Here is a 114572-nt window from a genome sequence, read left to right on the forward strand (position 1 = left end):
GGGCTGGATAATAGTCCATTGTATAAATAGACCACATTTTGTTTATCCCAGTGGTCATCCATAGATGGACACTTGGATTGCTTCCATATTTTGGTTCTTGTGAATAAATCTGCCACAAACCCAGGAACATGAGTTTTCAGCTGTTGACTAAAAAGATGCACAATGTGAGAGCTGAGAGATCAGTTTTATTTGGGGCAAAATGAGGACTGCAGCCCAGGAGACCACACCTCAGGTAGCCCTGAGAGACTGCTCCAAAAAGGTAGTGGGGGAAGGTAAATAAATAAGATTTTGGTGAAGAGGGAATTTAGTGCAATCAGTGCTTACTTTACAAAAGGTTTTCTGCTAGTCACAAGGGGTAGATGTCACCATGAAGGGGTTTAGTGCTCTTTTTAGATATGAAGAGATGCAAAGATTGATCATAAAATCAGTTCCTGAAAATACCTAACCATCTAAAGACCTTTCCACCAGATTCCCTGGAGCATAGAGTGCCCCACTCTCCACCCTGAACTGTCTTCAGGGTGTGTCAAAGGTCAGCAGCTGCAGTAACACAGGGTTCAATCTCTGCAGAGGCAGATGGTAAGCACCAATTTGTAGTTGACACAAGCATCACTTCCAGGCTCCCAATCACTCTTGGTCTTTTTAAAAAGTATTTGTTTATTTATTTATTTGGCTTCTCAATTAAAAGACATCCTTGTAAGAAAAGCTATGACAAACCCAGACAGTGTGTTAAAAAGCAGAGACATTACTTTGCCAACAAAGGTCCATATGGTCAAATGGTTTTTCTAGTAGTCATGTATGGATGTTAGAGTTGGACCATAAAGAAAGCTGAGCGCTGAAGAATTGATGTTTTCCAACTGTGGTGTTGAAGAAGACTCTTGAGAGTCCCTTGGACTGCAAGAAAATCAAACCAGTCTATCCTAAAGGAAATCAACCCTGAATATTCATTGGAAGGACTGATGCCAGAGCTGAAGCTTCAATCCTTTGGCCACCTGATGTGAAGAGTCAACTCACTGGAAAAGACCCTGATGCTGGGAAAGATTGAAGGCAGGAGGAGAAGGGGACAACAGAGGACGAGATGGTTGGATGGCATCACCAACTCAATGGACGTGAGTTTGAGCAAGCTCTGGGGGTTGGTAATAGAAGAGAAGCCTGGGGTGCTGCAGTCAATGGAGTCGCAAAGAGTTGGACATGACTGAGTGATTGAACAACAATTTATTTGGCTGCACTGAGCTGCAGTGACCTGCACGCAGGATCTTCAGTTGTGGCATTCGATCTTCAGTTGTTTGCACCTTTACTGCACATGGTGGGGACTTTGTGCTGTCCTGGGCCAGGCGGGCCCCTCCCCAGGGCAGGACGGTGACTCAGTCCTTGTGCAGCACTGCTCACACTGAGCCTCGGGCGGCCACACATCTGTGCTTAGGAGACACTTTTAGATGGACTGGTTCACCAACCATAACCCCCCCTTTCCGCTCAGTTTTCTGTTTGCTGTAAAGCTGTATCCTATGTAGAAAACTTGCTTGCTGTTTGTTTATCAGAAGCTCTACACTTTGCCCAGATTAACTTCTGTAACATCTAAAATGTCCTTCTATCTATTAATAGATATGACCTCCTTAAAGTGGTTAAGAATCCATCTTGCAATACAGAGGATGCAGGTTCAGTCCCACCCCCTAGTCGGCGAACTCAGATCCCACGTGTAACCAGTCAGCTAAGCCCAGGTACCACAACTACTGAGCCCCCAGCCCACAACTACAGAGTCTGTGTGCTGTGATGAAAGGTCCCACATGACAGCACGAAGATCCCACGTGCCACAACTGAGACCCGTCACCGGCAAATAAGCAAATAAAAATTATATAAAAAAACAAAAACAGTGCAGACACTGTGGTTATCACCATGAAATTCCCTGGTGGGTCTCTGGTCACCTTGGACATCAGCCAACTTCACACAGGAATCTGTGACCAGAGACTGGAGGTGACCCCCCTGTCCCCTCTCCACTCCCCAGCCAGTTGTAACTGTGAAACATAAAGTATTTCCTTCTGACAGGTCAGAGGGAAGAGCTCTTCTGATCTAGCCGTGCTCTGTTCAGAGTGCACACAAGGGGGCAGTACTAGCGCAGCACCTTGTATGCAGTAGATGCTCAATAAATACTTTTAAAAAAAAGCTTTTGTTTATTTATTTGGCTGCACCAGGTCTTAGTTGTGTGTGGCATGCCAGATCTTAGTTTCCTGACCAGGACTTGAACCCATGACCTCTGCATTGGGAGCATGGAATATTAACCACTGAACCACTAGGGAAGTCCCTATTGTACTTTTTATGAAAAATACTTTTAAACTCTTCTGGTAAGAGCCAAGTTTCTCACCCTTTGATGATTGAGATTCCCTCTTTGGTCCTAATGAAGTTTAAAAAAACTGTCTTCCTAAAGGTGCTTTTCCTATATTTACATGGGTTTTTATATCAAAGATCCCCATGGTCTTCTGGTCATTACACACAGAGCTTAATCTGCATCATGGCACGTCGTAGTACAGAGTGGAAACAGGCTTGGAAGGTCAGTGTCATATGTCCCCCCTCCTGTGCCCTGCCCTGCCCTGTACAAGCTGTCACCACCTGGACAGTGCATCTCTAACCATTTGCCCTTTCCAGTCTCCCTTGACCACTTTCCAAATGCACAGCTAGGGGCACCTTTACAGGTATATAATCAGGTCCCCCTGGGCCTCTCCAGCTGGCCTCTCCCCTCTCCCTGGACTCCCAGGCCCAGGTTGGGGGCTTCCTGAAGGCGTACCAAGAGCTCTACAGACACTTTCTCAGGAACCTTCAAGTTTGGTGACATTCTCAGGAGGAGCCTGGGCTGTGCTGACTTTTTTAAATGTTAAATATTTATTTATTTGGCAGCTCTGTGTCTTAGTTGTGGCATGTGGCATCTTAGAGCTTTGTGTGGCATTCAGGGTCTTTAGTTGTGGCATGAGGACTCTTCACTGCAGCATGTGGGATCTTAGTTCCCTGACCAAGCCCCCCTGCATTGGGAGCATGGAATCTTAGCTGCTGGACCACCAGGGAAGTCCTGGGGCCGTGCTGACTTTCAACAAGAATATTAAGTTATGGGCAGTGCAGTGGGCATGTCATTTTCAAAGTGGAACTCACATTGCCAATGCCAGAATCAGTTTCAAAGTTGTTTGTTTTGAATAATCATTAGCCTTGTATGTATTTTAGGTACCCTGCTGTACGTGTCTCTTTAGGGTTATGTGAATATACCCCATTGCCTGAAGTGCCATAAACAGTGTTTTAGCTTTGAAGCATGTAACAGGACAGTTACTTCCAAGTTCCTGGGATCGAGTGAATTTCACATGTCCTTGAAGAAAGCATGTGCTTAGTCTTTCAGTTGTGTCCCACTCTTTGCGACCGCATGGACTGTAGACTGCCAGGCTCCTCTATCCATGGGCTTTTCCAGGCAAGAATACTGGAGTGGATTGTCATTCCCTTCTCCAGTGGATCTTCCCAACCCAGGGATCAAATCTGGGTCTCCTGCATTGAAGATGGATTCTTTATTGTCTGAGTCAATGAAACATAGCAGCTGCTGAGTGGAGCTGAGAGCCTAAATTCCTGGAGAATTCCTGCCTGGGGCCGTTTCTGGGGCTGGTTGGGCTTCCCTGGTGGCTCAGGTGATAAAGAATCCACCTGCAATGCAGGAGACCTGGGTTCAATCCCTGGGTCGGGACGATCCCTGGAGAAGGGAATAGCTACCCACTCCAGTATTCTTGCCTGGGAAATCCATTACCAGAGGAGCCTGGTGGGCTACAGTCCATGGGGTTGCAAAGAGTTGGACACGGACGAGTGACTTTCACTTTTTCACCTGAAGAAAGTGGCTGGCGAGGGAGACCAAGTGATCCCGGGAGAGGGACATGTCCAATAGAGGTGGCGGGGCCTCCCTGGTGCACCAACCCTGGAGGCTGTGGCCTTTCCATGTCCCCATATCCCCAGCTAGAGGAGGAATGTTGTGGCCCTGGCTGGGATCTAGGTTTTTGCCCTAACTCTGTTTAAACACACTCTGTCCAGGGAAAGAGGCTCCTGCAATCACCTGTAAGAGAAGCTCCCAGGGCCCTTCCAGTGACTGCAGCTGCACAACCGTCCTGGTGGAGCTGGTCAGCCGTGGACCCGCGGCAGGAAGCAGTCAAAGTCTCTGCGGTTAAGACAGAAGCACCGTGAAGCACCACGCAGCTCGAACCTGGGGCCCCACCTGAGACGTGAAGGCCCATCCCCAGGTACCCGGTGCTGAGAGGGATGGGACCTTAGGTGGCATTATCATTTGGAGACTGAGTGGGTTTGGTTACCAGGGTGATGGGATTGCTTACGGCAGAACGACAGAGCCAGGAGACAGAGCCTGGGGTTGCTGCTATGTCTGGAGCCTGTGCCTGGTGAGCGAGGGACACCCTTCTGCAGGGGTCCTGGGAAGAACACAGGGCAGGACTTAGACCATGTAAACTGGGCAGAAGCCCCGGCTCTGAGCGGCTCCTCTTCTTGAGGCAAGCAGAGCAAAGGCCAGTTCAGCATCTGAGACAATGTACTCTGTGTCTGGAGCAGTCTGAAGTTCCCGAGGGCCTTGGGGGCAATTGTAGCAGTATTTATTTATTTTAAACTCTATATTGAATTTGTTATGATATTGCTTCTGTTTTACATTTTGGTTTTTTTTTTGGCCACAAGACATGTGAGATCTTAACTCCTGGAGCAGGGATGGAACCCGCATCCCCTGTATTGGAAGGCGAAATCTTAACCATTGGACCACCAGGGAAGTCCCTGTAGCATTATCTAAAAGCCAAACAACTTTACTGAAGAATCAGTGAGTTTGCGCTTAATATATTATGCAGTACTATTCCTATGAAGTGTTCAAGTACCATTCTCCAAGAATACTGAAGTCGGTTGCCATTCCCTTCTCCAGGGAATCTTCCCAACCCAGGGATCAAACCCAAATCTCCTCTACTGGCAGGCAGGTTCTTTACCACTAACACCACCTGGGAAGCACACGTACCATACTGACATTAATGAATCATTTTTAAATTCTTGCCTGAAGATAGCCTTTCTCTTTGGGTGTCTGTGGGAAAAGGAGCTGATGCTATTCCTCCCAAGGGGCCGTGGTCTGCGCTCTCTTGGCAGCTGCTGGGTGGGGAGGCAGTGGGGAGGTTGTCCCTAGAGCACAGTGCCTTGCAAGGTGGCAGATCTGCTCTGAACTCAGGCTCTCTTTCTAAAATTACATGCCAGCCTATTGGAGATGTTTTTGTATATTTGCAAATAATTGTTGTGTATTGCTTGTAACTCCACTTGTGAAAAGAGTTTTTAAACCAAGATACTAAAATCGCCTTGTTCTGAACACGTGAGCACTACCGTGTTCATCCTTCCAAGTGGGTGTTTCAAGACCCTGTCGCGATGTCTGTAGCAGCCTCTTTCTAATTAAGTCCTTGTTCCCATCTTGTCCTGAGGTGTTGGCGTCTGTGATGCGGATTCCTGTCACCGCGATGGGGTGGGGCCACTTCGCTGTAACAGGGAGGGTGACAGTTCTGGAGGAGTGGGGGATGCCAAAAGCCCCGCCCATGGAGGCGAGGCCAGGAAGGTGGGCGGGGCTCCATCTCACCTTGTTCTGAGAGGTGTGTGGAGGAGGGCACGCCAAGAGCCCCGCCCAGGACGGCGGGGTGAGGGCGGGGCCGGGTGGTGGGCGGGGCTCCGCCTCAATTTGTTCTGCTTGGTTTCAGCCACTTGTCTAGAAAGCCCCGAGCCTGTCTCAAGGTTGAACCGGTTTTGAGAGCGCTCCTTTTGCCGTGACAAGACCCCAGTCCCTCATTCACAGGTCTGACATCCAGGAACCTGGGACCTGAGGGACAGAATGAAGCCCCGTGTCCTGGAGACTGAGGCTGGCTGACTGGATGAGCTCCTGAGTTTTGCAGAGAAACGTGAACCTCAACGCGAGACAGCGGGAGGGCTGTCTACACTGACCCCGGGGAGACCTTCCTAAGAGGGACTCTGGACCCTGCTCCCAGGAGGCCTAAGGTGTCCGGGCCGCAGCCAGTCCCGTGAGCTGAGCCAGCAGCACTGGGAAAGAACCCGGTATTAGCCCTCAGGTCATCCTTGGACTCAAGTCCCTGCATATCCCCACGGAGCACTCAACTCTGAGGTGCAGGGGAGGAGGGCTCGTGAGTGTGTCACACACTGAAAACAGGACAAACTCTGATGGGGAGCCCGCAGAGTGCTTTGAGTCACTTGTGCTCTTGTCTTTGAATCCGATTCAGTCATAAGCGTCAGTCATTGGAAACCGGGCTTTATTATGTAACAAAACCCAAAAAATCCCACCAAAACACAGCTAAAAAAACACATTTTCTGAAGATTACATTCCCAAGAGAGGGTAATAATATGGTCAGAATAGATCCATCAATACTGCTGGAGGAAGCATTGCCTTACATTGCCGACAGGAGTGGTGTGTTTTTTTGTTTTTTTTTAACCTTAAAGTGCTTTAGCCAATAAAACAGAAGCCAAGTGTTTGTGTCTGCAAGGCTGGCATGTCCTAAGGGACAGTGAGACCATGTCCCCAGCCCCTGCATGTCCCCGGACAAAAGCCACTGAAGGTGCCACCTAGACCTGGGTGGGTGACCACCCCCCAGCAGCCAGGAAGGGCTGGTGGAGACTGAGCAGCTGTGCCTGGCCAGCATCCAAGGCTTCCTGCCCTCCTCTTCCCGGCTGGGAAACCTCACAGCTCACAGGTTTGTCTTCTCTTGATTTTTAAGGGCCTATAAAGGCCATTGCTCCTGTGTGTGTCCCTGTGACCATGACGGAATCCCCACTGAATCTGTTCTCAAGGTTGCTCCTCCATCAGTGCCAGAAACAAAGGTCCAGGACCACTGGAGCTCACCACCTGGGGCGTGGGAGCAGGGAGCCTGCGGTTGGCCCTCCGCAGGAATGTGCCTCCTCTACCTCCATATTGGGGGTCTGCCTGCCCTCTGCCTGCATGTTGCAGCCTCCCAGCTTCAGGAGCACCTGAGGGCCTCCCCACCGGCCAATGGAATGAGACTGAGGGACAGCCACAGGAGCCCCAGGAGCTCAGCTCCTTCTCAGCTGGCTTCATGGACCCCCAGGAGCTGGGGGAAAGGCCTGTGGCTCCTGAGGGGCCACAACTGGGGGGCCCAGTGTGTGCGCTGGAGCACGTGCCCTACCCCACAGCAGCCGACTGTGACCCTGGGCTCAGACCCAAGGTCTGTGGCTCAGTCCCCTCATCTGAACCGCATGAACAGTGTACTTACCCAGGCCCTGTGAGGGTGAGAAGGGAAACCAATGCCCACACCCCTCCCCCCACCCCCACCAGCCCAGCAACCCTGATCCCATGGCCGCTGTGATGATGCCGCCAGGGTGTGTGCTCCAGGGGGGCTGCAGGCCCCCAGGTGCCGAGCTGGCTTCTGTCCCCAGGCTCTCAGGCCTGGCTGTGCGTGGGGCCTCCAGGTGCTAATGACGCCCCCTCCCACCTCAAGGAGCTTCACAGGGAGCTTATGGTGTGGGGGGAGGGGGTGTTACCCTAGACTCTGGCACCTGCATTCACGCAATGCTTTTTAAATAAGTAGAACCAGGCAGTGTGCATACTCCACGTCCAGGATAAAGCCCTGGTCTGGAGGGCCACTGCTGGCCAGTCAGGGGTGGAGCTGGCTCTGGGGCTCCATTCCTGACTGGGCTCCAAGCCACTGAGGACAGCAGACACCCCACCCCTCCCACCCCCCCTCCTGGTGCCCCCTACCCCCACCCAGTGCCCTCCTCTGAAGAGCCTGGGAACTGAACACAGGAAATGGCACTTGAACCCCTAGGACTGAGATCCTGGCTTTAGAGTGGACCTGAGTGGTCACAGTCTGCTGCTTCCTAACTTCCCAGGGCTGGGGGCGGGGTGGGGATTATGGCAAGGGAAAGAACCCAAAGAGCGGTTAGGGCTCTGTCCGCATCAGCCCCTGGTCTGGGAGCCTTGCACTTCCCCATGACTTAGAGACAGGAGGGCTCAGATGATGACAGACTAACCCCAGGGAACCATGCAGAGTGAGGGACAGACAGGTGTCAGGCAAGTAAGTACCAGGTGATATCTCAGCTTACACAGGAGTCAGGCTTCCCTGCATCCCTGCTGCCTCATCCCCTTGCCCACGACTCCTGTGGTCCTGCTTCTGGCTCAGAAGTCTCCCTGACGACAGGACTGGCCAACCGGCCCCACTGCCCTGGGGGGTGCAGACACTGTCTCTCCCAGCCCGCTGACTCCTTGAGCTGCCCATAGAGGCCAGGACCCCCTCCACCGGCCTCAGCACTGTGAGGACAGGAGGGCCCCTCCCACACAGAACATGGCCTCCCAGGGAGCAGGGTGGGGCCGCGGCTGCAGCTAGCTGTTTACCCATCCCTGCATGGGGGAGCAAGTCACCCACCCCTGCCTGCTGTGGATCCTACCCGGCTGGCCCCTTTCTTAGCCCATCTTGTTTACACAGACGTTCAGAACGAAAGTTTAAAAAAAGAAAAGGCTCACCCACATGTAGAAAAAGGGCATCATTTTATCAAATATTGACAATTCCCAGTAGTCTGAGGAAACTGTGTCCGTGTCTATGCTCAGGGAGCCACTGGAGGAAGGGCACTGTGGCCAGAGGTGTTGGCATGAGGCTGGCTGCAGGCCATCCACCCGAAGTTTCCTTGCCTCCCGGGAGGGACCAGTCTTCCCAATTCCAGTGAAACTTGCGATTTTGTTTGGGGCAGGAAATGGGAGGTGGCTGCAGTGGGCTTTACACCAGTGGTCAAGGGTGCAAGGGGCAGACCGACCCTCAAGACCAGCAGAGGGAAAAGTCTCGGGCGGAGATGTAGTCTGGAGACTGGACTGGAGAACAGACGTGTTAGGGACAAGCACCGAGCCCCCCATCCCTACCCAGAGCCAGAGACATCAAAAAATACTTTTTGGCAGTTGTCAGCAGAGCCCCCAGGAAGGAGAGGCAGGGAAGGTGAGCCCTCCAGAGGACGGACCCTGGATGCGCATCCTCAGCACAACTCCGGGCGGCCTCCCCACTTCACCGGCGCAGCCCAGGGGTCCTGCCTCCCAGGCCAGTTGGTTACTGGGAGGCAGCAGCCATCCAGCGAGGCTTCCGGCCGCCAGGCTGGAGACTCCGCCCTCTCCGCTCTCCGCGTCGGTAGCACCGGGGCAGGGGGTCCGGCCTTGTCCTCCCCGCTCAGTTGGCCTCGCTCTCCGTGAACTCCTCTTTGATGGACTGTTTGCGGGACTTGCAGTCCGGGAGGTCGAAGCCGAAGTCGGCCCACTCGTCGGGCCCCGCGCCCCCGGCCGGGCCCCCGCGGTTGGGGATGGTGATGGTGTGGCGTACGCGGAAGTGAACGGCCTCCATGACCCGCTGGCGCTGCAGCTCCCCCGAGCCCCCGATGGCGATCGTGGCTGCGTTGCTGCTGGAGCGAATCAGCTGCTGGGTGCTGTAGTCGTGGCTTTGCTTCAGGTCCTGGAGCCCCCTCCAGATGGTCATGCGGTACTGGTCGGGGATCTTCAGGGCCCCCAGGTCCTGCAGGAGCAGCCGTCAGGCTCTGCCCTCCCCCCACCAGGGACATCACCTGCCCTGCACAGCCAATGGGGGACCAGGAGGGGGGACGAGCCCCCACTGAGGGGGAAGGGGCGGGGGCACAGAAGTAGACAGTGCCGGATAGCCCTGTGCCTGGTGGTCTGGCCACACCCAATTCTGCCCTGGACAGTACAGGAGAGACGAGAAATGACATGAGGTGGGAGTGGGGCACTGAGGTCATGTGGGCCCCATAGGGCCTGGGGCCCTGACCACAGTCAGAGTAACAGATGGAGCCACCCCCCCCCCCCACACCGGGTGCTGGAGGACCCCTGCCTCCCAGCCTCAGGGCTGGTTCCCCCACTTCAGGACAAAACAGAGCCTCAGGTTCCTGTCACCCCACCTCCACCCCGCCAAGCAATGCATCAACTGATGAGGAAGGGTTGGGCCCTGAGCTATTCCAGTGAGGCCACCAGGGGCAGGTCAGAGAGGGCAGTGGACAGAGGACAAGGCTGCCCTCTGAGCCACTGGCCCCGCTCCCTCTGGCAAACCCACATCCCTTGGCCAGGGAGGAGGCCTCTGTCCCAGGGTTGACTGTGGAGCAGGTCCAACAGAGGCTCCAGGCCACTGAGTTGGAGTCCTGGGATCCGGCCCGCTGACACCTGTGTCTCTCGGCCTCCAGCTAACAGTCATTACACTCAAGACAACTCCAGGCTCTACACTGTGCTAAATGGCTTCAGTTGTTTCTGACTCTTTGCGACCCCGTGGACCATAGCCCTCCAGGCTCCTCTGTCCATGGGATTCTCCAGGCAAGAATACTGGAATGGGTTGCCATTCCCTCCTCCAGGGGATCTTCCTGACCCAGAGACTGAACCCGTGTCTCTTACATCTCCTGCATTGGCAGATGGATTCTTTACCACTAGAGTCACCTGGGAAGCCCTATGAGTGCTCGTTGCTGGGACTCTGGTTTAACCCAAAGACCAGCCCGAGCTGTGGGTCAGGGGTCAGGATGCCAAGGGTGGGGCACTTCTAGCCCTGCACACCCTAGACCGGACATTCAGTTGCTGTGGGTGCACGGCAAGTGGTTTGGGCCTCAGTCCCGCCCCCCACCCCCGCCCTGCCCTGTGTAAATGGTGCTGAGCTAAAGCAGCACCCGGTCCCTTCTGGACTTCCCCTTCTGGAATTCATCATGGCTTGGAGACAGCCCACCCTCAGATGAAAAGCCACAGGACAGAGACTCAAGTCCAGATGAGGGACTTGGGGCAAGTCCTGTCTAGCCACGTGATGCTGGGTGTAAGCAAGTAGACTTGGCTACTTGCAGGAAGAAGGGTTTTCCAAACTCCCCAGCCCCCCTCACACGGGAAGACGGGAAATGGAGGGACTGCACCGCAAGAGGAGAAAGTTCCCTGGCCTGCAGACAGGGCCCACTCTGGTCTGGGGGTGGGTTCCCCATGCCTGCCCCACTGGGCAGTTACCTCTATCGTCAGGTTCTGCAGATGGTAAATGTTCTGTAAGCCCTGGGAGGTGAAATACTCGATGCAATTTGGACACCCCAATCCTGTTAGAAAACTGCAGAGAATTGGGGAAACAGAGCAGCATTAACTTGTAAAAACCTGGCTGTATGGCCCATCTGAGCAGCAACCAGCCACCCCCAGGTCTCCCCCGCCGGCCCAATGTGGCCACAGCTTCCAGCCCACGCTCACCTGGGCGCAGCCTCCAGGGAGTCCCTGGCTTTCTGTGCCCGCCTCCTGAACACCTGCTGGAGGCTCACTCCCCCACTCCCTCTATCTGCTCTCCAGACAGCGGAGCAGGGACAGCACCAGCTGCAAGGGACAGCAGGCAGAGACCCCCACCTCGGGCTTGGGGCGAGGCAGCCAGGAGCTACCAGGGCTGAGGTTACTGGGTTCGTGGCAGCACCCAGCAGCGGCCCACGTACCTGACCAGGCTGGGGTCAGCATGGTAGGGGGGTGGCGGGGTACAGTGGGACCCCGAGACCATGGACTGGGGGCTGGGGCCACCATTCATCTCCCCGTTGGCCGGCAGGGTGTGGCCGTGGTTGTTGAGTATCCCGGGGCCTGGGCAGAAAGCAGGTGGGACAGTCAGAGGGGGGCGGGCCAGGCCAGGTGTTCCAGGCTGCGTGGGAGAGGCTCGTAAGGCTTGGCCCTCCCCAAGACCTGGAGTGGATAGAGGGGACTGTGCCTTACGCTCTTGGGCCAGAATTGCAGGAGGGCCCGACCATCAAGAGCCCCGAGCGGTCCTGAGCTGGGCAGGAGGGTCTGGAGCCAGGCTCCCTCACCGCCCCCCGCCCCAGCCACCCTGCCCAAGCCACTCACCCATGGGTCCCAGGTTGGGCCCAGCCACTGAGCTGTGTGGGGGAGGCTGGCCCACCAGCTGGTTGACTGAGGGCAGCTTGTTGACGGCCCCATGCGCTTTGTTCATGGGCGAGAGGATAGGCCCGTAGGATGGAGGCTGAAGGTGGCTCCTGCTCAGAAGGGACAGCAACTCCAAGTGAAGCCCCCTGCTGCAGGGGCCTGGAGACCCCACCCACACGGGGGTCAGAGCGCCTGCCTCCAGCCCAGCCTCCCTGCCTGACAGCGGCCACACTCGCCACAGGCCTGCTCAAAGGCAGGTCCTGGGCAATGGGTAGGAGCCAGAGGGAGGCCATTCTTGACCCTGGAACCAGACCTATTCTTGGTGGGTCAGTGTCACCCCGACCACCCCTTCCTGGCCCCCACTCAGCAGACTTCTAGACTGAGATGCTGCAGTTCAGGGAGGCTTCCTGGAGGAGGGGTACTGCCTGGTGCTGCTGTGTTTTCCCTGCTGGGTCATCCAGCCCCATCTTTCCCCACATCAGACAGGTGGGTAAGACCAGGAAGACTGGGGTTGGGGGCAGGGGTGGAGGGGCTGCACTCACGGCCTCTGCAGGAGCTGCTGCTGCTGCTGCCGGTAGGAGTCCACCAGCTGCTGGGGCACCAGCTCCATCAGCTCCAGGCTCTCCTTGACCTTCATCAGGATCTCAAAGTTCTCCCGGCCCCGCACCTGAGCACAGATAAGCGGACCCTCTGCCTGCCCAGGACATGTAGACAACGCCTGGCCCCAGACCCCTCCCCCCACCTCCTGGCGCAGGGGAGTGCCTCTCCTTTCTCAGGGCTCTCCAGCCCCTACAGCCAGGGGGGGTCCCCTGGTCCTGCTCTCCTCTCCAGAAGTAGGTCTGAGCGAAGCTGGTGGGCTGGCTCCTGTCCATGCAAACCACACCCACTCCTTACTACCTCTGCGTCTTTGCCACACAGTCTCCTCCCTCTTTTCAGAGCTCAGCAGACCTGAGGTACTGGGGTGGGGGGGCCCTGGACAAACATGGGGCTTCTAGAACAAGGAACTCATTCTTGAAGGACTCAAGACAAGTCCTTGAAGGACAAAAAACAAGCTCACATCATGGAGACCAATCCTAGAAAAGCAGGTGGGGGTTAATCTGTGCTGGGGTGGCCGCATCCCAGCTCGGTGATGTGCTGGGGCCCAGCAGGCTGTGGGATTCCTCCTACCTGCTCCCTTGGGTGGGGGACTGCATCACCCTGCACACTATATCACTGTATCCATAACACGCCCTCCTGCTCTGGGAGCTCCATCAGTGGACCTGCTCCCCTTGTGGCTAGTCCAGCTCTCTGGGCCCTCGTTCTCCTTTCTGGGATCCACAGAGCTTGGGGGTCTCAGCTGTCAGGGCATGCTGGATGGCACCTTCCACCCCCAGGGCCCTGGGTCTCCCCCTAGCACCGCCATGCCCTGGCCTGAGCTCCGCAGCCGCGGGACTCACATGCATGTAGTACACATCATCGTCACCATGCCGCCTCTTCTTCACGTTGGTGCCCAGGGCAGGAACGGTAGGGGGGCTCTGCTTGAAGGCTAGCAGGGGTCAGGGGCTTTGTGAGCAGGCAGGGAGGAGGCGGGGCACATGCAGGTGAGCCAAGCCAACCCCCTCACCCCGCCCCGCCACCCGGCCTGAGCCGACCTCCCTGAGGTGTCCCTCGTGGACAGGCCTGGAGCCCAGTCACCCACTTGGATGAGCAAACTCGAGCAGCCACCCAGACTGGACAGAGTGGACTGGGGGGCAGCCACATGGCCGGGGCTCACTCTGTCCCCTGGACACAGGCTTGCATGTTTCCCGAAAGTCTCCAGACTGGTCCAGCTCGTCCCGAGGGTGGCCCGGCTCTGACAGTCCGGAGTTGCCCTCCGCCCTTGCCCCTGCCCCGAGCCCCGCTCACCGCGCTTGCTGGCGGCCCCGCTCTTGGCAGCACTCTCATTGAGGGCCTGCTGCTCGCGGTAGTGGTCTTCATCTGCTTTGCGGTCTCGGCCAGGACAGGCACAGATGCGGCCCTCAAAGGACCGGCGGCCCAGCACCTGTCCACTGTCCAGGGCACAGCCAGAACCGTGAGCTCTAGGGGCCCACCTTCCCCACCCGCCTTGAACCCCACGGGACTGGCCTTGATGGGCTCAGGGCTGAGAGCACAGCTGCTCCAGGACAGCAGGTCTCCTGCCTCGCTCCCAGGGTGGTGCCTGCCCCTGCAGCCCCTGCAGCCCCTCCCAGCACACGGCCTGCAGGGCCCCTCCCCAAACTTGCCTCTAAGGCCAGCACCCCTCCTTGGTCATGGCTGTCTCCCCAGCAAGATCCCCAGAAGCACTGGCCCAAATCCCTGCGCACCCACCCCCCCACCTCCCACCTCCAGCAGACTCACTCCCGTGTCTCCAGGGTGATGATGATGAGGATGGGCCGCCGGTTCATGCCCCCAACACAGCTGCTGTTGCACATGAAGTTGTATAGGATGGTGGTGAACTCTGTCCCCACCTGCACACAGGGAGGCAGGGAGGCTGTGGTGTCAGCAGGTGGCCTCAACCCACAGGCGTGGGGCTCATGGGCTTCCAAGCACCCATCCCTCACATCTCCAGTGCGCAAGAGGCTGCTGGGCCCTCTGGTCCTCTGCCATCTATCTACCCATTCACCATGCATCTACCTCCATCCACCCATCCTCCCATCCATCATTCATCATCCATCCATTTATCTATTCACCATCTGTCTGTCATCCATGCAAGTATCCATCCACATATCTCCCTATCCATCTCTCAGCCCCCATCCATCTCTCAGCCCCCATCCATCCACCATCCATCCATCTATCCATCTACCTTCATCCACCCATCCTTCCATCCATCCACCAACCATCCATTTATCCACCCTCCATCTGTCCATCATCCATGCCCCCAGGCATGTTTCCACCTCACATCCATCCATCCCCCATGCCCCATCCACGCACGCATCCACTTGTCTGTCTACAACCTATCCATTCACGCACTACACTGACTGCCATGTGCTGTGCTGGCTGTGGGAACCAAGAGAGCCATGGTGGTTGCCCCCACCACCTCCTCACCCCGACACAGGCTGGAGGTCGCCCCAGCAGCTGGGTATGAGCGCAGGCCCCTGTGGGCACAGGTGTGTGTTTTGCAGTGTGGGCTCTTCTGGGCACTGCTCTGGCAGAGGGAGGGGCCAGAGCTGTCCAAGTGGGGTCCACATACACTGGTTCCTGGGAGTTTATGGACCCAGGACTCGTGACACCAGGGCATCCTAGGACCACAAAATGGGCAGGTGTCGAGGTCTCCCCGGGTCTGGAGGATGGCTTAGGAAACCTGGCCTTTCACAGAACTCCTAGCACGTGGCCGCCACCAGGGGGCAGGAGAGCCCTGCTTTCCTGGCCAGTCCTAGAGGCTATAGAGGGGCTGGAGGCTGAGGGCTGGGGGAGGGAAGCCAGGGTGGAAACCCCTCCCAGGGCCCTGGTCCCACTGACATAAGGGCTGTTCCTTAGGGAAGCACGGGGGCCTCTGGGGAACCAGGTACAGGAGTGAGGCCTGGAACGGGAATCCCTAGAGGACTGGCTACAGCACTGGGGGAGGGGTCTCCGATCTAGGGTGGGGGTGAAGTAGTGCTATGCCCCCGACTGCAGGTCTGTCCTCTTCTCCTCGGGGGCCCCCCCCACAACCCATTCCACCTGGCTGACTCCCCCTGGCCTGAGTCTCTCCCTCCCCAGCGCCCAGAACCAGGAACGGGAACAAAGGGCTGGGTTGAGGCTCAGGGGTCACCAGGCCCACCCCATGTGGTAGGGCTGGGGGTGCAAATGGCCAGAGAAGGCTGGAGGGGCTGCCCCCAAGCTGGGGGTCAGGCTGGGAGGGACTGATGGACCGACGGACGTGAAGACGAGGGAGGAGCCCCACAGCTGGACTTAACTCTGGACACCACGGAAATGACTTGCGGGGCCTCTGCCCCGCCCCCGCCCGGCTCCCTACCTGCGGGGGCTCGTAGGGCACCATGACGCTCTGCCTGCCCGTGACCGGGTCGTCCACGTACTGCGAGAGGTTGTTGCCCTCCACGCGGATCAGGTGGCTGGCGGGAGCGGACTGTCCTGCCGAGAGGAGGAGGCTGCTTCAGAGAGGTGTCAGCCAGGGGCTGCACCCCTGTGCTGGGCACATCACAGCTGCCTCGGGGCCTCACGCCCCGGGCATCTGACCCAGCAGCCCTATCCCGCCCTCGCCACCCTCCCCCGCCCCCCGCCACCCTCCCCCCGCCACCGCCGCCTGACACCCAAGGCCCTGGGGCAGAGCTGGCAGGACACAGGACTGGTGAGGTGGATGCTGAGCCCACTTGTCAGTGCCCTCCCGTTGGACCTGCTGCCTCCAGGAAGGAGGCCGGGCCAGCCCTCTCCTTCCCTCCAGGGTGCTGAGGGGCAGAGGAGGGGGCAGGGACACTCACCTTCATTGAAGTCCCGCCCGAGCTCGTGGTTGGGGCAGCGCTTCACGACCTCAGTCACATGCTCCGCCTTCTTATAGACGGGCATGGCACGGATGGCGGTGCCTGGGGGCGGCGGGGTGGACACCTTGATCTGGATGGGGCACGTCTTGGCGATTTGGCAGTAAAGCTTCTTCAGCAGCGGGGAGTACTGTAGGGTTGGGGGCTGGGGTGAGGCTGGTCAGCCCAGCGCCACACCCCCGCCACACGCTGTGCCCCGCCAGGAGCCCCTGCCCCAAGCCCTGGGATGACAGCCCTTGCTGGACACCTCTGGGCATCCTTCCCTCCAAGCTTCTCCCTAGCCCCACTCAGCAGGTGCCCTGAGTGCCCTGTGTGGCCGGGAGGATGCGCTTTCTGTCTGGATCTCACTGGTTGGAAAAGGAGGTGCCATTAGGTCTATTTTATGGATGAGAATTGGACCATAAAGAAGACTGAGTGCTGAAGAATTGATGCTTTCAAATTGTGGTGCTGGAAAAGACTCTTGAGAGTCCCTTGGACTGCAGGATCAAACCAGTCAATCCTAAAGGAAATCAACTCAGAATGTTCACTGGAAGGACTGAGGCTGAAGCAGAAGGTCCAATAATTTGGCCACCTGATGTGAAGAGATGACTCACTGGAAAAGACCCTGATGCTGGGAAAGACTGAAGGCAAAAGGAGGAAGTGGCAGAGGATGAGAAGGTTAGATAGCATCACCGACTCAATGGACGTGAGTTTGAACAAACTGGGAGATAGTGAAAGACAGGAAAGGTTGGCGTGCTGCAGTCCATGGGGTCTCAAAGAGCTGGACATGACTGAGCGACAAACAACAACAATAACAATGGATGAGGACAGGAAAGTGAGAAGGAGCTGCTGGAGAGCAGGGCTGGGAGCCAGGTCTGGCGCCTCAAGCCTGTGGACCTGGAGCCTCCAGACCGTAGTGGTTTGAGGGGTGAGGTGCAGCATCCCGCGTCGGGTTTAAAAGCCTGGAGTCAGGTCTTCCGGCATTCATGCAGAGGAGACAGGCCCAGGGACTCCCCGGACCATCCTCGGAGGGGCCAGCCCTGCGGTTGGGTTCTGGCCACTGCAAGTGGGGGGCTTTGACCACAGAGCCCCAGGACCCCTAACAGAAGCCCCTGACCCGGGGAGGATGGGATGATGCTCACGCCACCTGCAGGGACCTCCAGGGCCAGTGCCCAGGGGCCCAGGTGGCCCACCTGAAGACCCAGGCTGGCTCTCACGAGTCCAAAGTGACCTTGATGGAAGGGCCCCTTGGAAACAGGGGTGTCCACCCCTTTCTAAGCTGGCTGTCCTCCTGTGACTGGCTCCTGGGGGCCCGTCGGGGGCTCCTCACGGCCCCGTCTGTTCCCAGGGACAGTGGGGAACGTCGAGCTCTAAGAGTCACAGGATGCTTCCTGTTCCCATGCCACACCCCTGGGTCCCCCCACAAGCCAGGGGGACTTGGGAGTTGCCCCAGCCACAAGGCTCTGGGAAGCCCCCAGCATACCCCACCATGGTGTGTGGGGTCAGGCTGGAGACAGGGCTGCTGCAGTCCAGAGGATGAGCAGGTCTGAGCTCACCTTTGCCAAGGAAGCTGGCGCCTGACACCCTGACCCATAGATGAAGGCCACTCTGGCTACTTGTGCTGCCTCTCTGGCCACCAAGGGACACAATGGACCCTCAGGGCCTCCTAACCTCAGCCACTCCAAGTCCAGGAAGAGCAAGGGAGATGGAGCTCACCCTGAGCCCAGCCCTTGGCCCTGAGCAACACAGCTGTCCTTCCTCCGATGAACTGAAACCCAGCCAGAAACGCTGCCCTGTCCCTGCGGTGGGTCTGGGGGGCTCGGGGAACAAGAGGGAGGGTCTCCCTAGTGGCATCCTGGGGGATGGGGTCCCTGCCCAACTCCCTTGGCACTGGCTGCAGGACGAGCGCCCTTGTACCCCTGTCATGGAAGGGATCGGATGCCCACGGGGCTTGTCCCCTCCCAGGTGCCCTGTCCACATGTGCCTGCAACCCCGCTGCTGCAGGCAGGCACACCCCCTGGCCCTCAGCTGCCAGACAGCAGGCTCAGAGGCAACACAGGGCAGGGGGCAGCTTGCATCCCAGGGAGGTGACCGCTGACCTCCTGTGCCATCAGGATAAATGCTGCCCCTTTACCAGTTTGGGAGATCAGCTGAGTGCCCTGTCTCGAGACCTGTGCCCAGGCAGTGGTAGCCCAGCCCAAAGCAAACTCCAGGTGCCAGCAGAGGGCCCAGCTCTCTTGTCCACCCACCTACAAGGCTTCAGGACCCATCCCTGACGTGAGACAAGTGTGCATTTAGTCTGAGGATGAAACTGCCTGGTCATCGTCATGGAGGAGCCCAGGGGGCTACCCAGGGGGTCTTCCTGGTGAAGGAGGGCCCCACAGGGAATGGCAGGCCTCAGTTGGGCTGCAGGGACCTGAACACAAGCAGTGATGGAGGAAGAAGCTGGGATGCTGGGAGCCATCCACTCGGCGGGCCTTTGTTGAATGCCTAGTGTTTGCCCGGCTCTTGGCTCATTAAGGAAACGAGCCGAGAGCCCCTCCACCCCCAGAAAAATCTACTTAGCCGAGGCTCACCGCTCATGCCCAAAGGCCACGCAGCCTCATGGCCTCCTGCTGCGGCTGTTGGATCCCAGAGGAGGCTTCCTCCCCTGCAGGCGACCCATCTGCCTTCGGAGGGCCCAGGGAATGAGGTGACCCACGACTGGGAGGGGCATGCGGAGGACTGCAGAGAGCTGGCCTGGACTACTGGGGGGTGGTCTGCAAGGGGAGACAGCCTGAGGTCTGGCCACAGTGTCCCAGTTTCAGCACTGGGCTGGACAGCTGGGACGCCTTAACCACTGGACAGACCTTTCTGTGGCGTGACGGTCGGCTATGCAGGTCCCCCTCTGGGAGTCCCATTCGCCCTCTGACTTGTGCTCCCGCCCAAGCCCTGAGATGGGTCTTCAGGTCCACCAAGACCAGGCGTTCCTGGCAGCCCCACTGAGGAGGGAATGGAGCCAATAGGGCGGAGCCAGGCTCCAGGCGCAGCCTCGGGAGGTGCAAAGTTGCTGCCCCCCACCCTATCCCCCCAAGCTCCCTGATCACCCCCTGGCTTCAGAACCTCCGCCCCACCCACGCAGCCTTTCCCCCTGGGCTGCCTGCCGTAGCCCCACCAACCACCTCCGCCGGAGTTGCGGACGCCCCACCCACTGGGAGGAGCTGCTGGGAGCTGTCCCTGGTACCGCCGGGCAGCGGCAGCCCGACCGCCCAGGTGAAAGCCAAAAGCCGGCTCGGCTGGGAGCACACCGCCGCCTGGGGCGCCTCACCAGGCCAGCGGTGAGGGTGGAGAGGACACTCCTCCCTCTGTGGTCCTAGCAAGGTCAGTCACTGGCTCTCCACCGCTCCCCATAGGGGTGCTCCCCACTCAGTGCTGCCCTCCCTACCGGCGGCTCTTGTGGCCTTCGGGCACACACACAGGTCAGCCCCGACTCCAGCAGGGGGTGGATCCACAGATGCCCAGCCTGGCCGGAGTCCGGTAGCATCAGGGAGCGAGACCTGAGGTCTCCGCAGCCTGGTGGCATCAGTGGTGACACCTGTGGTCGCTGGTCTGCAGGGCAGGAGGGAAGCCTGGGATGGGAGGGGGCAGGCCGGAGGGGCGGGGGGCAAACCAGTGCAGGGTGGTGCAGGGTGGGACTTGGAGGGAATGAAGGAGCCCCCCACCCCTTCTCCAGCTCCTCCCCTTCCTCCCAGAGCTCCGGGGCCTCAGGCCATCCTGGGCACGGGGCAGGGAGAAGGAGGACTCCTGGGTCCTCCTCGGTTCTGTAGAAAAGATCATGTGGAGACAGTTCCTCTTTCCCTCCCGCCTGCCTCTCCTTCCCTAGGACCGCTAGATGGATGTGTTTCAACAGATTCCGAGCTGATAAAATCTTATTTATCTTCGGCTGTTGACACGGAGCCGTCAGGACTTGCCTGTTCGGGGATGCGTGTGTTCCTTCGTGTTTGCAGGAAATGGTTCGCCCAAACACTGGTGTGTGCCCATCCTGCCCCCACCAGCTCCTCTCCTCAGACCCACGCCTCCCCGTCCCCCGCCCAGCTCATGATGGGGCCGGCCTGGCTGGAAGCCGCGGGCCTGGCAGGGCTGGTGCGGGGGTGATGGGGGAGAGGGCGGCGGGTGGCAGGCGCGGCGTGGTGGCTGTTAATTTCCTCGCGCCTGCTCCCCGGCAGCTGGGTGCCCGGCATGGGCAGGTTTGGGCAGGAGCAGAGTGGAGAGGTGATAATAACTTGTCTGTCATTTTCCAGGGACGTGTAGCGTCTTGCAAACCGCAAATACCGTTAACCAGCTTGGGTGAATCTGTTACAACAGATTCTGGGAGACGGGGCCCGCAGTGGGGGCTTTATTTTTTTAATGATTTTTTTATAGACCACTTTTTATCTGCTTTCTGTGTGTGTGTGCATTGATGCGCTGGTGCTCACACCCACGTTTCTCTCCGCTCTTGGGTTACAGACCCTTTGAGGACCTCCTCAAGACTGCAGACCCTCACACCCTAGAAAAGCTCCTGAGTAGATCAGCAGAGCACTTGGCAAGAAGCTTCATGGGGTTCCAGGCTGCCACCAAAGCTCATAGGAACCCCTGGTTCAGCCTCCTTTCTCCCCCGAGGGGAGGAGGCCTCCCAGGGTGACAAACCACAAGGACACTGCCCCCTACTCCTGGCCACCCCCCACCCTCACTGGCACAGATCCACTCCCACACTCCTGTCTTCACTCAGCCGAGACGGACTGAGGACACGGGGGGCTCTGATAGACGTCAGCGAGGTGACCAGCCTGAGGGCTGCGGGGGTACCTATGACCATCACCCCAGCCTGCTTCAGGGCACCCAAGCTCAGAAGGCAGCGAAGGTCCATGCACAAGGAAGCCCCTGGCCAACACCCCACCTTGGATGTGGGCCTGGTGGCTGGAGGGTCCAGGGAACCTGGGATGCCCAGGGCGGGAGCTGGTGCCTGGCCGGCAGAGAAGGAAGGCTGCTGTGATTCCTCAACAGCTCACAGCTTGGGATGGGGTGGTGTGGGAGATGCTTCTGCTGACACCCCCATGAAGCTGGATGGCCGGGGCTCCCCTTGCCGGGAACCCAGCGGACCTGGAGGTAGAAACAGGCTATGCTGGTGCTGAGAAACCCTGACTACTGTCTGGGGGAGGCCCTGGAGGCTGTGGACTAGAAGCTGTCCCCAGGAGAGAGACAGGGGCCTGGGGCTTGCAGGGACACCCTCAGTGAGTGCGCCCCCTTCAGCTGCATCCCCAGACCAGCCCACTCTTCATCCCACTCAAGGCTGTGGACTGGCAGGGGAAGTGGCTTCTGTCCTGGGCTAAGATCAGGGGCGAAGTGGATGTGCTAGCTGACCCAGGAGAGAGGCTCCAGCAGGCACTGGGCCTGCTGTGCGGGGTGGCCAGCGGGGCAGGAGCTGAAGGCCCACCCAAAGCCTGGCCAGACGGGGGGACAGACCAGGCGGGTCTGGGGAGGCCACGTCTGCTGGTGTCGAGGCTGGGAAGCCTGCGAGTGTGCAGTCACCATGCACTCTCAACAGGGCTCCCGAGACCAGCTGCATGGCCACTGTTTACCAACACCTTCGCTGTGCTGGGTCCACTTGCACACAACCTCCCCCTCGAGGTCACCCTCTCACCCTGTTTTAGCAACGCAGAGCTCTGCTTCCAAAAGCTGGGGTGGCGCAGCCCTGGGCCCCTAAGCTCCATCTCCAGACCCCTTGTCACCACTGGGCTTGACTTGGGGCCGTGAAGAGCACGTAGCTCAAAGAGGCAGGTGGACAAGGACACGGGGCCAGCTGTGATGCCCTTCATCCCAGCTGGGCTGAGCTCCAGCCTCTCGGGACAAGGGGACAAACAGGTGGGAGCCTGACCTGCCCCTTCTGGCTGCAGGGAGGGGGGTTTCTCCCTCAACCGCAGAAGGAGCATAAGACAGTCTCCTGGTGCAGTGAGGGGTGTCCAGGTGGGGATTGTTGGGGGGCAGCTAGCTGGGTGGGGGGAGGCAGCTGGCCTGGATGCTGCAGCCCCCACTTTTCTGTTGAGATGCTGTGTGGTGAGTCTCAGTTCCGACCCTGAAGGGCCCTGTCGAGTCACTGGCTCCCCTGTGAACAGTGCTTGGGGGGTCCTGGCACACAGGGGTCCTACCGTCACCTCTCTCACTCTGGTCCCTCCAAGAGGAGGGAGCTGCCCAGAGGCCGGCCATGCCCTTGGCCCCATTGACACCCTCAGGCGCAGGTGGGGACCCTGGGCTCCATCTGGTCCTTGTTCAGTGACCCAGACACAACATGTGGCCAGCCCGGACCCCGAGGAGGGGGTGAGCAGGACGTGCCCCCACCCCTTACTCCCAGGGCACAAGCAGCATTGCCATCCAAAACACCAAACTTTGGTTCCGCCGGGTCCAAACTCGGTTCCTCTGCCCACAAACTTTGCCCTGACTTTGCCAGCCTGCCTGTGCTGGTCTCCTTTGAAGTCCAGTGTCCCTGCCTGCAGTGGGCATCCCCCCCCCAGCTGGCCTCATGCAGAGAGCGCTCTGGCCAGAGCCCAGCTAGCAGGGCCGTGGCCAGGCCTCGGAACTGCCCGACATGAGGCAGCGTGAGGAGGCTGCCTACCAGCCCAGCTCTGATCCAGTGCTGGGAGGGCCCCTGGGATGGCCGGGGGAGGAGGCCCCCACTATGCTCACCCTAGCCCCCTTGTGCCTTTTTGAGTTGTTGTGGCCTTGTCGGCATGGTGAAGGCAAGAGTCAGCGGCCAGCTTCCACTCACACGACAGTCCCAGAGCCTCCGCCTGTGGGCACGCCATTCTGGACACTGGGCTGTTCAGTGTGGGCAGTCCTTTCCCCAGCTTCCTGCAGCTTCCGGATGGCCTGGGGACATCGGGGCCAGAGCTGAACCAGCTGCAGGAGGCTAAGGGGACGCAGGGAGGGGAGGTGGCCACAGCAGTGGCAGACACTCAAGGTGGCGTCCTGGAGGGCTGTCACGCTGGTCCCAGCAGGAGCCCCAGGGAAGCACCCTCCTGCCTCTGACCTTCCTGCCATTGCTGCCACAGGTAAGCCCCCTGTTGGGCACCACAGTTAAAGCCACACCCTCCAGCCAGGAAGCAGTGAGAGTGTTTCTTCACTAAATAAACCCCGCTCCCGGCCAGCAGGAGAGAAGCCCCGGGACCTGCACGCCTTGGACCTGGGGGGCTGGCCATTTCTCAGCTTTTAGTACAGATGGCTGCAATCGAAGTTTTCACTGGAACTTGTAACTACCCAGTGAAGGGTCCAAAGCAGGGAATACTGACTTCTGAACATCCGATCCCATGCAGCACAGCATGAGGCCGCTCCCATTACATCAGCACCACCTGGGCTCATCCTCCCTGGGTACTAGAGGCACTGGCTGCTCCCCTCCCCAACACCAAGACGCCACGAGGAAGGGGGTCTCGCCAGGGTATGTCTGCGATCCTGAGGACTCTGCCTCCAGGCCACTGAGTGGTTTTCCCAACAGCCTCTGATCATCTAATTCACCCAACCCTGTGTACCTTTCACGGGGGCTTTCCTGCCCTAGAAATTCTGAGGGATCCATGAACTCGAGCTTGGCTTCTAAGTTTGGGATCTGAGAAAACCCCAAAGCAGATTTCCCTGACGACCAGCCACAGGGACCCACTTGCCTCACTGCTCAGCTGTGACCTTCATCCCGAGTTCCGAATGGCCAAGGTCCAGGGCACTCAGCCCCCTGCCGCTGCAGCAGTGGTTCTAGGAGAAACCGAGGTGGGGTCTCCCCTTCCATCCTCACTTTCCCACCCAGCAAGGGGGCTAAGGGAACCTAAGGGTGAGCTGAGGATGGCGGGCCTGGCTGAGGTGTGGCAAAAGAGCAAGAGAGGAAGAGGGGCAGGTCCCATGCCCAGCTCCCCTGACCCCCAGGCTCTCCTGGCCTGTGGCTACTTTTACTTTTGAGCCTGGTCAGACCTGATTGTTCTAATTATAAAATGCTCTTGAGGAGTTTTCATTGGTCAGTAAGAAGCAGGCAGAGAAGGTGGCCAGGCAGACTCCACCCGCCCAAGGGCAGTTGTCACTCACTCACTTGCTGACAAACAGTGATCATAGGCTTGCTGGGTGCTCCCTGCCATAGCCATCGGCAGGCCCTGGACCTGTGAGGGGTCGGTCCCCTTACCACTGGACCCCTGGGTCCTGGGGGTGTCTACAGACCCAGCCCTCGGAGCTGGGAGAAGGCTACTCCTTAGATGTGCCCCACAGAGGTGCACAGGCTGTGCCTAGGAGCTGAGTAGTGAAAGCCAGGGGTCAGGCTGCTGGGTACCAACCCTCCTCTCCCTTTGCTGACAGGTGACCTTGAGCAGGGACCTGCCCACTCGAGCCTTATCAGTAAAGTGGGGAGGCCCTGAAAGCCTACAGCATGTACCGGGGTGCTCCTGGTGGGGCCCGCCCACAGGGGAACCCTGCAGGGGCACTGTTGATCCACAAACCAGTCACCCCAAAATCCACAGAGCTGTGTCCAACTCAGAAAAAAGTCCCAGGAGGTGAGAAATGACATGGATCACATAGTGCTTCATCCACAGCCCCACACTTCCAGGATGGACCCCCAAACCCGGGGGCTCCTCTACAAGAACCTTGGGGTGGGAAGTGGCAGCTGCCCTGGGAGCACCACCTCAGCAGCAGGGACTCAAGGCTCCTCTCAGGGCCCCCAAGCTGAGCTCTCTGACCTCCAGGCGCAGGGCTGCCTGGCTGCTTGAGGGGATGGAAGGAGAAGAGGTGACCCTACATCAGGCCGCGAGCCAGGCACTGATGACCCAAGTCCAGCCACAGGAAGCCCTGCCCCCGAGCTTGACGCAGGGTTTGCTGGTTTGCTGCAGACCCTCCCTGAGTGTGGTGCACCCGATTCCCCTAAATAACCCGCATTTCATCTCCACAATCTACATTGTTAGGACTCTTCCTTCAGTTTCAAATACGTATAATTGCTTCTGGTGCCAGTAAAAGGTATTAATTCCACTTATGCATTCCATAAACTTTTAGGATAACGCAATTGATACCGCGATCATGTTGGGACACCTCCACTATTATTTTCCTGCTTGCAAACCTCCAAGGGGCTGGAAAGTTTTCTCCCAAATCCATTAGTGTTGACTCAGCCCTGTTCTACCCAGGAATCCCATGAAGGGCCTTTGTGTTTCCTGGCCCCCCACCATGTGCTTCTAGGGGGTGGGACAGGAGGGGCATCACTTGACCCTCGTGGGCCAGCTAGCTCCCAAGACAGACCGATGGACACACTCCCCACTGAATCTGAGGGCAGCTGGAGGTCACTGAGGGGCTCTGTCCAGGCAGGCAGGCTGTCCAGAGGTCCCCCAGGGGCTGGCTGTGCCCTCACACTCCCGCATACCTGCACTGTCTCCCCTCATGGCAGCCTGGCCTATGGGCCATCGGCAGTGCCACCCAGTCTGCCCAAGGTGACCACAGACACCCAGCCAGGCCAGAGTTCTGGCCACAGCAAGTCACCCTTCTGCCCTCGGAACCCCCTCCCCAAACCTCCAGAACACCGAGGATAGCCCTCCCCTGGCTCCCAGGTTCAGCCTGGGAGCAGGGGGAGGCCAGGCTGGGCTGGACAGCATCCAGACACTCTCACAGGGGCTGCTGCTGCTCTCTGCTTCCTGGGACTCTTGTCACCAACTGTCCCCACACTGACAATGCAGGGCGGGGGGTCCCCAGAGTGGGAGTGGCCATCTGGTGGTCAACAGAGGGCGACCCGCCGTGTCCTGGGGAGGGTGTGGAACAGGGACCTGGGAACTTGGCACCTCCATCCCCAGCCTGGCTCCACCCACCCACCAGCCCAAAGAACATTAGTATGCCCAAGGACGTCAACCTCACTCACACCTGTGAGCTCTCATGGTGCCTGTCTCTCTCCAAAGTGCAGAAGGGCCCCAAAATGGACAAGCCACAGCCAGGACGCTCACTGGCAGGGGGTTACAGAACCTCCTGTGATAGTGCCCTGACTGGCCACATGCCCACCTGGCCTTGGCCCTGCCCCTTGTTCACAGTCTCAGGAAGAGCCCAGGCCCCTCCTCTGGCTGCTTAGTTACCTGCCACCCACCTGCTCCTGGTTCCTGTAGGAGGGGAGGGGCTGTCAGAACCCTGGGCAGCAACCAGGAGGTGCTGGCACACGTGTGTGTGTGTAAGAACATATCTGCATGTCTGCACATGTGCTCCCATGTGTGGACAGTATATGCATGTGTGAATGTGCACACATGTACTGTGGTGTGCATGTGTGTTATGTGTCTGTGTGCATGTGTTCATACACCTGTGCATGTCTGCATGTGTGTTCACACGCCTGTGCATGTCTGCATATGTGTACTATGTGTGCATGTCTGCACACGTGTTGGTGTTTGTGCATGCATGTCTGAGTGTTGCATGCACGCATATTTGCACACATCCTATGAGCTGAGGGCTCCAGGCCCCTCTGTGCTCTCAGTGTGGGTATGAGACCTGAAGTCTGAGGGACACAGGTCAGAGCAGATGAAGCATCCAGGGCTGTGGGACTCACAGGGGGCATTGGCCAAGCAGAAGCCAAAGACCCCATTAACAGCTGCAGCCGCGTGGGGGCTGGTGAGGGGGTTTTTCCTGAGCAGGGAGAGGAGTGAAGGCAGCAGTCAATTTGGAATTGCACTTGAGAAAAATATGAATTATCTATCAGTTACCAGCAGGCTGGTGTAGGGGGCAGCGGGCGGCACAGCGGAGGCCAGGACGGCAAGCCCGAGCGGCAAGTCTGGGCAGTGCCTGCACAGCCAGGGCCCCAGAGCCGTGAGCAGGCAGGATGCTCGGTGGTCTCTGCCCTCACCAGGAGCTGGCCGCCCACCTGCCCCCTCCCTGGGCAAGGAGGAGAGCCTATGGGGACGGGGTCTGCTCCCAGAACCGAGGTGCCAAAAATCTCATTATCAATGTTTGTCCCATCTCTACCCTGGCATGGAGAAGGGCCGGATACGGGGATTTGTGAGTACCGTCCTCCTCCGCTCAGGCCCATGAGCCATGGAGAAGGGTGAGGGGGGATGCGGGTAGGAAGGGACGGAGGGAGGTATCCACTGCTTGGGCACTGGGGGGTGAGAGGGGCTGGAGGTTGGAGGCAGAGCCGCTGGGACAAGCGAGGCTTCCTCTGCCCCCTGGACAGACCACCCCATGCAACCACTTAGGGCCAGCACAACTGTGACCAAGTCATGAGCCCCTCCAGCCCTGAGGTCACACACCTGGCAGGGGACGGTAGAGGCAACCAGGCACCAAGGCGCAGCACCCATCCCTCCCCGAGGACCAGCTCAGACCATTCCAAGTGTTCCAAGCCCCCAAGATGCGACAGATCCCACCAGTGTCCTCAAACAGTGAAAAGGAAGGGAGCCAGGCCCCCCACAAGCTGCCCACCAGGACTCCTAAGAATCAGCAACTTGGGCCCTGATGACAGAATGTCAGGGAAGAAGGACTGGGATCCTTCTGCTTAGAAGAGAGAGAAAGGGCTTAAGAAACAAGTGGGAACTTGGAATAAGAGTGGTAGTGAGCCTCCTGTTGCTTGAGGTGTGCAAGTGCAGTGATGTCTCGAGGACCAGACGTCACAGCAGGGGTGTGGGGAGCAGGACCCCTCAGGCAATAAAGAATCCCTGGCAGGTGCAGCTTTGGGTAACCAACTTTGTCCAGGAGGACCAGGCTCCATGGCACCCCCATCATCCAAGGAAATAATAAAGACATGCCAGCACTAAGCCCCATGCAGCACAGGCACCATCCCATTTAAGCCTTATCACCTTCACCAATAGAGCAAAGCAATGAAAATTTGCAGATGAGGCCATCTGGGCAACAACGGGACCAGGTGCCCCCTTGGCCACTGCAAGCCCTGGAGTCAGTCTGAGCCTTGACTCAGCAATGGGTCAGCATCTGGGGTAGCCCACTGCTCAAGCAAGAACTCAGAAATAGCTGTAGGGGGCCGCCCAGGCTGCCTTTTGCTCCACCCCATCTCTGGTCCCCCAGAGTGTGGGAAAACCACAGTCTGGGCGGTGGGCACTGGGGACAGTGGGAACCAGTTCTTAAAGTGGCAGAACCTTAGTGTCACCTTCTCAGCACTCCCATGGGGGCCAGAACCAGCCCCCTGGCACAGTCCAGCCTCCTCTGCTCCAGGGTCCTTTGCCAGGGGCTATGAGTGAGTACGGAGCTGCTGTTCCCGGAGAAGGTGATGTGGCCCCACGCCCTTTCCTGCCCCATGCCCTGTGTACCCAATGCTCAGAGGTGAGCTGCTAGTGTATCCAGGGGTCTCAGAGTCTCTACAGCCTTTACTCTGCCCCAGTGGGGACATCAGGCAGCCTGTTTCTCTCCCAGCCACGGTAGGGACAGTGCAGTTCCCATGCCAGCACCACCCCGCCCCGCATCTGCATAACTCTGAGAAGGTGGTCTAGACTATCCTGCGTGTGTGATAAGTCGCTTCAGTAGAGTTTGACTCTTTGCCACCCTGTGGACTGTAGCCCACCAGGCTTCTCTGTCCATGGGATTCTCCAGGTAAGAATACTGGAGTGGGTTGCCATGCCCTCCTCCAGGGAATCTTCTCAACCCAGGGATCGAACTTACATCTCGGGGTTCCTGCACTGACAGGTGGGTTCTTTACCACTAGTGTCACCTGGGAAGCCCAGTCCTGGACTACAAATGGGTCAGTAACAGATTCTACCTTCTGGATTGTAGGCAGTTTCAAGGGTTAACATAAACTCAAAGAGCTTCGGGCAATAGCAATTCACAATAGCAATTCTGGGGAGCAGCAACCGTGGGTGTGTGGGATGTTCTCAAAGTTGGCAAAATCTCGATGGTGGCGGGTGGGAGCACTCAGATGTTCCCAAGGGCACGGCAGCAGGGCCTGGGGTCCGCAGCCTTAAGGCTCCATCTCAACCTCCTGTCTCATACCCACGCTTGGAGATGACAACCCAGAGACAGAGTGGGCAATGCCTAAACACGCCTATGACTGAGGCTTCTCCCCAGCCCTGCACTGCCTGGAGGAGGTGGCCTTTGTGAACCCAGGGACCAAGCTCAGATGACTTCAGGTGTCCGAGGTGGGAGCTTCCTGTCCACCCAGGGCAAAATTCAAACAGAACCCCCACCTGAGCTCAGGGATGCTGGCCAGACAGTCTTGATGAGAACGATCTGCCTCTGTCCTCACCAGGGACGAGGGACATGTCCATCCCCTCTGGGGCGCTGTGGGAGGCTCTGTGGGAGGCTGGCCCACTCTGGCCATGCGTCCGAGGGGTGGACACGCCCAGACTGCCCAGCCCTGAGACCCGCCTCCTGCCTGATGCTCCTCCTGGCCAGGTGGGAACCCTGAGTGGACACGGGTGTGTGTGGTCACCCCCTCCCCGCCCTGGGCACCACTCACCGTCCAGGTGGCTGACTTGGCTGTGCTCGACTGCTGGAAGGTCACCTCGAAGTGGTGGGGGCCAGGGTAGTCGGTGTTGGAGGGGATGACGGGCGCGGGCGACATGGTGTCGAAGGTGGAGCTGGGCTGCGCGTAGGGCGAGTGGGTGGGCACGCTGGCGGCGTGCTCCGGGGTGTAGGGGCTGGCCGAGGCCGCGCGGCTGCTCATCTGGTCCATGGTGCTGCTCAGCAAATTGAACTGGGACTGGCGGGAAGGGGAGGAGGGAGGGGGAGACACACAGTCAGGCTGGAGAGTGGAAGCCATCCCGTCCGGGGAGGTGTCCTGTTACAGGAGCCTTAAAGGGCCAGCGGCTCAGTCATCCCAAATATTTCCTCGGTGCCCCCCCACCCCTGACAGGTCACTACTTGTGTTGGGATAAACTGACATATTCACCTCGCCCTCCTCTCCATCAGCCTCCCGGGTGCCAGGGCTCCCGGGGCTCTGCTGTGCGCACCTGGAGGGAGCTGCCTGTGGGGGCGGCTCCCAGGGATGGTGCCCTGGCTGCACTCTCTGGGGGCAGTACCTGGCTCAGCATCCTAATTTCTTGCCACCCCAACCCCCCACCCCTTCAGTTCAAAGCGGGGAGACCTTGCCCTAGGGAACAAGGCAGAAAGAGGGTGCCGCAGGGTGCAGGGGGCACACCCCAGGCTCCATCCAATGCAGGGGCTGCCCAAGAGGCTCTGGGGGTCCAGCCCTGTACGGTTGGGGGCTGGACGGTGGCTGAGCCAAGAGTCACTTTCGAAGGGCCTCTACAGGCGGCCTCCATCCATCGGCATCTGAATGGCCCCCCGCGGTTCCCCCTGCTAGCATCTTCCACACCCTCCGGTCTCTGGAAGGAACAGGAACTCAGCCTCACTGTGTGGGCGTGTCCCCTGGGTCACCCTCTGCGGGGTCCTGACCATCAGTCCCTGCCAGGAGCTTAAGGGAGACCCGAGCAAAGGGAGAGGGTGCCAGCCCATGCTTCAGTGCCTTGAGGGCAAGGCAGGGCAGAGGCCCCCAGGAGGGCTGGCACGGAAGAGCCCCCTCCTGATCAGGAGGCTTCAAGCAGGAGGACGTTCAGAGGGTGACACAGTAGCTGACAGGGACCAGACCGGCTCTAACCGCGAAAGCTAACCCGCTCCTTCTCTGCGCCAGCTCCGCTCCGCGGAGCTGTTCCTCCTCACCACCTGGGGTGGGCACTGCCGCCCCTACTTGTGGATGAGGAGACTGAGGCGGGAGAGCGGGTGATAACCTGGGGACTGTGAACTGGGGGCCTTGCGTCTGGCGGGCAGAGAGCCTGGAGTCCCCCTAGCGGGGTGAGGGTTAGGGGTGGGGGGAGGACGGGACAGTGGGAGGAGGGAGCAGGACCAGACAGGAGGGGAGGGGAGAGGACCGGACAGCGGGAGAGGGGCCCTCCTGCTCTGTCCTCTTCTTCATAGTGAAAAATAGAAGAGCAAGTTCCTCCCACGGATGATCAGGAGAAACTCCACCCTGGGGTAACCCATGCTCAGCACCCCTCTGCACATCAAGAGGCTGGGGCTCCATAACCCAGCGTCTCCTCCCGCTCAGTACTCCGCCCCAGGCACACATTCCCTGGGGCCCCTCCCAGCCTGGGGAGGTGACACCTCCCCTGAGGTCTGCCCAGCCTGAGGCAGCCCGGCTCAGGTGATCTTGGAGCAGGGAGGTGACCGGTGACGGACAGCAGGTGGCTGGTTCTTAGCAAAGCCACTGCTCCCCGCTCCTCGCGCCCACTGTGCCTCCCCGAGGTGGGTGTCCCGGCCACGAGGGCCAACTGCCACCCAGTTTAGATCGTTTGGCAGCGGGGCAGAGCCCCCAGGCCCACCCGTGCCCTCCCCATCAGGGACAGCCAGACGGGGTGAGGCCATCAGGGCACCGACATGACGCCCTGGCCGGATCTGCCATTGGACAGACCCCTTGAGCGGATCCCTTTTCTATTTGAACCTCCAGGGCCATTCCCTGCCCCCTGGAAAGCTGAGGCTCCACCACCAGTGGGACAGGGAGCCCCGCAGAGCAGACCCCGCTTCACTGTCCCATTGAGCCTCCCTCCCTGGTCGGTGCAGCACCCCCACCCCCGCCACAGCCTTCCTAACCTCTGTGCCTACACCTGTAAGATGAAGGGGGTCCGGTGCCCACTGCCCACCTTGCAGGTGGATAAGCAAACCGCCGAGTCCATGTGATGGAATGTTATTCCGAGCTCCTGATGCCGCAGCCCGGAGGAGAAACACACCACGCGAAGGCGCAGACACAAAAGCTCAGACATCTTCTGTCTCTGTTGACTTGACAGTCCAGGGGCGGCAGACACGGGGGAGAGACACAGGAAGGGGGCAGCCAGGACTCAGGTGCAGGTTCCTTTCTGAGACTATGAAAATGTGCTAAAATGGACTGTGGTGATGGGTTCACGTATCTGTGCATTTTTAAACTGAAGTTAAAAGCAACATGAGTTGCTATCTGATGTGTGAATTTCTGCTGTACAATAAAGTGACTCAGTTATACACATCTATACATTCTTTTTCGTACTTTTTTCCATTCTGGTTTATCACAGGATGTTAAATATGGTTCCCTGTGCATATAGCAGGGCCTTGTTGTTTATCCACTCTCTATATAATAGCTTGCATCTGCTAACCCCAAACTCTCAATCCTTCCATCCTTTACCCTCCTCCCTCTTGGCAACTCTAAGTCTGTTCTCTCTGTCTGTGAGTCTGTTTTGTGAATATGTTTAAAAAACACTGAACGGCATACTTCAAACTGCATACTGCAAACTCTGAACTGCACGCAGCTGAGCTGTGGGGTAGGTAAATTGTAACTCAGTAAAGCTACTGAAAACACAACAACAAGGGACCCTGTGGATCCTCACCTCTCCTGAGCCCAGGTTGTTCTGGGGATGGGGGGATTGACAGCCACCCCCTCCCAAGGGCCTGCCTGGGGAGTGCTCTCACATCCCCTTGCTCCAGGAGAGCACTGTTCTGTGCCCCCCTGGTTTATGCCTCCCCACTGGACTTCAGACCCCACAAGGACAGACCTTGTCTCACGGGCATCAATGTATCCCCACGTGGACACAGGAAATGCAGCCGGTGTGAACTGAGTTGTGCTGTGAGCATAGAGAACCAACTCCAAGGACTGAGTGCCAATGAAAAGAATAAAATAAAATATCTCATTCACAGTTTTATATCGATGGCATGCTGAAATGAGCATAGTTTGGGATAAGTAAAATACATTCTTGAGTTATTTCCATTGTTTCTTTTCACCATTTTTAATGTGGTTACCAGAAAAGGCAACATTATATATGTGGTTTGCATGCCGTTTCTCCTGGACATTAGGCACTAGACAGGCTCCTCAATCAGTAGCCGATGAGGGACTCACAGCTGGAATTATTGTTATTACTAATAATGATGAGGGACTCACAGCTGGAATTATTGTTATTACTATTATTACTATTAATTATCAGCATGCCCTTTAGGGGTGTAGTTCATTTCTCATTATGGTGTGGTTACTCAAGAGGGTTCCTCCCCTCAAGAAAGAGGGTTGCTGCACAAGAGAGTGAGCAGGTACAGGGATGAAGGGATAGATGGATGGATGGATGGAAGAATGGAGAGAGGAATGATGAAGGGAGAGATGGGTGGGTGGATGGATGGATAGAGGGAGGGAGGAATGGAGGGAGGGGTAGAGGGATGGATGGATAATTAAAGGAGTGGAGGGATGGAGGGATGGATGGATGGATAGTTGAAGGAGTGGAGGGATGGAGGGATGGATGGATGGGGGAGGGAGGGATAGAGGGATGCAGGGATGGATGGATGGATAGAGGGAGGGAGGAATGGAGGGAGGGATAGAGGGATGGATGGATGAGTAGTTGAAGGAGTGGAGGGATGGAGGGATGGATGGAGGGGTGAGGGGGCAGCAGGAGCCCCTCCCACCATACGGATGCCCAGGAATGAGCACAGGATGTGAGCCTGCTCCCCCACCACAGGAGGCTGAGAGCCCTGTGGGTCCTGGGGGGAGGAGTCCCAGCCTGCCCTCATTGTTTTTCTTGTCTAGGCGGTAAGCATGGCCCTTCTGGAGGGTCTTCCCTGTCCCTCCGCTGAAGGCTGCAGGGAGCCTTCCTCATCTTGGCTTCAGAAGCGTCCTGTGTCCTGAGCAAGGATGGCCCAAGCCAGGGGTCTCAGGTCCATCCTCCCTGCTCCATCCCTAACAGGAAGATGGCCCACACCAGCAGGGCAAACAGCCCTTGCCTCCCAGTTCAGGAGAGGCGGGAGGCCGCCCCACGACAACGTGTTCAGATTTTAACTTGTCCACATTCTTTTCAGATCTGAGGCGGGTGCCAGGGAATTAGTCATTGAACCAAAAGGAGCCGGGCCGATAGGATCTACACGCCCAGCAGCCACAAAGCAGGGAGGGGGACGACTTCCAGCAGGCTGGCCCCCGTGCCTGAGACCTTAATGAGATGTGGGACCGCTGACCCCACACAGAGGGGGTCCTGCCCCCTCTGCAGGCCCTCCTCTTGCTCCAACCTAGGTTCAGGGGCTTCCTGTGGTCTGGGGTCCTGGGAAGCCCCACCTGCCTGCCCGGGAGCCTGAGGACAGTGGCCCTGTGCTGGGTCCGGCTCCCAGGGGCAGATGCTGTCCCTGGGGACACTGGGGCTGCCCCTTCCTCCCTCGTGTTTCCCCAGGGACACCCTGCCCACACCCTGGAGCCGGCTGTCCCTGCGGCTTTTCCACACGGCTTTGAGCACGGCTGGAACCCGCAGATTAGAAGCTAGGCATCTCCGCCCTGAAGGGCCCTTTCTTTCCTGCCCACAGGAAACTTCGCATTTCCTTCCTCCAGACAGGAGCCTTGCTGGGGACCCCCGCCCCCCAGACCCAGCTGCTAAACAGGAGCCTGGACCTGAGGGGAGGAAGGGGAGGCCAGTGTGGCGCCTGAGGTCCAGGGTGGTGCACCCACCAGAGCTTGTGGGGGAGGGGAGGTTCTCCAGAACCAGAGGCCCCCCGGAAGCTAAGACGAGACCCACTTGGCAGCAGCGAGGAACTTGGGCAAAACCAGGACTTTTTTGGTTTGTTTTGCTTTCAATAAGAACTCCCAAGAGAGTGGGCTGATCGGGACACGCCTGGCCCGCGGCGGCCCACAAGTGCCTACATGCGCGTGCAAGGCTCTGGGACCGACCCAAAGAGGGCCGTGAGCGGGAGTCGGGAGCCGGCGGGTAGCCTCTACTCCTGCATCTGAGGAAGTGCCCGGCCTGCCTCTCCCAATGGGCGGGCGGGTGGGGTGGGAGCACTGGGAGGGGGTCGGCCTAGCCAGCCCACTCCAACCCTCGACCATGCCTCCGGCTGAGCAGGACGATGTCCCAGGGGCCTCTCCCGCCAGGACCACGCAGTGCCTCCCAGACGGTCCTGTCCATCTGCTCCACAAACACGTGTCCTGAGGTTCTCTGTCTACTCAGAGCAAGATGCTTAGCCGGGAGAGATGGGTCAGAGCTGCCCTCCGGGTGCCTGCGGTGTGCAAACCCACACCGGCAAGGCTTCTGGGTTTAGAGCGCCTAGGTTTATGTCCCAGCCTCCGCAGGGCAGCCGGGCTTGCTCCCCGGGTCGGGTCAGTGTTTCTCGGGCAGGAATCTAGAGTGGCCCCATTTTTGCTCCGTGTGGGACAAGGGCATGGACTCCTTGGGGCCCTGGGCCGGGGAAGGCGTGTGCATACATGTGCTCAGCACATACAGGGTTGGGGCAAGGGTCCCGCAGGCGAGTCAGCAGAGGGAGAAGGTTAGATGGGGAGGGAGAGGAGGGACCAAGGCGGCCCCGCCCCCTGGATGGACACCCCGCTTGGCGTCGGGAGTCCCAGGGAAAGGAGGGGGCTCCCCGAAAAGCAGTGGGGAGAGGCCCAAAGGGGGCTGCTCCTGGGTGGGATTCCATCCCAGCTCCTGCCCCACCCCCGCCCCGACCCCTCTGTACCCAGCCCCCAGCCTCAGGGGCCTCCCATTCAGTCCCTGCTCATTAGCCGCGGATTCCCCCCACTCCCCCCGGCACAGATTAGCCCCAGACTGGACGCTCAGAGGCTCTGGGTTGAACTAACCGGATCCTGGAACTCACAAGTAGATCCCCCAAATCACACATGTCCATTGTACCTGGGTCCTAGGCGCACTTTGGGGCTAAAGGCAGCTTCAGCCCACGGCAGCCCTTCTGGGAGACCCTGGTGGGAGTGGCCCCATGTGCCAAAAGTGTCTCTGCCTGCCCTGGGGTTGGGCTGCCTCACAGGGAAGGCAGGGAGGCTTCCCCCGCTGCGTCCTCCTCTGTCCCCCACCAATCGCCATCCTAACCAGCCTTCTCCAGAACCTAGGCTTCACTGGGTCCATCCTTCCACTGTGAGCTGGGTTCTGTAGGTTTATAAGTATCCCATTTTATGTGTTTATCTATTTAGAATTTGTAAACCATCTCAAATAGTTTTGGGGGGTGTACCTGGAAAAAAAACTGCCTTTTACAGCCTGTGTCCCCACCCTTCCTAATCTCGTGCCTTCCTGTGTCCATGACCATCTTCAGCAAGGCTCCAGGACGCTAAGATCAGACCCCAGCAGCACAGACCATGCGGTCAGGGATCCAGCACAGATTTACAATCAGGGACAACAAGCACTGATCTCTGGAGTAAAACATATTTTTAGTGAGCATGGCAACAGAAAAACTTGTCAGTAAAACTTAAAACAACTCTGGAGGCTAAGCAGAGGGAACTGGGAAACGCAGAGCTCAAACACTGATTCAGGGAGCATCTATCTCAGCTGCAAGGACACACCTGCACCTCTGGGCAGTGACAACAGCTCCTAGGGAGCCCGTTTCCAGCCTCCTCGTGACCCTACAGGTGGTACCCCAGGGCCTTTGCTTGTGCTGTCTCCCACTCCCACTCACCCCCAGTGCCAACTGTCTCCTCTACCTGCACCACCCCTCAAGCCTCACCTCCTCCCCAAAGCCTCCCAGGCTCTCTTCCCCTCTTTCTGTTTTCCAGAGCTTCCTCTGCTGCTTCTCTGGGTAGAGTAACCGACACAGTGACGGACACCTGTGCGGGTCTGCATCCATGCCCACCTTTCACCAATGGCTTCTGAGGGTCAAGCAGTTAATACACTAAAAGGCTGAGAAGGGTGCCCAGCACCCAGCGTGCACGGAAGCATCTGCTGTTGTTCCTACCAGCTCTCTCTCCCCCACCTGCCCCAGGTGGGTACAAAGGCCACAGTCCTGGGAGCTACTGTGTGGACAGCATCGTTTCCAATTCCTCCTTTCCCAAGCCACAGGAAGGCCAGCTAACCGTTCATCCTGCATTCTCCCGCATTTCTGGCAGAAAAGAAGTTTCATGCTTTTAAGTTTCTCCTTTTCATTTAAGGTCTGGTGAGGAGAAGACTGTCACTCAGGATGCCCTCCCAAGGCCCTGAGGGTCTGTCCCAGAAAGGATCAGAAGGGACTCAGCAAGGGACAAAAAAGACAGAACAACTCAGAAAGTGCCAAGGAGCCTGTCTGGCAGGGACCAGCGTGAACAGGGACCCAGGACCAGACACATCATTGCAGGATCCCACTGTCCAGGGAGAGGGTGGGGAGAGAGAAACTTCCCTGAGGCACGGGAGCCCTGACCCTAGACACAGGACTCCTCCACCACAGTGGGCCACCCATCAGATGCCCTGCTCCTGCTCTACTTCCTATTTCTACATTAAGAGCCTGTTGAGTTTCCGGCACACCTGCAGCCACAGAAGCAGCTGGCCAGCACCCAGTTCATGGCCCCCGAAGTGTGCGCCGTGGGCTGAGTGCAGACCTTATCAGAGGCTTGAGTACGGCCAGTACGTGGGGAATCTGGGAGGGAAAAGTGGCAAGGAGCACTTGCTGACCTGGAGCTCCTGTCCCCACAGGAGCCAAGCCTGCTCAAGGAGGGGGTGGGGGAGGGGGGAAGACCTGCCACACCTTTGGCTCTTTTTTTTTTTTTTTTTTTTTTACCTTTGGCTCTTTAAAACGGCCCCCCTTCTGGCAGAGGGCTGAACTATTTGACAAAGAGTCATTCCCTCCCCCACAGACAGGGTTGAATTTCCACCAGCGCCCAGGTCCTGCCTCTAGGGAGCACTGGGGGCCCCGCCCATCCCAGGGCTTCCAGACCCCACTGGCCCATCCCATCCCTGTCTCTTCCAGGTGGCCTGGCTGCATGGCTTGGCCACTGTGTTCTCAAGAGGCCACGAGCCCTGGTGACAGTGGCCAAGCAGCAGAACACCCACTGGCTATGTCCCAGGGCGCCCGTGTGGGCTCAGGTTTGCCCCCTGGGGAGTGGGTTGGGGCGGAAATGCAGGATTCTAGAGAAGCTAGCAGCGTCCTAGGAAGACGCTTTTCTGGGCTGCCCTTCGTCCCTGCTCCTTCCGGGAGAGGCAGCGGCATTAAGTTCCCAGCAGACTGAAAGGAACTAAGGATCAGTTTGTCTTTTTTAACTGGGAGGTGGGGGTGTCCCTTTTCCTCTGGCTGTAAGCCTCCACACCTTTGTAGAACCCACTGCAAAGGTGTCACAGTTGCCCTGGCTAAGCGCGTCTCACACCCTTGACCCTCAGTTAGTTTTAGAAGCTGAAAGCGAGTCTCCGTGGATTCATGTCAGGCCAGGCGTAGGACTGCTCTGTGTGGAGAGAGCAAGCAGGCGATAGCTGACCTGGGCGCCCTCCCCAACACCCCCCCCAAGCTCTTCTTGCTTTTTGACCTGAGCTAGGTTCACAGGGATCATGTGGGGGACCCTCGAGAACCAGAAGGGAGGCCTGGCTGCCGAGTTGGCCCTATCCATGTCCCCCATCCTTTCTCCGAGACTCCTGACGGCAGGCAGATAAGATGTTTTCCAAAGACCCAAGAATCCCAAACACAGGTCCCAGCACAATCCAACCGTGTCCTTCCCAGATGTGCAAGGTGGTGACCCACCAGCCCGAAGCTTCACAACTTCCTCCATCTTCCTTCCCTCCCTCTCTCCTTCCTCTTCACGTCCCTCCATCACTTCCCGGTCTCCTTACCTCCCTCCCCTCCTTACTTCCCTCCCTCCCTCCCTCCCCCTAAACCTTGCTGGGTCCCAGCGGACATACCAATGCTGCCTCCACCTGCCTGTCTGCTGCACCCCAACTCCCCCCAAAGCCTGCAACTCCCACCCTGCATCTAGCACTGCACGGGGTCTGCAGACAGTCTTCACAACCCCAGGGGAACAGGCTCTAGGCCGCCCTCATCTGCGCACCGGCATTCCAACTGCGCAAGGCTTCCCTACTGGCTGGCCGTTCTCCCCCAGAGAACACTTCATCCTTTCACCCCATGGAAGCCCTGAGCCCTCCAGCTCACAAGGGGGGCTCTCTCTCTCCCTTGCTCCTTCCTCACTCTCTCCAGGCCCTGCTCTAGGCCCACCTCCCCAGAAAACCTTCTCCAGCAGCCTGGCCTGGCTGGTCCCTGCAGGCAAAGGGCTGCAGCTGAGCCCTAAAGGGCATGGCCCACAGACCCATCCTTTCCTTTCCAGGTGGGGCGACCTCCTGTTATGGGAGCCACATCATCCTATTGCACCTGTCTGTGTGATCTGGTGGGGGACTTCTCTTCAGGAAATCGGGTAAATATAGTAAGTCCCCTACAGATGTACAAGTTCTGAGAGCTCATTCGTTAAGTTCAATTTGTTCATAAGTCCGGAAAAGTTAGCCTAAGTACTCAGCTAACACAATCAGCTATACACTACTATACTGTAATAGGTTTATAATACTTTTCACACAAATAATGCATTAAAAAAACAGAAACATTAAAGAAAACATTTTTAATCTCACAGTACCTTGGAAAATACAGTACAACAGCTGGCACACAGGGGCTGACATGAGTAAACAGGCAAGAGTCACTGACTGGAGAAGGGAGAGGAGGTGGGAGGTGGTAGAGCTGAAGGGTCGTCAGCAATACAAGACAGGGGGCAAGCTGCAACGTCACTCACACCTGACGTGGACGGCATGGGTTCTGGTTCCTTGCTGGATTCAATTTTATCTGCCCTCCTGAAAAAACGACCCAGGGATGACTGCGGTGCAGCTCTTTTTCTCTCGTCTCAGATGACACGGCAGAATGGATTGCACTCTGAACGGCTGCTGCAACCTTTGTGCACCGTTCTACATTCCAGTCTTGTGCCTCAGATGGGAACAGTGTCTCCTCAAACAAAGAAAATCCCTGGGACTTCCCCAGTGGTCCAGCGGTTGAGACTCCCCCTGCCAGTGCAGATCCACCTGCCTGCCGATACGGAGGACACAGGCTCGATCTCTGGTCCAGGAAATGAGATCCCTTGTGTCCTGGGGCAACTAAGCCTAAGGGCCACCAACTGCTGAGCTGGCGCTCTGGGGCCTGCAAGCCACAACAAAAGAAGCCACCACAAGAAGCCCTCGCACCGCAACTAGAGAGTAGCCGCCAATCGCCACAACCAGACAAAACCCACACGCAGCAACGAAGACCCATGGCAGTCAAAAATAAATAATTTAAAAATGCATTGAAAAAGAAAATCCGCTTGCCATTTCCTGTGTTATGAGTCTTCTTAGCAGTCCCAGCTACATCACCACTGCTTTTGTGCTTGCTTCTGGACCTCCTGGGCTTGAAATGAAGCCACTGCACCACCATACATGATACAGTAAAGACACGAAAGCTCAACCACTTGGAGAGGATGCACACACGTGCAGTGGACGCAAGACACCTGAATAACTTATGTGACTGCATCTTTGAAAGTTCTCAACTGAAAGGTTCTCATGTAGGGGACTTACAGTAGCATTATCTGTGTCTTCCTCCCGGGACCAGAGTGTGCATCCAGATCCCAGACGGGAGTGGGGCTGGGTGCAAGGTGCTGGACCCCCTGCCCTGTGGCGCCTCCCCATTTCCCTCGGGCTCAGATGTCACCTCCTACAGCACGAAACCCCAGCCTGTCATTCCCATCCCAGGAACAGCATCTCCTAACCCAGGCTTCCACCCTGGTGGCCCCCTTCATCTTGGTCCCCGCACTACGGGAGGGTTAGGGTCACCCCAGGTTTGAGGCCCTGGAGTCAGATCCCAGAGGCTCTGCCTGGGGAGGGTCAGCCAGGTGCCCTCTCCTCTGGCATGCTCAATCTGCTCTGACCCCTGTCCCCTGCTCCCCAGAGAAGGATATCAAGACCAGACTTTCAAAATCTAGAGCACGAAACTTCCAACTCCGTGATCTTCCCTGGCAGGCATGTCTGGGCTTGGGCACAACCTCGCCCAGAGGAAAGTGACTGACGGGCCGTCTGGGCTTCACTTGGAGATAACCCATCCCACTCAGAGCGGGACCTCCAGCCCGCTGCTATTTCCCACAGCGTCTCCCAGAGTCTGTGATTAAACGGATGGAAATGCCAACAAGATTCGACTTGTGCTTGGGGGGAAAGGCTCCCGCTCCTCCAGAAAATATGCACACACGCTCTCCTCTCTCGGGGCCTTGCCCAATCCTCGCCAGGGCCGTGTGGAACTTTCCACACCTCGCACCAGGGGAACATGCCCCCAGAAGCTCCGGCTGCACTACCGCTGAGGGAGACGTGTGTCTGCAGGACCCGCGGCCGGAGCCTCCGCCTGCAGATGGCGCTGCTGAGACAGTGAGGGCCCCGCCTGGACCTGAGCACATCTGTAGGGTCCCGCGCGGGTCTGGGGTCTCTGGCTGCGCCCCTGCTGGGCTCTGCGGAGCTGCCCCATGAACAGGCAGGTGACCCACTGATGCAGAGTCTTTTTTTAACCACTGGAAAAGGGGCCCAGTCCACGTCCCACACCTCCCAGGGTGCCTGGAGGAAAGAGATCGTGGAGGAAAGTGAGGAGCTTGGTGATCCCTCATAGGCACAGCCAGCGGGGGTATGGTGGGGTGTTGGCTCTTCTTCCCCCCCAGCACCACTGGGGGGCGGTCAGCCCTCTCACCCCCTGCCTGCAGCCCCAGAGTCGGACCCCTGTGTTCTTTATCCATCCCTTTATCTGTCTGTCTGTCCATCCTGCAGATGCTAAGCAGGAAGACACAGAGGGGCCATCATCAGGGTGGCCGCACTTCTCAGTGGGGAGGCTGTGACAAGAGCAGTGAAGGGGTAGGGAGGCAGTGGTGGGCGGGGAGCCGCCTGGGGCGCTGGGGAGGGACTGCCTGCATTTACCCAGGAAGCCCCGCAGGCCGACCCCAGACCCGCCCTCCAGCTCTGAGGCTGGGGCCAACTTCCCCGGTGTGGGAGGCAGCTCAGCCCTTCAGCCCTCATCTCCCAAGCACCCTCCCAGGCGCTAGGAGACAGCAGTGGGCGGGCACCAAGACATGGCTGGCCCATACCCTGCACCCTCTGGAGCTTGGAGAGTGGATAGTAGAGGAACAAGAGAACTGGAGAGTGAGGCTTCACTACAGGCTGAAGACAAAGGAAGACAAAAAACAAAAGCAGCCCAGTGGCGGCCCAGGATGCGTGGCTGGGGGGCCCCGGGCCAGTGGGGTTCTGTAGGCAGGAGGTAGAAGATGCCACCGGCTACCCGGGGAACTGGGTATCAGGACGTCTAGACTCAGACATTGGGGAGGGGGAGGGCCTTCAGGCCAGGGAGCTGCAGGGCCGAGGGCAGGACACTGGTCAGAGGAGCAGAGCTCTCCCTACGGGAGCCTGTGGGGGGCTGAGACGGGGAGGGACACTGTGTAGCATGGAGCTGGCACAGTTGGGGTCGGGCTGACTGGCTCGATGAGAGCGGAAGCTGGTGCGGCAGAAAGGGCCCAGGAAGAGCTCCCAGGTGTCGCGGAGAGAAGGGAGGAAGGGTGGGTTTTCCACCAGCTGAGACCGGACAGTCACCGTGGGGACGGTGGGGATACCAAAGGCGTGGGTGCTCTGGGGACAGACGAAACCTGGCAAAGGGACAGAAGCCTGGGCTGGCGATCCCGCCTGATGGGGTGACCCCTCTGTCCCCCAGATCAAGTTCTGACATCCCCTTCCGGAACGGTCAGCCCTCCCCGCAGTCCCAAGGCCTTGCAACCTCGCAGCACGAGCTAGGGAGCCTAGCCCAGTGCCCGCGCCCCCCAGTTCAACTCTGTCTGCTCCCATCCAGGGGAACGCCTCCTGCCGGGTCCCCTGAGGCCCCTCCCTCTTCTGTCCTGGCCACCCCGCCCTCTCAGCAGCTTCTCCACCCCCTCCCTTCCCAGGCTGCCCCTCCTGTCTCGTGGCAGGGTCTCTCCCTCTGCTCAGCTCCAGTTTGGGGAGATTCAGGGGAACAGCGGGCTTCTCTCCAGCGCACAGCCCCACCCGCCTTGACTATGAACCCGGGCTCCCGGGGGCGGGGGGCATCTCTGCCCACACCCTCCAGCAGCTGTTTCAGCCTGTGGCTCAGACTCTGCACTGTCCTCCCATTTGCAAGGTTGAAGAAGCCTGAACATTTTTCTCAGTGTCTCTCCTGCCCTTATTCTGAAGGTCGTCTTCAAACCCTCCCTCAGCTGACCGCCTCCCACCACCCTCGTTGCTCCATGTCCCACCACCCCGACCCTCGTTGCTCCATGTCTCAGGTCCCAGGCACCAGGCTGGCACTTCTTGGGCTCGACTGCTCGGCCCTCAGCCCCACCGGACATCCCCTCCCGCTTCCTCCCGAGGCTTCAGGAACTCTGCTCCTCTTTCTCCTCTTGTTCACCTGTGCAGTAGCCGAGACGCGTCTCACACAACACAGCCAAAGCAGAACACTCACTTTCACCCCAAATCTCACTTCTTCAGTTTCCCAGCTGCATAAGTGCCGACTCCCTTCACCCAGTCGCTTAGGTCCAAACCTCCAGCCCATCAGCAGACCCTGTCCAGAACCCAGGGCTCTCAGCCCCTCCCCTGCTCCCTCCGGGTCCAAGGCGCCTGCCTCGCTCCCCATCCCGGTCTCCAGAGGCTCCCAGCCTCACCCTGCCATCCTGTGGTCTGCTCTCAGCACTGCAGGTCGGGCTGCTTCTAGAACTCAGGAGGGATCCTGTCCTCCTCTGGTGTGCCCCGCGTGCCCAGAGAGGCAGTAGACTCTCAGCACTATTTCTTAACGCCCCGACTGGCCTTTCCCTCCTGGGCCCTCCTGTCCAAGGCTCCCCTTCCTGTAGAAGCTGTCCTGTCTCTGGGGGTGGGGGGCGGGGACAACCCTGCTCCCGGATACACGGGAGATCCCGGCGCTGTGCCCTCCCGTGCTGCCCAGCCCACAGCACACACCTACAGCGCCCATCCTGGGCCTGGCCCCCAGGACGGTGGCCCAATCATCCATGAGCTGGCCTTCCATAACCTTGCAGACTGGGTGGACCTCGGTCCATCAACAGAGGCAGGCACGGGGCAGCCAGCGGCGTCCAACATGCCCGTCTCATGCCGTGAGGGTCTAAATTGATACACAGTGAAACGGGGGGCCTGGGAGGCAGCTGGGTGGGGACCCTGGACACCCACCTGAAGGACTATGGGACCATCCGGGTGGTAATGGAGCTCATCCCATCTGAGGCGGGCCCCACGGGCCCTCGGCTCCTTCCTGCTCTGTGAGCTACTGGTCCCTGCCGGAGGGAGAGGCTGCTCTGACCAGCACCAACCCTACCCCGGCACCGGCTGAAGGACCCTAGTAAATGGGCCATGGTAGGGGGCTGTCCAGCCCTGACCCATGGGCGGTGGGAGGGAGCAGGGAGTCAGACATGTGCCTTCCTGGGTCACCTACTGGCACAGGGCTGCAGAGAGCTGCATCGGAAATGGGGCTCAGAAAGGCGGTACCCCAGGAGACCAAGTGGGGGCCCCGACAGCTCCATGCTTCCTTCCTGGCCCAGTGGGCTCCTGATAACCACAGGGGCGACCACATGACCTCCAGTTCAACCCTGAGTGTTGGTACCACTTCCCCTCTGCACACAGTGGGCTGATCGGAGGTAACCTCCCACGGATCAGAAGCGGAGGCTCTTTTACAAATCAGAACCACCCAGCCCAGCTCCCTGGCCCCAGAGGCCCCCACCTGCCACTAGAGCTGCTCTGGGCACCTGCTGACCTAATGAATGAACAGATGGGCCACGGCTACCCTCGGTCTGCAAGAAAGCCAGGCGACGACAGGGTTGGCGTTGCTGGTCCGCAGGGCAGGGCGGCAGCAGCAGGGAGGACGCCAGGGGGTCCCTCCCCACCACCTACAGCCCCTGCAGGGAGGCGGCGCTCCATGGCCCAGAACTGGGATCTGTGATCCCCATCACCGTGCTTCTGCCTCCCCAAAAGGCAGTGAGCTGCAGCCTCGGCTGACTTACACGGCGACACTCACTTCATGCAAGAGGACAGGTTGTACCAGAGTCCTCTGTGTCTGAGCCGGCCGGGTGGGGACACTGGCTTCCAGGGCCTGGGCCTCCAGGCTCTGCCTTAAGTTCTGTGTGTGACAACAGACCCTGGGTGGCAGGAGACAGCCCCTCCCGGCTCACTCACCATCTGCATGGACAGTCTGGGGTATGGGGCTGCTCCCCAGGAACTCACTGTCTGAGCCCAGTGACAGGGGCTGGTGGGTGAAGCGAGCAGAGATGGGCCTCCAACTGTGGCCACATGGGGCTGTGCCCTTTCCCAGGGCCAGGTTTCAGATAGAAAGTTCCCACCAAAGGCGTGGAGACACCATGGAGCTTGCAGATGTGGGAGCAAGGTGTCAGCACCCGGCCAGGCTGTATAGAGAGGCCACACACCCTTCACCCCTCCTGGGCCACACCCACGACATCACTCCTGCCATGGTCTCCTGGGAACACCTACATGCAGGCATAAATACACATACCTGTCCCAATACACAATGTGAACAACAGCGCATATACCCACTGTCACCCACAGGCCCAGACACACGCACATAAACACTTGCACACACACAGACACACACACACGACTGAGAACCTGCAGGTCTTTGTGGCTCTGCACACGGCGCTTGTCCTCCACTCACAGAGCTTGGGGACACCTGGACTCTGTCCAACTGTTCACCCCATCCCTCTGCCCACTGCTGGGTCTCCCACAGGGCACACAGTACCCATGGACCCCACTGCATCCGCCTCCCCAGCAGGAGAAAGGCCTGAGGGAGCCGCTGCGCCCCACCTCCACCTGCTCAATTAGCAGCCTGGTGCCTGCTGGCCCCGGGGACTCGGCACGTCTGGAAATGAGTCCCAGTCCCCAGGGCTCAGGACACAGGGGCCAGGGACAAGCTGCAGACCCGTCCTTCTCTCTGCTGGCCAACTGCCCTCATGAAGGGCAACAGGATGGCCTCGAGGCCAGCTTGCGGCCAGCCCTTGACCTGCAAACTCAGCTGGCAGGAAACACTCCTGCCACCGTGGTCAATAGAGCAGCATCCCAGGTGAGGATGCTCTTGACTTGGGAGCAGGTGGTTGCAGCCTAACAGCCGGAGTCCCAGGAGCAAAGACGACCTCCAGGGGTACGCTGAGCTCCTGCGGCCGGAGGCAGGGCTGGGCGGGCCGGGCGGCTGACCCTGAGCTCAGACAGTCCAAAGCTGGGGAGATGGCAAACCCCACATCTCGTGGCTGGGCCACTAGCTGACCAGACAACCACCCACCCTCCTCTTCCTGGCTACTGGTTTTGTCCCGCTAGCGGGCACTGGTCCCCAAGGCATCTCCAGGATGGGCCGGCACCTACCTCAAGCCCCTCGGCACCTTCCTCCTGCCTCTGCTCCCCCTGGATGGCGGCACCCCATCTGGCAGCAAGTGCCCGACCAGGGGGCCAGGGGGACAGACAAGAGAATGCCCAATGACCCTTCCACCAGGCAAAAGCCCCACCAAGGCCCCCTCAAGAAGGACAGACACAGGCACCCCAGCTGACCCAAAGGACCCAGGAGGTGCACCTACCGAGGCGAAGTGCTGCATGGGGTCACTGACGAAGAGCATGGTGGGCGCGCGGGGCTCTGCACACGCCGGGGAGCTGGCGTGCCGTGGGACGAGGCATGGGTGTGGGTGGCCAGGGGGCCGGGGGCAGGGTTGCAGCTGCCTGGCACGGTGGACCGGGTGGAGAAGCTCGGCGGCTAGGGGACCAGAAGCAAGGGATGCTCTGGAGCATGTGGGCTGGCCGGGGGCACTTTGGCCCTCTCCATCTCCCCAGTGCTGTCAACTAGCTGCATCTAACAACAAAACGGGCGGCCCACCCCTTTATTCCTCATGACTATTCATCAGAGTCCAGGGCAGGCCTCAGCTTGCCCACTGCTGGGTTGGACCGCACCACGGAGGCTGCGCAGGGAGGGGGCGGCACGCAGGGCTGCAGGCCGGCTCCTCAACGAGGCTGCACTCAGCTCCTTCTGAGATGCTGCCTGTGGGAGGCCGTGGGGGGCACAGGCCTCCACCCCAGAGCCCTGGAGGGGGCCAGCTCGGGCCCCTGAGACCTCGAGAGGCCAAGCCAGGCCACCCCGAAGGGAAGAGATGGTGCCTCGGCCCCAGCACCCGGGGCGCAGTGAGTCTTATTCTTGCTCAGGGAACGCGGTGGTCCTCTGGGGCCGCCCCAAAGGCCTGAGCGGAGAGGAGAGGTACATGGGGTGACTGCGCTCCCCTGGGGCCCCACAGGGAGCCTGGCAACAGAAAGAGCAGCGGGGTGTGACCCAACGCAGCCAAGTCTGCGCCACAGACTCTGCCCAGGTTGCCGCTGGCCATGCCCCTGCTGCTGCCGAGGCCCCGGAATCAGAGGGACATGATCCGGAAGGAGGACCGCTGGAGCCCTGCCCACTACAGGGCTGATGGCACTGCCCTCGGCACTGCTGGGAGTTTGGAGATGGGGACCCGCCTACCCGGGGGCTCTGCGGTGGTCACCACTTCTCCCTTCTGAAGGAACCGTGCATTCTAACATAACCATCTTTGGCACAAAGCTGCCCCTGGCATAGGGGCCAGGATACTCCCTGGAAGGTCAATTGAGCCCAAACCATGTGAAAGGAGATGTGAAGCTTCCAAGTCCCCCAAACCCAGCTGCTTCCCCCCTCCAAGGAGAGCTTAAAACCCCTCTCCTGGCCTGTTCTAGCTACATGCTGGGGAACTGGGAGTGGCAGGGGCTACACAGAGGGAGGCTCGGCCCAAGGAGCCCATCAGTATGTCCAGCCCCCCCAGGTCCTCTGCAGGAGGGAAAGGGGGAGCCCAGGCAGAGGACGTGTAGCCAGTGGCACCCCCGAGGGGCTGGGCTGGGAGCCCCTGGCTCAGGCTCTGTGGGCCTTGGTGGCTGCAGCCAGAAACACGACTCAACACGCTTGGCCTGAACCCCAGGACTCTGGGTGGCTGCGGCTGTTACTCCCAACACACAGGTATCCATCAGTCATAATGAGACAATCGAGGAAAACCGAGGTTTTGAGGTGCAGACGTGTTAGGAAGCGGGGCTGCAGTGGGGCTCAGGCTGCAAGTTCTGGCCAGGATGCCTGCAGGCAGGAAGGCCGGGGGCTGGGGGCAGCTATTAGTGAGGTTCCTGTGGGTGCACTCAGGCTTGCCCCCAAGAGGAACGGGGGCTTGGCAGGTGGCTGGATGGAGGGACACAGAGACATGTAGCAGGGGAGGGGGCTGGAGTCGAGCCCCCACCCCTACAGGGCATTGTGAGACACTGGGAAAAATTTGATCAAAAGTGGTGCTCTCCAGGTGGGCCTGACCTAATTAGGGACTGGTTGTCCTGATGGCCTCAGGAGCCAAGGCTGAGGGGAGAGGGTTTGTGTCGGGGGAGAGGGGATGGCGGGCAGTCTCTGGGAGCTGAAAACAGCGGCCCTGGGTCAACAGCTGACAAGATCTTAAACCTGAATTCTGCCAACAACCAGAGCCTGGAGGAGGTCCCAGCTCCAGATGCAATGGTAGCCATGGCTGATGCTTGGAGTGCAGCTGGTGGGGCCCTGAGCAGGGGGCCCAGTGGGGGGACATGCAGGACTCCCAACCCACAGAACCTGTGGGACAATAGACATATGTCATTTTAAGCTCCTCTGTAGGTGGGGATTGGCTACACAGCACAGCTGACTAATACACCAGGGGAATGAGCAGGTGGCCAAAGACTCGGGGGGAGAGGAAGGCCAGGGCCCTGAAGAACCCTGGGCCACTAGGATGGCTGAAGGGCAGCCTCAGTCTCACTCAGGCCTTCAGGATACAAGGTGGGCCCTAGGAGGAGCTGGCCACCATGTGCCCTAGACCAGAGGCTGCCCAGAGCAAGGCACGGTCGGGTCTGAAGGTCTCCTCTCTTGAGCCCTGGTGGCAGCCCTGAAGGCAGAGGGCCACACCCTACCCACACTGCGGGGGCACCTGGGGCCTGAGAACCAGCACTGTCCCCGTGGCCTGATCCCGGGCAGGACTGGGAGTCTCAGGGTGAATGAGAGCATCTTCAGCTCTCAAAGTGCCGGGCTCCTCACCTGCCCCAAAGCATCACCCGCTTCCTGTGCGTGTATCCAAAGTCCTGGCCATCCGGGGACATGACCGAGGGGTGGGGCCTCTGCCCCCAGGGACTCCTTCTAGCTCTGTCCTCAGCTGCCAGCCCTGGCCTCCCAGGTCACCCCCAGGGCCCTCGGCACCTGCTCTTCTGAATTTAACTCATTGGGGGCTCCGCCCCACCAACCACTTCCTCACACTTACAGCAGCAGGATGAGGGGTATTTTCTTGCTTGGCGCACCTGTGCAGGAAGGGGTGAGTCACCAGAAGGGCACAGGCAATGTGCCTGCTCAGGGTCCCACTCCTCTCAGTCCCTCCAGACCACCCACAGGCAGGTGGATCTGTCCCCCACGCCCTCCCACCCCAGGAGGTAGTGACCTGGCAGCTGGCTGTGCGCTCAGAGGGTCGTCCTACCGAAGTCTAAGGAAGGGCTGGTGGGGGCTCCTTGCCCCCGAGCTCCTGGCCCTTCCTCGGGACATCAGGCCCTCCCTCCACCCACCCGTCCCTTTCTGGGGGCTGGCTAAGTTCCCGCTCCTGACAGTTCCCGCTCCAGGGACTGTACACACTGGGCTGTCCCCTCCTCATCCTGGGCCCCCTCCCCAGGCCAGGAAGGCCTGTCCCTGGTGAGTGCTGGGGTCTCAAGCCCTCAAGAGTGTGCAGGTTTTAACCCTGGCATCTGTCCCTTGCATAGCTTGCTGGGCACCTGAGGAGAAGCTCCGGGGTGGATCAGCCCCCAAATGTCACCCCCTCCACGGTCCACGACAGCTGTAACCAGTGAAAGGCACCAGGAGAGGGGGAAGGGATGCAGGTAGGGGGCAGGCATGGGCAGCTGGCCCAGGAGGTGCCCAGATTCTGGGAGGATGGGTGGGGGAGATGGGGGAGGGGTGGTCAGGGCCAGCTTCAGCATCAGCTGAGCTCCCCTTCCACGCATCTTCACAGCTGGTCAGAGCCCTGCCCCTGTTTTGTCCTGAGGGACACTGAGAATCAGAAGGCTAGGACCATCCAAAGCCCAGGCCCACACCTGGCCCAGGGTGCATACGGCTGCTGCCTGCTCTGGGCCCTACGAGCATGCAACATGGGGGGCTTCATCCTGTCCGTGCTCCTCGCAGACTGGGGGTGGGCCTCCAGGACCAGGGGAGGCCCTACAAGCTTCCCCTTGTCACAGCACCTGCCCAGGGCCCAGGGGTCATCTTGCTCCTCATGTCCTCTGTGCCACCCTCCTCTCAAGCCTACAGGAGGCCAGGTGCTCCCCTCTTTCCTCTTGCAGGAGGTGGGGCCCTATGTCATGGGTGAGTCGCCCAGGTTCTGCAAGGACTAGAACTGGAGAGGGCAAGAGCCCACCAAAGGGCCCCCAAGGTGGGCCTGGAGCACCAGTCCTTCCTGGGCACTGCTGACTCTGGGGCTGGGGGCAGCTGCTACCGGGCCCTCCCTGGCTCCACTGTTGCAGGTTCCAGATGGAATGACCTTGTCAAACTCGGGCTTCATCCCTGGTGTTGCCATCACATCTAACGTTTGTCACACCCTCTTACAGGCTGGGCACCAGCAGTCATCCTCAAAACCCTGATGGTTTAGATCCTCATTGACCCATTTTACAGACAAGTAAACTGAGACCCAAAGGGTCAAATAACTCCAAGCAAAGAAGATGTGGGGGTGGGATGTGACCTCTGAGACCCCACACCCTCTGCACATCTCGGCCCCATGGTGCTTGGACCCCTCCTGCACCAACCTCGGGGTCCCCACCAGGAATCCGTGCTCTGGGGCTCCTCCAAGGCTAGGGGCCCACTGCTCCCACCAGGGCACTTCCCCTTTAACTGCCTGACTCAGCTTCCTCAGCTGCCCAGCATGGCAGGAGGGTGGTCAGGGGCCCCACAGGGCTGGGGGAGCCTCTGCCGGGGCCCCAGGCAGCCTGTCACTCCAGCTCCACAAGTGAGGGCACCAAGGTTCAGGGACATGGGGGAGTCAATCCTGGGACAGACTGGCTCCTCAGGTGAGGCCCTGCCCACGCTGCCCGTCAACACCGGCCACTGACGCAGTGGGTGGGGCACCCGTGGGTCCCCGTGGTCCGTCTCCTGATGGAGCTGGGGTGCTGCTCAGGTACCTCTAGTCCTGCAGGAAGGAGTCAGCCTGTTCACCAGGGCAGCCAAGGGGGGTGGAGAGCCAGGGCCCCCGACCACAGTAGGTATGACCCCGGGGACCCAGGGCTGGGCCCCCAACGCCAGGAATGCCTAAGCCTCATCTTTTGATGGATGAGCCCCATGACCCGGCGAAGGGGGTGGCCCTGGAGCCTGGGGATGGGGTGCTGATGCCCACTGTCACAGAGGCCAGAGGCCAGAGGGAGCACGTGGGGGCCCGTGTGTGTGTATGTGTGTGTGTGTGCACGTGTGCATGTGCTCAAGTGCACAAGCCTTTACACGGAGCCTGAGTCACAACTGCAAGGTTGGCGGAGGTGAGAGCTTTCGACTGTGCATTCGCTGCTCTCTTGTGACCTGAGGCCTGGCCCGGGGAGCACCTGATCTGTCACCAACCTGGAGGTGGGGGCTAGCCTCACTGCCCCAGCCCCAGACTTTCCCTGATGAGGGTGTGGACCTGCTGGTGGGTGGGGATGGAGCCATGGGGGTGGGGGTGAGGCACTCAGGACACCGCCCACCCCAGCATCAGCAGGTCCCCACCCTCAGCAGCACTGTCCTGGGGGCTGTGTTCTGGCCAGAGAGATTGGTTTCCAGGTTGGGCTTTAAAATAACAGCGCCCAGTTCAGCTCTGCGGGGCTCCCTGCCAGCTCCCTGGGCTCCGTGGGCCCCACCAGGCCCCCAGAAAACTCGGGCATCGGCCCTTCCACAATGCAGCCTGGCAGTGGACTCTGCAGTCAGCTGTCCAGCTGCATCTCTGAGGCCCATCTTTGCCTCTGAGTGATGTCAGGCTGCATAAGGGTGAGGGTTGGGCTGCATGCTGGCCCCTAGACCAGTCTCTGCTCTCAGGATGGCTGGCGGGGGTCAGGATGAGGCACCCAGAGGGGGCCTGGCTTCCCTCACCCAGCCTTGCCGCCAGCCAGGGCCAGCATGGTTCCGGGTATCCCCAGATGCCCTCTGGGAACCCGCAGGATTTTTACTAAGAGGCCTGTTACTACCTGCCAGACTCAGTCCTCTTGCTGGCAGAGATGGGGGGGGTCCTATCCTCGTTACCCCATGGCTGTGAGGGAAGTCCTCCCCAGCCAGCCCAGACCTGCCAGCATCAGACATCCTCCCTGGAGAGAGGTGTCCCACCCCACAGGACCCTAGAACTGGCCTCTCCTGATGCTGGGTCATCAGGGTCTCCCAGGCCCGCTGACCCTCAAGGGCATGAGCTGGGCAGCTAGGAGGAGGGGTTCATGGAATTCTGGAGATAGACCCCTTAGGAGACCGTGTTCAGGGGCCCTCCCGCCCTGGAGCCTGGTGGCAGCTCCTGTTGCTCCACAAGTGTGTATAGGGCAGGTGTATGCTTTTTGATTGTGATGTAAGCCCTAACACGGCTTTGGGTGGCTGAGGCACCCACTTCAAAGACATGAATCTTCAACAAACACCTCGCCAGCTACACAACTGAGTCAAGAGCCCGGTTGCCCCACCCTTGATGGCCCCCTCTCAGAAAGCCCTGAGTGACCAGACAATGGACCTTGGAGTGACCCCACATCTCCCTGCCGCGCTTTAATTCCATTGTTGGGTTTTAAATTCACCAGTAAAGGGACTTCCCCGGTGGTCTAGTGGTTAAGAATCCGGCTTGCAATGCAGGGGACGTAGGTTCAATCCCTGGTCAAGGAACTAGAATTCCACATGCCATGGGGCAACCAAGCCCATGCATTGCATCTACAGAGCCCATGCACCACAGCTACTAAGCCGGTGCGCCACAGCTACTGAGCCTTCAGGCCACAACTACTGAGCCCACGGGCCACAAGTACTGAGTCCATGGGCCACAGCTACTGAGACCACACACCATAACTATTGAGCCCATGGGCCACAACTACTGAACCTGCACTCCACAACTACTGAGCCCATGGGCCACAGCTACTGAGACCACACACCATAACTACTGAGCCCACGGGCCACAACTACTGAGCCCTCAGGCCACAACTACTGAGCCCACAGGCCACAACTACTGAGCCCACGGGCCACAACTACTGAACCTGCATACCACAACTACTGAGTCCATGGGCCACAGCTACTGAGCCCTCGGGTCACAACTACTGAGACTATACACCACAACTACTGAGCCCACGGGCCACAACTAGTGAGACTGCACACCACAACTACTGAGCCCACAGGCCACAACTACTGAGCCCATGGGCCACAACTACTGAGACTATACACCACAACTACTGAGCCCACGGGCCACAACTACTGAGCCCTCGGGTCACAACTACTGAGCCTGCACACTACTACTACTGAGCCCACAGGCCACAACTACTGAGCCCATGGGCCACAACTACTGAGACTGTACACCACAACTACTGAGCCCATGGGCCACAACTACTGAGCCCATGGGCCACAACTACTGAGACTGTACACCACAACTACTGAGCCCATGGGCCACAACTACTGAGCCCATGGGCCACAACTACTGAGACTGTACACCACAACTACTGAGCTCACGGGCCACAACTACTGAGCCCATGGGCCACAACTACTGAGACTATACACCACAACTACTGAGCCCACGGGCCACAACTAGTGAGACTGCACACCACAACTACTGAGCCCATGGGTCACAACTACTGAGCCCACGGGCCACAACTACTGAGCCCTCAGGCCACAACTACTGAGCCCACAGGCCACAACTACTGAGCTCACGGGCCACAACTACTGAGCCCATGGGCCACAACTACTCAGCCCACGGGCCACAACTACTCAGCCCACAGGCCACAACTGCTGAGCCCTCGGGTCACAACTACTGAGCCCATGCGCCACAGCTACTGAACCCATGGGCCACAACTACTGAGTCCACGCACCACATCTAGGGAGTCCATACACCTTCACAAAGATCCTGTGTGCCACAAGTAAGACTTGATGCACCCAAATAAAATAAAAGATCATTACAATAAAATGATAATAAATTCACCAGTAAAGAGTGGAGGCCCAACCCCTAGGCACACCATCCTGGCCCCCAGTACAGGCAGAGCCTGTCTTTTCTTTTTCCACTTTCCCCCTATCCCCTGCAGGGCAGGTAGTAGGGTTCGGGTGAGCACCCCAGGCATTCTAACCCAGAGCATGACTACTGACAGGCTGAGACCCACCCATTTGTGGAGGATGCAAATGTCCAGGAGAGGGGGACCTGGAAGTGAGAGGTCAGGACCCTTGGCCCCTGGGGAGGTGTTGGCTGACTTGGAAGGGTCTGAACGGACAAGATGGCACTACCTGGCCCAGCAGAGGCCTACCCTTTCCCAGTATCTGCCTTGGTTTCCTCACCTGTAAAATGGGAATACAACAGCTGTGTCTGCCCCGACAGTCTCCTGGGTAGAGACAGTTTCCTCCAGTCTAGCCCAAGGGGCTCCTCAGAGGCAAGGATGTCACAGGGGTCTACCCTGTGACTACTCCCTGAACCCCCAACCTATCCCGGCTGCAGGTACCTTCCTCTGTCCCACTCGGGCCAGTGGGCCCTGGGCCAGACAACAACAAAGAACATAGAGACCTTTCCTCCTCCCCCTCCCTCTCACCCTGGCTCATTCCCATGACTGGAGCCCCCCCTACCCCCACTATTCTCAGAGGGGTGTGTGCTGGGATAAGAGCTCCAACTCCTGGAGGGGTCTGTCCAACTCCAGAGGGGCCCCCCCTGGAGGGGAGGGGGCAGGCTCTGAGCTCGTCTTGCCTCCAGAGTTCCTGGCTCCGCCTCCCTCATGCACCCTGGCCCTTGGCCTGCTGCCGGTGCCCCAGGGCCCTCATGCTGCTCTGTGTGAGGCCAGCGGCCATCCACGGAGCCCCCAGCGAGCAGAGCTGAGGACAGAGGCTGAGCAGCCGGGCTTCGTCCCCAGCGGACAGATAGCAGGAGAGAGCAGAGCTGAGCCCTGCCCAGGTAAGACACAGAAGACAACATAGTCCTCTTTCTCGAGGTCAAGGAGATATTCCCAACTACACACGCTCAGAAAGGCTCCCTGGAGATCACAAAGGGAAGGGTGTCACCCCACAGTGAGTGATGTCAACCCCCCCACAGGCCTCTCCGCTAGAATCCATCTTGGCCAAGAGATGTGCACACACAGGGGAGGAAGTGAAAGTGAAAGTCTCTCAGTCCCGTCCGCCTCTTTGCGACCCCATGGACTGTAACCCGCCAGGCTCCTCTGCCCGTGGGATTCTGCAGGCAAGAATACCGGAGTGGGTTGCCATTCCCTCCTCCAGGGGATCTCCCTGACCCAGGGATCAAACTTGGGTCTCCCACATTGCGGGCAGATTCCTGACCTTCTGAGCCCCCAGACATGTAGGGGACCCTGAGGTCAACCAACTTTGGACTCAGGACCAGGTAAAGCATGATGACTGGCCACAGGAAACCTGCAAGAAACACCCCATAAAAGTGGTTCAAACCCCCATGAGGGCGCAACACTCTCCCTTGGAGTCCACCCATGTGTCTATTCACATGTACCCTTTTCCTCCTGGTAAGCACTTTTCTGCTTTCACTACTTTCTGTCTTCGTGGGAATTCATTTCGACACAGCTGACGGGCCAGGGCCTTATCACTGGGCACTGGTCCCTGGTGGTTTAGTGGTTAGGATTCAGCACGCTCACTGCAGCAGCCCAACCTCAGTCTCTGGCCAGCAACTAAAACCCTGCTTCAATCCGCTGTAGTCCGAGGCCACCTGAGATCAGAGCCAGGTGCTTCCCTCATGCTCTTAGCAAAGGTCCTGAGACAGGTGCCCACCTGAGGGAACCCTGGGCAGGGAGCCCCCAGACAGAACTCAGCAGCCCCAGATCCAGCAGACATCATGCTGAGGAGGTGACTGTGGGGGGTTCTGGGGGCATTGCTGGGCTTCCCCAGGGCTGGGGGCCCTTACACACTCTTCTTGTGTCCTGCCCCCCACCTCCTGGCACCCCAATGCCTGGCAGGAGTATGGCCAGCTACCTCCTCCTGCCAAGAGGGCCACCCAGCGCGGCAGGGCCTGAAACGTAGCAAGACAGGCAGGTGTCGGGGCCTTGGATGCTCCTGCAACACCCCCTCCCGCCTGCCTCCTCTGGAAACAGCAGCTCCATCCCCTTCGGGGGCCTCTTCCCGTAAGTTAGTGCCTGTGGTGGGGGAGCCCAATACTCCACTCCATCCTGACCCTGCTTCAGGGTACCCAGGTCATCAATGACACAGGGACGGCTCAGGAATAGACAAATGACATATTTACACTTGATCTTAGCCAAAAGGCCGAGAAGCGATGACACATAACATATTTAGAGATGGGCGTGCTGGACTCTGGGCAAAGAGGGGTCCTTCCCCACGGCGGTGGAGGGGTGCTGCTCTTGGAGCCTCTACCACAAGAGGAGACGCTGCCTAAGAACAAATCCACCATGGGGGAGGCAGAGCAAGAGAATGAGAGGCAGCTGTCGGAGCACCTGGATCCAGCCATGCCTGAATTCATTTGTACATCTAGGCCCAGCCATGCCTGAAGGTCTCTCTACACCTGGATCCAGCCATGCCTGAATTCATTTGAACACCTAGATACAGCCATACCTGAAGGTCTCACTACATCTGGACCCAGCCAGTCCTGAAAACCTTCTTACCCCTGGACTGACAGTTACATGAGCTGATACAGTTTCTACTCTGTGATCTGAAACGTGCTAATAAGCATACAGAGGAGACCACATCTGCGAGCCTGCCTCCTGGTTCTGCAGGCTCCCGAGACAGGACAGTTCACATTCACCGCCTCCACCGAGTCCCCTGCAGAGGGAAGCCCCACTCACCATGACAGACGCGCTCATGCCCTGCAGGTGGAAGACATCCATGGCCTCCGCACCGCCCGCCACTTCCTCATTCCCCTGGCCTGACTGCGGAAGGTCGAAGTAGGTGCTGTCTGGCTCCCTAGACAGGGAGACAGAGCGGGCAGCAGAGCGGTAAGCCTAGACCACCCAGGCCCAGGGCGTGAGGCCAGCCCACATCTCCCCTTGTCCCTCTGCTCCTTCCCCCAATCTCAGCTCTCAGAAGCCCCAGCTTCCTTGTCCCACCAGCCTCTCCAGGGCTGGTGTGGGTGCCAGGGAGATGGCCACCCACAGGCTCTGTCCCCTGGACCTCTCCCTGCCCCGAGCCTACTGGAGGGCTTGTCAGAGGAAGAAGCCCAGACTGTGGAGCCTGTGACTCCAGGAGGAAACTCAGGACAGCAGCTCCCACCCAGCCCTCTGCCCACTGCCCAGAGCCCGACACTTACAGAGAACTCCATAGGTGCTGGAACGTGGCCCCCTCATCAGCGGCAGCGGGCTGGGTGGACTGGGACATCTTCCAGCACGGGCAGAGGGCAGCTCACTCTGCGAGAGGAGAGAACAAGAGGGTGGGTTGGGAGGCTGCCTCCAAGCTCTTTGGCCAGCGTCCTCAAGCACAAGTGGCAGGAGGAGCCAAGGATAACCACTCGGGGACACACTCGGGTCCTGGCTGGGCGCAGGCCCCCACCCAGCCCTCCTTTCATCCTGCCCTTTCTGGGGGTGGAAATCGAGACCCAGGGGTGGGGGCAGCCTGGCCTCAGACCTTCTCAGAGCCATCAACTGTGAAGTGGGGCTGACAACAGCACCCCCTCTTGGGGCTGCTGCAGGGCCCCTTAGGAGCACTAATTTCAACTCTCTGCTGGATGATCATACTAAGTGAAGTGAGTCAGAAAGAGAAAGACAAATATCAGAGGGTATCAGCTACATGTAAAGTTATAAACTTATCTACAAAACAGACTCATGGGGGACTTCCTTGGTGGTTAAGACTCTGAGCTCTCAGTGCAGGAGGCCGGGTTCTGTCCCTGGTCAGGGAACAAAAGTCCCACAGGCCACAACTAAGGCCACGCACTGCCACTACTTAGCCCGCACGCTGAAAAACTAGAGAAGCCCCCTGGCGCAACAAAGACCCAGCTCAGCCAAATAAAATACATTAATAAAGAATGAAAGAGGAGAAAAGAAACGGACTCACACACATAGAGAGCAGACATGTGACTACCAAGGTGGGGAGGGACAGGGAGCTTAAGGTTAGTAGATGTAAACCATTGTGTCTAGAATAGATGGACAACAAGGTCCTACTGTACGGCACAGGGAACTATACTAATATTCTGTGATAAACTGTAGCAGAAAAGAATGTGAAAAAGAATGTATATATGTGTATAACTGAGTCACTCTGCTGTAAGGCAGAAATTAACTCAATTTTGGAGATCAACTATGTGCCATGCGCTTAATCACTCAGTCGTGTCCAACTCTTTGCAACCCCATGCACTGCAGCCCACCAAGCTCCTCTGTCCATGGGGATTCTCCAGGTAAGAAAACCGGAGTGGGTTGCCATGCCCTCCTCAAGGGGATCTTCGCAACCCAGGGATTGAACCCAGGTCGCCAGCACTGCAGGTGGATTCTTTACCCTCTGAGCTAGCAGGAATATAGATCAACTATACTTCAATAAAAACTAAATTAAAAAATAAAAACAAAACAAGAAGATAAAAGTCTCCGCTGTGTCTGGGTCATAATTACACTGGAACACGAGTGGTCATTATTAGTATGGACTGTGTTTCTAGGTTTAGCCTGGGGGGGAGACTCAAGCCAGGTTTCAGGGCTCCTGATGCCCCAGCAGCCCAGTGACAGCTCAGATTCTGTGTCCCGCCCCACCCCAGGAAGGGCAGGTGCAGGGCCCAGCCAAGGCTGGAGCCGAGGCCCGGGTAGGAGCCTGGCTGTGCCCAACTGCTGCGGTGCTGGGCGGTCTTTCACCTCTGCGGTGGTTTCCTTGCTGGCAGCCTGTCATGCAACAGCAATGCCAACCTGGCAAGGCAGCCACCAAGGCCGAGGCAGAGAATCTGCTCTGTCACTGGAGGGGGGTCACGGCATGAATGGCCCCCCTTCACCGGAGATGCCAAGGGCTTAGGGCCCCGGCCCTGTGTCTGCTGGCCTTTGTCCCCACCACCACCCCTCCTGAGAGTTCCCATGCCCCAGTCACACCCAAAGCAGCCCCGACATCATGGCAGTGGCCACGCCAGGCACATCTGGAATCCCTGTCCTTCAGGGAGGGAGGGGTGGGCAGAGCCCACTCTGCCCACTGCCCCCACCCAAGCCCAGGCGATGTCTCCCCTGGGCTGGTCTCCAGGTCCTTGGCAAGGGGCCACAGGAGTCAGCTTGGCCATTGCCTGGCAGTGCCCGAGCGGGCAGGCCTGGACCTGCCTACAGCCGTCGGGGGAAGAAGGGTGCGGCCCCCAATCTGCTGCTTTGTCTGTCCCCAGGCAGTGGGGCCTGATTAAGACCTGTGGCGCGTTCCTGGGGCTGCCACGTGCCAGGCCACCGTCCCTGGGGCAGTGGCACGAGCTGGGAAGGGCTGGGCGGGGGAGGTTAAGGTGGGCCCAAGTGAAGGTGGCTGGGACAAGTGGCTTGGAAAGTGCCAGCCACAAATCAACTCCCCAGCAGGCTCGGAGACGGTTCTACCCCCTCTCAGGAGACGGGGCTCAGAGAGGTTATGTGAGCTGCCAAGGTCACACAGCACAACTGAAAGTGCGGGGATGACCAAGCGGTCTTCTCAGAGTTGGAAATTAACTTAGTCATGCCTCCTCCCCGCTCCACCTCAAACCTTTAGCACATGATCCGCAGAGTTTTCACCAGGGGCTGGCCAGCACTCACTGGCATGCTTCTTGTGCTGGGGAGGTCATGCCCATCCTGGGCTAAGCTGTCCAAAACCCAGTGGAGCTGAGTAAGGCCTGGAGCTGGCCATGAGGTAACGCAGAACTGGGTAGACTTGGTGGGAAGCAGAACGCGCTGGCTGGAGCAGGCGTGGAACAGGCCGCCAAGCTGAAACCGGGTGGAAACCCACCCTCACCCACTCACCATGGGTGGTCCTTTCTGGGTGAGCAGAGATCAGTCAGGGTGGCCTCTTGGTGTGGGCAGCCTGTGCCAACTCGAGACTCAACTGGCCCAGGACTTTGGTCCCACCCCCTCTATTTTGCCAATGGCCCATCTAAGCCCAGAGATGACAATGCCTAGACTAACGTCACACAGCAAGTGGACAGCAAGATCCTGTCTCTGGTCACAGCACCCATAACAGCAGAAATGTGGAAACAGCCCCCAGAAGCATCAGCAGATGAATGAATAAACAAATCCTGGTAGGTCCACTTGTGTGTGTGCTAAGTCGCTTCAGTTATGTCCAACTCTGCGTGACCCCACGGACCGTAGCCCGCCAGGCTCCTCTGTCCGTGGGATTCATCAGGCAAGAAAACTGGAGTGGGTTGCCATTTCCTTCTCCAGGGGTCTTCCTGACCCAGGGACTGAACCTGCATCTCTTACATCTCCTGCATTGGCAGGTGGGTTCTTTACCACTAGCATGACCTGGGAAGCCCCGGTAGGTTCACACGCTGCAGTATCACTCTATGAAAAGGGTGATCTCTCACACCAGCTACATCACTACGCACCTTAAAACCTCACAGTGAGTGAAAGAAGTCATGTGTCTTATGAAACATCCAGGAAGGTGAATCCCCAGAGGTGGAAGGCAGCTTGGTGGTTGCAGGGGCTGAGGGCGGGGTTGGAGTGGCATGGGGTGGGGGATGGGCTGACTGCTGGAAATAGACCGAGTGATGGCTGCTCAGCTCTGTGAATGAGCCAAACGCCACTGGGTGGCTCGCGGCAAAGCAGTTAGCTTCATATTATGTGAGTTTCACCTCAATAAAGAAACGGTGAACTTCAGAGAAGGAGCCTGGGGTAGTATGTTGGGGGGAAATCAGCACCACCAAGAACATCACTCGGCCAGTTACGTGGAAGTTAAGACAGTTTCTCTCCTGAAGCCTGGTCCCAGTTCTCAGCAACTCCTGCTGCCCAGCATCTGGGGCAGCGCATCAGCATTGGGAATCTCCCTGAGTCTCCCTCCGCTGCTTACACACCTCCCTCCTCCCAGGAACAGCCAGGAGCTGGGACAGAATGCATCAGCACTGGGAATCTCCCTGAGTCTCCCTCCGCTGCTTTCACACCTCCCTCCCCCCAGGAACAGCCAGGAGCTGGGACAGAGAGTCCCCACCCTGGGCGACACAACCAGCGTCTTCCCTAACCACACCCCCTGCTTCACCCCAAGCTGCTGGGGTCAGAGGCGCCTGCACCACCACGCAGGCCAGCCCTGGCTCAGGACAGGCCTGCAGGTGCCCAGCCCTCTGTGGAAGCAGGAGGCAGCAGGGGTCCCACCCCAGTGCCATCCCCCCACCCCCACCCCAGCCCTCATCACCAGGACTGCAGATGAGACAGCTCAGCCTTACTGAAGGAAGAGGAGGTTCAGGCTCATCGAACTCCACTGTCTTCAGCAGATCCTGCTGCATCTGCCCCCAGTACACCTTAAACCCAGGGCCCCATGTCCACTTTTAGCCAGCACCCCAGGACTCCCAGAGATTCTGGGATAGACCCCTCCACTGAAAGGGAAAGCATCACACAGGCCCACCTGGCCCACTGGGGGGACCCCTTTGGTTGTCAACCCGAGGATGGCACCAGTCTCCGACGGTGACGACCACGCCGATTCTCCATCCGCAAAATGGGTCCAGAAACCTGCCCTGCCCGACTCAGAGGATCCGGGGGGACTTGACCCAGGAAGTCACGCAGCACCCAGACCTCCAACATCCCTGGAAAACTCGGAAGAGCTGGCCAAACTGGGCTACGTGTGACGGAGTTGCCGACTTAGTGCCTATAGGTGCTGGGGACCACCTGTCACCCAGGCAGGAGCTGAGGCGTGAGGAAGAGGCAACACTGATGCCTGGCCTCAGGCCATCTGCCCACCCCACCAGAACCCCCTGGCTCAGTGGGCACAGCACCCTCTCCCCTGGGCAGGGATGATCACTTCCCTTTACCCACTAGCAGCATTTCGGCCAAGGTGGCCAAGGTTCGCAAGGGTGAGAGAAAGAAAGCAATTCTAAAACCACTTCCTGCAAATTAAATCCAATTTCCCCGACACACTCTGCAAATCTGGAAATGTGCTCACAATGGAAACTGCTTTTGCAAATGATGCAAATTATGTTAAAAATCGCCTGTAGCAGGGAGAGACCGACTTCCGATGACATCCCCCAGGTGGGTAGCAAAGATGCCACAGGGTGTAAACACATGGTGGACAGCTCTGCTTTGCCATCAAGATGAAGTTGCTCTGGAAAGGAAGGGCATTCTGTCACAACAGGAGGAGTCCAGTCCTGCTCAAGGCTGGAGACGTGGGCACGAGAGGGTGGGGAGCGGTGTGGGTGGGGGCTGGACTCGAGGAATCCCTGAGCACCCGGGGGGGGAAGCTGCAGTCACAGCAGCCTGAGAAGGGCAGCATGCGGCCCATTCTCACGGCAGCTGGCCTGACGCTCAGACACCCCCGACTGTGGGCTGTGGCCCCCAGAACCACTTCACCTCAAGGAATTTCCAGCGAATATTTGTGATTCTGAGAGGCGGGGACTGGTGGCCCAGAGACCTCAACCCAGGCTTGAGTGGAGACACAGCCCCACACCCTACAACTTCTCCGCTCGGGGACTCCCCGAGGTCTCTGAGAGCCACCTGGGGTAGGGGACGCGGTCCCACATCCTGCAGTGCCTCCCCCAGCAGAGAAGGTTCCAGCCCAGAGACCCGGTGCTACAGCGGAGAAGCTGGCCAGCTGCTGCCAGGGCCACCAGGCTCCCACACCACCCTGTCAGGCAATGACCACCACCCCTGGGCAGGTCTCAGAGACCCAAGAAACGTGCCCCAAGCTACCAAGGGTCCCGCTGCAGCCCAGGTGGGAAAGACCCAAAGAACCCCACCCTGTTCCCCACCCGAAAACAGCTGAGGGCTTTGTCCCAAGTACACAGCCCCTCTGCCCCAGGCTGGTGGGAGCTGGAGGCCCTGGGGGGCTGACTCTTCCTTCAGGAGCTCTGCTCAACCCTCTAACCTCATCCTCCAAGATCCCAGCGAGAGCCACAGCCTGCCCTGGGCTCCCAGCCCCGTTCCCATGTATCCCAGCCGGGGCTGCCTCCAAGTTCAGCCCTGGTCCACTGTCCACTCCCTACCCAACCCTGGCCCTGCCAGGCCAGGCCTTGACTCCTCCAGGAAGCCACTGACCTCCCTGACTCCGGATCAGAACACGCCTTATCCTGCCCCCATCACCTGGCCAGTGGCAGAGCACAGATAGCTCTGTGCGGCCCCGACAGCAGCCTTAAAAAGCAGGACTTCAAGGCCTCAGGCTTCTCCTCTCCTCTCCCTCCACCCGCCCCTGCCCAAAGCTCCAGAACCAAGGCCCATAAACTGGGGCCTCTGTTACCCTTTGGAAGGAACACCCCATCCGTAGCGGGGCCCCCACCTGCCTGTGGCGGGTGTGGACACTTGGCCTGGGCACAGGGAGGGACAGCTGGAGCACATGCCCACCCCCACAGTGTTCAGGGAAAAGGTGCGGCCCAGTCACTTTAGTGAGGAAAGACCCGAAGACCCCTACGCTGTCCCCTCCCCAAAACAATCCACCCCGGTTGTCCTGTCACACGCCGGTTATTCTTGTGGCTCCATCCCCGGTTATTTCCAAAAACGTAGACGGACTGAAATCTAAGGGACAGATAAACCTACACCATCACAGGAGGGACCCCAGGGCCCTTCCCCAGCCCCTTCCAATACCCTGTGGCTTGTCTTGAGGGGACTCCAGAACGTCCCAGTGCCCACAAGTCCCCCTACTTGGGCAGAGGGGTCAGGTGGCCATCACGCAGCAGGCCCTGCGGTGACATGGCGCTGTCCCTGGGCGGTGGCCCAGCAGAATTCCTGCAGTACACCCAGCGCCCAGGCTCCTGGGCGCTCGGAGCTGAGGGGCCCCTGTAGACCCAGCCACCCACCCCAGAACGGGCTGCTCTTGGCCAGTGGGGCCAGGACAGGGGTCCCACCTGGAATGGTGGCCGGGAGCGTGTCGCCCTCAGGGAGCATGAGCAGCGGCCATCTTCGCCTGCCCCTCCCGCCGCGCTGGGCCACGTGGCCACAGGAGGCTGGGCAGCCTCTGTCCCGGCTGGCCCGCAGGGGGTGGGGTGCAGTCAGGACAGGACAGGACCCTCAGCCGGGGCCAGCCAGGGTGGCACCTGGGCCTCCTGTGGAGAGAGACGGGGCCTGCAGGGCCAGGGAGGAGGGCATGGCTGCGGCTCCATCACCCTGGGGTGGCTCCCTGCTCCCCCTCGGCCCCGCTTGTGGGGGAGCCCAGCGCTGCTGATGAGACAAATTTAGCCTCCCCACCCTGGGGCAGGGTGCGCTTGTGAAATATGAAAACAGCTGGAGGTGCCTGATTAAGCCGCCCTCTCTCCCTCCTGGGCTGGGGCCCCGAGCAGGCGGGGGAGGCCGAGCCTGGGAGCGGCCCGGGGAATCCCCCAGCCCCAGCGCCTCTCATCCCGCGGGCCTCTTACTTTTGCTGCCAGCCTCCGTCCCTTGGCCGGGCCAGGGGCAGGATGGCCTCTCTCCGCACCTGGGCCAGCCTGGAGCACCCTGAGGTTGCCCGGCAGTTTCTGTTTGAATCTAACGGTTGGCTTAGTACCCACGTGAGGCCGGGAGCTGGGTGGCAGCCCTCTGACCACGTGAGCCTCACACACTTCTGGAAGGAAATGGCTGACCAGATCCTCCAGGGCTGCCCGACTCTGGGGTCACCCAGACCTCTGCTGGGAGAGGTGCTCGGCCAAGCTAAGTGTCAGGGACCCAGGGGCACCTGCCTCCTACCCCCACTCCACCGGAGAGGCTGCCATGACCAGCTTCCTGGTGGACAAACTCTTGCAGCCAAACAAACAAAGAAATGCCAGAGCATGGCTGAGCCCCACCATGTCCCAGCAGGCCCGTGCACTGACGTGGAAACGTGCACAGAGAGGTTAGGTCACTCACCCAAGGGCACACAGCTGGTCACAGCTCCAACCCAGCCAGCTGGCTCTTGACCTTGCCCTCAGCCTGGCCTTTCTAGGAGGGGAGCAAGGAGGCCCAACTCCTTCCCCAGCCTGAATTCCCACCCACACAGCCCCACCCACACGCTGCTGGGAAGTCCCTCGCCCACCACTCTTTCTTCACCCCCATGATGAGGCCCTACCCACATCCGGGCCTCCCCCCGCACCCCCTGATGACCTGCTCATGGTTTTCCTCCCATTCCAGCATGTGCAGGTCAGACCAGGCACATGGTCCCTGTCCCCTGGCTTTCTGCTCTGTAGCTCAACAGTGCCTACCACACTCCCGGCGCCCGGCCCCCTCTGTCCACTTAGCCCTGCTCCGCCGCTCTGCTCGGCAGCTGTGTGACCCCGGAGAGCTGTCTTGCCCATTCCGAGCCTGCTGCCTGTGCTGCATAGGAAGAGCCTGAGCACTCAGCAGGGCTCTGATACAGGCACGGACGAGGAGCTGGAGATCCCGGAGTGAGCTGCAATGGACCAGCAGGTCCTGAGGGTCAGGGTAGCAGCAGAGGGGGAGGAAAAAACCTGCCCTGGCTCCAGGCAGAGGCCAGGTCTGGCCACTGCCCTGTCCCTGGTTTGCTTGCAGGGCCCTCCCTTCTCTGGTCTATCTAAAAATAAGGCACTTGCAGAGCAATGGGTGGGCCGCAGCACCCCAGGGCAGCAGAAAGCTGATGTGCCATCCCAGGGTAACCGACAACCCATCCGCTAGAGGCAAGCAATGGGTTCCTTCTCGGGCTTCAAAGGCCAGACCCCAGGGGCAGAGGACCAAATGGGGATGTCTCTGTTCCTGTCCAGCCTGGAGAACGGAGGCAGGCAAGTTTGTAGGTGGGGGGTGGGGGTGTCAGAGGCACAGGCGCTGATAGGGAGAAGTTTTCTCTAAGAAGGCACAGTGCAGGGAGCAGAAGGAATGACATCACACTGGTGAGGGATCCTGTGTCTAAGAAGGGGCGGGTCAAGGGCGGCTGAAATGGTGCCCCAAGCCAAACCGCACCACTGTCAGGGGGGCTTCCATGGCAGCATCCAGCCACCTGTCGGGGGGCCTGGCAGGGAGAGTGGGAGCAGAAGTGAGGGTATTGGTGAGGAAGGTTCAGACAGCAGAGAGGGCAGGTAGGGGACCCAGGAGGCGGGGCAGCTGAAGGGCTGGGAGCCTCACGAGGCTGGAGAGGACAGATGAGATGCTTCAAGCAGGGCAGGTGTCTGAGCTCTCAATCGTGGCGTGGCCCACATGAGAGCCGAGGTGACTGGGAGTGGACAGCAGCTGGGCGCGTTCTGGGCCCTCCATCTCACTGCCCACCTCCAGCCATGCCTTCACATGGATCTGGAATCCAGCGCTCCCCCCGATGGGGGCACCCCAGCTCAGATCCCCTCACCACTGCCTGAAAAGTGCAGCAGCCTTTTAGCCAGGCTCCCTGCTCCTGCCTCATCTGATGGCCCCCCAGTGGCCGGATGTAGGCTCATGCACCCCACCCCTGTACCCCCACCAGGTGGAAGAAGTCAACAACACGAAGACCAGACTGTAGCTGTGACATAAGCTGCCACTTTTCTGAGAACTGGCCTCAGGGAATTCCCCAGCGGTCCAGTGGTTAGGACTCTGCACTTTTATTGCAGGGGGCGCGGGCTGGATCCCTAGGGGGAAACTAAGATGTATGCCAAAACAAAAAAACAGAACTGGCCTCAAGAAATGGAAACAAACTGACCCTGGAACTGAAGACTAACTGTACTTAATCAAAACGACACTGAAGAGACCACCGTGTGATCAATTTCAAGATGACTGTCACAGCTGACTGTGCTGTTTCCGCATGTAGCCCCCTCCCTCCACCTATAATAGCTCTTGCCCCCTGATACTCAGTGGGAGGGAGTCAGCCTCTGGACGGGAATCTGCCCACCACACCCTCAACTCTGCTGCCAGCCTACAAAAGAAAGCAAACTTTCCTTTGCACCAGGCTTGCCTCCTTTAGGCTTCTGAGCGACGAGCAGCCAGACCCCACTTTTGGCAACACTCACACCTTCCAGTCTGCCAGGCACTCCTGCCGTTTCTGTCTTTCTCCTCCAAGCCACCCCTCCCGGGGTCCCACCTCTACACGCCAGCGTGCCAGGTTCTGTCCTCCAGAATCTTCTCTTCCCCGGGCGAGCATTCATGCTCTTCAATCCTGCCCCACACGGTCATTCCCAAACCACCTGACCACCCTCCTCTGGACACCTCCACACTCCTTGAAGGGAAGCCCCTCGATTGTGTTCCCACTCTGCACAGACTCCTTGATTCTCACCCTGGGCTCCTCGCTATGGGCTCAGGATGTACTAATTTCTACCATTCCTACTAATTTCTACCTCTACCCATTCCCATTCAGCTCTCCACCCACCCGCCCCCAGCCATCGAGGCCCTGATCTAGTTCGAGAGCTCCAATTGACTCATGAATTTTGCTCCTTTCCGTCTCTGAAGTTAGCTGACATCTGACATGACCTCATCCAAGGTGCCACGATACTGGTCCCTCCAGGCCTCACTCACTCCAGGAACACCGATCATCAGCCCTTCTGTCCCACCTGCCTCCCTGGCCCCGGGGGTCTCTATCTGATAATGATGCCCAGCATCTCTATCTGATAACAACATGCCCTCACTCAGTGCCAGCCCCAGCCTGGAAGCCTCTGCATTTCTTGATCTCAGTCTTCATGAAATCAAGGCACTGCTCCCTTGGCACTGCACTGCGAGGAAGGCACTGCTGCACCCCACCTTCCAGGCGTTCCTACAGAAGCACAGAGAGCAGACCGTGTGCCCAGGGCCACTCACTCAGAAGCTGGGTTTGAGCCCAACTCTGGTTAGGATCCACCCAATCCCTTCCCGCCAGGCAGCCCCACCCTCCAGGGGACTCCTCTCTTGAGGGGCAGACAAGAGAACCAGCCTTCCTCCCACAGTGTGAAGGGCACGCTGAAGGGGCGTGGACAGGCCTGGGGTCAGCCCAAGGGGAGCTGAAGGTCCATATGAGTTGTCATTTTTGGTCTCACCAGCTGACTGAGGCTGGAGGAGGGGCACCAGTCGGCCAAGGACAGGTCCTAATGGCCCATCAGGTCAGGGGAGGCAGGAGCTGCCAGGCGGGCTGGAGAGGGGACAGGGGGCCCAGAGGCCTTGGTTACAGGAAGGGTCATCGACCTGCACCTGTAGGGACTCAGGGAACAAGGAGGGGCTTTGGCTCTCAGAGGGATGAAGGGGGATTCTGGTGGGGAAGGTCACCTGGGGGCACATCGTGGGTTTGGTGAACCTCGAGGCTGGTGGTCAGAGAGTCAGGGATTGGCTGGTCCAGCGAGGTGGGGAATATGGACCACAGGAATGCAGGAGGGCACAGAAGGGGTGAGAGGACACGTATCCTGTCCTGGGACCCCCTTCCATAATGATCCACATCGGGCTAATGCACTTCTGAGTTCAGCCCCTCAACCAGCTGCACTCGGGCACCTTCAACCGCCTACCAGTTGTGTGTATGTTTGGGGCCTATGCCTTTTCATCTGTAGAATGGGGACATCACACCCACCATGCAGGGCTGATCTACACAGGGGCTTCTAGCAGGATTCCTGGAGCACCTTGGGGCGCACACGCAGTGCTCCTGTCTGACCACTGAACCGTTTGTGAATCTGCTATTGGCCGTCTTACAGTTAAGCCCTTACTCCTCGTTCTGCTCAGCCTTCAGAGTCTGCTTCCTGATGGCGGCGCGTGGGGTGGGGAGCCAACCACTGGGGCCTACACACCCCATCAGCACCATCAACACACACGTCTCTGTTTGGTGTGTTTAGTCGCTCAGTTGTGTCCGACTCTTTGCGACCCCATGGACTGTAGCCCGCCAGGCTCCTCTATTTGTAGAACTGTCCAGGCAAGAATACCGGAGTGGATTGCCATTTCCCCCTCCAAGGAATCTTTCCAACCCAGAGATTGAACCTTCGTTTCCTGCATTGCAGGCAGATTCTTTACCACTGAGCCACCGCCAGCAATGCACATGCACACATGTATACACACCTGCACACACACATGCTCTGCTTTCATCATGGTGAATCCCCCATCCCAGCCCCTCCACTCAAGAGTGCAACCTCAGAGGCATCCCTGGAGCGCAGGTGGGACCACAGTGCCTGGCAGGCAGCACAGGGAGCTGAGTCCTGCTGCCTGGGTCTCAGTGATGCCTGGGAGGCAGCCGGGGTGGGTTAGGGAGACCGGGGAAAGCCGGCTCTGGGCTGGTCCCAGGGGGCTGAGGAATGGTGGCCCCCAGTGGGACACGCCCGGCCATGCGGCTGGGGCCGGGACTGGGCAGCCACTCCAGGCCTCTGCAGCAGAACATGGAGAGAGCTCCTGGTGGACCCAAGGGCTGGAAGCGGCGGCACTAGAGTGACTTCTGTCCCTCCCCCAACTGCCCGTGCCATGCAAATTGCCCCACCACCCCCCTGGGGGCAGATAGCAGTGCCACACAACAGTGGCTGAGCCCCATCAGGGGAACCACAGGCGTGGCCTCCTCGCACTGGCCCATCTGCCACCCCCGCCCCCAGGGTACCCAGTTCCCAAGCACCAGGTGGGGAGCTAGTGAGGAGGGGCTTCTGCACCCTGGGGTGGCCCCAAAGAGCCCCAACCTGCACCTGAACAAGGAGAGCCGCCCGAGCCAAGCCTACCTTGGCGGAGCCTGGGCCCTGGAGGGTCTGTGCAGAGGGGAGGCAGCCAGGAGGCCCACGGCTCGTGGCTGGGCAGGCCGGCAGTGGCGGCAGCGTCCCGGTCGCCTAGGCGATGACATTGGAGCCGAGGAAGCAGCGTGGCCGCCTGGAGCCTCGGGGCAGATGGGGCGGAGCGTGGCCTGGAGCCCTGGGGCCTGTGGCCAGCATGTGCCCCCTGCTCTGGTGGACGCAGTGCCGTCTGCATGGGACCCAGCAACAGCCCCACCCGGCGGGAAGCAGAGTTGGGGGCGGGGGAGCAGGATCGGAGCTGCTGACTCCGCTTGTGTTTGTGGGTTTTTCTTCTACTCCTCTTGGTCGAAATTTCCAAACACACTCAGAAGTAGAGAGAACAGCACAGTGAACCCATGGATCTGTCCCCCGGTCTCAACATCGGTCTGCCCTCGGCCAAACCCTATTCTACAAATTCTATTGTCTGACCTGTCAGTCACTCAGTCATGTCCTACTCTTTGCGACCCCATGGACTGCAGCCCGCCAGGCTCCTCCTTCTGTTAGGGGAAGCACACTGACTGAAACCACCCGCCCTGGCCAGGCTCTCTAGTAACCATTCGCATGAGTTGTTTTATGACAGGAAATCCTGGTAAGGAATAGGGAACTAATAAGCCACCACCAACAGGAAGAATTCAGGAAAGGTCAAAAGGAGACACCGTGTATCCGTCCACTTCCCAGAATCCCTCTCGCTAGCATCCATCTTGGCTCAGCGACGTGTGTGCCACCAGGAAAGACTCTGAATTAGAATGACTGGCCAAAGCCACCTGGAAACTAATCCCATCACCATAAAACCCGAGACTTCGAGCCACACGGCAGAGCAGTTCTCCTGGTTCCCTCACCTCCCGCTCTCCACCCGGGCGCCATTTCCCAGTAAAATCTCTTGCTTTGTCAGCACGTGTCTCCTCGGACAATTCTTTTCTGGGTGTTAGTCAAGAGCCCGCTCTTGGGGCCCTGTAGGGGGCCCACCCCACTTCCTACAACACTTCCATGGGATTTTCCTGGCATGAATACTGGAGTGGGTTGCCATTTCCTTCTCCAGGGGATCTTCCTGACCCAGTGATTGAATCTCAGTCTCCTGCATTGCAGGCAGACTCTTTATCATCTGAGCTACTAGGGAAGCCCTTAATACATCAGTAGGTGCTTCTAACAGATAAGGATCCACCTATTTCAACACCTATTTCAAAACTGCTGATATTCAGCTCTTTCTGTCCTACCAACACACATGTGCCCGTGCAGGCACACGCGTGCGCGTACACAAACACACAGAATAAATTCAGATAATTCAATGTAATATGTGGCCACAGTACCACATTCTGAACTTCCAGGTCCAATTTTTAACTGCTGGTCAGAAGGACTTTGAGGAGGACACAATTTGGGACATTAATCTCTGTCCACATACTGTCCCTTCCCTCCCCCACCGCGGGCAGCAGCACAGAAAGCCCAGCCCAGCTCCTGGTGGACATGGCCAAAGGGACACTGCAAATGGGATTAAGGACCTGGAGATGGCAGCCCTAGGTTACCTGGGTGGACCAGTGTAACAACAAGGGTCCTCACAGGGAAGTGGGAGGTCGGGGTGGAGGGAACGTGGCTTTGCAGAGGGAGGATGGGGCTGCGCCCCAAGGAGCGCAGGTGCCTCTAGAAGCCCGAAAAGGCAAGAAACAGGTTCTCCCCTGGAGCTGCCAGAAGAAATCAGCCCTGCCAGTGCCTGGACTTTAGGCCAGTAAGACTGACCTCAGCCATCTAGCCTCCAGAACTTATAGGAAAACAGATGCATGTTGTTTTAAGCAGCTGAATTTGTAGCAATTTGTTACAGCAGCCTAGGAGACTGATACAGTTTCACACAACACAAGCTTGGGAAACATCATTGCAGAGATCTCTCCATTTGCCAGGACCCCAGGGACAGACATTAGCACTGCCGTTAAGTCTGAGGAAAAATCCCTGGGGTGAGAGATGCTTTACAGAATAGCAGCCTCCAGCTGGACAGAAAGGTGACTGAAGACAACACCGTCCTGGGAGCCAAAGTCCTCGCCCTTCAGGGACATCACACACAGACACATGCACACAGATGCACACATAGAGATACACATGCACGCATGGACACACACACTTGTGCACATGTGTACACAGAGACACATTCACCGACACACATGCACGCATGGACACGTGTACACATGGACACACATGCACACATGTGCACACAGACACACATGCACACAGACACACATGTTCACAGAGACACATGCACACATACCACAAAACAATAGTGAGTGGATGTGGGAGGCAGGTGTTTCCTAGTCCTGGTAAAAGAGGCAGAGAAGCCAGAGGGATGCTGAGGGCTCCCCCTGCCCTGATCCTGGGCTCTGCCAGGCCACTCTCAGCTGGCTGACGGCTGCAGTAGGCATGTCCTCAGGGAAGCCATGCAGTTCTGAGAAGGACCCCTGCTGCCCATTCTTAAGAGAGAGGGATGATCTCACCACCCTGGGCTCCTGTGGGGTGACCTCCTGACTTCCTCCTCTCCTCCCCTATGGAGACAGGAGAGTCCTGAGCTCCAAGAGGCTGGGGCCCCACCCTCAGGACTGGGACGGTGGATCCACAGCCCCAGGCTCTCCGGTGACAAACCCTGCTCTTCCTCAGCAGGAACAAGGAAGTCAGAGACAAAGGATGGGTGGCTGACTCTTGAGTAGGGGTCACAGCTGGACCTCTGGCTAAAGAGCAGCTGACACAAAGGGACAGCAACCAGCAGCTCTGGGTGGGGCACACAACGAGCATTCTGGGCCCCTTCTGCCCTCCGGAGACACAATCAGAAAAGCCCTCCTTGCTGAGACCAGAGCCCAGGTCAGCCTAGGAGGCCCAGGTGTGAAGTCAGGCAAGGCCTTTGGTTATCTCCATGGAGAGGGGAGAGGAGGGCGGGGCCCTTGCAGCCAGAACTGATGACCACAGGCACTCTGTTATTCCCTCACAGTCCTGGACATCAGGAAGTCTTTGTGAGCCTGAAATCAAGGTGTTTCTTCTGGAGGCTCCAGGTGTTTCTTCTGTTTCTTTCTTCAGCTTCTAGAAGCTGCCTACATCCCTTGGCTCCTGGTCCCTCTCCTCTTCCATCCTGAAATGCCTCCCTCCACCCTCTGCCTCCATCTTGCTTTGACCCGCCCACCTCCCCCTTAGAGGGACCTTTGTGATGACACTGATACCCCAGATACCCCAGGGGTAGATACTGCCCACCTCTAGTCCTTGATTTAATCGTGTCCCTTTTCCTGTGAAATAAGTCACAGGTTCTAGGGACCAGGACATGGATGCTTTGGGGGGACATTCTCCTGCCTTCTGTAAATGCCCTTTATTCCAAGACACATCTTGGGGGCCCTGTCTGGGGGGTGAGCTAAAACAGCCCTGCGTGTTTAGACAGAAACCTCTGAACTTCCCTGGGGGTCCAGTGGCAAAGATTCTGAGCTCCCAGGACAGGCGTTGTTGTTGTTCAGTCACTCAGCAGACTGCAACACGCCAGGCTTCCCTGTCCTTCACCATCTCCCTTCACCTTCAGCAACTCCTATGAGTTTGCTCAAACTCATATCCACTGAGTCGGTGAAGCTGTCCAACCATCTCATCCTCTGTCATCCCCATCTTCTCCTGCCTTCAATCTTTCCCCGCATCAGAGTCTTTTCCAATGTATGGGTCCTGGGTTCAATCTCTGGTCAGGGAACGAGACCCCACATGCTGAAACTAAGACCTAGTGCAGAGAGAGAGAGAGAGAAAGAAACAGAGAAAGAGAGAAAGAAAGAAAGAGAAACCCCTGCTTCCTGCTGGGACAGCGACTGTGTGGTTGCGGAGTGGGCAGCAGAGGTGTGTTCAAAGCCACCCCCCACCATCCCACCTCCCACTGTTAGAGGATCCTTCCTCCAGTTCTCAGCGCTTCCCAGGAGCCCCTGCTCATTCAGGGTGTGTTCCCAAAAGTGTGTCAGAAAGTCGACAGACAGCAGCCAGATCCCCGTGAACCCTCAGTGCCACACCCAACATGTGACTCCCTGGGCACCGGGCACCAGAAAAGGCACTTTACAAACAGGATCATTTAGTCATCATGTCAGCCCTGGAGAACAACTACTGTCTCCATTCTGCAGGTGAGGATACGGAGGCACAGCGAGACTAAGGAACGTCACACAGCAGAGCTTGGCCTAAAAACCAACAGGAGATGAACCTCTGACTAAACCACCCATTTCAGACGCATCCTGGGCAAAGCATGTGCCATGTTTCCTGGGATGTGCTTATTCTTCGGGACTGAACCACCACCATCAGATTCAGGAGACTCCAGGAGTTGAACCAAACTCCTGACTCACCTGCTGTGTGTCCTGAAACCTTCTCCCAGCTCCTCCCCCCACCCCACCCCAGCACCGTGTTCATTTCCAAATGCCGGTGAGACAGCTTGGAGGAGCAGGTGCCCCAAAGCTGCCCAGAGGGCTTGCTGTCTCAGTTCTGGGCACAGCCCATCCTGACCCTGGTGGTCAAGACCTCTCCCCACCCGTGTCTTTAAACAAAGGAAGCTCTGGGTCACTGCTTGCACCCAGGACCCTCAGCAGGGGGAAGCTTGGGCTCCGGCAAGCCCCTGCATATTTGCACAGTCAGCACCCTGCTTCCCCTCCTGGAGCCTGGTCTCTGAGGGGTGGTCATCTTGGTTTTAGGTTGATATCACTGGGAGGCAAGGCTGTGTGGGCTCTTAGCCCTCAGAATGGAGCCTAGTAAACTGTGGGTGCTCAGGAATGAATGACAAGTGATGGGTGGATGGATAGATAAAGAGTTAGACACTCTGTGGAATACTGATTTAAGCCCCTGCACATCCCTTTTCTGAACTTTGAGATCCAAAAACTCAGAAAACTGAAAGCCTTTCCTTACATCTGGGGCTGACACTGCTGGGCAGACAGACATGAGACTCTCCACGGTCTTTGTTGATGTTTAGGGTAAACATCCATGTGTGTCATTGCAGAAACATGGGTGCTCCTATCAGATCTCTTGGTGGTATCATAAAACAGATAATTCAGACACTATGCTACTTTTCTAAAATGAAAAAGTGAAAGTGAAAGTTGCTCAGTCTCGTCCAACTCTTTTCGTCCCCATGGACTATACAGTCCATGGAATTCTCCAGGCCAGAATACTGGAGTGGGTAGCCTTTCACTTCTCCAGGGGATCTTCCCAACCAGAGATTGAACCCAGGTCTCTTGCATTGCTGGTGGATTCTTTACCAACTGAGTTATCAGGGAAGGCAAAATGAAAAAAAGTAATCTGAATTCTGAAATATCAGGGCTCAGGATTAGTTAGGGCAGTCACAACGATTCTTGATTAGCCCCAAGGCCCAGCTATATCCAGAGGTGCCCAGATAAGGGGTCGGGAAAGGGTCCCTCCCTGGGACCACAAGGGCTGAACTGGCCACATCCTCACGTTTTCTCCTTGCGTTAGTCACTCAATCATGTCTGACTCTTTGTGACCCTATGGACTGCAGCCCGCCCAGCTCCTCTGTCCATGGGATTCTCCAGGCAAGACTACTGGAGTGAGTTGCCATTTCCTCCTCCAGGGGATCTTCTCGACCCAGCAGAGATCGAACCTGCATCTGTTACCTCTAACCTACCCTGGCAGGCAGGTTCTTTACCACTTTTTACCTCCATGGATTTTTTTTTTTTTTTTTTTTTGGTCAGTGAAACACTACTGAGTAGCACAAATTTCAAAAGGTTCAAAAAGGTTCAGGCAGGGCCAAGCCGGTCTCTCCCAACCCCATTCGTCCCAGACCCAGCTCCCGTCCCAGACCACAGCAGCTGACACATCTAGTAGATTTATCAGGAGGCGAGAAACAGAACGGACCAAGGCTTAGTGACAGCAGAGGAAAGAAAAGAGAAAGTCGGCAACTTGAGGTTCTGTTGGCCACTTTAAATGACCCTGTCTGGCCAGAGACTCCCCCAGACTCTGAAAAGACAGCCTGGGATGGCTCGCGGCTCCCCCATGCTCTGCTCACACAGGGCTCTTTCTTCTCCTTTCCTTCATCTGCACACTCCACTGCAAGAGCAGACGCTTCATAGTATCCTAATTCTTTCAAACATCACACGGACCAGATGATGACCAGGCAGTGTTCTTGGTATCACAGTGACCTCAATCTTCCAACTGTCTATTTGGACTACTTTTTTTTTTATCAGAATTCATTACTTTCACATTAATCCAATTAGCATCCTGTTTACCAATACCTCATTTTTAATTTGCAGCTTCCTTCTAAAAGCTGGGGGGACTTTGACAACCTGCGTCCTCCTCGCTCATTACTGCCAAGTAATTAGGCAAGGAGCACCCCTGATCAAAAGCTAAGAAGCCGGGAGCAAGTTGCAGCTTGTCTGGTTCCGCGAGGAAAAAAAAAAAAGCGTCTCCTAATTACCGGGGTTTTGTTGGTTTAGTTGGGGGGGGGGGGAGCGGGCAGGGATGGGGAAACAGAAGTGAGTAAAAGCAGAGGGGCCTCTAATCACTGGGTTTTGCAGATCACAGAAAGCACCGAGGGGATCCCCTTTCGATCTGCATACTAATGACGTCCTGCCCTCGCACTGTCTTTTGGGGAATTGTGCTAAATTTGCATTGCACATAATGCAAATGATTGAGGACCCTAAATGCAGGACCACCCAGTGTTGAGAGGGTGATTTGATCTGTTTATTTGTGTCCTGCCTGGCAGAGACAAGGGTTTGATCCCTGGGTCGGGGAGATCCCCTGGAGACAGAAATGGCAACCCACTCCAGTATTCTTGCGTGGAGAATTCCCTGGACAGAGGAGCCTGGTGGGCTATAGTCCACAGGGTCAAAAATTGTGGGATACGACTGAGAAACTCAGCGTGTGCACTCGCGCGTGTGCGCGCACACACACTGAAGCACAGGGAAGCAGAGCCTCTCCTCCTGTAGCCCCAACGGCTCCGCAGAGCCTCCTCAAGCCGCCCCCCTCCCAGAAGCCGCCCTCCGTCACTGTGCAGGATGGCAGAACCCACACTGGGCCCCAGGCAGCTCTCCTGGTCCCCACCCTGGCCCATCCCCCAGAGCCCGGCGGTATGCTGGGTGAACACAGAAGTGGCCTCTGTCTGGCAGGTGGGCACCACGCAAGCAAGCTCGGAGGCCCAAGGCTGCCAAGAGAGGCCCTTGGGTCTGTCTCACATCTCAGCCCCGAAAGCAAAAAGAGCTCAGGAAGTCAGGGGGGAAGGGAGAGGCATCTTTGCTGCCTGCTCTGAAGGACCCAGTCCATCCAGGCCCCAGGAGAAGCTGCCTGCACAATTAGCCAGAGTCTTCCCCAGATGCCCGCCTCCTGGGCCTGGCACCTCGGAGCGGCAGGCGAGCAATTAGAGCCCCCGCCCCTCCTCACAGGCACCCAAGGCCTCAGGGAATGCTTTGCCGGCTGGCACCGGGTGGGTACACACCAGGGACTGGTCCCTTCTACATGAAGCCACCCTGAGCAGGACCACAAAGGAGGGACCCCTGGGCACCCAGCCCAGCCCTGATGCCCAGGCCCCCGAACCCTGGCTGGTGGGAGGCAGACTTGTCTGGTGGGGCAGGGAGGGGGCTGGCCCAGTCTTCCCTGGGCACCTTGAGTCTGCCCTCTGGTGCGTTCCTGTGGGCCACTCAGGGGAACCCTGGCTCCGGCTCCAACAACGAGGAGGCAGGTGGGTGTCCCCCACCGATGGATGAAGAGCCTGGGGACTAGTCCAAGGTCATGGAGGAACCAGGCCTGCTCTGGACTACTGTCTGGACTCCCAGCCCAGGGCCCTGCCCGTTGTACCCTCTGCCCGAGGTATGCCAGGCATGGGTGGCCGGACAACACCTGCATCTGATTTAATCACTTGGTCTGAGGTTTCTGGCTTCGGTGCCCACCTCCAAGTGTGGTAAACGCCCAGAGGCACGTACATGGGGGGAGGCACTATGAACGTCTACCGTCATGGTTATAACTCACCCTTGCCACAAAACACGGATGGAAGAACAGAAGCACTGGGCGGGGCTGGAGCGTGGTCCTCACTCTGGTGCCCCCTCCCCTCTGGCTCCCAGGTCCCTCTGGGGCTCACAGTTTGTGGGACCGGATTCTAAATCCAAGGTCCAGAGTGTCGCTGCCACTGACCCTCTAGAGCTGCCCAAAATGTCCCCTCCGTGGCCCTAGACCTGCCCTCGTGGAGGCCTCCATGTCCTCTCTCCAAGCCCCGCAGAGCCCTCCCTGCTGCCTGGCCTCTCTCCTGGTCCAGTATCCTCAGCGGCGCCTCCTCTCCTGCCCTGACTCCCCCAGGTTGATACCCGCCCACCTCTAAGCAGCTCTTTGGCACCGGTGGCCCAAAGGCGCGCTGTGTGTCTGTTCTCTCTCCCACCTCTGGGGGCTGTGATGGCCCACGCGGCCTCGGGTGGGGTGGGCGGGATGGTGGTGGGAAGAACCCCCCCCATAGGCTGGAGGAGTGGCTCCCTGCACCTTTGGCTGCCCTGGAACAGCCCGGGGGGAGGGGTGTCTGATTCCTCTTTCAGCACAGAGGGGTGTGGATGAGAAGTTTCTTCACCTTTTACTTCCTGGCCACTGGGCGGCCCAAAGGCTGAGGAACACTTCTTAGAAACATATTTCAGGGAGTTTGCTGGTGGCTCGGTGGCTAGAACTCAGTGCTTCCACTGCCGTGGCCCAGGTTGGACCCCTGGGCCCTGGGGGTTCCAGAAGTTGTGCATGCAGTATGGGCAAACAAAAAATTACAAACGAAACTAGCTACATTGAATTACGATTATTCTAGTGGGTTGAATGGCACCCCCTTCCCCTTTGTAGATGCGTAAGATAAAAGATCTCAGGATGGGATCTCCTGGATTGCTGTGGTTCTAAATTCAATGACAAGAGTCCTTATGAGAGACAGAAAAAGGGAGACCCGGAGGAGAGGCCATATGAACCTAGAGGCAGGGATCGGGGTGATGCATGTAGAAGTCCAGGAAGATTCGCGGCGAGGGGTAAGACACGGACGGACTCTCCCTCAGAGCCTCCAGAGGAAGCCAGCTCTGCTCACACCTGCATTTTGGACTTTTGAACTCCAGCCCAGGAAAGAATAAGTCCTTTTTGTTTGCTTGTTTTCAGCCCCCTCGTTCTTGTTCGTCTGCTAGCGCCCCGGACACTAACACAGTTAGGATGATATTTAAAAGCAAAATTAGGGGCATTCCCCGGCTGTCCAGTGGTTAAGAACACGCACGTTCACTGACAAGGGCACGGATTCAGTCCCTGGTTGGGGAAATCAAAATTCCACAAGCTGCATGGCTTGACCAAAATAAGATAAAAGCCAATTTGAGATATGGTGATTATGGGGCTTCAGGTAGCAGGTCTGACGACTATTTCATCTCAGTAACAAGAACAAACGAAATTTTTTTTTTCTCTCCGAACAAACGAAATTTTGAGATTTCCACAGCAGCTGCCACACACAATGAAAATATCAGTGATTCCTTTAGGAATTTTTGCTCTCTTTGGGTTTCTGATATGAGGGAGGATCTCTAGGAAAAGAAAATACTTTTGCGGAGCAAATGTCTGGTCTGCAAAGGAACACCAGCCTGAGAGCAGACACGAATCAGGGACGCGGATGACAAGTCAATGCCCGCCCACTCGTGCAGACTCTCAGAGCCGGCTGCGGTGAAAGTGTCTTTAACTCGAACCCTGATGAGTAGAGGAAGCTTTTCTTCTATAGAAAAACTCAATTTTCCTCTGCATAACACACTCAGAAAGGGTTTTCCAGGAGTCCTATGTAACCTACTTAAGAAGGCAAACTTAAAAAAAAAAAAAAAAGACATTGTATAGTTTCAGTTCAGTTCAGTTGCTTAGAGTCGTGTCCGACTCTTTGCGACCCCATGGACTGCAGCACGACAGGCCTCCCTGTCCATCACCAGCTCTCAGAGTTTACTGAAACTCACGCCCATTAAGTCGGTGATGCCATCCATCCATCTCATCCTCTGTCATACCCTTCTCCCGCCTTCAATCTTGCCCAGCATCAGGGTCTTTTCAAATGAGTCAGTTCTTTGCATCAGGTGGCTTCTTTATTTTGGCTACACACAAATGGATGCTGCTAGTTCCCGACACGGAGAAGGCAATGGCAACCCACTCCAGTACTCATGCCTGGAAAATCCCATGGACAGAGGAGCCTGGTGGGCTACAGTCCATGGGGTGGCGAAGAGTGGGACACGACTGAGCGACATCACTTTCACGCATTGGAGAAGGAAATGGCAGCCCACTCCAGTGTTCTTGCCTGGAGAATCCCAGGGATGTAGGAGCCTGGTGGGCTGCCGTCTATGGGGTCGCACAGAGTCGGATACGACTGAAGCGACTTAGCAGCTGCAGCAGCAGTTCCAGACGACTGGGTAGGGCACAGAAACACAGGGGTAAACTGTCACACAGTGTTCTGAGGGTACAGTTCTCATAATAGTAAAGCTTTCATCATCCAGACAGAAGCATGGTCAGGGGCCAAGGGAACTAGGACTTGCTCAAACACTCCTCTCAATTTCTTTTTTCCTTTTTGCTGTATAAAGCTAAATCATCAGAAAATGAGTAGTTTTAAACATTGACTCAGCACTCCCACGGAAATGCCCAAATTGGAAAATAAAGGCATGCCCTTCCCTTTTATGGGGGCTGGGCAGAAGAAACGCACAGTTGAAGAAAGTTTCCGGTTTTTTTTTTTTTCTTTTGCAAACCCGAAGTTCATTGTGTGTATCCTCGACGTCTTTTATACAAGCCTCTAGAGGACAAACTCCCCTTGAATCTGTTGTCCAGAAGCAATCTCCCAGCTGGATGAACATGCAGCTTCCTTTTACCCACCGATGATTTCCCTTTAAAGTGTCAGAATCTCCAGGTGAATGCCATCCTTGGCCACAGGCAGGACCTCCCCCAGGTCCGGTTCCCAAGTTCTCTACAAATAACTACTCAGGGAGGCATCCTTGCTCCAGTACCCCCGACAGCGACTGGCAGCCTCCATCCAAACCACAGGCACATTCCTGCCCCACTGACAGCCATTCCGTTCCCCACTCCCAAGGGAAGACCTGCTGGCTACCAGAGAACTGTGCCCCCTACCCTACCAAGGGCCTCTGGAGCAGCATCAACAGCCAGCACTTTGGGGCCCACTGTGGGTAGCAGGCGTCATTCTAAGCACTTAGATATGGCATCTTGGTTACTATTCCTCCAACCCTCTGGGACAGAGGCCATTATTGCCTTTCTTTATAGATGGGTAAACTGAGGCTCCAAGTGGTTAGGGAACTCACTGGAGGTCCATGACAAGTAAGTGGCGGAGAGGGGATTTGAACCCTAATGTTCTAACCTCCACACCTACATGATTAACCTTAGCACCAGCCTGGCCCTTCTGTGGGGCTGTCCTTGGAAGTTGAATTTGTAGACAGCTACCCTGTTCTCCTGTTTCCACAGCAAATTCTGGCAGATAGTAAAGGACAGGGAAACCTGGAGTGCTGCAGTGCATGGGGTCACAAAGAGTCAGACACAACTTAGAGACTAAACAACAACACCCTGTTCCCCAGAACCTCAGTAGGACTTTGAAATGGGGCTAAGCTTTCTGTGGCCATTCTCCTGGTGGCACCCCACTGACACCCTGGCAGCTTCTGGTACCAGTCTAACTTTTAACCTTATTTTTAAAAATCACATGCGTGATCCATACATTCATATGTGGCAAAATGTTAAATACTTTGACTTTTTGTTTTCGATACAATTCTTTTTTAACTCATTGAGTAAGTCAAAAGATGAGTGCTAGACTTCCGGTAAACAGTGCATTTTTGCCCAAAAGCTAATTATTAATGTGAAACAAACAGTAACAATGACAGCAAACAAAACAAACAGAAGAAAACAATTGCGCTAAGGCTCCCAAATGTACAGCATTCAATAAACAGGCCACAGTATACTTGAACCAAATGACCTCTGGTCAGAAGTGAACGGTGTACTGTTTCCCCAACCCCTTGCTGGCTGAGAGTGGTCTACCCATCACCCATTTATTTATGCAGACACATGCATACTTGTGCAAAGCTGCTTAGGGACCAAAGGAAAATACAAGCTGCAACCCATGGGGTCTCAGAGTCTGAGTGACTGAACAACTACAAGAAGGTGATAATAGCCACCCAGCCCCTCACCGCAGTCTAAGGCCTAAAAGGACGGTGACTGCAAAGCGAGGAGGACTAGGAGAGAAGGGATCCTGGAAACAGGTGTGATCTCTGGCCAGGCCGGCCCAGGGCCTGATTCTGACCCCTCTTTTCCGGGTTTGGAACAGATTCGGAAAACAGGTGGGTACCCCAGCCAACTCAGGGCCACCCAGAGATGCCATTCTGGAACCTGGCCCCTTGGTAAACCATAGCTTAGGGGCTATGCCCAGTTCTCCTGGTCCAGGGAAGACCTGGGTCTCACTCGGCCTTAAGGGGTAGGGTGGCTAACACCTCCAGATTGCTAACAGCCCTCTAGAGTGCAGAGGGAGTGGGGCCCGGCGGGGAGGGTATTGTCAGCTACGGGCACCTGCCCCCCCCCCCCCAGCCAGCCTCTTTGGGGGTCGCACTCCCCACCTCCCCTTGAAGCTGGGGTGGAGAGGGGTTAACCCGAGGCAGGCCCTCTGGGAATCCCAGCCAGGCTGATCCGTGCCCCAAAGGCCGCCACGCTGGGGGCAGGACCCCACATCTCCTCCTGGGCTGGACTCTGGCTCCTTGCCGCCCCACCGCGCCCCGTGTCAGTAGCTGGTGGTAGTCGAGGGAGACCCCAGGTCAGCCTCTCTCGAGTTCGTGCACAAGGTCTTTTCTCACTGACTCCCAGCTTCGGAGCCGCGAGCTCATGCGCCCACCGCTATGGACTCATGCCCCGTAGGCGGAGCCCAAACACGCCCAGGCCCCTTGCGCCAGGTCCGTGCTGCCTACCTGGTGCCGTCGGAGCCCCGGGAATCGATGCCTGAGCCGCCTGGCGCTAGCCTGGGCTTCGCCGCGTAACCCCTTCGTGGGCGCAGGGAGGGCGCGGGACGAGAGGCGGGTGCGGCCTGGCAGGCGCGGGCGCGGACGCAGGGCGGGCTCCGGCCGCCGAGGCGGGTTATATCGGCGCGGGGAGGGGAGGCGCCGCGGGGAGGGGTGGCCGCCAGCGTTAGCGCCTTCCGCAGCCGGCCGGCGGGAAGGCAGCGCGGGCCGCTCAGCCGTTGGCAGGAGGAGCACGGGGCGACAGGGCCAGGCTGGGGCCAAGGTTGCCATCCGGCGCTCCGCCCCCCCAGCTGGCCGCTTGCGAGTCGGGGTCCCGGGGCGCGCTCCGCCCCGCCTCCTTCCCGCCGCCGTTTGGCGCGCGTCGCCCCTCCCGGCCCCAGTGGGGCCGCCTACCTCGGGTTGGACGCGGTCCGGGAGCCGGGGCCCTGATGCTGCGGAAACGGGACAGTGGCTCTCGGCCGGCTTAGCGGCGAGCGCGTGGGGAGCAGAGGTGCGGACCCCGCGGCCCGACGCCTTCCTGTTCCCGAGACGCCGTATCTTCCGGGTCCCCGTCCTCCGCCCCCACGGGCGCGGGACCCCTCCGCGCCGGGAGCAGAGGATCCACCGGGCAGGGGAAGGGCTGGGCATCTTAGGAGCGCGGCCACCCATGTCTGCGGAGTGAGCGCACCGGCTGTGGACAGCGGCGGGGGCGGGGGCGGGGGATAGGGAGATGAAAGTCGCAACCTCAGGACCCGGGATTAAGTGAAGTCGCTCGCTTCCGGGTGGTACTAGCCGGGCTCCTCCGTCCTGGAGGGCTCTCCACCTACATCGCTCACCCAGCCGAGGTCACAGCCCCGCTCCCGCCTCTGGCCGCATCGTGGATCTGCGGGAATACCCTCTGGACGGGACTCTTTCGGCCCAGCGGAAGATGTGGCCGCAGCACCCGGGGAGTAATTCCGAACACAAACACTCCCGTTTCGAAGCCGGCACCTTGCTCCCTCCCACGGCCACCGCCTCGGGCGCCAGGGGCTGAGTTTCGTTCCGCGCTGCGCAGGTATGCGCGGGTGTCAACGGCGACACGTGGGTAGTGCACTGGGAGTTGATTTCTAGCGCAGAGACTCGCTTCAGGCCAAGACTTTCCTAGGGCTCCCACACCTGTGGCTTCATAGACCGGTCGCCCCCGCAGGACAGACGGGATCTTTAGGGCTGCCACCTAGTCCTAGGGCCCTGGCTGAAGAAACAGACAGGCTGGCGAGTTTTGAACTATTCAAGGCAGCGGGTACCTGCTGTGTGCTGCCTTCCGGTGCTCAACATTACCTGCCTCAAGGCCACGGGAACCCTCGCGGCAGAGTTGCCCTGGAACTGCGCGCAGCCAGGGCTGGTGCACGAGTCCGCACCTCACCTGGCCCATCTGGCTGACTGCCATACACCTTTACTGATCACCTACTGCTTGCAAGGTGCGGGGTATGGGGGTTGGGGTAGCCAAAGACGAATCACGCACAGGGTTTGATCTGGCCGGGGACAAAAACGGCTGGCAACGCCGAGCAGGACGCCTGCACGCAGCCCCTACCGGTTTGTTCTGAGAAGCTGGAGGGGGCTTCCCCAGGGCACAGGCCCAGGCCGGATTCGTGCGGGTGCGAATAGGACCCGGGCCGGGTCTCCGTTCTCAGGACGCAAGAGCGGGGGCTGGTGTCTCGGTCCGCGCGATCTAGAGGCGCCCGCAGGGCCTGGCGGGGTCGCGAGGGCGAAGAGGACCAGGAGTCCCTAGTGGGCAAGAGGACAGGCGCGCGCGGGGCAGCGAGCGAGGCCAGCAGAGCCAGCGCCAACGCAGGAGCTCGCTCCAGTTCGTGCCGTGAGGGCTCTGGTCCCGGCCTGGGTGTTGTTTTCCTCCTCGCGGGTCCGAGGGCAGGTGCACGCGTGTGATGGACAAGCTGGCGCGCGAGATCCAGGAGCTCTCTGCGCGGTGCAAGCGCCAAATTCGTTCTCTTTTAGATCAGAGAAGCTCCTAATCTCCAAGTGAGGGCCTCGCTGGAAGCATGTTGCCGGACTTAGCCAAAAGACAAATGAAGAAAAACGAATATTTATTCATACTCTATGTATAGAATATAATATACGTACTATGCACCATATTTCATATTTGTGTGTGTGTATGCAAATACATGAATACAAATACACTGATACATAGGACGTCACGTTTTAACTTCAGACAAGCGGATAGTTTTTAAGCATATGTGTCACGTAGTGTTGGGGAACATATTTATCCTGGAAAATGATTCGTTGTTTATCTAAATTCAGCTGTAGTGCACTTTCTGCATTTTATGTGGCAACCCTAGTTGGAGGGGACTTCTCACACGCGAGCACCGGCGGAAATCCCTCGTGGGACGAAACACCTCATCTCCTTTAAAGCGCGGCTGCGCGCGTTGGGCGGGGTAGCGAACTACAAGCCCCACAATGCCGCGCGTCACCCGGGGCCCTGACTGGCTGCGGCGCGCTTCCCGCCCTCCGTCACTTCCGGTCGCGGAGGGGCGGTTGCGGCTGGCCTGGCTGGCGGGGCTTGGCGGGCCCCCGGGTGCAGCGGCCGCAATGAACTTCTCCGAGGTGTTCAAGCTCTCTAGCCTGCTCTGCAAGTTCTCCCCGGACGGCAAGTACCTGGTGAGCGGCCGCCGGGCCTGGGCCGAGGGCGCGCCTTCCGCGAGGAGGCGCGTGTCTGTACGGGGCGGCGAGGAACCAAGGGGGTGGGGCGTACCTGGGGCCTGGATGGAGGTACCAGGTGTGGGTCCCTGGCAGGTGACCTGGGCAGTGGTTCCGAGCAGGGTACCTGGACACTTGTTGCGTTCTGGGAACCCGGGAAGCTGCCTGCACCTCGGTTTCCATCTGTTAAAAGCAGGTAAAAGCAACACTGTCTTCAGAGACTTGAAGACCCAGTAAACGTGGACTCGTTGTTGTTCAGTCTCTCAGTAGTGTCCGACTCTTTGTGACCCCGTGGGCTGCCCCACGCCATGCTTCCCTATTCTTCACTATATCCTGGACTTTGCTCAAACTAATGTCCCTTGGGTCAGTGGTGCCATCGAACCATCTTATCCTCTGTCATCCGCTTCTCCTCCTGCTCTCAGTCTTTCCCAGCTTCAGGGTCTTTTCTAATGAGTTGGCTCTTCGAATCGAGTGGCCAAAGTATTGGAGTTTAAGCTTCAACATCAGTCTTTCCAATGAGTTTTTAGGGTTGATTTCCTTTAGGATTGACTGCCCTGATTTCCTTGCTGTCCAAGGAACTCTCAAGAATCATTTCCAACACCACAGTTCAAAAGCAGCAATTCTTTGGTGCCCAGCCTTCTTTATGGTCCAACTCTCACATCCCTACACGACTACTGGAAAAACCATAGCTTTGACTGTAAGTTGTTGTTTGTTTGTAACAAAAGGCAGGTATATAGTCCTGTTGGCTATAAAACGGTGCAGTGCTGCAGCTAGCTGTTTTCACCTTTTCCAGCCCCCTTCGAGGGTCTCTACCACATGCCAGATGAATGACTTAGGTAACTAGCATTCTGTGCTCAGATAAAGAGAGTGGTCCACACTCCTGGGATCTGAGTTGCTCACTCCATGGGTGGCAGAGTGGTTGTCACATCACTGAGCTCTCATACATAAAATGTAAGTTTTAAAATATACCAGTATGATCAGTGTACATTCTCAAAATCATGGGGGGAAATGTGGTGGGTGGGTGATAATTGGCATTGGAAAGACATTAAGAAAAAAAATGCTTTTTAAAAACTGTACTTAGTTTCATTAACTATTAACTGATGCATCCTGCTTTGTCTTTTTAGTTTGAGCGTTGTTAACATTCCATTTATCCTTGAGGATGGATGTATTAATACCTCAAATTACATGTTTACCTTCTTTATGGAGGTTTTATTCTAAATCACATAGTATGGTATTCAGCTACAAAATATAAAATATCTTTAGCTTAAATGGCACCCCAAGAACCTTGGTATACTTTTCAGAATACTCCCCAATAAATTTGTTTTTTGGTCATTTATGAAACTTCCCTGGTGGCTCAGCTGGTGAAGAATCCGCCTGCAATGCGGGAGACCTGGCTTCGATCCCTGAGTTGGGAAGATGCCCTGGAGAAGGGAAAGGCTACCCACTTCAGTATTCTGGCCTGGAGAATTCCCTGGACTGTATAGCCATGGGATTGCGAAGAGTCTGTACACAACTGAGTAACTTTCACTCACTGACATGAAACTTCCAGTGAATTATGGAGACAAAGATTACATTTCCTCATTTAGTTTTGGTATAGTTTTTACATTCTGATTAGAATTGTGAGCCTTGGTAGTAATGTTACTGGAACCATGTTTTTCAGAGCTCTATTCTAAGTGCTGAGAAAAGTAGGGCCATGTTGCCATTTTTAACATCTTGCAACAGATTTGATACAGTTTTTCCAAGTGTTGGTACAGACATTTCATTTCACCAGGAGTTTGTGCTAACTGATCACAGCTTTTAAAGCTACAAAGTGAAAAAATAAGCAGGGACACATATTTGTTCTAATTAGCAGTCCATCTCCCACTCTTTTTTTTTCCAGGTGGAACTCATTGGCTTTTTAAAAATGAAAGTTCATAAAACAAAAACCTAACAATCCAGTTTGACTTTGATAAGTACCAACAAGAGGGAATTAACATTCAGAAGTCAGTTCTTGATTTTTGAATGGTGATGTGCACTCTCTGGTTAACAGATAAGTATGATGAGTCATAGAAATCATTTGCTTGGATTTGGATATTGTTAACAAATATGGACATAAAGTAACTGTATCTTTAAGAACACTGTATTAAGAGTTAAATGTTTCCAGACTCAGGGTTAATGGTTAATGGGTATATAAGAAACCCCCCAGCCTTCCCTCCCTCAGTCCCTTTTCCTCACAAACGGCTGCCGTACTCAACGCTTCTGAAATGTCTGGTCACCTCCTGTGTGGGGTTTCCCCCACACCAAGCAGTTCTCCCCAACACCAGATGAGTGTCCTACTCCCAGCTTTGACTCCGTTTTGACACTGTCCACCTGGAGAGAGCCCAGAGCCCACAGGTGAAGGGCTCAGCCCCACAAGACTGCCCCCCACCTTTCAGACTGCAATTGAAAGTCCAGGTTGTCACCTTTGCTCCTGATCAACTTGATGTAGGCTCCATGACCACCTCTTTGGGTTCCATTAATTTGCTGGAGTGACTCATAGCGCTCAAAAAAACAGATTTACCATATTATTAAGGGGTGTGATAAAGGAACAGGTGAGTAGGCCCATGAAGAGATAAAGAGGGTGAGATCTGGGGGTCTCGAGTGCAGGAGTTCTGTCCCCGTGGAGCTGGTAAAGAATCTGCCTGCAATGTGGGAGATCTGAGTTCGATCCCTGGGTTGGTAAGATCCCCTGGATAAGGGAAAGGCTACCCACTCCAATATTCTGACCTGGAGAATTCCATGGGCTGTATAGTCCATGAGGTCGCAAAGAGTCGGACACAACTGAGTGACTTTCACTCACTCACCCTCCCAGGATGTGGGTTTCCTTGCCCACCTGGAAGCTCTGGACCCTGCATCTTCGGGATTTTTTGAAGGCTTCACCACATAGACCTGGGGTGATTGTTCACTCCATTTTGAGCCCTTTTTGCTGAAGAGAAGAGGAGAGCAGGGCTGAGAATTCCAAGCCTCTAATCTTGGCTTGGTCTCTCCAGTGACAGTCCCCCCAGGAGCCCACCCAGAGTTGCCTCAGTAAAATAAGAGATGCTCCCGCCGCCGCCCCCCCCCCCCCCCACCCAGGACTTTCCAAGGGTTTCATCAGGAGCCTGTGTCAGGACCTGTGGGCAGACACCAGTGTGTATTAGCTGTTCTCTCATCACAGGTAGATGGAAATTTATGACGTGTCCTTACATTTGCAGAATTTCAGACCTGTATATTGACTTTCTGTTGGTTTGGGTCCAGGTTAGACACGGAACCAAAGGGAGCTATGTTCCTGGGTCGATCTCACCGGCAGCCTGGAGCCCACTCCTCGCGGCTCACACAGAGCTTGTTTGCAGGTGGTAGAACCAGAGGGGAGCTGGTTGTTCTCAGAGGGCCTTTTCCCAGTGCCGTGTCCTGCTTTAGCATTTGTCACGCAGTGAAGACAGGAGCAGAAATGACGCGGTAGAGTTCTGCAGTAATACTTCCTCCTGGGGCTTAACAGCTGGGCACCTGGTTTTACATTTACGCTTCATCTTTCTGCTAACTCACCTTTGTTCAGGATAGGCTTTCCACATGGTAAACACAAGACCATCTAGACAGAAAGCGTGTGTGCAGGGGGAGGAGGCAACCGTCCTGACTGGAGGGCACGCTGCTGTCCCAGGAGCGCCCTCCTCCAGAGCCCACCCCCATGGCCTCTCCTCTCCCCCTCCAGGCTTCCTGCATCCAGTACCGATTGGTGGTCAGGGATGCGAGCACCCTGCAGATCCTCCAGCTATACACGTGCCTGGACCAGATCCAGCACCTCGAGTGGTCGGCCGACTCGCTCTTCATTCTGTGTGCCCTGTACAAGCGGGGGCTCGTGCAGGTACCTCCGGATGGATCGCCCCCCTCCCCCCAAGCACAGCCCCCACCCAGGGCCTTGTTCTGTGCCCTTCTGGTATGGAGGAAGGGGCTGCACAGGTCAAAGCCCGTTTTCTTATAACATTATAATAGTGCTCTAACAGTTTAAGTACTTTTAAAAACAAGAAAGCATGTCAATGTCCTTGATCTGTAACCTAGTTCATTCTGTAACAGGAAGTGTTCAGCAAGTGGCCCAACTGGTTCCTGTGTTTAGGGAGTGCTGAGATGTGTCTTGTTATAGACCTCAGACTTAACTAAGTGAGGTCTCAGACAGCAGAGGGAATAAACCCTTCAAACCACAACAGAGTGACATCACTGAGAAGTGTGGTGCAATCCTTCACCCTGAAGGGTTCTGAGAGTTTGCCCATCTTTGCCTCCACGCAGCTCATGGCCAGTTGTTCTTAAGCCTGAGTAGCAAATGGATTCATCTCTTTTGTGAGTCCAGGTGTGGTCCTTGGAGCAGCCAGAGTGGCACTGCAAGATAGACGAGGGCTCGGCAGGGCTGGTGGCCTCCTGCTGGAGCCCCGACGGGCGCCACATCCTCAACACGACGGAATTCCACGTGAGTGGGCGCCCCAGATACCTGCCTCAGCGCAGGACAGTCACCCCTCACCCCTTGTCCTGATCACCTGGGAGGACTGGAGTGAATGGTCAAGCGGGGAGGATGTATGTCATCAATGGTTAGAGCATTATAAGCCCATGAGTGTTGTTATGTTATCTTTTTGCCCAGTTTTAATGAAAAAAAGGTTTTTAAAAAGAACATCTCAAATTGTATCTTTACGGATTTAGACAGGTCCTTTGATTCAACAATAGAAAAGAACTTCAGTGATGCAAAGAGCCGACTCGTTGGAAAAGACCCTGATGCTGGGAAAGATTGAGGGCAAGAAGAGAAGGGAGTGACAGAGGATGAGATGATTGGATGGCATCTCTGAGTCAATGGACATGAGTTTGCACAAACTCCGGGAGATAGTGAGCGACAGGGAAGCCTGGTGTGCTGCAGACTGTAGGGTCGCAGAGTCGGACACGAATTTACCTCTTTCCCTGGAGACATCTGATCTGTGTGTCTCTAACCTCCTCATTGATTTGCTCTTCAAGCCTTGGGCTCCCTTGAGATGCAGGACCCTGGGCAGGAGCTCTGAGTGAGAAGAAGAATCTTTGAAGTCCAACCGTAAATCAGAGACAGCTTGGGTGGTGTGCATATGCCTCCCTAACACATCACGTCAGGGGACTACAGGGGGCTCGGGTGCACTGGTCCTTCATTGTCACAGCTTCTTCCAGCCCCTGATGTGATGTGCCTGCAGTGGGTCCCCCAGAAATCCTCTGCAGAGCCTCCACTCGGACAGTCGGGCCACTCCCTGTCCCTGCTGACCCCAGGCCCAGCCACCTGGCGAGGCAGAGCCACTCACCCCCTTCACTGCTTCAAGAGACTGGGGGGCATCTTGTGTGGCTTTCTCTCCTAGATGTGTTTCTCTGAGAAACATTTTTAAGTTTGCTACTATATGAAAACTTTGACTGTAGCACCCCCCAGCCTGTTATCCCAGGGCATGCCTTCTTGGACCCCTGGATGCTGAATCCCCCAGAAATACTGGACCCTCCGTGGGCTGCTGTGCCTGCAATAAAGCTTAATTTATCAGGCAGAAAGGGGTGCTGACTGTACTTGGAACTAAAATGCACTTATATTTAACTTTGTGTCCCTCAGATAGTATTGTCACAAAATGAAAACTAAACACCAAGACCATTAAATTTAACAATTGTGGGAGTTCTCTGGTGGTCCAGTGGTTAGGACTCAGCACTTTCACCTCCGTGTCTTGGGTTTGATCCCTGGTTGGGGAACAAAGATCCTGTAAGACACGTAGCACCACCAAAAAAAAAAAAAATTAGCAATTGTAGATGTGAGTTTGACACACTTCTTCAGACAGAAAACACCCCAGGACTCCTGATACTTTTACTTCAGTAAATCTCTTGTTTAGGTGCAGGCAATCTGGCTTATGACTTGCAACAGTCTTTCCGAGAATGCTAAGTTATGCTGTTTCCTTTCTGTTCCTCCCCCTTCCTCGGCAGCTGCGGATAACTGTCTGGTCCTTGTGCACAAAGTCCGTGTCCTACATCAAATACCCGAAGGCTTGTCAGCAGGGTGAGTTGTCAGAGCTACTCAGAGGCCATTTCTCTGTAGTTGTTTGGGGGTTTGGAGACCTTTTTATCCTGGAAAATTTCAAACACAGACAAAAGTAGCCTTAAATGTATTTCAGCTCATAGCCAATCTTTTTTCTCTATACCCGCCCCTCCCCCTGATTATTTTAAAGTACATCCCAGATCTCCTAGTACTTCTCTGTAAGCCTTCCCCCACCTGTGTCTCCAGAAGACCAGGGCTCCCCTGTTCTGTGATCACAATGACTAAAGAGAATGTCGTTTAACAGATGTCAAAAAAGGGTTTACATGCAAATCCTGTACGTCTGTCACAGAGCTGGGTGTCAGATCCTTTCTTGTTCGCGTCAGTCCTGGGACCCCACCCCACACAGCGGATTTTGAACTGAATCCTCGGTTGACTTAACTCTGAGCTCTGTAGAGGGGAACAGTGACCTATCCCATCCGTACATCTCAGAGGAAGGGCAAAGGGCGTGTGTCCACTGTGCCCTCAGGGAACCCCCCAACATGCGTTTAACTGAACCCGAGAGCTCGTCGACGGCCCCCTCCCGAATCATGAAATTACTTGATTGTCTTCTAGTTAATAAACAGAAGGAAGCATCACATGATTTGAGAGGTTTTTCTGTTCTTTCTCTTGCCATCAGCGGCTTGAAGCTCACATGTGAATGAAATTCAATTGTTCATTTATTTTTTGTTTTCTTAGTTTGCATGTTAGTGTCTCTCCAGATGACACGCATGCTTCTTGGTGAAACAGCAGCTCTGTCACTTAGGTGTTCTCTGGAGGTGTGACGTGTGACAGAGGACTCCGTTCACCGATGTGGACCTGGAATGGACAGTCTGACGTTCCAGCCAGCTTCTCACCTTAAATTGACTTCTTCCAAATTTAAATTCAAAAGTAAAAATAGGACCTGTGGTGACGAGCCTGCGTTGACCCAGCTGAGCTGCTTGCAGTTGATTTCCTAAGAGTATAGCATCCTAGAGGGCTCCACACTTCCCAGTAACATTCAGGGGCTCATCAGGGCTCAGGGCGCACTGTGTGTCTCGCAGGTTCTCTGTACGTCAGAAGCCTGATCGAGGGTGTGGGGACCCTGCCTCGTGTGCCCACACTCTGCCGCCGACTCGGGGTCTGTGTGCTGCATCCCCTCTTCAGACCTCTGCCTTCTCTCTCTCCTTCTAACGTGAGAGATAAAACCACTGCCTCTCGATCCCAGGACCTTTCCCTCTCCTTGGCAGGAATAACCTTCACCAGGGACGGCCGCTACCTGGCGCTGGCAGAGAGGCGGGACTGCAGGGACTACGTGAGCATCTTCGTCTGCAGTGACTGGCAGCTGCTACGGGTGAGGCGCACACCCGGGAGCATGACCCTGGGGTGGGGTGGGGGCAGAGGTACGTTCTCGAAGGTCCCAGAGGCTCTCCCAGGCGGTGTGAGAAAGACAGCTCCATGTTTTCAAAGGTGGGTGCTGCCTGTTACCCCATGGCACGCACACGGGCAGGTGTTCACAGGCTCCGGTGAGACCGCGTGGGCTCTCAGGGTGTTAGCAGTTAACAGTCCCCCAGATGGGAGCCGCCAGGCTTTTTGTTGGCTCGGTGGTGTTAGCGTCCGTGTGCCCACATCAGGAGGAGGAGTGAGCTGCAGGTTACTGACTGCGTGCCTGGATGGGCAGGAGGCTGCCAGGCCAGACCCCCGGGGCTGGGCTGGGTCCCGGATGCTATCGGATGGCGGCCTCCTTGACCAGGGCAGTGATGTCCTGGGAGGGTCTCCCCTGAGCTGATCTTAAAGGTGTGAGACTCAGCCGCATGGAGGCCTGAGCCACATCGCGGCTGCATATTGCCTGGCCTGTCATGGCAGGAGGACACAGTTATAGGTGTTTCTGCCCATGGCGAGACAAGGAGATTAAATACTGTGTTAATGCATCAGGTATGAGATAGATGTTTGTGTATTTGTTGAAGAAAATGTTCTCAATGTCTTCTGTTCCCCCCACCCGCCTGGGAAGCACTTCGACACGGACACTCAGGACCTGGCAGGGATCGAGTGGGCCCCCAACGGCTGCGTGCTGGCCGTCTGGGACTCCTGCCTGGAGGTAGGGAACCCGCTCAGGACGCACTCTCTGCTTGTAGCACTGTTGTCTGTGTTTCTCATGCTCTCCGAATGCCTCACGCATGAACTCTGCCTTTTTCAGATGTTGAGCTGAGGAGCTTTTATTACAAGTCTTTAGATTTAAGACCCAGCTTCCCCTTTTCCACAGCATTTTCTCTGCTTCTCCAGTACTGTCCCCGTCTCCACTTCCCACCGCTGTGGAGGAGGGCAGGGTCCCCGCCCAAGTATCACTCCCCTGGGGTGGCCGCCTCGCACGCCACAGGTTCAGTAATGCCTTCACTGTCTCTGCAGTACAAGGTCCTGCTCTACTCCCTGGATGGCCGGCTGCTGTCTGCCTTCTGTGCTTACGAGTGGTCCCTGGGCATCAAGTCCGTGGCCTGGAGCCCCAGCAGTCAGTTCCTGGCAATCGGGAGCTACGATGGAAAGGTGGGAGGGGGCCTGTGGGGCAAAGCCCACGCACAGCCAGCGCCCCGGAGGCTCTGACCACGTGGTTCTCTCCAGGTGCGGATTCTTAACCACGTGACTTGGAAAATGATCACGGAGTTTGGGCATCCTGCAACTGTTAATAATCCCAAAATAGTAAGTCTGGAAGTGTGTTTGAGGAAGGGATAGAAAGCTGCTCTTTCACTTTACACTATCAGTGTAAGTGATACAGGGGCTCACATCCCCATGATCTTCTGATGCTGAAACGTTCCAAGTGCAGACATTCCCTTGGTCCTTGTTTTTCCTGCCATGTTCCCAAAGGGTCCCAAGTGGTGTCCTTCCCAGCCTCCTCCACCCCCACAACTCTGGGACCAGCTCCTGCTCTGCGCCATGACTGGGGTCCCCTGCCTGCAGGCACCACGCACCTGCTGGGCCAGGCGCTGTGCTCTGGGCCAGTCAGAGATGAGCAGGCGACTTCTTCCCTGTGGAGCCTTCCCGGGGAGGGGAGGAAGGCTGCCTGCCAAGGGGCCCTGAGGCGGACCTTGGGAGGAAGTGGTACAGGGTCTGGGGAAGAGCGATTCAGGCAGTGTGAACAGAACAGCAGCGCAGAGGCCCTGAGGAGGGATCAAGCTCTGTTTATTCGGCAGGCCCCTGACAGGGTGCGGGAGACTGTAGGGACCCAGACAGACAGCCTTTCTCGGGGCGGGGACAGTGGGAATGAGGGCAGACACCCCGGCCTCAGGGCGGGGATGGCAGGGACGGGGGCAGACACTCTGGTGAGTTGCCTGCAGGTGAGCTACCCAAGTAAGACAGGTGTGGGGTGAGGAGGAAGCAGTGGGTGGGCCGCTATATAGCCCTGGGGTCTGAGTGGGTTTCTGGGGAGCTTGTGAGTGGGCGGACGTCCCGGCAAGGGCGGTGACTGGAGGACCCACTGGAGATGCAGGAGTGGGACTGACCTGAGGCCTCGCAGGGTTCACCTCGGGTCCATCACCCCACGGCCGTTCGCCCTTCCCATCCAGCCTCTGGTGACACGTGCCCCCACCCTGGCCCATCTGTCACCTGTCTCCACTGAAATGCCGGCTGCAGGTGGGACCTCATGGAGATGGTCCAGGAGGACACAGTGAGGGACCACGGCCACACGTGCTGCCTGGGCCGTCTCTCTTCCAGGTGGTGTACAAGGAGGCTGAGAAGAGCCCACCACTGGGCCACCTGGCCTTCCCTCCGCCCCGAGCAGTGGCTGGGCCCCTGACGTCCTCGGAGAGCAAATGTGAGCGGCTCGGCCGGTGGTGCCGCCCTTGTCTTCCTCCCTTTCCTTTCCTTTCGTTATGAGAAAAAGCCCTCTCGGTCCAGGACTCCAGATACTCCCTTTTTTCCTTTCAATCCTTTCCCTTTCTGGCGATACCTGGTGGACAGCGTCCTTAGCCAAGAGCCAGCAGGCTGCCTGGGTTCTGGCTCCGTGGATTGAATACATGCCCTGGGACTCCTGATTGTCGGCTGGTCTTGAGAGCAACTTTTTTTTAATGAATGCTGACCTTTTCCTTGGGTAAGCGGGAGGCCATCAGAGGACTCAGGGAGGAGCTGCAGCTGCATCTGGGGTGCAGAGGTCACTCGTGGTTCGGTTTCATCATCCATAAAATGGGAGTAATTGGGCCGACCACCAGGCCCTGCGGTGTTGCCTGGCCTGTCACAGCTCTGGAACCACGGCCTCACAGGGGAGGGCGGGCCAGGTGCCTGCACAGCCCTGCCTTCTGTCAGATCCTGCCTGCCCCTGCTATCACGTGTCCTCTTCACCCCGTGGGTAGTCACAGTCATTTCCTCTCCCATTGCGGGCCGCACTGCAGACCCAGGCTGCTTGCCCACAGGGAGGCTCAGGGCGCTCTTTTTTCCTGCCCAGACGAGATTGCCTCGATGCCAGTCTCCTTACAGACCCTAAAGCCAGCCGCTGACAGAGCCAACCCCAGGATCGGCGTCGGGGCGCTGGCCTTCAGTCCTGACAACTACTTCCTGGCCACGAGGAACGGTCAGTGGCCCGTCCCGTGTGTGTGCTGCCCCCCGTCGGCCTCCTCCGGGGCTCGGGCCTCCCGTGCTTGCTTCTTCCCATTCTGCCGCTGCTGGCAGGGTGGATGTCCTGCAGCGGTAGTGTCTGGGGCCCATCGCCTGGTCAGAGCAGCAGCTGCTCAAGCCCAGGCCTCTGTGCCCTCTGCTCCTTGTTTGGGAAAGAGCAGGGCTCCAGGCCCACAGGACATGCCCCCCTTCCCCGCCCCGCGCCATGACCCTGGGGAAGGTGGGCATCCTCACTGGTGAAGGGCTGCGGGCTGGAGCAGAGCAGCGAGGGGTGAACGTGAGCCTGCGTGCCCCTTCCTCCTCAAAGACAGCGTCCCCAATGCCGTGTGGATCTGGGACATCCGGAAGCTGAGACCGCTGGCAGTGCTGGAGCAGCTGTGCGCTGTGCGCGCCTTCCAGTGGGGCCCGCAGCAGCCCCGGCTGGCCATCTGCACGGGGGGCAGCAAGGTGTACCTGTGGTCGCCGGCAGGCTGCGTGTCGGTGCAGGTGCCCGGGGAAGGTGAGCGTGGGCGGGGACACAAGCAGATGCTCTGGGGAGGTGCCTCGGGGCCGGGGGCCCATTTGCTGAACTCTGGGACTCCAGCTGGGTCACCCTGGGACCCGGGTCTCCCCTAACCCCTGGCCACCTGTCTTCTCCAGGTGACTTCCAGGTGCTTTCCCTGTGCTGGCATCCGAGCGGGGACTCTCTAGCCCTCCTTAGCAAGGACCACTTCTGCCTGTGCTTCCTGGAGATGGAGGAGGGGATGCGTACAGCCTTCGGGCAGCGGGGCGACTGCACGTAGGACCCAGGCATGGTCAGGCCCAGGTGGCACACATTGGCCACGGGACAGGAGCAGAGCGTCTTGGGCGAGTTTTCCTTCCAGGGCCCAGAGAAAAGGATTTGCTTTCATTTTGCTATAGCAAGGTGTTTTTGTAAATATGTATGGAATAAACTGTAATTTTTGTTATTTAAAATAAATATTTGTTCATTTATAAAATGGCTAATGCTTACTTTCTTAAAAGGTTTAAGTCACAGGAAAGTCTTCCAGATCAGTTTTAAGTTTGGGGTTCACTTGTCTTAGGGGAAGTAACTGCACCCCAAGTGGTCAGTCCCCCATCCCACCCCACCCCACCCCCGACACAGGACCCGTTCTGCACGGAGCCTCTGTTCTGTCCCTGAACACTCTGAAGCAGGGCCTGTGTGTCACGTGGGCCTGTGCTGGAGCAGAATTGGAGGCTGGGGCTGTGGGTCCCAGGGCAGCTCAGTTAAGGTCAGGTCTGTGCAGGGAGTGTCCACCTGGAATGATCCAGGTGCTTCAGGTGGTCGGCCAGGGCTGAGGACACTGGAGGAATAAGGGTTCTTCACCCTGGGCAGAGGCTGGACGGTGGGCACCACCCCTGTGGCTGGGAAGGGAGTAGGCTGTGCAAATCCCCACGGTGCACGTGGCTGGGGTCAAATCCAGTGCGGAGAACATCTCGGCTCTAAGATGGTCTCACCAAATTAAGACCCTTTCTTGGTGGTTGCGCCTACTTTAAAAAAGGAACGACACTCACTGAATCCTAAGCGTCTTTACTAGAAGACCAAAAGCAAAAGCTAAAGACCCAGGCAGAGTTGTAAGGAAACCTTTCAATGTGGACAGGCCCCTGCATCAGGATCATCACATCCATGCTGACTACAGCTCTGCCAGCCTGGGCAGTGAGGAGGAAGGAACCTGGGAGCCAGCAGGCAGACCGCTGTGGATGGGCAGGGGCGGTGAGCGATGACTGCCCATGGGCTGGGGTCTGCACAGAGCAGTAGGAACTGAGGTGGGGCGGGCTGCTTCAGGAGACTCTAATGTGGTTCCTTTCTGAAAGCGCTTCCTTAAAGGCAAATTAAGCAATTCCTTTTTAAAATATGCCATGACAGGACAAACCTAACAGAGATGTCAACATCATGTACAAAGAACTTACCAATGTGGCTTTCTCAAACGAATGACTTGTCTTAAAATGATTTTCTGGGAAGCTTTTTGAGTAGGCCTGAGAAGACATCAGTATTATTCACACACTATAGATAAATTTTAGGAGAAGTGTGACTTTAGGTCAAACACGCATTTCCACAAAAGCAACAGTCCATTTAGGAGCTGACAAGGCAGGCCAACTTTCGCTGAGCTGGTGGTCTGCTGGCTTCTTCCATATTAACTTTAAGAAGATGGATTAAATCTCAAAATGCAAAATTGGACACCAACTGTACCCAGACTTGAAACCACGGGCGCTGGGTCCCAGGCACATCCCCGGATGGAGCGAACTACGCGGCTAATCACGCGACGTTTATTGTTAACATGCTCCAGGGCGTGTAGGGAGGGACCACAGGGAGGCGAATGGAGACACAGGGGACTCGGAGACTGAGATCCTGGCCAGGATGCTGACAGGTTCCCTCTGCTGTGTCTGGAGCTCACGTGATCATCTGTTCAGTATCCAGCTACAGTATTCGGTCCACCTGACTGCACTTGTGGTGCCCAGGTCCCTGAAGGTAGGGGGCATGGACCCTGCCAGCAGAAGTGGAGCTGGACCAAGGTCTGTCACTCCCAGAGTCCTGCTGGTCGCCTCTCCTGGCAAGAGCCCCATGTGCAGCATCTAGAAGCCGATCTTGCCTCTAGTCATGGAGTAGCCCAGCTTGGCCTCATTGTTGATGAAGGACATGAGCCCCACGTAGGTCTCAATGAGGAGTGGACACTCCAGGACCAGCACGCCGCCCTCCTGGCCTGGCAAAGGACTCTCCTTCTGGGCTTTCTTGACAGCTTGGATTAACAGAGCCTTGAAACCATCCAACTGCAGAGAGAGAAAACACAGAGTCTGAGCAGATGATCTGCACGAGGTCCCCCACCCCTGGACAAGAGGCCTTCCCAGCCACACCCAGCGGCCCATGGGCTCACCTCCTGGGTGTGGCTCTCACCTCCGCCCTCACCCATGACGGACGACAGCTAGTCCTCACAGACCTCCCTCTTCCGCTCGAAGGAGTTTTGCCACAGTGACCCAGCGGATGCTCCCCACCACCCACCAGGCAGGCAGCAAGCTAAAGCACGTGGCTGGAAGTGGGGGGCCTGTCCCCAGTCCCGGCCCCCGTGCCCATCACCCCCAGGTCTCCTCTCCTGTGGAGCGTGCAGCCTGCCCAGCTCTAGCAGGGGTGGGGGTCGGCTGGCACAACCCAAAGCTCTTCTGGGCCCTTCTCCAAAATGACCACAGCCACTGGGGCCACATCACAGCACCACACTGACCAGTACCCACTTACCACACAGGGCTATCTAAACATAATTAAAGTTTTAAAAAATTTAAAAGTTTATTTTCTCAGTTTGGCTGCCACTCAAGTGCTCAGCAGCCCCACATGGCCACCATACTGAGCAGTGCAGGCCTGGAAGGTGCTTGTCCCCGCTGGGCAGCGCTGCTGCTGCTGTCCATGTCCTTACTTGGCACAGAGAGGCTGTCTTCTCATCCACACCGGCCATCGGGTGTTCTATGAATGTGGTGTACGGCACGCTAGTGGACCACGGGTTCCATCTGCTGATGAAGGATGGGCGGCTCTGCTTGTCCCACTGGATGCGAATCCCAAAGCCTTCTCGTCTGCAGGGTCAGAAGACAGGGACCAGACTTCACAGGCAGGCCTGCACCCCAGAGCACCTGCCTGGTGCCAGGTGTGGGAACAAAAAGCAGTCTCACTGGTGAAGGCGAGACTAATGATGGCCATTTCACAACAGTCAAGGACAAGAACAGCATGTCTAATAACGACAGCTTTCAGCACTTTAAGACAGGACAAACTGAGTACACTTAGTTAAGCTAATCTTTACACGATTAATAAATTTAACATATAGTGCTCTAACTAAACAAATAATGCTTTCCAACTCCAAATCCTTTTTTCCAGAATATTTTATTGTTGTTTAGAATTTTGAACTTCCTGAATTTCCTACCCAAATCTCTATATCAAAACCCTAAAATTTACCATTTAATTCAACTGAGTATACTCATGTCTAGGTTTCTCATATTTCAGAAAGCTCCCTAACAGATGAAGATCAGCTCTTGAAAGTTGGCCATTAAACCTTTCCAAATTTAATCTTCAATAATATTTGTAAATCAAAGCAATGTGCTACCTTTTTCTTTTAAAAATTAACCACAACAGGGCTCGACATGACAGCTGCCAATCCTTTCTTGGCAGGGATAAAGTGCTGAGTTCACTCTTCTCTGAAGAATACCTGTGTCAGGCCTATGTTAATGTATCCTGAATTCATTTACTACAAGCCTAATAGCTGTCTCTTGTGCCAGAATCCCTTTTAATGCACCCTGCTGGGCAGAAGTCACCCGTGTCTATTCTAAACTCTACTGATATTAAAGCAAGACGTCCACTGGGGGCTGGTTTTGGAAGGGCTGTTGAGGAGGCCCTGGATCGGGGCTCTCTGTTGAACAGACTTACTTGTTGAGAGATTTCGGGGGAAACTGGAATTCTCCGTAGGAGATGGTGTCCACCGCGTTTAAGGCCACCCTGACCACCTGCTGGCACTGCAGGCTGATGAAGTCGTATTTGCAGATAAGGAGCGCCTGGTCGGTGATGAGTACCAGTCGCTCCTTTTCGTTGTTCCAGTGATCAACCCTACGGGCGGCAGCGGTCACCTCAGCGCTGCGGAGCCCACAGGTGCCCGGGCCCCTCCCCTGGGCGCGCCCCCTTACTCGGTCAGCAGCCACACCCCCTGGATGTCTCCGTCCTCCACCGGCCGGACCACTACGCGGATCTCCTCCACCGCCTGCTCGATGGTGCCGGGCTGCGCGGAGCGGAGGTCGTCACAGGCCCCGCCCGCTCGCCCGCCCCGCCCCGCCCCCGGCACCACAGGCCCACGCCCTCTCCCGCCCCCGCCCCCACCCCTACCCCCAGCCTCACCCGGAACACGAAATACTCCTTGACGCGGGCGCGGCGCGTGGGGTCGTGGACGCTGAGCGGCCACAGCGTCTGCCGCAGCGGGGTGCCCACCCCCGGACGCCCCCCGCCACCGCCGCCGCCGCCACTACCCGGCCCGACCTCCTCGCCGGCCGCCAGCAGCGCTGTGGGGCTCGTGCCCGCCGAGTCCACCGAGTCCCGCAGCTGCAGCATGACCGCGCCCGCAGCTGAGCGACCCCGGACCGACCCGACAAGGCCGCAGTAGCAGCCGCCACCGCCGCCTCCACCTCCGCCGGACCCTCGGCCCCGCCCCAGGGCCCGCCCAGCACCGGCGGCCCGCCGCGATTGGCTCCGTCTCGCCAGTCCCGCCTCAGTCTCTAGTCCCCTCCCGCCCTCTCCGGCCCTGACGATTGGCTCGTCCCTCAGGTATCTTCCACAATTGGTCCTGCCCGCCGCCGTTCACAATCGCTCCCGCCCCTCACTGCGCCGGAAGCGCACGCCGCGCGCACGCCCACTTCCTGTTTACGCGTCCGGGGAAGGGCGGGACCTAGGCCGGTTGCCAAGGCGACGCGGAGGGCCGGTGAGGAGAGGGTAGTCAGGTGCCTACCGCACCCCGTCAACGCATCTCTATTCATGTTCGGCTGAAGTGCAGCGGGCCTCCGGGGAGGGACTCCGGTCCCTGCCCAGAGTGACCGGTCCCTGCCCAGAGTGACCGCCCCCTGGACGCGCCCCCCGCTAGAGCTGACAACTCTGGACGCGCCTCACGCCCTGGACTACCGCCCCCTGGATGCGGACCCCTGATGGGGGAGACCACTTCCCTGGTTACACCTCCTGCCCTGGACGACCGCCGCCTGGACGCGACTCCGCCCGGAGTGGCCATCCCCTGGATTAGCTCTGCCCCTCCCAGGGGTCCGCCTTGCACAGCAGGGGGAGCGCGGGCTTCGGGGACTGGAGGAGGGGAGGCCGGCGGAGCAGAGCCCCTTCCTGAGCGCCTCCGCCTTTCTGACCGCGAGTTCAGGGGTGGAGCAGCGCGGACATGGCCCCCAGCGCTGTGTTAAATGCAGACGTGCTCCCCGCGGCCTGGGAAGCAGAGCTCCGACCCTGCACCACGGAAGGGGACACGGTGGAGGAACCGGGCGTTGTCACTCCATTGAGGGCCGAACCAGGGTTCTTTGCTGCCGCTCTGCGCTTGTTAGACGTGTTCTTGCCCTGAGTGATCTTGCCTGCGGCTAGCGGTACCCTGGGCATCCGCAGTCCCTGCCGGGGACCTCAGCTCCCTGGTCTTGGCGCCTACAGGCCCCAAGGCAACCTCATCTCCGTCCACCTTGTCCCGTTGTCTTGGAAACCTAAGGGCTGCAGCCACGACAGTTTACAGCTGCTCCCAAATGTCAGCACCTGTGATACTGACCTGGTTGGTCACTTTGTCCTTCCACTGCCTGTAGTCACGCCTCCAGCTACTCCTCCCACCCCAAAAGGCTTCTTGCCTCAATCCTGCTGTGTCCATCCTCTGATATTGGGGTTTAGCACCCCCTCCCCAGGAGACACTGCCATTAACTATACTCACTGCTAGTTCTTTGCTGTGTCATACAGTCACCTACTGTGTGTCCTGTGTATAATTCACCTGTGTTTGTTAGGTAATCCTTTGTGTGTGTGTATGTGTGTGTGTACTCAAGTGCACAAGCGCATACCCTATTAGGAAATTTCAAGAAACCAGCCTTTGGCATATGACTGCGCTTTGGGGTTTATAACCCCCAAATTCACAATCCTTTGAATTTCATAAGAGCCCAGGGAGATAACCCCTCTCTTGTACACGTGCTGCAGTTGGAGAAACAGGCCTGGAGAATGCCGCTCAGGTGCCTGGGGCCGCATAGTTGGCATAGCCCGGCTGGTCAGCCATGGCCCTCCTGGCTCTGCAGACTCAGATGCGCTTCTGGGCTGTGAAGGATTCCAGGGTGGCTGGCCTTCCTTCCCAGGGCATCTCTCGAGGTTAGGGGGGGTCACCGAGCCGTGCACATGGCAGCTCCTCGGCAGCCCCTCACCACTCCACCTGGACATCGTCATCCACAGAAACAGGAGGGTTGAAAATGCCACAGATGCTGAAATATTCACAGCTTTGGTACTTCACTTCCTGGGAAGACCAAGGGCTCAGAGAGGGCTGAGTGTACAGAGACAGCAAAGGGCTTCTAGCCCCGCCAGCCTGCTGAGATGGTGTAGTGACAGAAACTGCTGCCCCTGGGGGACCAGGGGCTGTGTCACACCCAGTGGGAAGTAGCCACTTTCTCTGGCAGCCAGAGCCTCTAGCTGAGTCTGCTCTGCTGGTCCCTGCAGGGTGGGCCTGAATCCGGCCCCAGAGGGTCAGCCTGAGCGGTTGAGCTTCGGAGACCTGCTGGCCCCTCTCCTGAGTCCCCTCAGTACAGGGACTCAGCAGTGGCAGCTGGGTGAGGGGCCTCATAGGGGCTTGAATCCCCGCTCCCCTGCTTCTGTCCACTGAACTGGGACCCTCAAGCCCCCTCTGCCTCAGTCTCCTTTTTTTACTGAGCGGAGACGATGACAGTTCCTGCTTCCTATGGCTGTTGGGAGAAGTCTGTGAGTGAGGACTTGGGACTCAGGCCCCGCCAGACCCAGAGCCAGCTCAGTGTTAAGCATGTTCATGCTGTTCTCTGAGCCTCTGCTCGGGGCCTCTTGTGCTGCAGATATCATCTTTGCTCCGCCAACACGTGCGTGTCCCATTCAGCCGAGGAGAAAACAGTCCCAGAGGCTGTCACTTTGCGGAGGTCACACAGAGCCCTGGAGTGCAGGGCCTGTGTCCCGGCCCCACCCCTGCCCCTCGCCGGTGGCCCATGAGAACAGGCAGAGGAGACCCGTCCTCCACGGGATTCACCGGGAGTCCATGTGCTCACGCACTCTCAAACACGACGACCAGGGAGACACGATCAAGCGCTGGTGGCATGACTTCACAACGACCTTGATCAGGGTCAACTCAGCCGAGGAAGGAGGGATGAGAAGGGGCCATGGTTTAAGGGATGAGGCTGAAGGAGGGGAGGGGGTAGGTAAAAGGGGATAGCAGTGATGCTGGCAGGCAGCATCAGTGTGGGGATGGAAGAGGCCTGGTCATTTTCGAGGGATTGCCAGCCCCGCAGGGCCCAGACCACTCATTCACACATAGCTGTGCTGATCTTGAACTCGGTACTTAACCTTTCTGCCTCCCTTTCCTTGTCTGGAGAGCAGAGATGATGAAACCTGGCTCCCAGATTATCATGAGGCTCAAAACAAGCTCACAGGTGCCGAGAGATCCACCTGATCATCCCTGGCCCACATGCTTCATGGGCATCGGTGGAGTCAAGGACAGGAGAGGGGCTGAGGAAAGGGGACAAAGGCCGGTGAATGGACCCAGCTCTCGAGGAGGCCGATGGGTGGAACCTAGAGCCCAGGGATTTGGGTCCACCTAGAGTAGGAGGACTCCATCTGCTCAGGGATAGAGGGAGAGAGTGGAGTGTGGACAGGTGGTGGGGTGCGGATGCAGTGGGGGGATGGCATGGAGCGATTCTGGGACATCTGCTTTCTTCAGTGGCAAGCAAGGAGCTGCTTCAGGTGGGCATGGGGACCACCAGGCTAGCCTTCTGGGAGTCCTCAGGTAGGTTCTCAGTGGAACCTTCCACACGGCAGCTGGCGGGAGTGGGAGAAGCCAGTAGCTGGACTGGAGTTTGCCAGGCAGCTGTGGCCAAAGATGAGGGGAAAAGGGAGGACAAGCTCCTATCAGTGAATATTCACCAAGGCCTGTGAGGGGTCAGGGATGGCACCCCAATTGGGAGCTGACAGGCTAAGCCACCAAGATTTCAGGGATGGTGTGGAAGACAGGTGACTCTGGGGTCAGAGACAATGGACTGTTATCCTCAGGGAAGCCAGGTCCAGAGCGTCAGCATGGTGCATGCGCCCTGAGTCCCAGCTCCCACGGGATGCTGCCATGGGGAGCATTGCAGAGAAACTGGGGCCTGTGAGCAAGCCTTGTCCTTGCCCCTCAGGTTTACTCTGTGACCAGGGGCCCCAGGCAGGGCGGTCAGGGCCTGGCGCTTGCTCCTGGCGCCCCCTGCAGGACATGTAGGAGAGTTTCCCAGCAAGGTCAATGGAGGGGACCTTGAGTCTAGGTTCTGGTCTGACCAAGGCATCAGCAGATCTCATAGGAACTGGTGACCGGGAGGAGGTCATTGAGAGAATGGGACCATTCTCGACCCTCAAGCTGGACCCAGGCAATCGGAGTGTTGACGAAAATAATCATTGAGCTATCTAATATAGGAACAGAAAAGAGCCAAACTGTAGCCTGGAAGACTACCTGTCAGATCACTCAGAGAAACTGCTCTGGAGAAGCAGGGTTTTCAGCACAGTTTTCTGCCTTGTCAGAACAGAGAACATCAAATGAGTCAGGGAGACATTCCTTCAAGGTTTCAAAAAGCAGACCGGCACGTACACGGGGCTTCGGTGTGGCCTTGGCACCTGGGAAGCGAGTCGTATTGTGGAGGGAGTAACCAACATTGGTATCCCACGAGGGGAGGTGTTTAATCTTCATTTTTAACATGGGTAGTCTTTACTTCTGGTCAGTGTTCCCTTTAATAATTAAAGCAGACAGGAATTTCCTGGTGGCTCAGTGATAAAGAACCCGCCTGCTGATGCAGGGGACTCGGGTTTGATCTCTGGTCCAGGAAGATCCCATGTGCTGCGGAACAACTAAGCCCGTGCACCATGACTGTTGAGCCTGTGCTCTGGAGCCTGGGAACCACAACTACTGAAGCCCACACTCTGTAGAGCCTGTGCTCTGCAACAAGAGAAGCCACTGCAATGAGAAGCCTGCGCACTGCAACTAGAGAGTAGCCCCCACTCGCTACCGCAACTGGAGAAAAGCTGAGGTAGCAGTGAAGACCAGCACAGTCAAAAATAAGTAAAGTTATAAAAAAATAATTAAAGCAGACATATGACCTGCCACAGACAGGCTGTTCTAGTTGCCATCAGATTCAAGTTATCCCCTGTATCAGCCAGAACAACTTCCCCAGACCTTAGTATGTGAGCATTTCCTTCATCAGGAAGCTCCTTGAACATCTGTCTGGCCCACCAGCCCTGAAGTGGGAGCCAGTCCACAGAAGCAGCCTTAAGAGAATGAGGTGCTGGTGAGACCACAGTCATGTGACTGAGCCCCGTGAAGGCCTCTGCGTGAACTTTTACAATCTGGCAGGTGGGTGCAGAGACCCACTGGACCTGCAGTGCCCAAGACAAACCTCAGGAGCAAGTTCCCTGTTTGTCAACCTGCCCCTGGCCTGTCTGGAGCGTCTGCCTCTTCCTTCGGCCTCTTGCTGCCCTGGTGTGTGGCTGGTTTTGAAACCAACTGTGGAGGGATGGAGAGCAGGGCCTGATGTCTGGACACCAGAGGCTGGAGGAGTCTGATGCCAACTAGAACAGCCTGTCTGTGGCAGGTCATATGTCTGCTTTAAATATTTTTTAGAATTTTATTTGTTTTTGACTGTGCTGGTCTTCGCTGCTACCTTGGCTTTTCTCCAGTTGTGGTGGCAAGCAGGGGCTACTCTCTAGTTGAAGTGCGCAGGCTTCTCATTGCAGTGGGTGCTAGAGTCGGAGGTGTCACAGAGACAGCGCTCTGCAGGGGAACAAGTCTTGATCTTGGGATTGGGTGCCCAGTGATGGGTGAGCAGGGGCCAGGACCGGCCAGAGGGTGGGCCCTGAGGTCCCAGGATGCTGGCAGTAGTGGGCATGGCAGTGAGGATGCTGAACAGGTGTGTCAGCCTTTAGTGGATGTGGAAGGGGTATGGCAGGTAACTTGAACATCCACAAACTTGAGAGATGTCTGGGTTGGTCACAGCATCCGTCGGACAGCTGGCACCAGTTGTGCTGGCCCCCGGGGGCCGCCATCCCAAACTACCTGCGGACTGGGGGGTTTCAACAACAGTCTAGTCTGAGGCCAGAAGTCCAAGGTCAGGTGTCTGCAGGGCCATGCTCCCCACTGAAACCCGTAGGGGAAACTCTCCACTGCCCTTTCCAGCCCCTGGCGGCTGCCAGAGGTCCTGAGTTGGTGGCCAGGTCACCCTGACGCCCCCTCCTTCTTCTCCTGGTAATTCTCTCTCCTCTTCCATGTTGGACTCAGGCCTGCCCAGGTGACATCATCTTAACCTGATGACACCTGCAAAGACCCCCAGACGCAGCCCCAGATACCGAATGGCAGCAGTTAGGACTTGAGTGTGACTGGGGAGGGGACGCAATTCTCCCTGTGAGAGGGGTGGACGGGTGCAAACAGCGAGGAGGCTCGGATGGTGCTCAGCGCTGTCCACACACGCACAGTGGTCGTGGGTGGGGGGAGGGGACTCCTGCTGGGTCTGGCTGCGGCTGCCCCTCCCGAGCTGCGTCCCCCTGGGTTGGCGCTGTGACCTTTGAAAGGCTGTTCCCACTCCCACCAGCAGGTGGCAGGATCTCCCACACGGGGCCTTCAGAGCAGCGTCCTGTGCTGGGGTGGCTGTTAGCAAACAGATAATGGTCATCTTCTCTTCCCCAGGCGAACCGGAGGCCGCGAAGTCTCAGTTGAAAGTGTGGATTCTTGTTTTAACTCCAGATGTTGTGGCTTGGTGTTTTTGTTTGTTTGTTTGTTTGTTTTTACCAAATCCAAGGATCTCACCTTTGAACTCTGCCTCTGATGGGGAGGTCAGGCACACGCCTGTGGGAACTGCAGGGGCAGGCCCTCAGTGCTGCCAGGGTTCCAGGAGTTCTGGGGGCTCCAGGGGTTCTGGGGGCTCTGGGTCAGAGGTTAAGGCAGAGCCCAGGGACTCCTCTGTGGGCCACACTCACCTTCCAGAGACAGCTCCTTCTGGGCGAGGCCTCTCCCTCCTGGGGAACCAGGCTGTGGACTCAGGGCTGGTCAGAGGCTGGACAGTGCTTGCTGGCTGCCCTGGCCCTGGAGACCCACCTGAGAGCTGCCGTGTGGTGCCCTGGAGAGACTGCTCTCGATCTTCGGTAGATTTCTTTCAACAGAGAAACACCCCTCCCAGCAGACAGGGTTGGGGGAAGCCCTGGCCTTGGGCAAGGAGGGGGTGGGCTTCCAAACCTCCTGACTTTAAGGCATACAAGCAGGATGTGGGGAGACAGGAAGGACACGGACACGGCACTCCTGCAGTGTCTAAAGGCTGAGTCGTCTCCATGGTAACTTTCATCACATCCTGCACTCTGACGGGGAGGGCGGGCTTCCTCTGCCCCCACCCTGCTATCCACCTCACCATGCTCAGAGCCCCTAGTGCCCTGTGCCCGTCTGGCGGGAGCTGAGGTGTGAAGATGGAACCCGGGGAAGGTCTGGCCACACTGGTGTGCTGCCCTCAGGCGAGTGGGTTCAGGAGGGTCACTGGGTGATACCAGGATAGGGTTGGGGGCCAGGAGGTCTTGGAAAGGCCATTGCCTGGGACTGGGGCGTCTGCCCTGGTACTGGTCAGCATGGCAGTCGAGGGGTGACAGGAAGGGGAACACATACTGACTCTTCCTGAGAAATGCAAAGTCTGGGTGTCAAAATGAGAGCAAGCTGCTCTCTCACGGTCTGGAGGCTGGAGCCTGAGATGGAGGAGCAGCCAGGCTGGCCCCTCTGGAGGCTGCAGGGAGCATCTTCTCTGTGCTCCTCTCCCAGCTTCTGGTGGTGGCTGCAGTCTCCTGCGTCCCTGGGCTTGTGAGTGTGCCCCTCCCACCCTGCCTGCATGTGGCCACGACGCCTGCCCTGGGTCTCCCTGGGTCTCAGGTCTCCTCCTTCTTTCTAAGTATCTTCTTTCTGGAAGTTTCCTTAAGGAACCTCAGATTGGACTTCTATTTATTTGTTATGTATTTATTTCTGGCTGTGTGGTGTGTGGAATCTTGGTTCCCTGACCTGGGGTCGAACCTGTGCCCCCTGCCTTGGAAGTGCAGAGTTTTTCCACTGGACCACCAGGGAAGTTCCCTCTTTCTCTTACAAGGACACCTGTCGTTGGGCTGAGGGTAAGTCCAGGGCAATTTCTTTCTGACATCCTTAACTTATATCTACAGAGACCCTTTTCTCATGTCCGGTCACATTTGCAGGTCCTGGGGGCCAGGGCTTAGAAAGATGACTTTTCAGGGGATACAGCTCAGTCTGGCATTGGTGCATGAGTGGGTGGTTTTCTGCTCTCAAGGTTGGCAGGGGTCTGTAACCCCCTTCTTGATGCCCCTTTCCTCACCCCAGGTAAAGAGAGGGAAGGGTGAAGTGGGCGGGCCAAGCCTGTCTGTCCATTGAGCAGTAGTCAACTTGCTGGCCAGCCAATAGGCCATCAGATCAGTGGCCGAGCAGGAACCGGATTCCGGGCCAATACTCTGTGTTCCTGGCCCATCCACTCTCTGTGGATGGAGGCACAGAGAGGCACTGGGCCTCACCCAGGGCTGCACAGTAGAGGGGCCCTGACCCTGGCGTCTGCTCCAGAATCCTGGTCCACCCCCCCTTCTCCGGCCCCATCGCACAGCCTGACTGTGTTTGTGTGGGTGGCCTCTTTGGTGTCAGTCTCTCTTTGGGATGAAAGAGGAGATTTAGAACTGGATTCTGGAAGCAGAGCCTGAGAGCATCCATCTGGCTGGAGAGGCATTTGGTGTAGGGTTTTGGATGCTCTGCTTAACTCGTCATCTGGTCCAGCGAGGGGTGATAATGGATTTGAGGTCCCCTCCCAGTAGGAAATGGTGGGCTTCCCCCTACACATATACACACACGATCACAGGCGCCCAACTCCCTGTGGACACTGCCTATACCAGGCCCTCTCTTCTGGAACCTGAAAACACCTTTGGCACTAAGTAATTTGCTTGCTCTCTTGTCAAAGAGAGGCGCCTGTAAAAGTTCAGACAGAATACTGGATTCTTCTCTTGGATTGCAAACAAGTCCAGCTCAGGGAGCCGCAGACGCTGTGCTAGGCCATCTCTGCAGGACTCTGTCTGCCAACTCCCTGGGACTGGGCACAACCGAGGAGGGGCTGCAGCTCTGGGCATGGAGGGGGGGGGGGGAACAGGCGGCTGTGTGAGGGGCCAGCCAGGCTGGGAACACGCCTCTTCCTCCTCCCCACCTTATTTTCCTTGGGCCAAAGGCTATTTTTATCATTTCCATTAGAGAATGAGACAAAAACATCAACAAGCAGTGTCTTTTAAAACTGCTCTTCATAAAAAGCTCATGTTCGGGGACTTCTTCTGGGCCTGTGTCCCCGCAAACACTCGGGATCCTGACTACCAGCTGCCCATCTGCACCTTGTAAACTGAGCCAGCGATCCCAGGCTGGAGTTGGGAGGTTTGGCTATAGTTGGTCTAATGGCCTCAGGGATGGGAAATTGGGCTGAGCAGAATTCCATCCCCCACACCCCAGTTCCAGCTCAAAGAGTGTATGAAGCCTTAGCCAATGGGGGCCACACGCGTGAGGCCATGTGGGTGAGGCGTGGGGACCGGAGAGCTTCAGTGGACTAGTGGGCCATGCACGTCGCCTTCACCGTCAGAGTGAATCTCCCCCTGAGCTTCTTGACTTTCTTGGAGTTGGATCACTGTGAAGATGACAGATCTTCTGGAATTAATGAGTACATTTAACAAAATTCTAATGAAAAGTCCAAAGCAACTTTGAAGGTGCTGGATAAGGGACTCCAAAGTTTATTCAGAAGAAAGATGGGTGAAAATTTGCCGTTTAAATAAGGGTGATGCGGGTCCCTTCATGGATCACACCCTTGTCATGGCAAAGCAGCTTGTGTGCCTTAGTGAGTCTCTGAGCCATGCTGTCCAGGGCCACCTGTAGGACGTATTCACTGCAGGAGGGTATGGCAAGCTGCTCCAGTATTCTTGCTGTGAGAACCCTATGGACAGGCAAAAAGGTATGACACTAGAAGATGAACCTCCCGCTTTGGAAGGTGTCCAGTATACCGCTGGGGAAGATTGGAGCACAATTAATAATAGCTCCAGAAAGAATGAAGTGGCTGGACCAAGGCAGAAACGATGCTCAGTTGTGGGTGTGTCTGGTGGTGAAAGTAAAGTCCAGTGCTGTAAAGAACAATATTGCACAGGAACTGGAATGTTAGGTCCATGAATCAAGGTAAATTGGAGTGGTCAAGCTGGAGATGGCAAGAGTGAACATTGACATCTTGGGAATCAGTGAACCAACATGAACGAGAATGGGTGAATTTAATTCAGATGACCATTATATCTACCACTGTGGGCAAGAATCCTTCAGAAGTGGAGTAGCCCTCATAATCAACAAGAGAGTCTGAAAGGCAGTACTTGGGTGCAACCTCAAAAATGACAGAATGATCTTGGTTTGTTTCCAAGGCAAACCAAGATCGCCTCCAAGTCTATGCCCCAATCACTAATGCCAAAGAAGTTGATTGGTTCTATGAATACCTACATGACCTTCTAGAACTAACACCAAAAAAAGGTGTCCTTTTCATCACAGGGGACTGGAATGCAAAAATAGGAAGTCAAGAGATACATGGAATAACAGACAAATTTTGCCTTGGAGTACAAAATGAAGCAGGGCAAGGGCTAACAGAATTTTGTCAAGAGAACAGGCTGGTCAACAGAGGGTCAGCAAACATCCTCTTTGGACAACACAAGAGACCACTCTACATGTGGCCATCACCAATTGACCACTAATGAAATCAAACTGATTACATGCTTGTAGCCAAAGATGGAGAAGCTCTATACAGTCAGCATAAACAAGACCAGGAGCTGATTGTGACTCAGATCATGAGCTCCTTATTGCAAAATTCAGGCTTAAATTGAAGAAAGTACGGAAAACCACTAGACCATTCAGGTATGACATAAATCAAATCCCTTATGCTTATACAGTGGAGATGATAAATAGATTCAAGGGATTAGATCTGATAGGCTGAGTGCCTGAAGAACTATGGACGGAGGTTCATACCATTGTACAGGAGGTGGTGACTAAAACCGCCCCCAAGAAAAAGAAATGCAAGAAGGCAAAGTGGTTGTCTGAGGAGGCCTTACAAACAGCTGAGAAAATAAGGGATATGAAAGACAAAGGAGAAAGGGAGAGATATACTCAACTGAACGCAGAATTCCAGAGAATAGCAAGGAGAGATAAGAAATCCTTGTATGCCAAGGTGACATAAAGAAAGAAAACTGTATTCCTGATCTTCCCCAACTCAGCGCCCATTTCTAGGCACCAGGGAAATAGCAGGGCAGGCTGTAGGCTTGAGGACACACACTCAGAAACTTACATTGTCTGGAGGCATCACCAACCACCTCAAGACTAAAACTACAGACCAGGAAAATGTTTGCGATGTCCCATAAACTGTCACTTTATCATGAAAATGGACAAAGATGGAAAATTCTTAGGGAATACGTATTGCATTCTGTTTAGATGGATTACTAAAAAAGTTGTTTGAGTTAAATCCATTTACAAAAGTGTACTAAACACATATGTGGGCTACAGTGGTAAAGAATCTGCCTACCAATGCAAGAGACACGAGTTTGATTCCTGGGTCAGGAAGATCCCCTGGAGAAGGAAATGGCAACCCACTCCAGTATTCTTGTCTGGAGAATCCCATGGACAGTGGAGCCTGGCGGGCTATAGTCCATGAGGCACAAGAGTCTAACATGACTTAGCAACTAAACAATAACAACGAACACATATGTACTATTTGATTCAGTTCAGTTCTGTTGCTCAGTTGTGTCCAACTCTTTGTGACCCCATGGACTGCAGCACGCCAGGCTTTCCTGTCCATCACCGACTCCTAGAGCTTGCTCAAACTCATGTCCATCGAGTCAGTGATGCCATTCAACCATCTCATCCTCTGTTGTCCCCTTCCCCTCCTGCCTGGCAACTGAACTTGGTGCCAGCGACAGTGGGGTGAGTAGATGTGGATTATAATGATCCCCAAACATTTATGCTTCAGGGGCCCTTCCAAGTTAAGGGCAGGAAGGGGGCTGGGATGTGAGCATAGGTCATGTATTTTCATCAAATTAGCAAAATAATTTATTTTCACATAACTTTTCTTATTTTATCATTATTTTTTATTTTTATCATGAATATTTTACATATTCATTTTACTCTTGGGCTGCACTGGGTCTTCGTTGCTGCGTGGATTTTTTCTCTAGTTGCAACGAGTGGAGTCTACTCTCTAGTTGCAGTGCCTGGGCTTCTCATTGCAGTGGCTTCTCTTGTTGCAGAGCTCGGGCTCTAGGCACACAGGCTTCAGTAGTTGCAGTGCGTGGGCTCAAGAGCACAGGCTCAACAGTCGTGGCACATGGGCTTGGTTGCTCCATGGTATGTGAGATCTTCTCAGACCAGGGATCGAACCTGTGTCTCCTGCATTGACAGGTGGATTCTTTACCACTGAGCCACCAGGGAAGTCCCAAAACTTTTCTTAAAGAAGGACCCATCTTATTTGTTTTAGGGCCCATCACACTTGGGGAGCCTCCCTGTCAGCAGCCTCCATTTTAACCCACAGATTAACCCACCCAGATTCTTTCCTCCCTCCTCTGAGTAGCCGGAGAATGTTCTGAAAGGATGCAGCCCCCTCAGCCCATGTTGAGGGGGCTGGGATGGGGTCCCTGGAGGAGATGGTGAACACGTGAAGCTGCTCACTCACTCAGCACACACTTATCCAGCTGTTTCGTGCCAAGTGCAGCTCTGGAGGGGAGGGGGGGCCAGGCCTTTGAAGGTGGACAGCAGGTGGACCACCAGGAACTCTCTGATGGGGAGGGCCCCAGGCAGGGCCTCACATTCACTCGGGAACTTGAGGGCTGTCTTAGGGCAGGCTCTCAAGATACCAGGTGTCAGGGAGCCCAGAAGGAGCATGGGCCCTGGGGTGGACCAGTCCTGCCACTGGGATGCCAGTGGGGGTGGGGGTGAGGTTGAGCAGAGGGCACATGGGACCATGTCTGGGGCATCACTGGCTAGGGGCACTGACTTGTGTTTGGGGTCTCAGAGGATGGTGAAATCACCCTGCTGTGGACTGAACTGTTTTTTTGTTCAGTCGCTCAGTTGTGTCCAACTCTTTCTGACCCCATGGACTGTAGCATGCCAGGCTTCTCTGTCCTTCACTATCTCCTGGAGCTTGCTCAAACTAATGTCCATTGAGTTGGTGATGCCATCCAACCATCTCATCCTTTGTCATCCCCTTCTCCTGCCCTCAATCTTTCCCTGCATCAGGGTCTTTGCCAATGAGTCAGCTCTTCCCATCAGGGGGCCAAAGTATTGGAGTTTCAGCCTCAGCATCAGTCCTTCCAATGAATATTCAGGGTTGATTTTCTTTATGATTGATTGACTGGTTTGATCTCCTTGCAGTCCAAAGGACTCTCAAGAGTCTTCTCTAACACCACAGTTCAAAAGCATCAATTTTTCAGCACTCTTCCCTCTTTATGGTCCAGCTTTCACATTGATACATGACTACTGGAAAAACCATAGCTTTGACTACATGGACCTCTCTAGGCAAAGTAATGTCTCTGCTTATCCATAGGTTGAAGCCCTACTCCTCAATGTGACTGTATATGGAGACCGGCCTTTAAGGAGGTGAAAGTGAAAGTTCCTCAGTCGTGTCTGACTTTGAGACCCCATTGACAATACAGTCCATGGAACTCTCCAGGCCAGAATACTAGAGTGGGTAGCCTTTCCCTTCTCTAGGTGTTCTTCCCAACCCA

The 114572-nt window shown here is 57.1% G+C and overlaps 3 protein-coding genes across 5 annotated transcripts; 1 reads left to right on the forward strand and 2 right to left on the reverse strand.

Moving 5' to 3' along the window:
* Positions 1-8535: 8535 nt before the first annotated feature.
* On the reverse strand, positions 8536-64657 carry TP73 (tumor protein p73). Its single transcript, XM_043923440.1, has 15 exons — positions 64595-64657; positions 64088-64285; positions 57452-57548; positions 56991-57108; positions 29756-29998; positions 16330-16516; positions 15867-15982; positions 14270-14379; positions 13799-13941; positions 13351-13439; positions 12457-12581; positions 11876-12024; positions 11479-11617; positions 11018-11111; positions 8536-9548 (listed from the first exon to the last, which is right to left on the reverse strand). The coding sequence occupies exons 3-15, from the start codon at positions 57517-57519 to the stop codon at positions 9210-9212; spliced, it is 1920 nt and encodes a 639-aa protein (XP_043779375.1). The 5' UTR covers positions 57520-57548; positions 64088-64285; positions 64595-64657; the 3' UTR covers positions 8536-9209.
* Positions 64658-85228: 20571 nt separating this feature from the next.
* On the forward strand, positions 85229-97008 carry WRAP73 (WD repeat containing, antisense to TP73). 2 transcript variants are annotated; one of them, XM_043923441.1, is made up of 12 exons: positions 85229-85368; positions 89114-89266; positions 89747-89863; positions 91363-91435; positions 92680-92783; positions 93441-93527; positions 93836-93970; positions 94046-94123; positions 95135-95234; positions 95862-95987; positions 96339-96530; positions 96671-97008. In XM_043923441.1, exons 1-12 carry the CDS (start codon positions 85300-85302, stop codon positions 96811-96813), a joined length of 1377 nt encoding a protein of 458 aa, XP_043779376.1. In that variant the 5' UTR covers positions 85229-85299; the 3' UTR covers positions 96814-97008. The 2 variants fall into 2 exon arrangements, with proteins under 2 accessions (XP_043779376.1, XP_043779377.1); XM_043923442.1 differs by lacking the exons at positions 89114-89266; positions 89747-89863.
* Positions 97009-97564: 556 nt separating this feature from the next.
* TPRG1L (tumor protein p63 regulated 1 like) lies at positions 97565-101213 on the reverse strand. Of its 2 annotated transcripts, XR_006344883.1 has the most exons (6): positions 100914-101213; positions 100706-100797; positions 100452-100628; positions 99454-99607; positions 97961-98818; positions 97565-97870 (listed from the first exon to the last, which is right to left on the reverse strand). XR_006344883.1 is itself a non-coding variant. In XM_043923444.1 (5 exons), the coding sequence occupies exons 1-5, from the start codon at positions 101121-101123 to the stop codon at positions 98624-98626; spliced, it is 828 nt and encodes a 275-aa protein (XP_043779379.1). In that variant the 5' UTR covers positions 101124-101213; the 3' UTR covers positions 97565-98623. The 2 variants fall into 2 exon arrangements, 1 of the variants encoding a protein (XP_043779379.1); XM_043923444.1 differs by having other exon boundaries at positions 97565-98818.
* Positions 101214-114572: the final 13359 nt, after the last annotated feature.

The sequence above is a fragment of the Cervus elaphus genome, chromosome 14 (genome assembly GCF_910594005.1).
Source record: "Cervus elaphus chromosome 14, mCerEla1.1, whole genome shotgun sequence".
NCBI classification, from domain to species: Eukaryota; Metazoa; Chordata; class Mammalia; order Artiodactyla; family Cervidae; genus Cervus; species Cervus elaphus.

Excerpts from the sequence above, each read along its gene's own strand:
- TP73 (XM_043923440.1), bottom strand. The coding sequence starts at position 57,519 with ATGTCCCAGTCCACCCAGCCCGCTGCCGCTGATGAGGGGGCCACGTTC. Across the intron at positions 13,942-14,269 it reads ATCACCCTGGAGACACGGGA|TGGACAGGTGCTGGGCCGCC; the intron begins GTGAGTCTGCTG and ends TGCCCTGGACAG. Across the intron at positions 11,112-11,478 it reads GCTGACCCCAGCCTGGTCAG|TTTTCTAACAGGATTGGGGT; the intron begins GTACGTGGGCCG and ends AATTCTCTGCAG.
- WRAP73 (XM_043923441.1), top strand. The coding sequence starts at position 85,300 with ATGAACTTCTCCGAGGTGTTCAAGCTCTCTAGCCTGCTCTGCAAGTTC. Across the intron at positions 91,436-92,679 it reads CCCGAAGGCTTGTCAGCAGG|GAATAACCTTCACCAGGGAC; the intron begins GTGAGTTGTCAG and ends TCTCCTTGGCAG. Across the intron at positions 93,971-94,045 it reads TCGGGAGCTACGATGGAAAG|GTGCGGATTCTTAACCACGT; the intron begins GTGGGAGGGGGC and ends GGTTCTCTCCAG.
- TPRG1L (XM_043923444.1), bottom strand. The coding sequence starts at position 101,123 with ATGCTGCAGCTGCGGGACTCGGTGGACTCGGCGGGCACGAGCCCCACA. Across the intron at positions 99,608-100,451 it reads CCCCCGAAATCTCTCAACAA|ACGAGAAGGCTTTGGGATTC; the intron begins GTAAGTCTGTTC and ends CTGACCCTGCAG. Across the intron at positions 98,819-99,453 it reads AGACAGCCTCTCTGTGCCAA|TTGGATGGTTTCAAGGCTCT; the intron begins GTAAGGACATGG and ends CTCTCTCTGCAG.